We start from the raw sequence: 137,234 nt of genomic DNA on the forward strand, positions 1-137,234 counted from the left end.
GTTCCAATTGTTTGATACAGTATTACCAACTGTAGTCACCATGCTGTAAATTAGATCCCCAGACCTTATTATAACTGAAAGTTTGCACCCTTTTACTAATCTCTCCCTATTTCCCCGCCCACCACAGCCCCTGGCAACCACTTTTCCTACTCTCTGTTTCTGTAAGTTTGACTTTTTCTTTTTTAATTCCACATAAAAGTGATACCATGTGGTATTTGTTTTTCTCTGTCTGACTCTTTTCACTTAGCATAAGGCCCTCAAGTTTCATCCATGTTGTTGAAAATGACAGGACTTCCTTTCTCATGGCTGAATAATATTCCATTGTGTGTGTGTATATGTATATATATGTGTGTATGTATATATACATATATATATACATATATATACATATATATATATATATATATATATATATGTATATATATATATATCTCACATCTTCATCCATTCATCTGTTGACAGACACTTAGGTTCCATACCTTGGCTATTGTGAATAATGCTGCAATGAACATGGGAGTGCAGATACACTTTTTTGTCATTTTGCTTTTCAACACTCTTCACTGAAGTATCATATACATATAGGGAATTCCCCGGTGGTCCAGTGGTTAGGACTCCACGCTCTCACTGCTGAGGGCCCGGGTTCAATCCCTGGTTGGGGAACTAAGATCCCACAAGCCACGTGGTGCCGCAAAAAAAAAAAAAAAAAAAAAAAAAAAGATAGATAGAGAGAAGATAGATAATACCCTCTCCCTCCTTTTTCTTGCACTGTCTGGGTATCAAGCAGTCTAACTTTCAATTTAATTTATTGTTGGAATAGGGCACATGTTACAAAAGTCAAAAGGTGCAAAAGGATTCACAGAGTGAAAGCTACCTCCCTCCTGTCCCCTGTCCCCTATCTTTCAGTTCCTCACCCAGGAAATTTATCAGTTTCTTCTTCTTGCAATATTCTGGATATTCTGAGCACATACAGTAGAACATCAACTCCATTGGAACAGGGAGTTTTATCTGTTTTGTTTCCTGATCTATCTCCAGCCTTTTAGTATGGTATCTGGCACATAGCAGGTGCTTACTGTATGTGGTAAGTAAACATATAAGCAGATTATGTATTCATCTTCACAAACAGTACCCTCCTGAACATAAGTTCCATGAAGGCAAGGGCTTTTTTTTCCTGTTCTGTTCACCGCTGTGCCCAGCAGGTACACCAAAAACATTTGTTGAAGGAGTGAGGGGCATGTTGTCTAGTCACTGATGTCACGCACACGCATCAGTAAATGAAGGTGTGCTTCATTTCTGCAGCCAGGCACCCAGATATGCCCAGGAAAAGCTGAGTGAGGAAAAGAGGGAAACTAAAGAACTGGATAGGACTTCCCTGGCGGTCCAGTGGTTAAGACTCCACGCTTCCATTGCAGGGGGCACGGTTTCCATCCCAGTCGGGGAACTAAGATCCCTCGTGCCACGGCAAAAAAAAAAAAAAAAAAAAAGAAGAAGTGGATAGAAGATTGGGCCTCAAAACTTGAAAGGCAGGACTCAACCTGGGCCTGCTGGTCAACCACAGAGAGCGCAATCGATTGACAGAGGCAGTGGAAGCTTCTGGGTGCTCCCAGTCTTCTAGGGCAGAGGGGCCAGCGCCTGAATTCTGGGGCCTTATCAAGGCAAAAACCAATCCATTCTTTGAGGCAGGGCCTGGCACATAGTAGGAACTTGCTTATTTGTTGGATGAACACACAGTGGGCACTTAATGCCTATTTGTTGTGTTGACACTCAGTAGGTGCTTCGTGGCTCCTCGCTGAGTAAATAAAGGGGATTCCACGCGCTCCTCCAATTCCAGGCTCCCAGGGATGGGCCAAGAGTACATCTGCAATCCAAGACAGTCGTTTCAGGTTGAGGTCACCTGGCCAGAAGCGACTGGACAGCACGGGGCTGCGTGACGTCATGCGCCGACCGCTTCTCACGGGTGGGGGCTGGGAGGGGCAGGGCTGGAGGTGGGGGTGCGGACAAAGGGACCCCGCGCGCCTCCTCCCCGCCCGCCCTCGCGCGCGCCCCGCTGGGCAGGCCACATCTGGAATTCATTGCTGCTGCCGCCGCCGGAAAGGAGGCGGAGATAGGGCGGGGCAAGTGGGGGCCGAGGCTGCGCCTCTCCCGGTCCCCCTCCGTCCCCGGTCCCCAGCCCCGGGACGCAGAGGAGCCCGGCGGGCAGTCCCAGCCCTAGCCGCGGCCGTCCCGGGGACGCAGACGCCAAAGCCCCTCCGGCCAGGGCAAGGACCCGGGTCGGCCTAGCCAGGTGAGCGTGCGTGGCGAGGGGGAAGCAGAAAGGGCGGGCCCTGGTCCCCGGAGGTCGCGGGATCGGAGCTAGGGGCGCGGGCCAGGGGTCGGGGGCGTCGCGGGCGCGCACGCGCCGCCCGTGCTCCTGCTGCACCGAGGGAGTGGTCATCGTGCGCCCTCTCCACGACCCCAGGAGGCCCCACTGCCTCAGCCGCGAACCCCCAGACTGAGCTCCCCGCCTTCTCCAGCGGCAGGAAGTTGGCCCCGAGGAGAAGGCGGAATCCGAGCGCTTTCGGCCGGAGACTGGGAGGCTGGATGGCGTGACCCCGGACCGGGGGTTTGGGGAGTGTGTATGGGGGAGGGGAGGACTCCCCTCTTTGCTGACTCCGGCTGGGCGAAGGTGCCGCGCGCCGCTGTACCTCCAGGCCAAGGGGCGGGGCCCCAGAGGAAGGCAGTTGCCCACCTCCTCCACATCTGGTCCTCTGCCTCAGTTTCCCCGAGTAGTTCGTCTCTTCCAGTCCCCCCGCGGGGTCGTGGCTTTGTTCTGGAAGGAAAGTGAACCTGACTGCGTGGCTCCGGCGTCTCTTCTTTCCCCTGGGACCCGGGGATGGGGAGTGGGTGAGGGCACCCGTGGTGCGGACCCCGCGTGGTTCCGGGCCCAGCCAAGCGTGGGAACCTCGCCCACTCCTCTGGCACGAGTTGACTCACCCGGGGATTTCCATCCCCTCTCCCGACTGTGCCCTAATCGGACGCTCCGGGCGCCACGCGCTGAGCCCACGGTCCCCCGCGTGGTGCGACACGCGTGCGGCATTCGCGGTGCAGCTGCTGCTGGGATCTCTCCCCACCTCTCCCCAGTCCTCTGGGAATATCGAGGCTGGGCCCCTGGCTGGACGCAGAGGAGCCCCCCACCCCCACTTGGAGATGTGTGGGTCACCCGCGTGTGGCTGTCGCGGGAGAGAGGAGGCGCGGCCCCAGAGGCAGCGAGTGTGGATACCGTGCATTCCACCGCCAGATAAGGAGGCCGAGACTGCAGCCCAAGGGCGGGGGCGGGTCGTGGCGCCGTCTCCAAGGAGACGCCCAGCTGGGCTTCGCTTGGTGGGGGTGGCCTCCCAGCGGACCAGGGGCGTCTCCAGCCTCCCTTGCTGTTGTTTGGGCCTGGGCTGAGTTTAGGAGCCTCCGCCCTCGGGGGCCCACTGGGGCCTCGTCCGTTTGGTCATGCATCCATCCATCCACCCACCCACCCATCCACCCATCCACCCACCCACCCATCCACCCACCCACCCATCCATCCATCCATCCATCCATCCATCCATCCATCCATCCATGCTACACGTTTTCTGAGCGCTTTCTGTATGCCAGGCATCATTCCAGGGAGTGAAAACAGACTTAGTTGCTGTCCTCTGACACACATTCTACCCTGGAAACAGACAGAAAACAAGAAATACAATCGTTATTGCTGAAATTGGCAAGTGCTGTGAATATAATAAAAAGATGCTGTGGTAGAAAGGGCCTAGGGAAGGCGGCTAGGATAGCTTGGTGGTTAGAGGAGGCCACCAAACAGAAATCTGAAAGATGGGGAGACAGTCGTTCAGGGCTTTGTGGGAAGGCCATGCCAGGTGGAGAAACAGCAGAGGCAAAAGCTCTGAGGTAAGAACGGGGCTGACACGTCGGAGACCAGTGTGGTTGGAGTGGACTGACCCTGGGGGAGAGTGGGAGGAGGAGAGGTGGGCAGGGGCCAGGCCATTTTAGGTAGTGGGGAGCCATGGAAGAATTTGGAGCTGAGGAGTGACATATCGGAGCTATAAATTTAAAAGCTCCCCCTGGATGCTGCATGGAGCATGGCAGTGTAGAGGGCAACTGAGGGGAAACCAAGCCTAGGGGGCTGCCCTAGGGCATGGGGCATGGGACCAGGGAGTGCCCAGGGGAACAGTAACCACAGGACCTGCCTCCATGGAACTTGGGGGAGGGGCTCCTGGAAGCCACTGAGGCTTCCTCTTGCCTTCTACTCTCCTAATCTCCCCCTGAACAGTCTTGGTCTGTCTCGCTTCCCTTCCCTCCAAACCCTGTCACTTGTCCCTCTTGCTCCATTTCAGGCCTGGCCATTCCCCAATGCTGAGCCCAGGGACGTCTTACTGAGCATCTGGGAGGGAGTCAGGTCCTATGTTAGCCAGGCCTGGGAGCCTGACACAGGGAGGGGAAGCAGGAAAGGCCTATGTCTGCCTGGGGGTGACTGTGCCAGCCCCAACCTCCAGACCCTGCTTCCTCTTTCTGGGAAGCATGAACCTGCCTTAAGCAAGGTCCTAGTGGAGAAGACGGAGGCATTGTGGGCCTCAGATTCCCCTTCTCTAATAACCACCCCTCCTGAGGCTGCCCGAAGTGAGGATCTTCCCTGAGGGGAAGAAGACAGACATTTTGGTCAGTCCCTGGGGTACGAGGGCTGAAAACATTTTTCTTTCTTTCTTTTTTTATAAATTTATTTATTTATTTAATTTTTGGCTGCGTTGGGTCTTTGTTGCTGCGCGCGGGCTTTCTCTAGTTGCGAGGAGCGGGGCTACTCTTCGTTGCGGTGCACAGGCTTCTCATTACGGTGGCTTCTCTTGTTGGGGAGCACGGGCTCTAGGCGCACAGGCTTCAGTAGTTGTGGCACACGGGCTCAGTAGTTGTGGCTCTAGAGCGCAGGCTCAGTAGTTGTGGTGCATGGGCTTAGTCGCTCCGCAGCATGTGGGATCTTCCTGGACCAGGGCTCAAACCTGTGTCCCCTGCATTGGCAGGCGGATTCTTAACCACTGCGCCACCAGGGAAGTCCTGAAACCATTTCTTATTTCTCTAGGAAGCGGCCATAAATCTTTCTCTTGGCTGCCAGACAAGAGAGGGGTCTGAGCGGCGGTGGAGGGGGAGGCCTTGGGACACACCCTGGGCTTCTAGCCCACCAGCAAGTGTGCTTCCCAGACCTGCGATGGGTCCTTGATTCTCAATTATGATCCCCAGGAGGGGCAGTAGGCCAGGGCAGCCTGGGGGCGTCTGGTCGGGGTGACCCAGCGGTCAGGCTGTGGTTCAAACTCTCCCCGGGGACATCCACACAGTCTTAATAATGTCCTGGAAAGAAGTGAGCTCCAACCGCCTGTAAAGGACCAGATCAGTAGCGCTAGCCATAGAGCGCCCCCAACTGGGCCAATCGAATGTCGAGGATGGAGAGCTCAGGCCAATAGGCGAATTGCTCAATGCCCTGGAATTGAAAATGAGCCAATCAGGGCGCGGGCTGTTTCTGGCCCGACGGCCGGTCTGGTAAGGCCCAGACTTGGGCCAAGCCGGCTGCAACGGGCGGGCAGAGGGCATCGGGGCGACTGGGGCCCATCCGGCAGGGGAACAAGGAGCCTCTGTGTGGCGATCTGGGCGGGGCGACAGTCCCTGAGGATGTGCACAAGCCCTTCTCTGTTCCCAAACTAGGACGGATGTCCCTTCGCCCAGGGGGAGCAGCTGTCTCTATCGGGCCAGGAGCCAGGGCACCCCCTCTGAGGGGGTGTCCGGGACTGAGATGGCTGGACGACCCCGGAAGCCCCTCATCACTCCCAAGCTCACTGGGAACCGGCCTAACCAGCCTTTTCTGGAACGGTGCTCCTGGCGCTCCTGGCGTGCACGTGGTCCTTGCTAGGCGTGTTTCCAGGGACCTGGGGAGGTCTCTTCCCACGGCCCCCCCCACTGAACTAAAGGCTGGTCTGGAGCTTCCTCCTGGCTCCCCTGTGCCCCTCGTGAAAGGCGGACACTGCACCAGCTCCTCTGAGACCCCCCCCCGCCCCCCCCCCCCCCCCCCCCGCCAACTACCAAGCTGGGGGGAGGCCATGAAGTCGGCCTCTCACCCTCTCTGCCCACGCCCATCTTCCCAGCCCTTCCCCCCACGGCTCAGTTTTCCTTGAGAGAGGGGTGACTCAGGCTTTCATGAAAGCGAATACCGAATACCGTTCCCCCCTCCCCGCGGGGCTTCACGCCCCCTCACCACTCACATGGCTTCGCACAGCTGCCCCATTCTCCCATCCAGGACCTCCCAGACGGGTCTCCTGTGGCTCCCCCATCCCATCACCCCCTCCCAGCCTCCCTGCACCGGATGTGACTGGGGAGCCGGGACTCAACCCTGTTTGTTCCAAGGGCCTCACATCTGGATTTCATCTTGGCTGGGGAGGGGGGTGCCAGCGCCCTGCCCACCCTGCTAGGACCCTCTGTCCCAGGGCAGGGCTAGATGGTGCTGATGAGAACAGGCTGTTGGGAATCTTGCCTGGCTGGCTCACTCAACATCCCTTACCAAAAGATTGGGAAGAGAACACCTAGTCCCTAGCTGTGGGTGTGGCAGGAAGAGGGAAGCTAATAATATTAGCTAATATTTATTGAGTGCCTGCTGTATGCTACGGGTGCCTCGTGTATCGTTCAACAGGATTTTCCCATCACCCCTCTGAAGTGGGCTTTCTTCTCCCCACTGCACAGATGAGGCCATTGAGACTTAGAGGCCAAGTGTTGAGTCACTTGGCACAATATCCCACAGCGTGTCAGAGGTGGAGTGGGGTTGAACCTTGGATTGCCTGCAAGGTCTGAGTCCTTGAAGATGACGTGACCTCTGTGATGCTCAAACCTCAGGTGTCTCCCCAAGACCTTATCTTGGGAACACGTATGGCCTCTAGGCTTAGACCCAGCCTGAAATCCAGGGCAGTGGGTGGTAATGAGCAGAGGATGGTGCTATCAGCGAGAGCATCTCACTGACCCAGGTTGGCAGGCGGCATGAGGCCCGAGGCTCCCGTGTTTTCAAGAAATGAGACAATCCCTCCAGGTCCTGGCTAAGACTCCCTCTCTGGGTAGGTGGGTAAGGCTTCCAGAAGTCCATTTTGCGTCTTTCGTGCCCTTTGGGGGAGCTTCTGTTCCTTTGAAAGACACTATAGCCTAGAGGTTATAGAGGCTTTGGAGTGGGTCTCTGAGGCTCTGCCACTGACTAGCTTTGAGGCTTTGGGAAAGTGAATTGACCTCTCCGGTTTCCCATTTGTAAAGCAGAGATGATGATAACTCTGACTTCATGTAACAGAGTTGGGACTTGAACCACAGCCGTCCAGAGTCAACCCAGGCAGCAGCCACGGCACTGACCTGTCTATCTGTCTTTTCTCTCTGCAGCTCTGACAGCCCCATGGCCCCAGCCGGCTACTAAGCCCCACCATGGGCAACATGTACTCAGAGTACCTAAGCTCCAGCAAGGTCAAGGAACACTATAATTACACCAAGGAGAATCTGGACACGAAGGAGACGCCCTCCCGCCAGGTGGCCTCAGCCCTCATCATCATCCTCTGTTGCGCCATCGTGGTGGAAAACCTGCTGGTGCTCATCGCGGTTGCCCGCAACAGCAAGTTCCACTCGGCCATGTACCTGTTCCTGGGCAATCTGGCTGCCTCAGACCTGCTGGCGGGCGTGGCCTTCATAGCCAATACTTTGCTCTCGGGCTCTGTCACACTGGGGCTGACACCCGTGCAGTGGTTTGCCCGTGAGGGCTCTGCCTTCATCACGCTCTCTGCCTCTGTCTTCAGCCTCCTGGCCATCGCCATCGAGCGGCACGTGGCCATCGCCAAGGTCAAGCTCTACGGCAGCGACAAGAGCTGCCGCATGCTGCTGCTCATCGCGGCCTCGTGGCTCATCTCGCTGGTTCTCGGCGGCCTGCCCATCCTTGGCTGGAACTGCCTGGGCCAACTGGAGGCCTGCTCCACCGTCCTGCCGCTCTACGCCAAGCCCTACGTCCTCTGCGTGGTGACCATCTTCTCGGTCATCTTATCAGCCATCGTAGCCCTGTACATCCGCATCTACTGTGTGGTCCGCTCCAGCCAGGCCGACGTGGCTGGCCCGCAGACACTGGCCCTGCTCAAGACGGTCACCATCGTGCTGGGCGTCTTCATCTTCTGCTGGCTGCCCGCCTTTAGCATTCTCCTCCTGGACTATGCCTGTCCTGTCCGGGCCTGCCCTGTCCTCTACCAGGCCCATTACTTCTTTGCCTTTGCCACCCTCAACTCACTGCTCAACCCTGTCATCTACACATGGCGCAGCCGGGACCTGAGGCGGGAGGTATTACGGCCGCTGCAGTGCTGGCGGCGGGCAGCAGGGGTGCAAGGGGGGCGGGACGGGACCCCGGGCCACCGCCTCCTGCCTCTCCGCAGCTCCAGCTCCCTGGAGAGGGGCACACACATGCCCACATCGCCCACGTTTCTGGAGGGCAACACGATGGTCTGAGGGGCAAGTGGGCTGACAACCAGGCCACCGCAGCAGAGGGCTCCATGGAGAGGCACCGGGTGCCCTGGGACAGAGACATGGGGCTGCCAAGCAAGATGCCCCCATTCCACAGACCTGGGTGATGCTGAAGATATTTCACACCTGGGATGGCTGACTGAGGCACTGACCAGTTGGATGGCACAGCTGCAGCCGGGTCCTGGAGGCCAGCGAGGTGGCTGGAGTGACCTCTTCGGAACTGGATCGTGGGGAGGGCCGGGCGGGGGGCAGACCTGGAAAGAGCCCAGGTGACAGCAGGCAGGTGCTCGAGAGGAGCACAGCGCAGGGGCAGTCTGACCCTCCGCCCTGTGCCTGACTCCCCTCTCTGAATTTAGCCCCCTCGCCGCCTTCTCTTGGCCACCTCAGAGGCCACTTCCCTAGAACCGCTGTCCTGAGGGGCTGGAGACCTCCTCCCTGACCGTTCTGGGCGGCCCTGGCTAACAGTTGCTGGGCTCAAATCCACAGCTTCCCCAAATTTCACCAGCTGCCACTTTGGCAACTTCTTCCCTTTCTTCTGACTCTGTGAGTGAGATGCCAGGAAACCACGTGGCGGTGGGGAACTAACCCCCATTCTCAGACCTCATTGGCCGATTGCACTATTTGGGGCACAGAGGAATCACCCAGGGCTGGAAAAACCGGTCTGGGGGCCTGAAGAGGGCTCTGGGCCTCCCAGTGGGGCAGGGTGGAATTGGAGAAAGTTCTAGGGGAGCTGTTAGTACAGGGCCCCAGACCCCCAAAAAACAACCACCCCCTAACTCTCTCACCTCCAGACCCAGCCGAGGTACCAGATCTCATAAGGCAGGGCAGCCTTGAGCCCGCTGTGCCTCCTTTCAGGTTGTATTGAACGGAGCATGCGGGTGGGGGTGCCAAGGACAATTGTGGGATGCCCTCCTATTGCCCGCTTCAGAAGGACTTTGCTAAATTCTGTGGACAGATGGAAGGGACATTGCGGTACAAACGTATATTTATGTGTGTCTGTCAGTGTCTGTGTGTGTCTGTGTGTGTGATGTCTGTGATCCCTTCTGCTCACCCTGTTTCCGCAGAATGGATGCTATTTTGTCTCCTCACGTCTGTGTTGAAACTGCCAAAGAGGGGTCTGGTCCCCGCACAGACTCCTTTGTAATTCCTTGCTTATATCCCCACTTGAGAGCTGGGGTGCAGCTCACCTGGAAAAGGAAACTTCACGCCTCAAAGTGATTTCTCATGACTGCAAAGGCTGGGAGAGGGGATCTTTGTGGGGGCAAGGAGCCAGTTGGGGGCTTGTCTCCCCTCATACAGCTCCCCGGAGGCCCCTCATGCCTGAGGCCCAGGCCAATAAACGGTTCAATGTCTCTTTCTGGTGGTGGTTGTCTTTTTAGGCTTAAGGTGGCAGTTACCCCGTTAGCATCCTGTGGCTGGGGGTGGATGGGACAGGGGAGGGTGGCTACTGCTCAGACAATTCATCCTTTGCCAGCCTTTCCTCGGTGCCCCCAGCCCTGGCCCAGCCAGAGACAGGATTGCAGTGGCTTCTGAGAAAACAGGGTCAACACTGACTTTCTCCCTAGGGCAGTTATCTGGCCCCTCCCAGTGATTAATTAGGCCCAGGACCTCCGTGCTATCCTTCAAAGAAAGAGCCTGGCTGGGGGTGGGGGGGCCCCCCCTTCTTCATCCCCAGTACACATCCCTCCTGGGGAGCTGGAGAGATGGTCTTGGGACACATGGGCCCAGATACCCCTCTAAAGCACAGTGTTCCCCAAAGGAATGGCCCACCTTCCTCAAGCACTTTCCAGGCAGGAAGACAGAATCCTCAGGAGGCTGGAGTTACTATAAACTGCTTTTATGGAGATGTGGGTTCAGAGAAGTTAAGTGAGCAGCTCAGGGTCACACAGCAGGTTGGGGCAGTGCCTGTCTGGATTTGAACTCAGGCGGGCTGACTCTAGATCGTGCCAGCTCCACCACTGGGCCAGAGAAAATATCCTCAAACCTCTTGGCCATGGAAGGAGTGAGGAGTGTGGGCTGCCAGCCTCCACCAGCATCAGCAAGATCCAGGATATGCCCAGCTGGGATGCAGCTGAAAGGTGGGTCCCTAGCTCGGCTCCAGAGTGACACTCCCTCCTTTGCCCACAGGCACAGGGCCCAGCGGCTCCTTTGAAGATAGATCTGGAGCTTTGATGGGGAACCCAGGTCCTCAAGCTGAAGCTCCGCCCAGCAACACCAGCGCAAAGCTAGGGCAGCCAGTGGAAACGAGAAGGAGTGGGGCAGACGGTGGCTAGAAGCTGAGACCCACACCCCCCATCGGAATTCCCCTTCCTCCAGCCATTCAAAGACAACCTCTGGAAACCTGAGCCCTCGCTGGGATTGCGAGGAGGAAGAGGCACAGGCCAGGCCAGAGTCAATAAATTTCCCCCAAATACTCACATGCTTCCTTCACCTGCTCCTTCAGGCATCCGCTCAAATGCCATCTCCTCAGAGAAGCCTGCCCTGACCACCTTCTTCCCTCTATCTAGCCCCTCACCTTCTTACCACCTGGCGGTGTAATATACATCGGTCTACTTCTCCCTAATTAAAATATTTACTTTTTTTTTTTTTGGCTGCACCACGCAACATGTGGGATCTTAGCTCCCCGACCAGGGATCGAACCTGCGTCCCCTGCATTGGAAGCACAGAGTCTTAACCACTGGACCGCCAGGGAAGTCCCTTTTTTATTTAATTTTTTTCCTAATTAAAATATGAACACCTTGCAGATAGGACGGCATCCTATTCACCACCGTCTCTAGCATCTTTCATGGTACTTGGCACGTTCCCACCAAAGGACCTTAGCCCCTGCTGTTCCCTCTGCTGGGAATGATCTTCCTGCAGACATCTTTGTGACTCTTCTCTCCTCCTTCAAGTCTGTATTCAAATATCACACCCTGGGTGAGGCCTCTGGCCATGAACACAATTTTTTTTTTATCCTATCTACCTCCCTTGCTACTCGCTAATATGCAACACATTTTGCTTCTTTATCTTGTCCATTTTACTATTATTATTATTATTATATTTTTGGCTGTGCTGCACGGCATGTGGGATCTTAGTTCCCCAACCAGGGATCAAACCCATGCCCCCCGTATTGGAAGCGCAGAGTCTTAACCACTGGACCGCCAGGGAAGTACCTGTCTTGTTTATTTTCTATTTCCCCTTTAGAATGCAGTCCCATTCTAAATGCCAGACAGCAGGAGTCTTTGTCTATCTTGCTCACTGAATGGCCTCAGTGCTCAGGACAGTGGCCAGCTTACAGTAGGTGCTCAATAAATGTTGAATGAATGAAAGCCAAAGCAAATGGGTGAATGTTAAGTGCTCTGAAGAAAATAAAATAGGAGAAGCAACAGTTTTGGGGTACTGTATTCTGCAGGGAAGGCATTATTATTATTATTTTTTTTAATGCTATTCTTGTCTGCTTACATTCTTTTTATTTATGTATGTATGTATGGCTGTGTTGGGTCTTCGTTTCTGTGCGAGGGCTTTCTCTAGCTGTGGCAAGCGGGGGCCACTCTTCATCGCGGTGCGCGGGCCTCTCACCATCGCGGCCTCTCGTTGCCGAGCACAGGCTCCAGACGCGCAGGCTCAGTAATTGTGGCTCACGGGCCGAGTTGCTCCGCGGCATGTGGGATCTTCCCAGACCAGGGCTCGAACCCGCGTCCCCTGCATTGGCAGGCAGACTCTCAACCACTGCGCCACCAGGGAAGCCCGGAAGGCATTATTATAGGCACTCTGACCGAGAAAGAAACTGAGGCACAGAGAGGTCAAGTAATGTGCCCAAGGTCACGGAGCATGTGAGTGGAGGGGTCTGGATTTGAACCCAGGCAGTCTTTTTTTTTTTGGCTGCACCGCTCAGCTTGTGGCTCTTAGTTCCCCAGCCAGGGATCGAACCCGGGCCCCCTGCAGTGGTAGCATGGAGTCCTAACCACTGGACCGCCAGGGAATTCCCTTTTTTTTTTTTTCTTTTTCTTTTTTTCAGGCAGTCCTTGATTGAAGACCAAATCACATCTCATTCTCCTCAGTATGGCGGTCTGAAGAACTGATTTGCTAATATGTCTCAAATCTCAGAGCCTAGAATGGAATGGACCAACCTGTAGGGATGCAAGATGACTTTCACCTCCTTTTTTCCCTACAGAGGCTGTTGGCTATTAGGGAGCATCAGAATCACCTGGGAGAACCTGTTAACATGCAGATTCTTACGCTCCCCAGTCAGAGATTCGGATTAAGTAGGTCTGGGGTGACCCTAGCGATGCATGTTTTTCATCAAGCCCTGCCAGTGATTAGAAAAAGCATCATCTTGGGACTTCCCTGGTGGTCCAGTGGGTAAGACTCCGAGCTCCCAATGCAGGGAGCCCAGGTTCGATCCCTGGTTGGGGAACTAGATCCCGCATGCATGCCATAACCAAAAGATCCTGCACGCCGCAGCGAAGATCCCGTGTGCTGCAACTAAGACCCAGCACAGCCAAAAGGGATAATAAATATTAAAAAAAAAAAAAAAGAAAAGAAAAAGCGTCATCTTGGGACCATATTCTGAGAAACATTCTAGATTCCTTAATCTAGAGCAGTGCTGTCTAGGAGAACTTTCTGTGGCCATTTAGCACGTGAAATGTGGCCAGGGTGAAGCTGAATTTTAACTTTAATTAATTTCAGTGTAAATGGCCACATGTGGCCATTGGCTACAGTACTGACTGCACAATTCTAGATTCCATATCTCTAGTTTCTGCAGCTTCTGAGCAGCTGAATTCACTTGGTGTGATGCTGCCATTTCAACAAAAATTCCCGTCTTCCGCTACCATCATTGTGAATGACATTGTAGCTTCCATACATCACTTTATGATTTTTGGACTATTTCTCTTAATAATGATATCAATGATATTCTGCTGCTAATGACAGAAAACACAAAATATTAGTAACTTAAATAAGAGAAATTAATTTCTCTCTCATATTTAAGTGTTTCAGAGAGAATTGATCCTGGGTAAGAAGGACAATGCCCACTTAGCCGCAGTCCAGGCTCCTGTCTGCCTGTTTATCTATCTATCTATTCACACATACATCTACCTAAATACTTCACTGTGTTTCCTAAGGACAAGGCATTCTCTTACATAACCTCAGTAAAATTATCATAATCAGCAAATCTACAAACCTTAATGAGATTTCACCAATTGTCCCATTACCGACCTTTACAGCAGAAGAAAATCCCAGCTCACTTTTTGCATTCAGCTGTCTTTTTAGTTTCCTTCAATCAGAACAGTTTCTGAACCTTTCTTTGTCTTTCATGACCTTGACATTTTGGAAAAATATAGGTCAGTAATTTGGTAGAATGTCCTTCGACATGGGTTTATCTGATGTTTCCTCATGATTAAATTCAGGTTATGCAATTTTGGCAGAAATACCAAAGAAGTGATGCGTCTTTCTCAATTAGTTCCATCACTAGCAATGTTAACGGATCCCTTGGAGGTACCTGCCAAGTTTCTCCACGTTATTTTTTTAATTAATTAATTGATTAATTAATTAATTTTTGGCTGCGTTGGGTCTTCGTTGCTGTGCGCGGGCTTTACTCTAGTTGCGGTGAGCGGGGGCTCCTCTTCGTTGCGGTGCGCGGGCTTCTCATTGCGGTGGCTTCTCTTGTTGAGGAGCACGGGCTCTAGGCACGCGGGCTTCAGTAGTTGTGGCACATGGGCTCAGTAGTTGTGGCGCACGGGCTTAGTTGCTCCTCAGCATGTGGGATCTTCCTGGACCAGCGCTCGAATCCATGTCCCCTGCATTGGCAGGCAGATTCTCAACCACTGTGCCACCAGGGAAGCCCTTTTTTTTAAAAAAAAAAATTAATTAATTAATTAATTAATTAATTTTTGGCTGTGTTGGGTCTTCATTGCTGTGCACGGGCTTTCTCTAGTTGCGGTGAGTGAGGGCTACTCTTCGTTGCAGTGCGCGGGCTTCTCATTGACGTGGCTTCTCTTGTTGCGGAGCATGGGCTCCAGGCGCGCGGGCTTCAGTAGTTGTGGCACGTGGGCTCAGTAGTTGTGGCTCGCGGGCTCTAGAGCGCAGGCTCAGTAGTTGTGGCGCGCGGGCTTAGTTGCTCCGCGGCATGTGGGATCTTCCCGGACCAGGGCTCGAACCTGTGTCCCCTTCATTGGCAGGCGGATTCTTAATCACTGCGCCACCAGGGCAGCCCACATTTGTTACTATTGATGAACCTACACGGACACACTGCAGTTTCCCATAATTTGGTACTGGCTGATGGCATCCCCTTATGTCATTTAACATGTTCCTTTGTCCCCAAATACAAGAATTGAAAGATATTCAATTCTTTCTAGGTGGTGCTGGAAACTCGCCAGGAGGACATGATGTCTGGCTGTCTCTCTTTTACTGAGGACTAAGACCGATCAAGGGGTTCAAGTGCCATCAGCCTGATCCTGCGTTTGTAAGTTCCCCATCCGACTGTCCCCTAATGGTTTGATCACCCGTGGACTGTCACTTGGACCTATCATTTCATTAGCCATCCTCAAAGGGTTTCTAATCCATCTCCCCGTCCTCACATTCTGGCCATCTTTCTCATTTGTCTACACAGCAAATGTACTTCCCCGAAGTCAGACATCGGATATCCACCACCTTTCTCTAAATGTCTTGTCTGAGAACAGTTAAGTCTGTCACGAAAGGGAAGTGAATTTGGGTAGGTGTGACTCATTGTCAGCAGCATTTGTGGTGTTAGTTTCAAGAGTGCATACTCTAAAGCTAAAAAAAAACCGAAAGGGCTTCCCTGGTGGCACAGTGGTTAAGAATCTGCCTGCCAATGCAGGGGACGTGGGTTTGAGCCCTTGTCTGGGACGATCGCATATGCCGCGGAGCAACTAAGCCCATGTGCCACAACTACCGAGCCTAAGCTCTAGAGCCTATGAGCCACAACTACTGAAGCCCGCACACCTAGAGCTCGTGCTCCGCAACAAGAGAAGCCACTGCAATGAGAAGCCTGCGCACCGCAACGAAGAGTAGCTCCCGCTTGCCGCAGCTAGAGAAAGCCTGCGTGCAGCAACGAAGACCCAATGCAGCCAAAAATTTAAAAAATAAGTAAATAAATTTATATTAAAAAAAAAACCCAAAACAAAAAACAGATTTGAATCTCAAATCCAGCCCTTGACAACCCAAGTAGACTTTCGGCAAATCACCTGACAAGTCTAAGCTGGTTTCATCATCTGTAAAATGGTATGTTCATAATCCCAACCTTAAATGCAAAATGGCACTGCCACTTTGGAAAACAGTTTGGCAGTTTCTTAGAAAGCCAAACATAAACTTACCACACGACCTAGAAATTGACTATAGGTATCTACCCAAGAGAAATGAACATGTATATCCACAGAGACTTGTCTGTGAATACTCATAGCAACATTTTTCATAATAGTCCCAAAGTGGAAACAACTCAAATGTCCATCAACTGATGAATGGATCAACAAAATGTGGTTCATCCATATGATGGAATATAACTCAACAATGAAAAGGAACGAAATACTGACACACATAATGACATGATGAAACTCAAAATAATTATGCTAAGTGAAGGAAGTCAGACACAAAATACCATAAATTGTATGGTCCATTATATGAAATGTCCATAAGAGGCAAGTCTATAGAGACAGAAAGTAGATTGGTGGTTGCCTGGGGTTGAAGGTAGGAATGGGGATTAACTGGAAACAGGCATGGGGATTCTTATTGGAGTGACAGAAATATTCTAAAACTGGATTGTGACGATAACTGTACAACTTGGCAAATTTACTGAGAAAACATTGATTTCTACATTTTAAAATGGGTCAAAATTTTGTGGTATATAAATTTTACTTCAATAAGCTTATTAAAAAATAATTCCAACCTCTCAAAATACTTATTGAACACTCTATTTTATTCCTACCCTCAGAGATCTTACATTCTAGTGGGGGAGACAGGCCATAAAAGTAAATATATAATACAATGTTAGGAAGTTTCCATTATGGAAAACAGTATGGAGGTTCCTCAAAGGATTAAAAATAAAACTATCATATGATCCATCAATCCCACTTCTGGGTGTATATCCAAAGGAAATGAAATCAGTATCCTAAAGAACATCTGCACTCCCATGTTTATTGCAGCATTACTCACAGTAGGCAAGATATGGAAACAACCTAAGTGTTTGTCAATGGATGAATGAATAAAGAAAACATGATACACACATACACATACACACACAGGGAATATTATTCGGCGATAAAAAAGGAAATCCTGCCACTTGCAACAATATGGATGAGCTTGGAGGACATCATGCTAATTGAAGTAAGCCAGAAACAGGAAGACAAATACTGTATGATTTCATTTACATGTAAAATCTAAAAAAATCAAACTCACAGAAGCAGAGAGTAGGATGGTGGTTCCCTGGGGCTGGGGGATAAGGGAAAGGAGGAAATGTTGCTCAAAAGATTCAAACTTTCAATTATAAGATTAATAAGTTTTGAGAATCTAAAGTACACCATAGTGATTATAGTTAATAAAATTGTATTTTTGAAATTTGCTAAGACAGTAATGTTCTCACTACACACAAAAAATGGTAACTAACTGAGGTGATGGATGTGTTAATTAGCTTGATTGTAGCAATCATTTCACAATGTATATATAAATCAAATCATCGCATTGTACACCTTAAATATATGCAATTTTTATTTGTCAATTATACCTTAATAAAGCTGGGGGGAAATGCTTCTTAAACTTCCCAAGTGGGGAGGGTGTGAAAAAAAATACAGCTACCTGGGCCCTACCAGGGCCTGGAGAATCTGACTCCAGGGCCCAGGACTCCGCATTTTTACACTGTACCCCTCCTGATGTGAACCATCCTTGACTTACAGTTTTCAAAATGCTGATTTGGGGCTGGTTTTAGGCTGTAAGATATTGCCCAGAGGAAATATGGCTGGGACGAGACCACTGTTTTGTCACCTCCATGGGTCTAAATCAGTCCTTCTCATCCAGGGTGATTCCACGCCCCCAGGGGACCTTTGGCAATGTCTGGAGATATTTTTGATTGTCCCGCCTGGGGGTAGGGGTGCTACTGGCATCTAGTGGGTAGAGGTCAGGGATGTCACTAATCATCCTGCAATGCACAAGACAGTCTCCCATGACAAAGGCTCATTCGGCTCCAAGTATCCTAAAGTGGTGTCCAGGCAGTGGTGCCTGCCCTTCCAGGTCCTTCCAGCTGGTCAGCTGGTTCACCTGGGAGAGTGGAGATGCCCTGACTGGAGTCTCTCTTTGCCAGGTAGTTGTAATAACTTGGTGATTGCTTTTGGGGAGGCAGTTTTGGCTAATTAGCGGTCATTTCCGGGAAGGAGGGGTTTCATGTGAAGTTCTTCTGATTTAGTGGCTAGGGCAGGCCCCATTCTCATCCCTGCTCAGTGTGGTGAGGATGATTTTCTTTGCAGCTCAGGAGTGGACACGGTGTGTTTTCACTTCGTCTGCCAGGAGGTGAGTGATGCCTGGAGGGCTGACCACTGTTTTTCTCTAGGGACTGGTGCCTGCAAATGGGCGGTGGCCATGGGACCCAGGCCAGTTGAAGATGGCTGGGGTGGGCTGAGGGAGGCAAGGTGGGACCTATGTGTCTTAGAAGGAGGAAAGGAACGAGGCACAAGCTTGAAGCGGGTAACAGAACTGGGGAGGAGTACCCTCGACCAAAGCGCTCAATCCAGGAGTGGAATTACTGGGTCACAGGGCAGGAATACATTTAGCCTTAGGAGATATTGCCAAATCATTTTCCAAAGTGGCTGTACCATTTGGGGCTCTTCCAGCAACACAGGAGAGTTCTGGTCTTACTAAAACTTGTGAGCATTTCTTTTTTCATTTTAGCCATCCTGGCATGGATGGGTGTATGTGGGAGCTGTTAATCACATTGAGGTTTCATTTTGCATTTCCCTGATGACTGATGAAATTGAGTAGCTTCCCATTTGAGTCTTGGCCATTTGGATATCCTCTTTTATGAAGTTCCTGTTCAACTCTTTTGTCTACTTAATATAAAAGAGATTGCCTGTCTTTTTCTTATTGAACTCTCTGTGTATTGTAGATACAAGTCCTTGGTTGGCAGACATATGTCTGTGGCTTGTCTTTTAGTGGTATCTTTTGATGAACAAATTCATTTTAATACAGCCTGGCATATTTTCCTTTATGATTAAAGTGTTTTGTGTCCTGTTGAAGAAACACTCACCTACTCCAAAGTCACAAAGAAGTTCTATGTCTTATTTGAAAAGCTTTCTTGACTTTGCTTTCCCATTTAGATCTGCAAGATCTGGAATTGAGTTTTGTACGTGGTGTGAGGTGGGGATCAAAGTTCACTTTCTTCCATAGGGCCATCCAGTGGGTCCAGCACCATTTACCAAAAAGACCATCCATTCACCAATGCTTTGCCAGTTGTTTTTGTTTGACATAAATAATATAGCCACATGGTCCAGCGTTCCAAAAGGGCAAAAAGATTCAGAAAAATTCCTTTGCCAATAGATTTAACCCTGCTAATTAACATTCCTTATCTCCAGGAATTTATCCATTTCTTGTTTCTTTCCCAAGATTTTATGTGTAAATAAGTAAATATACATAATTCCTTCCATCCCTCTCTTTTTTACATAAACAGTAGCACACTATGCATTCCGTCCTACGTCTTTTTTTACCCCCATTTACAGGTAGGAAACAACCTCTAGGATATTATATAGAAAAATATCCTTTTATTTTTTGTTGTTGTGGAGTCTGTCACCGTATGAATGGGAAACAATTCCTTTATCTAATCCCCACTGATGGGGAACTAGGTTCTTCCCAGTATTTTGCTACAGACAAGGCTCAGTGAATGGCTGTGTCCACTTTTCTCTCTCTCTCTTTTTTTTTTTTTTGGCCACACCGCCCCCGGCTTGTGGGATCTTAGTTCCCCGACCAGGGATTAAACCCCAGGCCCTGGCAGTGAAAGGGCCGAGTCCTAACCACTGGACCACCAGAGAATTCCCCACCTCTCTTTTTGCACGTGTTTGTGAGTACATCTTAGGAGCAATTCCCGGAAGTAGAATAGCTGAATAAAAGGGTGTGTGCATTTGTTGTTTTGATGGATGTTTGCAGACTGAGCATTTAATGTGGGGGAAGAGGCATCACACGCTCACTCATGCAGGGTTCCATGAGTCTTTGCTGTGCGCCAACTACATCGTAGGTACTTTGCTAGGTGCTGGCATAAAGTTATCACCCCAAAATGTGTGATCACCAGCTGAGTCAAAGGCTCTAAAAGAAAGATCTGTGGTTTTAAGAGCCTATCGAGACACCTGATAGTGTTGGGGGAGGTCAGAAAAGGCTCCTTGAAGGAGGTGATGGGTGAGCTAAAATAGGAAGAATGACTAGCGATTCTCCAAGTAGAAGTAGACATATAGAGCAGCAGGGCTTTCCAGTTTAAAGGAACAGCAAGTGCTGAAACCTTGCAATAATTATTTATGGCTGAATAACAAAAAGCCAGGCCTCCCTGGTGGCGCAGTGGTTGAGAATCTGCCTGCCAATGCAGGGGACACGGGTTCGAGCCCTGGTCTGGGAAGATCCCACGTGCCGCGGAGCAACTGGGCCCGTGAGCCGCAACTACTGAGCCTGCGCGTCTGGAGCCTGTGCTCCGCAATAAGAGAGGCCGCGACAGTGAGAGGACTGCGCACCGCGATGAAGAGTGGCCCCCGCTCGCCGCAACTAGAGGAAAGCCCTCGCACAGAAACGAAGACCCAACACGGCCAAAAATAAATAAATAGCGTTCCCTTAAAAAACAAACAAACAAACAAACAAAAAAACCCCCAAAAGCCCCGCAGTCTAGTGGCTTAGAACACTACCACCCATGTATTCTGCAAGATGCTATGGAAAAACCCAAACGAACTTTTTGGCCACCCCAATATTATCATTCAGTGGTTTCTATAGGCTGGGAAATGGGGAGCAGCAAAGTGAGCAGTTCCAGCTTGAGGGGTCTCATGAGGTTACAGTCAGATGTAGGCTGGGGCTACAGTCATCTGAAGGCTTGACTGGAGCTGGAGGAGCCACTTCCAAAGCAGCTCACTCACATGGCTGACGAAGTGGTTCCTCTTCCCATGGGCATCCCCATGGGGCTCCTTGAGCATCCTCACAACATGGTGGCTGGCTTTCCCCATGAGAACAAGGTGGTGCTGTGATGGCTTTTATGGTCTAGCCTCAGAAGCCCTGCACCTTCACTTCCACCATATTCCCTTGGCCACAGAGACTGGCCCTGATTCACTGTTGGAGAGGACTCCACAAAGGCATGAATACTGAGGCAAGGAATGTTGCAGGCCCTCTAGTAGGCTGGCTTCCACAGCCCTGAGGCAGGAAGGGGTAGGGAGTGTCCAGGATGTAGCTCAGCTTGGGTGAGCCAAGGGATGAGTGGCAAAATCTGATGTGGGCAGAGCTAGGGGTTGGCTGTAGGGGTAGGGGTTGGCTTTACCTTAAGAGCACTGAGAAGCCAATCAGGTACCTTCGGTGGGGCAGGGAGGAGGTGATACGATCAGATCTGGATTCTAAGAAGATCCTTCCCAGTTCCTTACAGAGAATAGGTGGTGAGAGGGCTGAGTGGCAGCCCAGGAAGGAGTTGGGCAGGCATCCAGGACAGAGGGGAGGATGACCTGAGCTGGGGTGGTAGCCCTGGAGGGGCAGATCAGCTAACGGACTCAAGGTCTGTTTGAAGGAAAACCCCTCCAGGCTTGGCAGTAAGCCTCCTTTGATCCCAAACAGAAAGCCGTTCGCCTGCTCAAGGGCCCTGCAAAGGAGCAGGCGGGTTTGCCCAGCATACTCCAGAGTTGGTTTCCCCAGATCCGATTTCTGGTCACTTGAGCCTGGAGAGAGAGCTTGCGAGGCCTGCCTTGGGGGTCTTCCTGCCTGGCCGCCTGCCTGGAGTGAGAGTGGCAAAGTGTTCCTGTTGAACCCTTGAGTGCTGCTGTCACCGCCCGGGGCCTCTCCTGGGCTGGCACCAAGTGAGAGCTCAGACTAATTCCCCAGCATGTGGCGTGACTCAGCTTCGGCCTTCTGACTGACTGTGGCTCAGGACACGTGACCATCCCTCCACCAGCCCTGTGCTCTGGGCTGCCTGGACCTTGGTTGTGCTGACCCCTGGCCTCTCCTGGCCTCTTGAGTATGGCCCTCCAGCTAGAGGCAGGAACGTGGCCTGGGAAGCAGGGAGCTTGGGCAGATCTTCTGAGGGGTTTGTGAACACTACCGAGAGGTGGGGTCAGAGTGAATGCCCACAGGAGCTGAATCTAACTTTCTGGAAGTTCCAGTTGCTTCTCTCAAGGGATGAGCCCATTTCTAGGTGGGGAAGGAGTCTCTGGTGGTCCAGCCAGTCACTCTGGAGCCTCCTGGAAGCCATCAATAGCCCTTCCCCATGACCTTGACTGATATTTTACCGGCCAGGTGAGTCGAGTGAGGCAGGTGATTCAGGGATTAAAGACAGAACCTGGATTTGCAACTGATCTGATCTGGGCCTCAGTCTCCCTGTTTGTGAACTGGAAATCATTTTGTTTGGGGGCAGAAAAACAACTCTATACCTACCAACATTTGCATTAGGCACCTCCCAGGTGCGATCTCCCATGTCCTATATATTTATTTAACCGATATTTGGATTCCTACTGAGTGAGCCCTTGGAGGTCAGCTGTGAATGAGGCAGACCACCAAGTCCTTGCCCTCTGGAGCTCAGTCTTTGCAGGGGTCGGCACACTAAGGCCCATGGTCTAAATCTAGCCAGCCAAGTTTTTTTTTTTGTCTGTGCCACGCATTTTGCAGGATCTTAGTTCCCCCACCAGGGATTGAAACTGGGCCCACGGCAGTGACAGCACCGAGTCCTAATCACTGGACAACCAGGGAATTCCTTGGCCTGTCAAGTTTTTATAAATAAAGTCTTATTGGAATACAGCCGTACCTATTCATTTGTGTATTGTCCATGGCTGTTTTTATGCTACAAGAGCAGCACTGAGTAGTTAAAACCGAACATGTGGCCCACAAAACCTAAAATATTTACTATCTGATCCTTTATAGAAAAACTGCTGACCTCTGCTCTGCTCTAGTGGAACAGAAAGACTACAACAGACAGAAATGAGTCTGTGACAGTGGTAAATGCTATGAAGCAACAGGATAATAGGAGAGAGAGACTGGGGGTGAGGGCTTGCTTCCAGGTGGGCAGGGGGAAGCCTCTGGGTAGTAGCAATCTTTGAGCTGTGAATCTCCCAGAAAAGTGGCCTGGGCAGAACTGACAGCAAAGGCAAAGCCCTGCGGCACTTAAGAGCTTCAAAGACTGAAAGTGGGTCAACGAAGCTGGAGCTCAATGAGGGGGAAATTAGCTGCATCCAGGCAGGACCCTGTAAATGGAGTTAAATGCTTACATTTTATTTCAAGGGCAATGAGAAGTTCTGGAAAGTTCTAGTGGGAAAGAAAAGGGCATTAAAATTTTTTTTAATTAATTAATTTTTGGCTGCATTGGGTTTTCGTTGCTGCGCGCAGGCTTTCTCTAGTTGCAGCGAGAGGGGGCTACTCTTCGTTGCGGTGCACAGGCTTCTCATTGCGGTGGCTTCTCTTGTTGCAGAGCACGGGCTCTAGGCACGTGGGCTTCAGTAGTTGTGGCACGTGGGCTCAGTAGTGGTGGCGCACGGGCTTAGTTGCTCCGCGGCACGTGGGATCTTCCTGGACCAGGACTTGAACCCATGTCCCCTACACTGGCAGGCAGATTCTTAACCACTGCGCCACCAGGGAAGTCCCACATTTTTTTTTTAATGCCCTCTGGATACAGTGGTCTGGCAGACTGGGGAAGAGGCTGTTATAATAGTCCAGGTGAGAGATCATGGCAGTCTGGGTTGGAGCGGCAGCCCAGTCAAAAAGCAGAAAGACCTGGGTGTATTTCAGAGGAAGAACCAACAAAGATGGCTCACCTCCTGCATGTGAGGGAAGGAGAGAAATTAGAGGTAGTGCCTGGCTTTTTGTCTCCGAGCAACTTGAGAGCAGAGCAGCAGGGCTGGAAGCCCAGCTTTGGCACCAACTTGCTGGGGGCCCTTGGGCAAATCTTCGTCCCTGAGCCCTTGCCCCATCTGTAAAATGGGTCAAATCATCCCTTGGCAAAGGGATTAAAAAGAGAACCTACCTGAGAGGGAGGCTCCAATAAGTGCAGCTGCTCTCCTGTGAGCTGAGGCCCCTGAACAGCAGGTCAGCTCATCTACCTCTTCTTCCTTCCCTGTCCTGTGAGCGCCCCCTTTCCTAAGGTGGGTTAGGAACCCACACGCTGGCTTCTGACAGGTCTACAGGGCTTGACAGCTGGGTCACTGTTTTACATTCAGGCTTTGGAACTAAAGACACCTGGATTCATTGTCCCTGCTGCTTACTGAACCTGTGATCTTGGGTAAGCAGCTTCCTTTGTGACAAATATCCTAGGCCATGGGAAATGGGGGTCCTGATACCTCCCTTTATGGCAGTTAAGGATTAAATTAAATAACTCCTAAAGATTCTGGTACAGTAAGTACAGAAGTGCTGATTAAATATTAAATTAATAGCTATTAGTTCTATTCCTAATATTTCAGTCCTCCTGGATCCTGCCCTGTGTGGGTAATGCATGGCAACCAGAGGGTCTGAGGTCCACTTCTAGAAGCTCTCCATCAGCTGTTGGAGGAACCTAGTTTGTGTGTGTTTACAAGCACATTCACTTGTAAATCTTAATACAAAAATGTAAATATATGCCATAACTTCTAACTCCATTCTGATGCTTTTTTTGTTGTTATGGCAGATAAGTACCTTTTTTTTTTTTTTAAACTCAACCCTATCCTATTAATGGTTTATTTCTTCTTTATTGTGGTAAAAAAACACATAGCATTTACATCTTAACCTTTAAGTGTATAGTACAGTAGTGTTAACTACATGCACATTATTTTGCAGCAGATCTCTGAAACTTTCATCTTGTAAAACTGAAACTCCATTCCCATTGAACAAATTCCCTTCCACCGCCCCCCCACCCCCACCCCAGCCCCTGGTAACTACCATTGTTCTTTCTCTTTCTACAAGGCGACTAAATTAGATACCTCAAATAAGTGGAATTAGATACCTCAAATAAGTGGAATCATGCAGTGTGTCTTTTGGTGACTGGCTTATTTCACTTAGCATAATGACCTCAAGGTTAATCCAGGTTGTTGCAAAAGGGCAGGATTTGCTGAATAATCCACTATATGTATATGCCACATTTTCTTTATCCATTCATCTATCCAAAGACATTTGGGTTGCTTCCACCTCTTGGCTATTGTGAATAGTGCTGCTATGAAGGTGGGTGTGCAAGTATCTCTTTGAGATCCTGTTTTCTATTCTTTTGAATATATATCCAGAAGTGGGGTTGCTGTATCATATGATAATTCTATTTTTAATTTTTTGAGGAATCTCCACTTTTTTCTTTCTTTCTTTTTTTTAACTTTTGACCATGCTGCATGGCATGCGGGGTCTTAGCTCCCTGACCAGGGATCAAACTCGTGCCACCTGAAGTGGAAGCACGGAGTCTTAGCCACTGGACCGCCAGGGAAGTCCCCACACTTTTCTATAGCAGCTGCACTATTCTAAATCCCTACCAACAGTGTACATGGGTCCTAATCTCCGTGTTCTCCCCAATATTTTTTGTTCTGATGGTGGCCATCCTAATGCCTGTGAAGTGACCCCATTGTGGTTTTTTTTTTTTTTTTAATAATTAATTAATTGTCTGCGTTGGGTCTTTGTTGCTGCACGCGGGCTTTCTCTAGTTGCAGCGAGCAGGGGCTGCTCTTCGTTGTGGTGCACGGGCTTCTCATTGCGGTAGCTTTTCTTGTTGCGGAGCACAAGCTCTAGAGTGCAGCCTCAGCAGTTGTGGCGCACGGGCCTAGTTGCTCCGCGGCATGTGGGATCTTCCCGGACCAGGGATCGAACCCGTATCCCCTGCATTGGCAGGCGGATTCTCAACCACTGTGCTACCAGGGAAGTCCCCTCATTGTGGTTTTGATTTGCATTTCCCCGATTGGTCATGTTGAACTTCTTTTCATATGCTTGCTGTCCATCTGTACCTACTTTATGCAACTGTCTATTCAAATCCCCTGCCTGTTTTTTAATTGAGTTGTCTTTGCATTGTAGGAATTCTTTATACATTCTGGATATTAAGTCCTTATCAGATATACGATTTGCAAACATTTTTCTCCCATTCTATTGGTTGCCTTTTCACTTTGATTCCTTTGCTGTGCATGAGTTAAGGTTAGGGTTATTTTAATGTAGTCCCATTTGTCTATTCTAGCTTCTGTGACCTGTGCTTTTGGTGTCATATTCAAGAAATCATTGTCAAGTCTAATGTCGCGAAGCTGGCCCCCCCCCCCCCATTTTCTTCTAGGAGTGCCATAGTTTTAGGTCTAGGTTTAGGTATTTAATCCATTTTCAGTTAACTTGTATATACGGTATAAGGTAAGGGTCCAATTTCATTCTTTTGCATGTAGATATCCGGTTTTCTCAGCACCATGTGTTGAAGAGATTATCCTTGCTCAAGGTCTGGTGCTTTTTAAAGCACACAGACTGTGGAAGTGGCCCAGGTCTCCCTACCTGTGAGATCTTTGGTGCTACCTGCGTATTTTGTGCATCCTCAACATTTTCTGGAGTAAGTGCTATTAGCCCCTTTTCACAGATGAGGAAACTAAAGCTGGGTCCAAATGACCTGCCCAAGGTCGTCATAGTGAGCAAATAGGTGTAGGTGGGATTGGAACTGAGGACTTGAACTCTAGTGCCCACACACTGGAACACCCTGAGGATGTTCCTCATTTTATCCCTAGCATGCGGGGAAAGAATGAATGAATGAATGTCTCAGGCAAGGCTCCCAGCAAACGGAGGAGCTTGGACAAGCCCACTGCTCCACGCGGGGGTGCGCTCCCGTCCCGCGCATGCGCGGCCCCTAAGCACGGCCAGCCTCACTGCGTCTACCCACAGATGGTACGGCCTCCCTCCGTGTGGTACGGCCCGCCTTCCCCCACGCCCGGGCCCGGATGGTACGCGCTGCCTCCGCTCACCGCCCCTCCCCATCGGTTTCCGCGCGAAAAGCCAGGGCTGCCTGTGCTGCCGCCGCCTCTGCTGCACCTTCCAAGATGCCTGCCCGTACCGCCCCAGCTCGGGTGCCCGCGCTGGCCTCTCGGGCCTTCTCACTGCCCGACGATGTCCGCAGGCGGTAGGTGCTGCGGGGGACTGCGAACCTGGGGTGGGTTGCACGGCGTTGGGGGTGGGGGTGGGGGTGGGGGTCGTTTCCCCTCCGGGTAGCCCGTGGCCGCCGCTGACAGGCGGGCGCGCATGCGTGGGATGGCGCGGCGCGCGGCGGCAGTTGGCGCGGGCAGGGTGGCACTTCCGGTCGCGCGCGCCCCTGGCCGTTTGGCGCCAAAATGGGCCGAGGCCCTCTCACAGCTCCCTGGTGACTAGAAACTTGGGGGTCTCTTCTGACTTCAAAGTAGAGCAAGCCTTGGGTTCGCCTTGGGGATCCCCTTCCTGGAGCAGCCTCAGGCCCAGCCCCTGCCGCCAGCCTGGTCGCGCAGGAAGTGGGCAGCCCGCGGCCTCAGAATACCCCTCGGCCCGGGCACTAAGGCCTCCACTTCCGGTGCCCGGTCCTCTCGAGGGGGTCGGGCCGGCCTGGTCCCCGGGGGTATTTTGGGGGGGGGGTCCCCTCGGTGCCCCCACGCCACGCATCCCGATGGCAGCCTCCAGAGACAGATGTCGCCGGTCGGGGGACGGGCGCGGCCGGCTCAGGTTTGCGAGCCCCGTCTTCCTCTGGGGGCTCCCTCCATCATCTCATACGGCTAGGGTAGGCGCATTCTGCAAGGAACTCTTCACATACCGTGAGGGCTAGGGCTCGGACGCCGTGAAAGCCGAGTGGTTTCTTAGAGTAAATCGGTGCCTGTGAGCCGTGGGCATCAAGGAAGCCTTGCTAGGGAGAACTGGCTGCAGTTTCCTCCGTCTGTGTGTGTCTGTGTGTGTGTGTGTCTGTGTGTGTGTGTGTCTGTGTGTGTGTAGGGGGAGTGAGGGGGCAGCAGCTAATATCGGGGACTTAGCCAGTCTTAGCTAATCTGTGCACAGGGGTCGGCGGCAAGACCCGTTGGGCCCAGGCTTCTTGTTCCAGAAGGGCATCAGTTTCACTCCCGGAAACTTGCAAACCTCACTTGGAGCACTAGTCGCCGGAGCCTCGAGCAGCCCTGAACACTTCCAGCCAGATTTGTGAACCTGATTTGGCCATTTCCCTATTTCCCTGTGCTTGTTTCCTAAAGTTGTGCCAGTCAGTTCTGATTTGGGCTTTTGGGGGTGGAGAGTAGGTGTTGGAGGTATTTGGGTCTCCCTCCCAGGCGTCAGACCACTTCTTAACCCCAGTTAGAGGGTGCTGTGCCTTGCTGAAGAATCCCTATCCGTCCCCCCCCCAAGACATAACATGACTTAAAAATGGAAATGGAATTATGGAAGCACCTGGCTTCCTTTTAGACCCAGGACAGAGATGTTTGGGCCAGCCTTCTTTAACTTGATGGTGGGAACGCTACCTCCACTGGCTCATCTAACCTTGGGCAAGTTTCATAAACAAGTTACATCTGTGGACTAGGGCAGTTAACATGGGCTTTAAACTGGTATTGGATTAAATGAGACTATGCCTGGCACATAAAGGCCCCCCCATGTGAGCATTACTGACTAATCTAGCTTGCTTTTTTTCCCGTTCTGCTAATTGTATAAAACACTTTACATTATCTCATTTAATCCTCAAGTGTTCTCAAGAGTGGTTGCCACAGACGTTAACAGCAAGGAAGCAAAGATTCCTGCGGAAGTCTGCTTCTTGCCAAAACCTTTCCCTTCAGCTAGGGCTTCTATTGGGCCAGAGCAAGTGTTTTGTTTGGCTGAATTTGAATGTTCTTAGGTGAGGGTTGCAATCCACCATTCACCCTAGGTTCCATATTACTTTGAACGAGAAGTGCTTACTGTGGGTATAGAGTCTTGGGTTTCTGCCTCAGACCACTGACATTGTCAGCTTATGTGACCCTCTCAACAGCTTCTCTTAAATTTTGAATTTCAGCGTATAAAATACACACATAAACATGGCATTCAGTACTCCTTTTAAAATACTCCCTTATACCTCCTTGTAAACGGAGGTGTAACTTTTTGATTCATGAAAATTGGGTATCTCATATTATGGATTATACTACGAAGTTCAGTAGAATGTTCTAGGAACAAAATGTAGGCCTAGTCCTCACACAGGCATTTCTGTCACTTATGCTAACTTGTGTTTATATGGCAGCTTCTTTTAAAACTCATACAGTTACATCAGCCATGTAACGATACTAGAAAGTATTCTTAACATTTGGGTTTTTAAGTTTAACTTTTTTTGAAGTATTTTATGTCCTAAGTCTTCTAAAAATAATGCCTTTCAGGACAAGCCACATTTCTCCACTTGAATTTTCTTACTCTGTCCAAGCCACCATCCTTTGTGTAGAAAAAGCAATAGTCTTCCTACTTGTCTTTCTGTTGCCACTCAGGTCTGCTTTCTATAAGTGGAAACTGTGATCCTCTTTCGATATAAGTTGGAGCCAGAGGTTTTCCTGCCCCTTACACTGCCTAATGCACTTGGCCTCAAGTCCGGGATCCCCGTCCACTTGCCTGACTCATCTTGTGCTCTTTTCCTCACAAACCACGCAGGCTACCTTTTAGGTTCTCAGGGCCTGAGACCGTGCAGAGCAACCAGTGTGAGGCTGGGTTCCACCTACCCCTTCACCATGCTGGCTAGTGTCTGTTCATCCGTAAGGCTGCTCAGAAAGACAGTCCCCTTTCCCTGCGATGAGGCGTTGAATTCTGTCAGCACATGCCGCATGCTGCCTTTGCAGCTTGGGAGTTGATGACTTGTTGTCTGAGCATGTTTGCCTCATTCATTGTACGTGCAGCTCCGTGTCCACTAGACTCGAATGCTTACATGCCAGACTTTCCCCTTCAGCGAGGCCTGGATTTACATATTGATTCTAGCAACCTCCTTGCACAACTCATTTAGCCTTTGTAATTATGACAGCTTTCTTATCTGCTAGCCACTCTGATTAGATTAGGTTGGGTCGTGAAGTTCTTAACTAGTTCCATGGCTCCTGAGTAGGTATGGAGGGCAAGACTGACTTACCTTTTCTAGTTCTCCCCTGCACTAGGATTCTAGAGGTGCAGACTACTGGGGTTCAGATCCCACCCCACCACTTGCCAGCTGTATGACCAAGTCGTCTAACCTCCTGGTGCTTTATCTGTAAAATGGGATGGAGGTGCCTGCTCCACTGGGGCCTTGTGAAGGCTGAGCTGATAGGTGTAAACGTGGTAGAACAGCACCTGCACAGAAACCTCCTTCACTGCTTAGCACGTGGCAGTTGTATGTTTCACTTCTATTATTGGGGTGGGGCACGGTGCATAACTTAAAGTACCAACATGCAGACCTGATACTAAGGCAGATACTAATAAGCAGTGTATGTCTGCTTATCATTCCAACCTTCCTGTTTGCCTGGCTTCTTGTATTATCGTCTGGACTTGCTCTTTTTAATTTTATTTATTCATTTTTGGCTGCGTTGGGTCTTCGTTGCTGCGTTAGGGTTTTTTCTAGCTGTGGCAAAAGGGGGCTACTCTTCGTGGCAGTGCGCGGACTACTCATTGCGGTGGTATGGAGCACGGGCTCTAGGCGCATGGGCTTCAGTAGTTGTGGCTCTCGGCTCTCGAGCGCAGGCTCAGTAGTTGTGGCGCGTGGGCTTAGTTGCTCCGCGGCATGTGGGATCTTCCCGGACCAGGGCTCGAACCCGTGTCCCCTGCATTGGCAGGAGGATTCTTAACCACTGCGCCACCAGGGAAGTCCCTGGTCTTGCTCTTTTTGCTGCCACCTTAGCTTAGCTTTTGTGCCAGGTGTCCAGTCATTCTTCATTTAAGGTGGTTTTCTATCCTTAATTATTTGTATCCTTGGCTTTTGTGATGCTGTTTGCTACCAGGGGACCTCTTCCCTGATTTCTGCCATATTCCTTTTCAATTCCTGGACCCTTATTTTCTTCCAGTCTTAAGATTTCTGCTTTCAGCAGTTGGGGGTGCCAGCTGGAGAGGCCTCTTTGGAGAGCCTGTTCTAATTTCTAGCTGCCGAATAGCCATCTAGATAGCTATTCACTGAAATGTCACTCCTAAAATTCATGGTCTGCTTACTTTCCCCCACCGAAAAGTTCAGAATTTCTGGTACCGTATTAGTTTTCAATTGCTGCCGTAACAAACTACTTCAGTCTTAGTAGCTTAAATAAAACAAATTTGCTGTCTTCTGATTCTGTAGGTCAGAAATGTGGTGTGGGTCTCACTGGATTAAAATTAAAGTGTCAGCAGGCTACATTCCTTTCTGGAGGCTCTAGGGGAGGACCTGTTTCTTACTCTTTCAGGTTGTTGGCAGAATTCGGTCCCTTGTGGTTATAAGACTGAGGTCCCTCTTCTCTTGCTGGCTGTAAGGCGAGAGCCATTCCCAGCTACTGGAGGTGATGACATCTGTTGGCTTGTGGCCCCCTTCCTCCATCTTTAAAGCCAGCAAAGCCAGTTCTCACATCACATCTTTTTGACCCTTCTGTAGTCACGTCGCTTGAGATGCAGCTGGGAAGTTTCTCTGCTCCTAGGATTTAAGTGACTCGATTGGGCCCACCTGGATAATCCAAGAAAACCTCCCCATCTCAAGGGCTGTAACCTTAATCATATCTGCAAAGTCCCTTTTGCCATGTAAGGTAAAATAGTCACAGGTTCTGGGGAATTAGGGCATGGACATCTTTGCGGGGGGTGGTCCGTTATCCTTCCTACCACAAATATTATCTCTGGTAGCCCTATACCAACTGCCACGCAGCCAATTGCAAAAGGCAGAGTAAACGGAGCTTTGTAACTTCTCCAGCATGTTCTCAGCTCCTGCTGCTAAACCATATTACAGACCAGCATTTCTAGTTTAGGATGTTAGAGTGATTTAACATCTTATCTCTTCCTGTCTAATATGTTGTATATTTCTGCCAGATTGACTTTATTTTTTCCTACTAAAAGATGACTGATAACCTTGGGTTCTGCCACCCCCATGACTCTTCCAGTGGTTTGTTAACTATGGGGCAAAGTCAATGATTTTTAGCCTGACGTTGCTGACCTCCCTCAGACTGGCACCCACCTCCTCTCTCTGGACTTGCCTTTCTTCCCCTGTGTCAGCCCGACTCGTGTGGGTTTCTTGGGTGAACTCTGAGCCAGCGCCCCTCTGTGCTGCTCCTGTTTCGGGCAGCTCCCTCTGCCCAGTTCCCACTGAGCTCTCAGTGTCTCTGGATCCCTCCTTCCTGATGCTGTTTATAACCTTTTTCTTCAGAAGCCTCAGATTTGAACTCTGTTTGTCCGCACAGTGGTTTATGTATATCTTTTTCTCCTTTAAAGAACTGCTCTGAGGGAAGCAACTAGGAATGAATCGTGGGATCGGAGACTGGCAGGGAGCTACGGGTTTCTTTTATAAGGTGGTTGCTGCTCTCTGTGACTCCTCTACCTGGTCCTTCATGTCTGCTTCTCATCCTCCTGGCTGTGAACGCAAAGCAGATGTGAGGTAGTGTCACCAGCTTTACTGGGAAGGGGATGGACTCTCCAGTGAAAGCCTGGGTGTCAGGAGCAGCGCACTGGCCAGCCTTCTTCCTGCCACACCTCTGGCTCCTCGGTGCCTGCCCTGGGCTCCAGCCTTTCACTCTGCGACCAAGCAGGTCAAATCCAATCTTCACAGAGCAAGACACTTCAGATATTCTGAAGATTTGTTTCTCCCTGCCAGGCTAAATATCCCACTTCATAGGAAAGCTTCAAAGAATTCAGACCCACAGATCTGTCTCCTGGCCAGAGGTAGGAGTTGTCAGCATTGTGGAAAGGGCCCTTTGATGGGCTTCAGTCTAAGTGTTATCCTTGACACCTGAGGTAACCTGGTTGAGGTAGGAGCTGTGTCTTGCCAGGGTTTTGTGAGGAGAATGACTGAAGACAGGTCGGTGTGATGTTCCTGCAGCAGCATGTGAGTACCGAGTTCTGCAGTTGTCCTCATCTAAGGTTCTCCCAGGACCTGAGTTGCTTTGAGGGTAGAATGACTTTTGCCTGGAAGGGGCTCCACATGCTCTGGAAAGCTTGACTCTGAATCTTGAGTCTAAGTTACACAACATATGTGACATATAGTATATTACCACTGTATCTGGAGGCTGCTAAGTCTTTTTTTTTTTTTTTTTTTTTGCCGTACCGTGTGGCGTATGGGATCTTCGTTCCCCAACCAGGGATCGAACCGGCGCCCCCTGCCTTGGAAGCACGGAGCCTTAACCACTGGACTGCCAGGGAAGTCCCTGCTAAGTCTTTTCTATAGAAAGGCCTTTCCTGACCATCCAGCAAGTCATGAGGTCCCTGCCTGGTGGTGCCTACATCCCGTCACTCAGCTCGTTGCCTGGAACAGGGCCTGGCGTAGAGTAGGCACCCACAGGTGGGAGTGGTGGTTGAAGCTAGAAGCAGGATCCACGTGCACTCGGAGTAGCCACTGTATGTCATTAGTCCAGCAAAGCCTGTCGCCCAGTTCCTGGCTGTGCTGCTTACACGTGCCCTCTGGGAAGGCCAGCCTGGCAGAGCTCTGTTCCTGCCCTTTGGGCTGCTGGTAACTGAGTACCTAGCCTGGGTGCTGGAGGGGAGGATCCGTAGATGGTGGAGGCCCAGCGCCTGCCCAGGGTGCTGCCCCTCTGCTGAGGGACGCTCGCCCAGCTGGTTAGACCTGTTCGCACCCAACTGCCCACAGTCAGCGCCCAGGCTAGGAACAGCAGCCTCCCCGTTTCCTCGGTGTCTTCTAGTTCTGTTCCTTTCTTCTTTTCGCTGCCTTCCTCCCCAAAGAGGCAAGATACTCATCTTCAAGAACCAAATCAGGCCATGATTTTCCAGCTAAACTCATGACAGTTCTGCACTCCTGAATGACTAGGTACAAACATTTGCAAGGGTGAGGTCTTGGGTGAGGCGCCAACCAACTGTTCTAGCTTCATCTGTCTTCCTTGTGTGTGGGCACCCCCTGCTGCCCCAGATGCCTTGACTCCTCCATTTCCCTGTATTCCTCCTCAGAATGCTGCCACCACCCCATCCTGGCCTTTGGGAATGTTAGCTGGCTGTTCCCCACAGCATCCTGTCACCCTGGTCCACTCTTTCTAACCTCTGTATGCCCTTCTATGAAATCTTGTCAGGTCCAACTGGAGGAAGACCACCTATAGGTCAGTTAACTTGGGAAGGACCCCAACTGTGTGACCTGCTTCTCCCTTTCCCAGTGTCTTTAAAATAACGTTAAAAAAAAAGAGAAAGAAATAATGTTCTAGAGCTCCTATATCATCTCTAACCACCATCAGAAAACCACCCCCCAAAAGGGGGGCCTCATTCATATTGAAAATAACTTCTTTTTTTAAAAAATTAATTAATTAATTATTTTATTTTTGGCTGTGTTGGGTCTTAGTTCCTGTGCGAGGGCTTTCTCTAGTTGCGGCAAGCGGGGGCCACTCTTCATCGCGGTGCGCGGGCCTCTCACTGTCGCGGCCTCTCTTGTGGTGGAGCACAGGCTCCAGACGCGCAGGCTCAGTAGTTGTGGCTCACGGGCCCAGTTGCTCCATGGCATGTGGGATCTTCCCAGATCAGGGCTCGAACCCGTGTCCCCTGCATTGGCAGGCAGATTCTCAACCACTGCACCACCAGGGAAGCCCGAAAATAACTTCTTAATGTGTAGGCATTACAATAGGGCATTCTAGACACTGGGGGAGGGAAAAACCATTGTATTTTTTTCTAACATTCATGTTAAACTTATTTCCTAAGTTCTTTAAACTGGTATTCTTACAGGTAGACAATGTTGCTTAACAAGTGTTTGTTTCTTCCCTTTTTCTTCCCCCAGGCTCAAAGATTTGGAAAGAGATAGTTTAACAGAAAAGGTAAGGTAATCTCCACCTTAACAAAATTTATGATCAAATGTGACCATTTGACAGAGACTCTGTAGTTCATAAAAACAAATTTAAGTGGAATTGGCTCTCTTTTCCCTAAAGTTGAGGATAACGTGGATGTTTCTGTCTAATGTGCTGGACTAATAGGCTATTATTGGTTAGCTTTTGGTAACGCCTCGAGTTTCCCAGTCTGGGTTCCGTAGCCTCAAGTCTGCATTATAACTTGTCCTGGTCACACTGTTTTTCAAAATCAATTTTGTTCTAGTACACTATTATGTGTCTGTTTCACCTCTAATCTTTCCATTTTTCACCACTCTGGAGATGGTGTGATATGATCTTAGTGGAAACATCACGAACATGTCTTGTGAATATTTAGTTTTCTTTTTAGCTGACTCAGCATAGCCTGCCATTCAGTCATTGTTATGTGACCAGGCAGTGTAACTATTTGTGTATTAGTCCATTAGTTCATAGCTTGGGAGTGTGGAGACTTCTAAACCTATATCCTTCCCTTAGGAATGCGTGAAGGAGAAATTGAATCTCTTGCGTGAATTTCTGCAGACAGAAATAAAGAATCAGTTATGTGACTTGGAAACCAAATTACATAAAGAAGAATTATCAGAGGTAGGTCCTCAGCATCCCAGTGGCTAGAAAACGTTTCCTGCCATGTAACTTGTCTGTGACCAGGGAGGCAGAATAATCCCACCTCTCCCTGTTACCTGATAGTTACAAAGGAAGCGCATGTGTTTCCTTATTCTCTCATTGCCACTTGTTTACATTCACTGCTACTTAAATTATCCTTTCCTGCTGTAGGAGGGCTACCTGGCTAAAGTCAAATCCCTTTTAAATAAAGATTTGTCCTTGGAGAACGGAGCTCATGCTTTCAGTCGGGAAGTGAATGGATGTCTAGAAAACGGGAGCCAGACAAGTGGTGAGGACCGCAGAGTGGAAATAGAGAAAAACAAGTCCCCCAAACCTGTTTCCAAACTTTGCATGCCCAGGAGAAGCAAGTCGGATGGAGAAACAAAATGTAAGAGCACTTGACTCGTTTGACCTCGTTGGAGTCTGGTACAACCTAAGGGGAGGACAGACTTGGCGCCATAGGGTCTGTCTGTTCCCCCCACACACAACCCCTCCACCGGCAGTACTTGTTTTTTGTGTATCTTTTTGTTTTTTTTTTTGTCTTTTTTGGGGGTGTGGGGGGTGGCTGTGTTGCTCGGCTTGTACGATCTTAGTTCTCCAATCAGGGATCGAACCCGGGACCTCAGCAGTGAGAGTGCCGAGTCTTAACCACTGGACCGCCATGGAATTCCCTCTTGTGTATACTTCTAACTAGCTTAGATATATACTTGCAATTTTTGTCTTCAACCAAGTTATAGAGCATTAGATCCCCAAATGCGGTTGAATGTATGAGGTATAAGATAACAGGAGCCACTGATGTTTATTACATCTAAGTTACATGCCTGTTTAAGCTAAACATTATTCTTAGACTCCTTCCCCGCTTGTAGTCAGAGTAACTCTTCTGGAATTTTTAAAAATAAGAGCATGGGACTTGAGCTCAGGTCAGGTGCTTGGCCACTTCATCTTTTGGCGAAATAAGCGGAGGTTCTGTTTCCTTGTCCGTCTCAGGGTTGGGCCCCTCATACAAGAGCTTGTGTTAAAATGGCCCAGCAGACTGGCAGGTGCTAATTTGATGACTTTATCAAGATGGTGGTTGCTTAGAATAAGAAGAGAAGGATACTTAATCCTCAGAACCTGGTCTCTGCACCAGCTTGGTAATGCTGAAGAACTGTACCTTCGCGGTGAACTCTTTATTCATAGTGGCTTTTTTGTTTCTTTTTCTTTAAGCAGCTGAAGTCTCATCTAGCCCCAGGATTACAAGGCAAACTACCAGGCAGACCACCATCACATCTCATTTCACAAGGGGGTCAGTATATAATGAATGGACAGCCCCCATTTTAGGGGCCAACTGTTTTTGGTAAAACACGTATAGAATTAGTAAGATGTAACTTAGTAATTCCACATTGCTTAGGTTTTCCTTTTGATATTCTGTTATTAGACATTCATGAACAGCATTTCTGAAGACCTCATCCATTTTTACTCTTAACATAGGAAACTTCAAATGTACATACACAGAATTACCAAGGATAGTAAAATGAACCCCTGTGTACCTATCACCCAGTGTCAACAACAGTTAACAGCTCCTGGCTGTTGTTTCATCTATACCCCCATATGCTCCAAGTGAATTATTCCAAATGGATTACAACTCCATACACACCCATGTCCCCCCAGTTGGATTACTTTGAAACAAATCGGACATGTCATCTTATCCACAAATACGATATTTCTAGATGACAAGGTCTCTTTTTCTGACAAGTTTTTTATTCATATTTTGCTATAATTGCTAACATCTAGCAAACAGTCTTTTGAAGAAGACAAAACATGCCTTATAAAGTGTAACAGTTCCTTACTAACAAATATATAGCAGTGTTCATACTTCCCCTTGTGTAACAGAGTTTGGTTGATTTGCTCCTTAAGCCTTTCAAGTTATAGATTCCTTATTTTCTTGCCATTTATTTAAAGAAAATAGGTCTTTTGTCTAATAGCTTCTAGGTCTGGCTGACTGCATCGTTTTGGTGGTTAATGTGTTCCCTTGTCTCCAGTTTTCTGTAAACTGGTAGTTAGGTCTAGAGTCTTGATCAGATTCCAGCTTTATTTTGTGAGACTTCATTGATGGCATGGGGCTGTCCATCAGAGGCATGTAATGTCTCTTCGGTGATTCTAGCAGCCGTTGATCAAAGTCTAGATCCATTATTTCTTAAGGTTTGCAAAATGGTGGTATTCTAAACCTGTCATCCAAAGAAACATTAAGCTCGAAGCTTCTTTTAACGTCCTGGCAGAAAGGGCTTCTCCTTGGAGGGAAGAGGGTGTCCATGCCCTGAATCTTTCCAAACAGAGGGTACTCTTGGTAGGGAGTAATATAAGTTGTTTCGTGCCCACTGGAGGACTAGGGTCTGGCTGAGCTAACAGTTGGCTTTACTGTGTGTGACAGCCCTGCCAAACGGAAACCTGAGGAAGACGCTGAAAAAGCAAAATCAGATGATTCTGTCGATGAAGAAGAAAAAGACCAGGTAGGGCTCGCGTTTGAGTTTCTTAACTCTGCCTTATTTTGGTACACTTGCTGGTAATTGTGAATTTATACTTGGTCTGTCTATGGACCGGAAGTGACTGAGAGGGTGTTAGAACATATCCCTGGACCCAGGGCAGTACGAAGTGTGTTATGGTTAGACCTGAGGACTCAGCAGGCCCGTAACTTTGGTCTGTTCTCTCCTGTCTACCTTCCTACCTCTCCAGCTGTCAAGATTTGACAGTCAAACCAGCAGATGTGATGTGTTTAAAGCATTTGCTTCTGATGTCAGATAAGCTCTTTTCCCACATCTGACTTCTCTATAAAAGCAGAATTGTCATATTATTATGTGTATTGTAATAATGCTGCTTAGACTTTTTAGGTTAGAAAACTGGCGGCTTGCCAAAGGCCTCCAGTATAGAAAATGTCAGTCTCTAGCACTGTCCCATGTGACTTGAGGGGCAAACCTAGATACCAGATGGTCACATGCTATCTATTTCAGTCCTGCCACAGGATTAGCTGTGTAAGTCTGGAAGTCTGTAGGTTTACAAGTGGGTAGTAAATGCCCTGTTACCTGCTAAAGATGAGTATCCGTGGTTTGCTCTAAGGCAGGGTTTCTCAACCAAGGCATTGACTTTTGGGGCCAGATAAACCTTTGCTGTGGGTGTGAGTCCTGTGCATCTAGAGTGTTTAGCAAGGTCCCGACCTCTACTCACTAGGTGCCCGTAACATTCCCTCTCTCTCCTCCAAGTTGTGACAACCAAAATCACCTTCAGACTTTCCCAGATGTCTCCTGGGGGGCACAGTTGCACTGAGCGAGAAGCACTGGACTCAAGGCTACCAATATCATTGAAGTGGACTTGACGTCCTGTTGTAAAAGACATACCCATTCTCCTGTTTTTATTTTGGAAATTAGATGCCACTGTTCATGAGCCTTATTCACATGTCTGTAATTAAGTTTAGTCAGACTACCCACTCTCAGGTGGGACACTGAGACAGAGGGAAACAGCTTGTCCAAGTCACACGGCCACATCCCTTGCCTCCTAAGAAAACGTGTCACAAGGGAAAGCAAGCTGGCTCTTGTAATATTGACAAGTCTTTTTTTTTAAACAAATGTGCCAGTTTTAGAGTTGTTCTTTGCTCTCTAACCTTTTGGAGGGCTTACATAGCCTTCAAGCTTCTGAAGAAACGAACTGGGGCACTCTTTCCCAAGCAGGAAGCAGTTTCACTGGGCAGTGTGTGAGAGGCCTTGGGGACTTGGAGGATGAACACTTGTCACAACAGGGTTTATCCCGATCTGCTAGAGTAAGGCTCAGTGCACCACACCGGTGTTATCAGGTGGTGTTGGTCAAATAAGTAGTACTACAGAGAGAATCGTACTTTAGTCAATTTAAAGTTTTGAGATCTCACTATGTTTTTTAAAACAGGTATTAAATACATGCATTTGGTAAAACAGTACAAAAGGCTGTTTGGTACCTAGGGGTGGTACTCCCCCCTCTCCATCCTGTCCTTCCTTTGAGAGGCGAGCATTCATTAGTTTCTTCTATATTGTTTCAGATTATATGTATGTATAGATTACTGTAGTATATTAGTATAAAATCTATCTTAGGGTTCTCCAGAGAAACAGACCCAGTGATGTCTGTATATATGAGATTAATTTAAGCAACTGAGTCACACGATTTCAGGCTGGCGAGTCTGAAGTATGCAGGACAGGCCAAGAGAGGCAGACCCGGGGAAGAGTTGATGTTGTAGCTCAAGTCTAAAGGGAGTCTGGAGGCAGAATTTTATATATACACATACAGATTAATTCCGTATAATGTAGTACAGGGGTTCTGTGTAGTTTACCCAACTTTCTCCAATGGTGACATCTCACATAACTGTAATAGCAGAACCAGAACATGGACATCGGCGTAATTTACAGACTTTATTCACTATGCATGTATAGTCACATGTACGCATGCAAGCATTCTTGTAACCTCCACCTCAAACAAGACATAGATCGGTTTCATCACCACAATATTTTTATCCCTCTTAGATACATAAGTACAGATATCCTGGAGTTGGCAAGTGTTGTGAACGTAGGGAAGCAGTGTACTAAGGTGTTCATCAGAGAAGAGCTGGTGTCCAGCTTAGGTTGTCATCGTCACTTCCTGATGTGAATCCCAAATTACTACTTCGGTTTTTTTCTAGTATTAACACATTCCTGACATGAGGTGGATCTTTGACTTTACGTAGCGTCGTTAGATGACCTCTAGTGCCCGGATGTGTGCCGGGCCAGCTCCTGGGCCTCTCTTTGTTTTGAGGGTGGTGGGACATCAACACCAGGCTGAAGGTTGCCCAGATCTCCCCCAAACCCAGATTACCCCCCAACCCCTGTTTTTAACCACATCAAATGTATTTATTTAATACTTTGACTCATGCTTTTGGTTTTGATCTTCCTTTGAAATACTGTTTTTCTCTTTTTCCCTTCTCTCCACATAGGAGGAAAAGAGACGTAGAGTTACATCCAGAGAACGGTAAGAATAATAAACCTTTTCTGTGCAATATGTAATCTTGATGACTGAAATTACTTTTCTGAAATCTTCTAAAAAGAAGAACTTCATAGTGAGTTGCCAGGGTGACCATAGATAGCTTAAGGATGCCGAGTTTGCAGTCAGATTATTAACCTTGTGATTCAGGTAGAATTCTCTTGCAAAGAGTGAATTGGGGGCAACTGGCCGTTATCAGAACTAGATCTAAAGGTTGTATTAAATATTAAATGTTGAGGTAATATGTGCCTTTCAGGGCTCCTGAGATGAAGATTGATTTTTGGGGGCGGTGGGTAGGAAGGAAGACCTTTTGAAAACTGCCTCCACGGGAGGAGTCGGTGAAAGTCATCCTTAGGGTGTGTGATTTTGCTTGACAGAATTGCTGGACCGCTCCCTGCAGAAGAACCGGGAAGAGTAAGATCAGGAACACATGTGGAAGAAGAAGAAAGAGATGATAAAGTAAAGCCTGGTCACCTCCAGGTTTGTCACTTCCACCGTAATCTCCGAACCCATTTGGTTCTAGGAAGGGGGGTCAGGGTGTGGGGAGCGTGTAGGAACAGAATGACTTTCACTAACGATCAAAATGACCTTGAATTTATCCAAAATGCTCTTCAAACTCATTTTTCTTCTGGTTCTCTATGTGGAAGGTGTGTTACCTGGCTCTGGTGATAGTAAATCAGCGGTAGGCCTGGAAGTCAGCTGGACCTCTGCTACTTGATCAGTCACAGAGTTTCAGTCTGTCCCCTCGCCTGCCTGCCTCTCCTGCCCATGAGGTCCTTGTGAAGGTCTCATTTTCAAACACATGAGGTGCTAAAGTGCTATAGTATCGTCCAGGTATAAAGTTGCATTCTTAACTGAGATCAGACGAGTTCCTTCCCCAGACCTCCAGCTCCTTTGTAAAATCAGAGTTTAAGGTTCTGTGAAATACAGATGTACCCACTGAACCCCCATGGGAGGGGGTAGGAGAAGGAATTGGGGGTCTGATACTGGAAGCTTTACCATTAGACAGCACTGCCCCATATGACGAAGGGCTGACATTGGTCAGTCACAGGTGGTAGAACAATATCAGGTCCCTTTTGGTTTTATTAAGACATTGATTAGAAGTTTCTTAGAAACTCAAATGGGTGGTGTGTGCCCTTATTGAGAGCCTGTTAAAGGATGGGTGTCTGTTATTTTGTCCTAATGGGGAATCAACTAAGATGTATAATTCTTGAATCATTTGGTACTTGAAACTAGTCTTTAACTGATCACTTCCCTACCCTGATCCTAGTTAAAGTTAGCAGCAGTCACAGTTGGGACACATGTTGAATTGTTTGAGAAGAAGCGGTTCTAGTGGGCTAGCTTGACCACCACCCTCCAAAGAAGGATTTTAGGGCAAGATTGAAATCCCTTGTCTGGGACCAGACTCCCAGGATCTCTTCTTCCAGTAGGAAGGTCTGCAATGTGTTTCTTCTGTTAACATCACCAACCTTTGTGATCTCCGTACAAAGTGTGTGGGGTTCCTGAGGCTGACTTCTGCTCTCTGGAGAGAAGTGTTTAGCTCTCTAAATTCAGGCTCAAAACAATTTGTTGTCCATGTTTGAGATGGAGCTCTTTTCCAGATTGGGTCATTCTGCTTCATTTCTTTATTAGATTCCTAGTTTTGATAAAGTTTTCTATGAGACTGTCAACACTTAATAATGACAAGTGATAGTATTTTGCCCCCAAATCCTTCTTAAACACCAGTATCTGTCTAAGAGTTCTTTAACTTCCTGCTTACCTACGCCACCAAAAAAAGTGCCTTTTTTAAAAAAATTTATTTCGGCATTTGGGATCTTTAGATGTGGCATGCGAACTCTTAGTTGTGGCATGTGGATCCCGTTCCCTGACCAGGGATTGAACCTGGGCCCCCGGCATTGGGAACATGGAGTCTTAGCCACTGGACCACCAGGAAAGTCCCAAAAATGTGCTGTCTTGAAAGAAGAGAATCTTTATTCCAACTAGACTGTAGGATCAGTTTAGGTATTTTATTTCCGTAAAACTCTTTAGTAGAAAGATTCAAATCAAATGGAAAAATTAACTAGTCTTTTTTTTTTTTTGTCTCCCCCTCCCCTCCACTTAGGAAGAAAAGAGACTCAGAAGCCAAACCAAAGAACTGTAAGTATAGTTAACATGCCTTTGTACTTTGTGAAGCTTAGTTGCTAAAATAAGCGTTCTGGTAAAAATAATGGATTGGACAGGGTGTTAAGTGCACTGATCATACATGTAATGTGTGGGTGACTTCTGCTCGTGGAAGGTCAGACCACCACAGTGAAGGCTGAGGTCAGCTGAGATTTAGCTGACCTTGACCCCAGGCCTGTTCTTAGTGGTGCTCATACAGCAAGCAGTTAGTCAGGTGGTGGTTAAAGGGCATTGAGCAGCTCTGTCTCTTCCCCACAGCTGTGAAGACGCTGTATGACAAACTGCCCCAAAGCAGTTACAAGAGTAAGCATGTTTTGAGCTTACGTATTTGCGGCTCAGTGGCCATTGGCTGATCTTGGTCAGGTGGACCCGCTTCAGCCCCAAGACTTGGCCAGCCTGGGTGTGCTCTCCTGGCAGTGGCAGCGCCTGAGGGCAGAAGTGGAAAGCAGCCTCTGACAGGCAGTGGGCTGAAGCAAATGTTGAGACTGGGCCTGAGTCTGGGGTGGGCAGAACACCTGAACTGGGTGGCCGGGCCCTGGCGGAAGGAGAGGTGAGGACTTTCCGGACGGCACCTCAGGCCAGCTAGCAAACCTGCACAGGAATCCACCACAGGCAGGATTCCCATCAGGTTACCAGAGATCAGTGGAGCCCTGTTGTCTCTTCTGTTTTTAAACTACTGCGTGTCAGCAACACTCAGGTGAAGTGTTGATGGTGCTTCCGAGTTCATACTTTTTGAAGTAATAAATGCCTTTTGGGTTTCTTGCTCTGAAAACTTGCCCTTCAGATAAGAAAGACAATCCATGCTCTAACTTTGGGGAGGAGACCGTGTAAACCCCTCACTGGGGCTGCTGAGCTGACTGTGTGTTTCGTTCTGCGGCAGAACACCTAAACAGAAATCTAAGGAGGAGCCAGACGGAGATGCGAGGCCCGGAGGAGCTCAGGCTGAAATGAATGAAGGAGAAGACAAAGTAAAGACTGACTCTGTCACTTACCTCTACCTGATCCTTACGTTCCCAGCTGGTGGGGAACAATGGCGTGGGGTAGGGCTCTGTGTTCAAGTCCAGCCCTACCTGCCCGTGGGGTGGCTCTGGGCAGGTTACCTGCTCCCCATCATGGGGGTTGGTGGCTGTCACTTCATGTCAGCGCCTGATACATAGTGAGTGTTCAGTTGTCTGTTTATCATAACAGTGGGGAGGGCCTCTGTGTGCCTGGACTAAGGCGTGGGACCAACTTCTCTTCAGAGCCTCTGCCCTGAGAAGGCTTGACGTGTCCCCCCAGTTACATGGTGTCATCACGCTTGTGCTGCTTTATCAACCAGTCTGTCTCCTGAGTTCTTCTGAGCCTAGCTCCTCCCTTCCCTGCCAGCTTCCCCAGTTCAGCTAAGTGAACACATTTAAACCCTAAAACACTGTACATTGATCCAGGGGTGGGCCTGTGTAAACGTCCTGGGCGGCAAGGTTATCCACAGGGCTGTGAACTCCAGGGGAGGGGGGATACAGCCGCTGGGGGCCGCAGCACAGGACTCTTAAGCTCCTTAGCAGTTTGGTCCCTGTCTAAGAGAAGACAAACTAGGGTGGTCCCAGGATTGTCTCTGGTTTTCTGTCTGAGATCTAGAGAGCAGAGCCAGAGGTCAGACTTGCTGGGTCGTGAGCGTTCTCGCTTCCAGCGGGCACCCCTTCTTGTTCTATGGCAGATGATCCTTTTGGTGTTTCCTCCAGCTTGTTCTATCTAACATCTTATTGTCTCTCATCTTTTCTGTCTGGATATTCATTACCTTACTGCCGGCACTTGCCTGGCATCCCTTCAGATCTAGAGAGATCTTAGCGGTGGTGTCAAACCACCCATTTTCCTCAGACGGCAGCTGGCAGGAGCTTTAGACCACACAGCCGGCACTTTTGCCTCACGGCAGAAAAGGACAAAAGGATCAAACATTTGACTTTGTCTAATATTGTTGACTTTTCTTCTATTTTAATCTATGTGTACATTTCTCGCTTTCTAGAGGTGAGTTGCATATCCGAAAGGTATTTTTTGTATGGAGGCTCAGCTGTTTTTAATGAGTTGGTGACCAAGTCAGGAATTCCTACTTCTATTTCTTTCCCATACTAGATTCCGAAGTTTAGTGTTGTCACCCCCTACCCCACTCCTGCTGTCCCAATGCCTGTCTATATGACATCTTCACCCCTGACCAAATGACAGATGGAGCTATAGGCATTTTGGCCAACATAAGCAAAATGGCTATAATATTCCCTTTTACTTTGAGCTGTCCTAGGACAGGGGTTGGTAATCTATGATCCACAGGCCAAATCTGGCCCTCTGCCTGTTTTCATAAACTTTTACTGGAACACAGTCATGCCATTTCACTTATGTATTGCTTCTGGCTGCTTTTGTGCTACAGTGGCAGAGTTGAGTAGCTGTGACACAGGTCTGCAGCTTGTCAATCTGAAAATGTCTGTTTGCCCTTTACAGGAAGTTTGCCAACTACCGGTCAACTCTTGTTTGTAGGCGTTAGGGAACTGAGTTAACATTTTTGAAGCCTCATCTCTACCCTGTAGACCTGCCCAGATTTTCCTGTTCTCTCACTCCACAGTGCTGCAATCATTAACTGATCCTTTGGGGTTTTGTCTCACTCTTGCTCAGAAATTAATTTTCCCCCCTTTATTTCTCCACCCACACTTTTCCCTCTCAGGATGAAAAGAGGCACAGAAGTCAACCCAAAGATCTGTAAGTGGTTAAAATACTTGTGCTTTTGTGCTGTGCTTTGTGTAATTTAAATTAGCGAAATAACTGTTGGAGATCTGTGATGTAGAGGTTTACAGGGAATTGCTGGTGCTACTGGAAGATTGGATCAGTTTGGGCGGGGCTGGATAAGAAATCAAACTCTGGGCCCCATCTTACCTGATACCCTCTGCTACGTGGGTAGCACTCCCGTCACTGCACTGTCACGTGTCTCTTAGTTTCCAGCACCTCTCATCAGGCCCCACGTCTGAGGGTCACATGGGGCTTCTGAAGGCCTCCTTTCAGGATCACGAGTTAGTGACACACCTTTGGAGCTACTGTGACAAGGGGACTTTCTTTTTTGGATGGGAAGAAAGTGTCTGTTTGTTCGCCAGATCTATTCTGAGTAGTTTGCTTTTCTGTAGGAAGACATTAGTTTGTCATTTTTTACGTGAATTGGCAATATAGTTTTTTTTTTAAGCTAACATCTGACTTATTTGTTTATCCAATAGAGCTAGCAAACGGAGACCAGAAGAAAAAGAACCTGAAAGAGTAAAACCACAAGTTTCTGATGAGAAAGATGAGGATGAAAAGGTAAGGCCTAGTTTTTTCAATTCTACTGTGTTTCATAATATCCCATTGGCTGGAATATGTTAAAGTGATTTTTAAACAATTTTTCTTATGGAAACATTCAAACATACCCCAAGGTAGGCAGAAAAGGGTAGCAAACCCTCACATTCTCATCAGCCTTCAACAGTTATCAACCCATGATTAGGCATGTTTTACCCAAGCCTTACTCACTCTCCTTACCCTCCCTCACCCTGAAGATAAACAGATCCCAGACGTATTGCTGAAATATCTACAGAAGTGCTTCTAAAAGGAGAGGAGTCTCTTCTTAAACATCACCACTGCGCTTCCCTGGTGGCGCAGTGGTTAAGAATCCGCCTGTCAATGCAGGGGACACGGCTTCGAGCCCTGGTCCAGGAAGATCCCACATGCCACGGAGCAACTAAGCCCGTGCGCCACAACTACTGAGCCTGCGCTCTAGAGCCTGTGAGCCACAACTAATGAAGCCTGCACGCGTAGAGCCCGTGCTCCACAAGAGAAGCCACTGCAATGAGAAGCCTGCGCACCACAATGAAGAGTAGCCCCCACTCGGTGCAACTAGAGAAAAGCCCATGCGCAGTAACAAAGACCCAACTCAGCCAAAAATTAAAAATAAATAAATAAATAAATTTATTTAAAAAAAATCACCACTATACCATTATCATAGCACAATAATATAAAAACCTAATCTCTGTTCAGATTTCCCTGATGGTCTCCATTGTGTGTTTAACAGTTGGATTCAGGACCCCAACAAAGCCTATATAATATACTTGGTTCCTGTTTGTCCTCAATATGTCATCTGCAGCTTCACCCTGTCCTCTTACTTGCAGTTGGTGGAACCAGCCAGCTTACCTGTAGCGTCTGTGGGTTCTCAGGCTTGACGTATCCCTCCAGCCCTGTCCGCCTGCAGACCGGTAGTTAGGTCCAGAGGCTTGACCAGAGGCAGGTCTCTTGTTTCCCAGAGTACTTCTGAGGTGATGCTGTGTACTTCCTGTTACATCATACCATAAGGCATGGTTATCTTTTTGAGGTGTTAACGATTGATCACTGAGCTCAGGTGCCATCTGCCTGATCCATCCATTATAAAGTTCGCCTCAGCTTTTCGCCTAATGTTTTTAACAGTCATTGCTTAAATCCATTATTTCACTGGGAGTTGCAGATTGTGATAGTTGTGTTCTATCATTCCTTCGTTTACCCAAAATAATTCTAAAAATAAATTTTCTCATATATTAAGTCAGCAGGGGCTGCCATAACAAAATATGACAGTCTGGGTGACTTAACCAATAGACATGTATTCTCTTACAGTTCTGGAGACTGGAAGTAAAAGTTCAAAGTGCCAGCAGGGTTAATTTCTGGAGAAGTCTTTCTTCCTGGCTTGTGGACGGCTGCCTTCTTGCCGGGTCCTTACATGGCCTTTCCCTGTGCAAGCACGTAGGGAGAAAGAGCTCTGGTGTCCCTTCCTCTTTATAAGGTCCCCAGCCTTATTGGATTAGGTCCACACCCTTGTGACCTCATTTAACCATAGTCACTTCCTTAAAAGCCTTATCTCCAAATACAGTCACATTTGGTGTTAGGGCTTCAACGTAGGAATTGGGTGGGGGGCCAGGGACACAACTCAGTCCATAGTACCCCTCTTCAATTATATACTTACTCTGAGGTACCACTTATACAGTAAAGCTATTTTTTGTTTGTTTGTTTGTTTGTTTGTTTTTTTAAAGTGGTCTTATGAGTCTTTTAAGGAAGTCTGGTTATAAGAATTTTGTTTAGGGGCTTCCCTGGTGGCGCAGTGGTTAAGAATCCGTCTGCCAATGCAGGGAACACGGGTTTGAGCCCTGGTCCGGGAAGATCCCACATGCCACGGAGCAATTAAGCCCGTGCGCCACAACTACTGAGCCCACGTGCCACAACTACCACGTGCCTAGAGCCCGTGCTCCACAACGAGAGAAGCCACCACGATGAGAAGCCTGTGCGCTGCAACGAAGAGTAGCCCCTGCTCGCCGCAACTAGAGAAAGCCCACGTGCAGCAACAAAGACCCAACACAGCCAAAAATAAATAAAAGAAAATAAATACATTTATTTTAAAAAAAGAATTTTGTTTATAAGACTAGACACTGGAGATGGCTTGGGTCTCACTGGTTCTCTGACTGCCTTCCTGCCTCTGACTAGGTTTTGTGATAACCATGTACATTAAATTCTTAACTCTGAAGCATTATCCAGATGGAAAATACTTTTTTACCTTTCACTCTTTTGTTTTCTCCATTTAGGAGGAGAAGAGACGCAGAACTACATGCAAAGAACCGTAAGAACTTATTTTTGTCTTTATACAAAGCAGATCATAATATTAAAATGGTTGTCCTAGAAAGAAAGATAAAGGGGCTTTTAGTGAATTCTAGAGCAGCCTTAGCTTTGTATGTGATGGAGTGTGAGCCCAGGACTGAGACGTTCCAATTCTGCCGTGTGAGGCAGATCCCCTCCGCGTGGTGAAGACGCTTACGGCCTCGCACCTTGTCCCTTATGCAGCAGGGGGTGCTCATCTGTGTCCGGTGGATCAGGTATAACTGATGGCAGATTCTGATATGTTGTGAAATGACTAAAAAAATCTTCTGCTTTGTTCCCAGAACTGAGAAGAAAATGGCTCGAACCAAAATGGCAGTATTGTCCTCCAAGGTAAACATATATCTGGGAGTAAAACCAGTTGTGCGCCACTAATGCGATTGCTTGGGGCTGGCCCTCTGAGCGCCGTTTGTGTTCGTGCCTCCACAGACCGATCCGCTGAAGTGCATTGAGTGTGGACAGTACCTGGATGACCCCGAGCTAAGATATGAACAGCATCCCCCTGATGCAGTAAGTTCCAGCTGTGTTTTCAGCCTTATATTGATAGTTTCCTGTCTCTTGTGTCTCTAGTTAATGGTCATTGTCTCTCAGGTGGAAGAGATACAGTTGTTGACAAATGAGAGACTGTCCATCTTTGATGCCAATGAATCTGGCTTTGAGAGTTACGAGGATTTTCCCCAACACAAACTGACCTGCTTCAGGTAACTGATATGCCTCTGCTTTATCGTAATGGGGCATTTTCCTAAAGACACCTAAGTCCTTAATATCCTAGTGAAGTTTTTAACACCTAACCTGCAACATTTCTTAAGTTGCTAACACGAGATAAGGGCCAGCAAGCTGGTAGACGTCTGGTAGACGTTTGCTGGTGGTGGTGGGGTGGGTGGGCGGGTTGTTACAGCTCTACCTGTTAGCTCTTGAGCAGGTGTGCATCCTGAAGCTCATTCAGGTGAGGGCCAGCTGTGTGCTAGGTCCTGCACGGGGTGTTACAGATGCAGCACCTCAGCTCCCTGGTCTCATGGAGGCTGAACAAAAGTTAGGCCTGTCAGGTAGTAACACTGTGACAGATGTGAAAAGCATGGGGAGCAGAGAGCGGGTGGGGGAAAGTTGTTTAGAATGGAGAGGAAGGGACTGGAGCAAAGACCTCGGTGGCTTGAGAACAAGCCGAGGGGATAGTGAGGGAAAGACATCCAGGAGAAGGGAACAGCAGGTGGAGGCTGGGAGGTGGGCACGTTGGCTGGGGAAGACTAGGTGAGAGGCTGTGTGGCTGGAGTAGAGGGGCTGGGGGTGAGTGGTAGGGGAACAGGGGCCCGGGGAGGGGCCTGGACCCTGCAGGGCGTTGCAGGCCGTGGCAGTGACGCCGGGGTCTTCGGCGTGGAGGTCCGTGGCATCTGGGCTGTACATTTGGAAGGGCCCAGACGGGCCTGTGAGTGAGCAGAGTGCCCGTGCTCTCCAGCCCCCTTGGTTCCGTTCTGTCCCCCTCACTGGAGGTGCTTCACTTTGCTTCTTGTGGGAAATGGCTTGGCTCCAGGACCAGCCCATGTCTCCTTTCAGGCCTTGGCACGTGCTTTTTCCGCTCCCTGGACCAGAGAATAGTAGGGGTGGGCGGATCGCCTGTTGTAGCCTCAGGTGGAATCGTTTCTGGGCAGCCTTTCCGAGACTCCTGCCCCACAGTGGGTTGGGGGGCTCTGGGCCCAGGGAAACCCCGGTATGTTTCTCCTGCAGTACTCTGTACACTCGCTGTGGTTGGTGGTGTCTCCCACGCTCCACGATCAGGATCCTGATCCGTAGTGGGATGCTGGCCACCTACCAGCGGTCCCCTGGCTCAGCCTCTGCCTGACAGCACAGGTGAAACGTGCTGTTGGCATTGCTGACGTTCATGGCCTCATGCTTCCCTGTGGCATTCCTGGGGCAGAGCTTCAGGAGAACCAGGGGCTGGGGCCGCTGTAGTCAGGAGTGTCAGGGCTTGGGATCTCTTGGCCACTCCTCAAGAATAGGAGGTTGGGAAGGTGGCAGTAAGAACACACTTCCTAGGAATGACATGCCTTTGTAGCATCAGGCCATTGGAGCCAGACCACCTGGGTTAATTAGGAACTCTGTTTACCTCTGGTACTTGGGCTGAAAGTGGCAGGTGGAAACAAGCCCTTCCTGTGAACCAGTGGGTCCTGCCCCTGCCTGGGACTTGGCACTTCTCCCTGATGTCACCTCTACTGAGGGAGCGTGTGGACAGCCCGTCAGGCTGGGCGCTGGATCCTCCTCTTCTGTGCGTCCGCGGTGTCCTGCCCTCCCTTGGTCCATCTTTCCCACATCTTCAGGTCCTGATGGCAAGGCTGTGACCCGTGTCTGCCTACCACGCCTGGTAGGGGAACTCCACTCAAAGTGGTCATGTTTTAATTTTTTTTAATTGTGTGAGAGTCCAAGATGCGGATTTTTGGTTTCCAAGGGCCTAGGTGGTGGGAGCGTGGTGGTGCTCGCAGACCTGCACGGATTCCACGTGACCCGCTTGGACCCTGAGGGGTAGCACGGCACCTCTGGCCTCGAGGCCAGCATGAGCAGGTTCATAAGCAGAACCCACCCCAACCCCATGATTTTCTCAAGTTTGGCATCCTGCTTAGTGATGCACATCCTCTCAAATGTCAAGGAGCATCTCTAGGCAGTAGATGCCCTTAAACTTGAGGCTGAACCCCCAGAGGGAGGTGGAAGTCCCTCCTTCCAATGTCCTTGATGTACCTCACCTTTTATGCTGTTGTATAATGTGCTTCATTTTAATTTTTTTTAATGAGGTGAAAGTCACATAGCACAAAATTAACCATATATGAAATGTTGTGAAGCAGTAAATCCACAGGAACAAAGCAGATTAGTAGTTGCCGGGGGTGTACGCCGAAGACCCCGGCGTCACTGCCACGGCCTGCAAAGCCCTGCAGGATCCAGGCCCCTTGGTTGGGCTCTGGGAAGTGTCAGGCTCTGGGAAGGGTCAGGCTCACAGCTCAGTGGGTGTGAGGTTTCATTTTCAGCAACAAGAACATTTTGGAGCTAGAGGGGATGGTTGTACCGCTCTGGGTAGGATGTGTTTGAGAAGCCAGTGTTTCTCCACTAGCAACTCACCGAGGGAGGGTGTAGCAGGTGGCGCCCTTGTGGGATTTCCCACCATTCCACTGTCAGTCTCGCTGACCTCTCCACGTTGCCTTTTCAGACACTTACACTCTTGAGACCCAGGTGGGCGAATCAGGTAGAAGCTGTTTGGGTGAAAGAACACTGCACTGAGCCAGTGTTCTGGCAGCCAAGGAGCCAGCTGAGTCTAGGGGCTGCACGTAGTCCGCCTCGCGTCTGAGCTTGACTCTGTACTTCAGCCTGCCTTTGGTCAGCTGGTAAATCCACTCTGTCGCCTGTCTAGCGTGTACTGTAAACGAGGTCACCTGTGCCCGATCGACACCGGCCTCATTGAGAAGGATGTCGAGCTCCTCTTTTCTGGTTCAGCAAAGCCAATATATGAGGATGACCCGTCTCCTGAAGGTAAGTGGCACGTTCCAGGTTGTTTGGGACAGTTTACAAACAGAACTTTGAGATGAGAGCAATATTCAACTGGAACTATTGCCTCTTAAAGTTAGGGCTTGAGACTGGGCTGTGAGCAGCTACGAGCAGACTCTCTCTGATGGCTCCAGTAAGGACTGCCCGGCTCGGCTGATAAGAGGTGTCGGCTCAGGTGGGCACTCAGTGCCACTTAACCCTCCTGGGTTTTTGAGAGGCATATTCTTAGTCTACTTCCCTTTCAGAAAACTTTTTTCCCCCCTTTTAGGTGGTGTTAATGGCAAAAATCTTGGTCCAATAAATGAATGGTGGATCGCTGGCTTTGATGGAGGTGAAAAGGCTCTCCTTGGCTTTAGCACCTGTAAGTATGTGACCAATCGTGGACTCTTCTGGGGTCTAAAAGGGGCCTTCACTCCTGTCTTTCATGGGGCTTGGTTGGGCTCTGGGAAGTGTCAGGCTCACGTGACCATGTGGAAAGCATGTCAGGTTTGAATGGAATGGCCTCTTTTTTTTTTTTAAGATCTATCATTTACTTATTTTATTTATTTTTGGCTACGTCGGGTCTTTGTTGAGGCATGCGGGCTCTCCGTTGTGATGCGCGGGCTTCTATCTAGCTGTGGTGTGCGGGATTTTTCTTCTTTAGTTGTGGCATGCGGGCTCCAGGGCACGTGGGCTCTGTAGTTGTGGTGTGGGTTCCAGAGCGCGTGGGCTCTGTAGTTTGCGGCACGTGGGCTCTAGTTGAGGTGCGCGAGCTCAGTAGTTGTGGCACGTGGGCTTAGTTGCTCCATGGCATGTGGGATCTTCGTTCCCTGACCAGGGATCGAACCCGCATCCCCTCCATTGTAAGGCGGATTCTTAACCACTGCACCACCAGGGAAGTCCCTGGAATGGCCTCTTATATTAGCTACAACTGGCCCTGGAACTGACCCTCCGGTATGAAAGCAGGTCGTGTTCTTGCAGCTGAAACCCAGGCTGAATTCCAAAAACCAGAATCGAGCCAAAGGAAAGCCACTTGGCCAGTCTCCGTCCTCTAGCTGGCTCAGACAGGCCCCTTCTGAATGAGCTAACTCTGGACTGTACTTCATGTTTTTTGACATTTGGGTACAGAATGACTCTTAGCCTGTTCTGTAGGCCTCGTAGCCTCATCCCTGCCCTTTGGTCACTGTAGCTGCCATCAGGTTCAAACTGCTCTCTTAAACATCTATTCACTGCAGCATTTGCCGAATACATTTTGATGGATCCCAGCCCAGAGTATGCACCACTGTTCAGCGTGATGCAAGAGAAGATCTACATAAGCAAGATAGTAGTTGAGTTCCTGCAGAACAACCCTGACTCAACATACGAAGACCTGATCAATAAGATTGAGGTAAGAGGTTTAGGTTATTCACAGTATGGGATTCACACCTGTTTACATGAGATGTGCTAGAAAACATGTTCAGAGTCAGCAGAAGTTGTTTGTTTGATTTAGACCGGTTTTGCTTAAGCCTAAGGGAAACTTCTGATTTTTTTTTTTTTTTTCCCCTAAAAGACCACCGTTCCTCCTTCTATGCTCAACCTGAATCGATTCACAGAGGATTCTCTCCTTCGACACGCCCAGTTTGTGGTGGAACAAGTAGAGAGCTATGATCGGGCTGGGGACAGTGACGAGCAGCCCATCTTCCTGACCCCCTGCATGAGAGACCTGATCAAGTTGGCCGGGGTCACCCTGGGGAAAAGGTAAGGATGCAGCAGGAATGAGACTGAAGGCATGAGACAGAAGGCAGAGCATCCTGTGCGCCCTTCCCAGCCCACTAACACCATGGAAACTCTCTCCCAGGCGAGCTGAAAGGCGGCAGACCATCCGGCATCCTGCCAAGGAGAAGGACAGAGGCCCCACCAAAGCCACCACTACGAAGCTGGTCTACCAGATCTTTGACACTTTCTTTGCGGAGCAAATTGAGAAGGATGACAAAGAAGACAAGGAGAATGCCTTTAAACGCCGGCGGTGTGGCGTCTGCGAGGTAACCTTGCCTGCTCCCCTTGTAATCTCTGAGGAACTCACTTCTTTCTCTTTCTGGCTTGAGAGTCTCACTGCCCAAATGTGACCCCTAAAACAGAAGCTAGAAGGAAGAGTTAGTGATCTGGGGGGACTTGCATGTCTTCTGGGATGGCTGTCAAAAGAGGCGTGCTCGGGCACTTTGCCGTCAGCGCCACTGTTGTTGCAGAGGAGCCTGGCCTCCTGGGTGCCTTTGCTCTGGCTGCATCCCACTGTGTCCTCAGGCCCTGGTGTGAGGGCGGAGGGAGTGACTACCCCACAGAGGCGCTGCTTCCTCCAAGTAGGGACGTCCACCCAGGAGCCTGCCTTGTCTCATGGCATCAGTTCCCTGGGAAAGTGGGGACTTTGTCCAGCTTAGCTTTGAGGCCTGAAAAGACCTCTCTTACTGAATTTTTTAATATATATTTACTTCACTCTAGAGGAATTAATCCCCTTAATTCTATGACCCAGGGATCGGGTCTGTCGGGTAGGCCACAAAGTTCGTTTGGGTTTTTCCATCCAATCTTACGGAAAAACCCGAACAAACTTTTTGGCCAACCCAGTATTTTGGTATCTATTTGACTTAACTTGGATGAAAACTTAAACACAAAAATACAGCAGCTGCCTTCAGAACTGCCCTGCGTTCACTCCGGCCACTGACTTCAGAGTGTCTCCTTTGTCTTCGGTGGCTGCCCTTAAATAGGAATTTGCATGTCCTCGCCATTCTTGTTGTGGTTTTACTTTATTTCATCTAGCACATATGTATCCAAGCTTTAAAAAATTTTTTTAAGAAAGTATACGTAAACTGGAATCTTTCACAGCTGTTACGTGTGTTTGTTTGTTTCTTTTTCGAATTGTATTCATGCACATTTTTAATTGAATTCTCACAATACCCCAGTAGGTGAGTCAGATATCTCCCAGAGACAATGTTAACATGACATATTCAAAGACATCCAGAAGCCAGGAGTAGAAGTGAGCTGGAACACTCCTTACTGTGGTGCCCCCAATTCCGTGACTAGTCTATGTCTGACACGTGACCTTCAGTATCTCCGCGGGAGCCGTTTGGAGGTCACACTAGTTAACACTTTAACTATTCCATAATAGTTCATTGTGACTCTTCCAGCTTATCCCTCAGTGACGGGCAGCTTGATATTCTAACGAGGCTTCCTGTGACTCTTCTCTCCTTCGAAGCAGAATTGCTGGGGTGTAGGTCATGTGCTTAAGTTTGATCTAGAACACCGTTCTCCAGAGTGGGGTCACCAACTTATCCTTTGAGCAGTGCGAGTTCTCGTTTCCCCACACCTGTCCCAGCACCACGTGCCAGGCTTAACCTATGCAAACCTCGTATCTTGTTCCTAACTCTTACTTCCCTTACTTCTAATGAGGTTAAATGTACAGTTTTTAAATTCACCAAAAACTGGTTACCAGCTGTTACTAATGACCGTTTGATTACTTTTTAAATGTGTTTTAGATTTGTCAACAGCCTGAGTGTGGAAAGTGTAAAGCCTGTAAGGATATGGTTAAATTTGGTGGTAGCGGAAGGAGCAAACAGGCTTGCCAGAAGAGGAGGTAGGTTTGGCCAACGCTTGTTCTTGAAATGGAGGGAAATGCCAGCTGATGGCAAATAGGCTTTGTGTGGGACGGCTGGGTTGACAGGTACAGAGCAGGCAGGGTCCCTTTGTCTAGCACTGTCACCAGGCCTGTCCCTGTTTTCTGAGTAAAACACCTTCAGTTGGTTTTACTTTTTTTTTTTTTTTTTTCTGCCTGCGCCGAGAGGCTTGTGGGATCTTAGTTCCCCGACCAGGGATTGAACCCGGGCCCCAGCTGTGAGAGCACAGAGTCCTAACCACTGGGCCGCCAGGGAATTCCCAATTGATTTTACTTTTAAAGAGGACCTTGCTTATAATAACTGACTTTTTAGGTGTCCCAACATGGCCATGAAGGAGGCAGATGATGATGAAGAAGTGGATGACAATATTCCAGAGATGCCATCACCCAAAAAGATGCATCAGGGGAAGAAAAAGAAGCAGAACAAGGATCGGATCTTTTGGGTTGGAGAAGCTGTCAAGGTAAACCAGGAGCAGGCTCTCAATCGTTTTAGCGCTGCCCTTCTGAGAAGCCAGTTGTCTCGTGGTATCTCGCTGCCAGACGTCTTAAGCAGCCTGAGCCCTGCAGCTGAGAAACCTGCCCATTTGTCCCGTGAGCGGAGCAGAGCTGGCTGAGAGGCCGAGGCCTGTGGTCAAGCACCTGAAGTGCGTTTTTTTGCTTGTACGCCCAAGGACTCAGTTTTCCTCACACTCCAAAATGGGCTTTTTAAAAAATATATATTTATTTATTTTATTTATTTATTTTTGGCTGCGTTGGGTCTTCGTTTCTGTGCGTGGGCTTTCTCTAGTTGCGGCCAATGGGGGCTACTCTTCGTTGCGGTGCGCGGGCTTCTCATTGTGGTGGCTTCTCTTTGTTGGGGAGCACGGGCTCTAGGCACACGGACGTCAGTAGTTGTGGCACGCAGGATCAGTAGTTGTGGCTCTCGGGCTCTAGAGCGCAGACTCAGTAGTCGTGGTGCACGGGCTTAGTTGCTCCACGGCATGTGGGATCCTCCTGGACCAGGGCTCGAACCCGCGTCCCTTGCGTTGGCAGGCGGATTCTTAACCGCCACGCCACCAGGGAAGTCCCCAAAATGGGCATTTGATACAGTTCTTGGGGTGTCAGGCTGGTTCCCCTTCCAAGCTTGTTCTGAAGAGAGCCTTCACAGTCCCCTCTGGCCTAGGAGTAGGTGTTTGGGGGCACTAGCAGACCGCCTCCCGGGGGTTCTGTGGTTACCTGCCTGTAAGGGTCAAATCCTTTACCAAAGCTGGAGAGTGAATGTCATCTCAGTGTTGTTCCCTAGATGTCCATAAGCCAAAGATGGTCAGTTCCCTCAACAAGCGTGAGGCCTACCCTGCTGGATGCTGCTCTAGGCCTAGGCGTAACTAAGCCCCTGCCTGTGACACATGTACTGTCAGGAGGGTGGGGGGGGGGCAGGAGGGGTGCTGGGGCCACGGAGGCTTCCTGGTGGGGCAACGTCTGAGCTGAGACCGAAAGTTTGGAGAGTAGCCAGTGCATGAAGGTCTGGGGAGGAACCAGAGTAGAGGCCCTGAGGTGGGACCAGCTTCCCTTGTGGGACAGAAGGAAGGAGGCCCGTGTAGCTAAGGGAGGTGTGGGGAGTGGGGTACGGTGCCATTACAATGGAATGCTAGAATCCCATTTGCTGCTGAGACAAGAGGGCAGAGGTGGTGATAGAGGGATGTGAGCGGCCTTTGCTGCAGGCTTCCAGCCAAAGAAGTTGGATGTTCTCTATAGTAGCCAGGCTGGTAGAGCTCGCAGCTTCTTGGAGAAATTGTTATGAGTGATACTTTCCTATAAAGTAACAGGAACACGCAGGTCAAGCCTAGCACGGACCTTCAAACCCATCCTCACCTGAAATTAAGCTCTTGTTTTCAGACTGATGGGAAGAAGAGTTACTACAAGAAGGTATGCATCGACTCGGAAACCCTGGAAGTGGGGGACTGTGTTTCTGTTATTCCAGATGATTCTTCAAAACCACTGTATTTAGCAAGGTTTGTGTCCTTCCCTCTGCTTGACTTCAGCCCACACTTTCTGTTGAGTAAGTAGGAGGTGCCTATTTTGTAAGAATAGCAGCAGCTCTTTGCCCTATACTAAAACCAAAAAATACATGTCCCCCAAGGAGACTCGGTCCAGATCTGCCGGTCAAGTTAGAACTTTCTTCCCGCCCCCTCTTCTGGCTCCAGGGTCACGGCGCTGTGGGAGGACAGCAGCAACGGGCAGATGTTTCATGCCCACTGGTTCTGTGCTGGGACGGACACGGTCCTCGGGGCCACGTCGGACCCCCTGGAGCTGTTCCTGGTAGACGAATGTGAGGACATGCAGCTTTCATACATTCACAGCAAAGTGCAGGTCGTCTATAAAGCCCCGTCGGAAAACTGGGCCTTGGAGGTGAGTGCCTGGCGCCCCTTGTGTGCCCCTCCTCGATGTGTGGGGTCATAATGGCTGACGGCAGCCTCGTCCCTAGGGAGGCGTGGACCCTGAGGCCCTGATGTCGGAGGATGACGGAAAGACCTATTTCTACCAGCTTTGGTATGACCAAGACTACGCAAGGTTTGAGTCCCCTCCAAAAACTCTGCCAATGGAGGACAACAAGTACAAGTGAGTGCCGCGAGTGGGCTCCTCGGGCCGCTCTGCTGGTGCTCGAGGACGCCGTGCGTCTGCATGAACCCCCCCACCCCCCACCGCCCCGAGCTTCTCCTGTGCTTCTCTCTGCTGGCTTCGCTTTCCCCACGTCTTCTGGTTGTCTTCCTCACCAACCAAAGCCCAGCCTGACTTGGTTGCAGTGGCTGTAAGTGTGTGGACAGCCTGGTGGGGAGTGACCCTCATGAGAAGCTGTCCCATCCAGGGACAGGATGTGCCTTTCTGGGTTCCTCAGTGTCTGTACCACAGATCTTGTGTCTTTTCTCATAAGCGAGATCTTTGATTCCATTTTGTTCTAACTGGTGGGTGAATGCTTTTAGGGAGGCTTGCTTCTTAAAAAATGTTTAGTGCTCCACGTCTTCCTTTCTAACCTTGGTACCTCACTTGTTTTAACTAAAAGTGGCAGCCGGCACCTCCAGAGCGGGCAGTGTGTGACAGTGAGGCCGACAGGGCCGAGGCTAGGAGGGCTCGCTGCGATGCCTCTGGTGTTTCTCCAGTCAACCTGGGGCTGCCTTTTGACTCGATCTGTTTTTAAGGCAATCTCTAACTCTCCTTTTAAGGGTTTATTAATCAGAAATAATGTTGAATTTTACCAAATACCTCTTCAGCCTTTAGAGATAATAGCGTGAGCCTCCTCTGACGTTTTGAGTTCCTGTCTCTACCACCGTCTGCATTATCGCTCGTGGTGGATTCTTGACCATATTCTTGATTGTTTGTTAATGTCTTAGGGTTTTTATATCAACTACTCAAAAGTGGGGTTGGCTTGTCATTTTCCTGTTGTGTGTATCTCTGGGCTTTGGTCCCAAATAAGTGCTTTCAAAGTGTGAACATTAAAGTGCAGGAAAGCCAGTTCCTCCTAACATCTGTAAATCCTTCCTCTTGGTCACCAGAGTCTGGATTAAGCCAGTGGCAGCTGCTTGTGGTCACTACCAGCCACTTAAGGGCCTTTGGTTTCTGTCCTTCACTCCTTCAGGTTCTGTGCAAGCTGCGCACGTCTGGCTGAAATGAGGCAGAAAGAGATTCCCAGGGTCATGGAGCAGCTCGAGGACCTGGATGGCCGGGTCCTCTACAGCTTAGCCACCAAGAACGGCATCCAGTATCGAGTGGGCGATGGCGTGTACCTCCCCCCCGAGGCCTTCACCTTCAAGTGAGTGCCCCTTGCTGCAGTCAGGGCCAGGAGCTCTGGGCCAGTACAGAGCTGGCTCCACAGTGTCCCCCACCCAGTACCTGCTGCTGCCGAGCTGTCACAGTGTCATCTGGGGTGAGCAGACGTTATCCAGCCGTCCAGTGCAGAGCGACTGTAATTCTGTGGCAGTGAAGCTGTCTGTGAAAGAAGTCAGACAGAGAGCCCGCTGGCTAAGGGAGAGAGCACTAGGGTCAGTGGTGGGTTCCTGCCCAGCTGGTCATGGCAGAGACCCCCTCCCAGTTCCCATCTATCAGGTGGGGAGAGGAGTACCTTGCCTGCCAGGCCCCTAAGGAATAAGTGAGTTAAAAGAAAATGGCTTATTAGCACAGCGCCTGGCTTAAAGTAAAGGCTGACTGTGAGTTACTTCTTGGTAAATGGGAATTGCATCAAAAGACTTCCGGGACTTCCCTGGTGGCGCAGTGGTTAAGAATCTGCCTGCCAATGCAGGGCACACGGGTTCGAGCCCTGGTCCAGGAGGATCCCATATGCCGCGGAGCAACCAAGCCCGCGTGCCACAACTACTCAGCCTGCGCTCTAGAGCCCATGCTTCGCAACAAGAGAAGCCACCACAATGAGAAGCCCGCACACCGCAGCAAAGAGTAGCCCCCGCTCGCCGCAACTAGAGAAAGCCCACACAGCAACGAAGACCCAACGCAGCCAAAAATAAATAAAATTAAAAAAAAAAGAAGACCTCCACATCAGAGAATTGACACTCTTCAGGGAAAAATCAAAGCCACAGATATTGTCCACACTTGATCCATTCCTTGTTTGTTCTAAGAACTAGTGCGTGGTTGGATTTACAGCCAACATTTTCTGAGCTTAGTCAGCTCAGTTTCCCGACGTGCAGTTCCATTTTCCTCGAGTCCTAATTGGAGCCCAGTCCCCAGCCTCCGTTCAGTCACCGTAAATGACAAAACATCGGTCCTTCCGGACCCGCGCAGTGCGTGTGCATCACGCCCTTTAGCTCCAGTTTTCGGCCTCGAAGGGGAGGACTCCCTGTAGTGCTGTTTACCAGGTGCTCCTGGCACAGCCGAAGCGAGAGCACAGGTGTTCAGAGACACCTCTGGAGCCCGTCAGACTTCAGGGGGTCTGACGGGAAAGCACAGCAGCTGCCTCCCTGAACTGCAGTCTTCAAAGTATGCAGCCCTGCGGTCTTGGCAGCTTGGCATCTGATTTGATGGCCTTGGTTAGCCAGTACGTGGTCAGGCCAAATTCGGCTTGCCCAGACGGCGAGTCTTCTCCCCATGCCTCTCCCGCATCGCCTCTGGGTCGATGCCTCAGTCAGAGCGTAGGATATGCCGTGGTAACAACTTCAAAATCACAGAAGCTTACTTCTTGCCTGTACTGTGTGTCCATTGTGGTTCAGGGGACTCGGACTGTTTTGTCACGCGGGGACCTGGGCTGACAGAGCCTCTGCCTTCTCAGAAGTTGCCAGTCTGAGGCAAGGGGAAGCTCGCTGCAGGCTCTCCTGGCGTTTCAGTGCCCCTGCTCCAGGCACTTGTGCGTCACTGCTGCGCATATTTGTGGAGCTGGACGGATCACGTGCCAGGAAGTACAGTCCTGCCCTGAGGCTGGGAGCGGGGGATACCTGAACAGCCTTAGCGACTATGCCCGGAGCACAGATGGAGAGTACCCATCTTAAAGCGTGGGTGAGATTGAATCGCTAAATCTGTTCTAAGGGTACTTAGCTGCATTAGTTTAAGGTGTTTGAATTTAAGTGGTTATTGTCACTGGTCAGTCATGCTGAGACTACTTCTTAAGGCTTCATGTTCAGCCACTCGTAACGGTTGCTTCTCTGCAGCATTAAGCTGTCCAGTCCTGTGAAACGCCCCCGGAAGGAGCCTGTGGATGAAGCTCTGTATCCAGAACACTACCGGAAATACTCTGACTACATCAAAGGCAGCAACCTAGATGCCCCTGAGCCGTACCGTATTGGCCGCATAAAAGAGATCTTCTGCGTCAAGAAGAGCAACGGCAGGCCCAACGAGACCGATATCAAGATCAGAGTCAACAAGTTTTACAGGTCGGTGAAGCCTCTGCCCTTCAGGGGGCTCTGCCTGAGGCGGGGTGGTGACAGCACACACAGTGGTGGTCTAAGACTTGGGTGGAGGTGTCTGTTCTTCCAAGTGTTTCTGATTACCTGGAGGGTCCTGAGGATGACCACAACGACATATCACAGCCCTCGCTTTCTCTCTTAAAGCTGCAGAGCTTTGTCCAAAAGAAACCCGTGAGCAGAAGTCCAGAGTGTGACAAAGGCAGGCATGGAATGTCCTGGGCTCTGCCTGAGGCGCCCTCAGAACCCTGAGTTCTGTCTACGACTGTCCGTGTTCCGCCCCCCTCCCCATTCCCCATCCCCCTGTTCTTCTCAGGCCCTCTTCCCTGTTCTGGGGTTTCTCTCTGTCCAAGGTCTTGGCTTCACTCAGTCTTTTTCCGGGATCCTAATAATGGTTAGGAGATAACCTGAAACTAATCCATACAGATAGGTCTAAAGTTGCTCCATGTCTTAGCTAATGTACGTGGAAGATTTTTTGAAGTCTTTGCAATAATCAGTTGAGTAATGAGGAAGAACGAGGAATCTGGCTGTTACAGGCGAATGAAGGCAGCTCTAGACACGCTTTTTAACAGGAGACCAGCAGCTGGTCTTAACACAGGACAAGTCTTTTGGGGCTACACTGGGGGCATGAAGAGCAAGCAAACCGTTAGTTGAGTTCATGGCAAGGAATCCCACTTAGTCTGTGGTCAGTGCCAGCTAAGGGGGTTAGTAATCAAGGTGACTTGCTGGGGTGGGGAATGGTCTTTACCACCGATCGTCTGAGCACTCTCAGCAATGTGCCATTTAATTGCCTGTCAGCTCGAGGCAAAAGAACTAACAAAGACCCTTGCACTCATAGGCCGGAGAACACGCACAAGTCCACCCCGGCGAGTTACCACGCAGATATCAACCTGCTTTACTGGAGTGACGAGGAGGCTGTGGTGGACTTCAAGGCCGTGCAGGGCCGCTGCACCGTGGAGTACGGGGAGGACCTGCCCGAGTGCCTCCAGGACTTCTCCGCTGGTGGCCCCGACCGCTTCTACTTCCTTGAGGTGTGGGGCCCTGGGCTCACTGGAGGGAGGGCCTCGGGGTCAGACACAGCCCCCGAGAAAGCAGTTTAAGTATCCAGAGTACGAATCTGTGACGTTCAAGTTGTTCTGGAATTTAACACTTTGGGCTTAAAACGAAACAGAATGTCACATTTGAGTGTCCTAAGGCAACAGCAATTTTTGAAGACTGTTAGGTGGCCTCTGCTGGCCTGGCCAGTGCCTGTGAGTTGGGGAAAGGTTCCTCTAGCCCTGGGAGATGCAGCCCTGCCCCCAGTGCCTTCAGCCAGGGATCCGTGTCCGGGCCGGGGCCATACAGCTGAGCCTGTGGCCTGGTTATTGAGAGTAGAGCCAGCAGTTTGTTGATTAAGCTAATCACTCTTAAATTGTTTGAGCATGGCTTTTCTGTGATAGGCATGTATCGTTTTAAGATAACCTGTGTTTCCCCCAGGTTCCAGCGTATACAGTCTAATTGTAACATTTGCCTATTAGAATGAGTAGTCCAGTTACTTCAAATAGCAGGAATTTCAATGTCGGCCACATAAAATGTGTGTATTAGTAGAATTTTTCCCTCATCTCTACTGTAATAAAAATCAAAGCACTTTTTGCTTATGGCCATATTTAGGGAGAAATTAAGTAGATCTTATCAAATTAACTTAAATCGTATTTGTTAGAGAGGGGAGTGGTGTTTCTCTTCCAGACTGTTGTGGTTCTTTCCTTCTCAGGCCTATAATGCCAAGAGCAAAAGCTTTGAAGATCCTCCAAACCATGCCCGTAGCCCTGGAAATAAAGGGAAAGGGAAGGGGAAAGGTATGTTGGTACTCCCCGGGCTTCTTTTCAAGTCCGTCTCCTATAACTCGATTCTCATGAATCAGTCGGTATAAAAGAGCAGCCTCTGACGTTACCTCACTCTGCTGCCGCCAACTCAGAACGAGGCCGTCTCTGAATCACCAGGGTGTTTGAAGAGAGCACGTTAGGGCCCCGATCTGACTTGGGGCCTGTCTCCTGCAGGGAAAAGCAGGACAAAGTCGCAAAGCTGTGAGCCGAGCGAACTGGAGACGGAAATCAAGCTGCCGAAGCTGCGGACCCTGGATGTGTTTTCTGGCTGTGGGGGTTTGTCGGAAGGGTTCCACCAAGCAGGTAGGCTCCGGGTTCCTGTCCGCACAGCTGCTAAAACCGGACCGGGCACGTTCTGCCTGGAAGACCTTTCTGGCTCTGGTCACAGTTCTGACTAAAGAGTCTCATGCTACAGGGGGTTCACAGCTCATCTTTGTCCTTGTGTCCCCCAGGCATCTCGGAAACGCTGTGGGCCATCGAGATGTGGGACCCCGCGGCCCAGGCGTTCCGGCTGAACAATCCCGGGTCCACGGTGTTCACGGAGGACTGCAACGTCCTGCTGAAGCTGGTCATGGCCGGGGAGGTGACCAACTCCCGCGGCCAGAAGCTGCCGCAGAAGGGAGACGTGGAGATGCTGTGTGGCGGGCCGCCTTGCCAAGGCTTTAGCGGCATGAACCGCTTCAACTCTCGAACCTACTCCAAGTTCAAGAACTCCCTGGTGGTCTCCTTCCTCAGGTAAACAGGCTAGAATTCCCTCTGCGTTCGGTGCTGCCCCAGGGTGACTGGACGGTCGGTCCCGGGGCTGCGCCGCGGGCGTGCCAGGGCCGAGCAGTAACTGCTTTAGCCTTCGCACCTGCTGAAGGCGGTGTGCTGAGTGAGACGCCGGTCTTTGCCTTCAGGAAGTTCACGGCTGCCCCTCCGCTAGGGAGAGACCTTGAGAGTTGGCAGGTGCGTCTTGACAAACGTCAAGCATTTGGGAGTGGCTTCTGGCAGAGTAGGTCTCCTCCTCTCTCGTGTCTCCCGCCTCCACAGCTACTGCGACTACTACCGGCCCAGGTACTTCCTCCTGGAGAACGTCAGGAACTTCGTCTCCTTCAAGCGCTCCATGGTCCTGAAGCTCACGCTCCGCTGCCTGGTCCGCATGGGCTATCAGTGCACCTTCGGCGTGTTGCAGGTGGGCCCCCGGGCAGGGGCAGAGCGGGCCGACGGTGTGGCCGGAGAAGGGGCCGAGCAGTCCCTGGACAGCAGCAAGCTGTCTCACACTGAAAATAGAGCTCAAAGGGACAGGCCACAGCGTGGTAACCTGCGGTGCAGGCGAGGGCTGGGGAGACGGCTGCCGGGCGCCCCTCCCTTTCAGCTTCCATAGTGTCTCGCCCTCACTGATCAACCTTGTTGGCAGCCGTGTTCTTTCCCTTGTGACCGTGGGCTGCCAGGCAGGTGGCACGGCTCCTGGTGTCTCCTCTGGCCCCTCTTCTCCCCAAGTGCTTCTTCATGTGCTGTTTAAAGAGCTGGCTGGGATCGCCAGCGGGCTTCGCTCCCATCTTCTCCAGGGGCTACCGGCCACCTCCTGGGATCTTTCGTCCTCTTCTCCGGTCCCACCTCCTGTTAGGCATGAGCCCGTGGGTTAACTAGGGGCTCTCCGGGTGAGCTCCACACCAGCCAGACGCCCCAGAAAGTCAGGTGCTGCGGACCCCAGCCCTCGGCCCAGCTGATCGGAGGTGCCCACTGACCATGTGTGTGTCTGGCCCTCCCCTGTGCAGGCTGGTCAGTACGGCGTGGCCCAGACGCGGAGGCGGGCCATCATCCTGGCTGCGGCCCCCGGAGAGCAGCTCCCTCTGTTCCCAGAGCCGCTGCATGTGTTCGCGCCCCGGGCCTGCCAGCTGAGTGTCGTAGTCGACGACAAGAAGTTTGTCAGCAACATCACCAGGTAGGAGCACCCCCGGCCAGCCCGCTGTCCTGGCACTTGTGAGCCTTCCCCGGCGAGGCCTGGTGCGGGTGGACCTCTGTGAAGAGGCCCGAGCCGAGGAGAAAGTGTTAGTGAGGAGCAGACAGCACCGCGTCCGGCCTGCCCTGCGAATGCTCTGCCACCTCTGGTCTCGTTCTGACCCCGAGTGCCCTGTGTCCAGGGCAGTGGCCAGAAGCCTGGCCGCAGTCACGGGCAGAGCCCACACTATAGCCTGTCCCCTTTTCAGACGGGGTCTGAGAAGAATACTGCCCCTGTGACCTCGGGCGGCCCTTTGACCCCGAGCCGGGTTGCCTTCTCTGGAGAAGACGGTGCCAGCAGTCGGGGGACAGCAGTTGTGACTCACACACACGGTAGCTGTGTGTGTCCCCAGAGGTGCCACGATCTGTGCTCTGTTGCAGGTTGAGCTCGGGTCCGTTCCGAACCATCACCGTGCGGGACACGATGTCCGACCTTCCCGAGATCCGGAACGGAGCTTCGGCGCAGGAGATCTCGTACAATGGGGAGCCCCAGTCCTGGTTCCAGAGGCAGCTCCGGGGCTCGCAGTACCAGCCCATCCTCAGGGACCACATCTGTAAGGTAACGTCACCGCCGTAAAGCGGGGCCTCCTCCCAGCGGCCTCCCAGGAACAGCTCTGTGGTGGGAGCCCAGCCAGGGCTTGCGGGGGAAGCGGGATCTGACCTCGGCCCCCTTCCAGCTCCTTCTGCTCTTGGCCCCTAACGCAAACTCCGCCACCTCAGCCGGCCCCCGGCCTCACACCTCACTGCCTCCTGCTTCTCCCCTTGCCCCAGTACATGGTCCTAGAAAGTGTCAAGCAGAGCTTATACTCTGCCTAGAATCGGGCTAGAATGGTGTGTCTGGCCTTCGTCTCCTATGACTGGTCTTGTCTCAGCACCGCTCTTCTCTGGGCATCTCCCAAATGCACCAAACCCCAGCTCTCCCCGCCGCCGGCTCCTCCTGTCCTGCAGGGCTCAGCTCCGACGTCACCTCCTCAGAAGCCCCGCGCTTGCCCGAAGCCGTCCCTTCACCCGTTCCCCCGTCGTTCCACATCCCTGCTCTGGTGTCTTCATGGCACGTGTGTAACACCCAGGTTGTTGATTGGGGTCACTGCTTGTCTCCCACAATGGGATACAAGCCCCTTGGGGGTCCTGGTCACCGTGGTATGCCCAGTGCCCAGTACTATGGCGCCCAGCCCACTGCACGTGGTCAGGTGCTCCCCGAGCTCAGCGACAGCTGGGCCTGCTGTGCTCTTCCAGGACATGAGCGCCTTGGTGGCCGCTCGCATGCGGCACATCCCTCTGGCCCCGGGCTCAGACTGGCGTGACCTGCCAAACATCGAGGTGCGGCTCTCTGACGGCACCTTGGCCAGGAAGCTGCGGTACAACTACCATGACAAGAAGAACGGCTGCAGCAGTGCCGGGGCTCTCCGCGGGGTCTGCTCCTGTGTGGAAGGTGGGACCCCCGTTTGTGCCCTGGCCCCCAGGTGTGGCTTCCTCAAGTTTGGGGTGAAGCCCCAGCCCCCTTGGGCTCTGCAGCGCTGCGGTGGGCTCGGGGGAAGGAGCACGGTCTCCGGGGTTTCTCAGCAGGAGATGCTGGGGCTGCCGCTCAGGAACCCAGCAGCCCTGGGTGGGGTGCAGACTTGCCAGGCCTGGGTGTCCCTGCTGTGCACGGCTGCTGAGAACAGCGTCCGTGATAAAGCTCTGCCTGGCAAACGGGGACTGTCGGCTGCTGTATCGTCCCGTTCCGTCAGCACAGCCCCATCGCAGCCCTCTCTTCCAACAGGCAAAGCCTGTGACCCTGCGGCCAGACAGTTCAACACCCTCATTCCCTGGTGCTTGCCCCACACCGGGAACAGGCACAACCACTGGGCCGGCCTCTATGGACGGCTCGAGTGGGACGGCTTCTTCAGCACGACCGTCACCAACCCCGAGCCCATGGGCAAGCAGGTAGGTCTGAGGGCCGCTCGGGCCTGGGCGGGGCGGAGGCACGGGCTTCGCGGCTGGGCCGGCCCTCCTCGCCGCCTCCTGCCTCTGCGCCCCGACCCGGGGTGGGCCTCCCGTGGCCCCGTCTCATTCCCACCCCCGTCGCGCCTCTTGTCCCCAGGGCCGCGTGCTCCACCCAGAGCAGCACCGCGTCGTGAGTGTGCGGGAGTGTGCCCGCTCTCAGGGCTTCCCCGACACCTACCGGCTGTTCGGCAACATCCTGGACAAGCACCGGCAGGTCAGTGGAGCGGAGTCGGCCCGGGTCTCCTCCCCCCTGAGGAGGGGCGACCGGCACCGTGCACGAAGCGGCCCTGGCGGGAGGGAGACCAGGGGGGAGGGGGTCGGTGGGGAGCTTGACTCGCAGTCACTTCCGAGGGGACGCTGAGCCCCCAGAGCTGGGGGCTGACTGGCCTCAGCACTCCCACGAGGGGGTGGTCAGGAAGGAGGGACCCTGTCCCCGGGGCCCAGGGCGCTCCCGGGTCAGGCGGAGTCGCCAAGTGTGTCGGGTGCCGTGGACAGCTGAGGCACGTTTAGCCCAAAGGAAAGTTCCAGCGCACTGCAGAGAGCAGACGAAATACACGGTGGTGAAAACTCACTGTTGCTAAGGGTTGAAACGAACCAATAATTCCTCCTGTTTCTCAGGGTGTTCCGTTTGGCTGTTAATGAAATGTATTTCCAAGTAATGCAGGCATGTGGCTGAAAAGGCTGGCGGTGCCTGGGGGTCACAGCGAGACCCTCCCGTCTCGCCCCCCTCGGCCATCCTGTGCTCTGGGAGCAGAGCTCTCAGCCGGAAGTGAAACACAGTAGCTTCCATATCCGGATTCTAAGATTTTCTAAAGCCCTTTAAAGGCCCCCTTCTCTGAGTGGTGCTTGACCTGCTGGTGTTTGGGGCGGGAGGGTGGGCTGGGTGGAGAGTCTGAGCGCCATCCTGAGGGAAGGGCTTTGGAGGCCTGTGTGCGCCTGAGACCAGGGGGCCCAGTGCCCGTGTCCGAGTGGAGGCTAGCGCTGACTCCAGCCGTGCCGAACCAGACGTCGCCCTCCTTCCCTCCTGCAGGTGGGTAATGCTGTGCCACCGCCACTGGCCAAAGCCATCGGCTTGGAGATCAAGCGCTGTATGTTGGCCAGAGCACGAGAGAGCACCTCAGGTATGGTAGGGAGTGGTGGGGACAGCAGGGGTATGGCTTTAGGCTCTGAGACTGGGGCGGGTCACCCACCCTCCCTGGTGGCCTCGCGTCTCTCAGGGTTGCTCTGAGATGAGTGAGCGTGTGGGTAAGCACGGAGCACTGGGGCCCGGCACGCAGTGGACGGGTGGTCAGATCTCGGGGCGCTTGCCTCTGTCCTGCTAAGTGAGTCTGGGTCCGGCTGCGCCCGCCTCAGACACTAGCCCATAACCCAGGTGGTCTGGAAACCTTTAGGGAGCACCTGAGCAGTGTTCAGTCTCTGAATGCTGATGCAGAGCTGCTGCAGGTTCTTATGAGGTGGTCCTTTAACGTCAACGCCTGGGCATTAACGTAGCTCCTGGTTCACACACCTGATGTGCTTGCCTGTTGCTTTGTGTAGCATTACATACGTTCCCTGCAATGACTCTCCCTTTTATTTCTCTTCAGTTAAAATCAAGGAGGAGACTGCTAAGGACTAGTTCTGCCCTCCAGTCGCCCTTGTTTCTGGCACCAGAGATCCCCAACGTGCACTGATATTGTTGTATTTTTAACATGTCAATCTGTCAGTTCAGATGTGTTGTACACGGTGTTTGTGGCCTTGGCTGACATGAAGCTCTTCTGTGAGATTTGCTTATCGACTAATTTGACTTAGTGATGAAACTGTGCAGTACTTTGTCCGTTCTGGATTTTAAAAGTTTTTTATTATGCATTATATCAAATTTACCACTGTATGAGTGGAAATTAAGACTTTATGTAGTTTTTATATGTTGTAATATTTCTTCAAATAAATCTCTCCTATAAATCACCCTGGGTGATGACTCCTGATTTACCAGGGACTTCTGGCCGCCTCTCAGCTGAGGCTGGATGAGAGTGGGCTCCTCAGTGTCGCAGGTGACCCCGCGGAGGCCTCGTCTGAAGTTAGACGTTCCATGCGTGTTTGGGGTGGGGGTGGTGGCTCAGTTCTGGCCAATACGATGCAAGTGGAACTTGCTGGTGCGGTTTCCCGAACGCCCTTTAAAGGAAGAGTCTTGGACTCCCCGTGGCCTTGTAGCCCTTTGGTCTGGAGCGGGCTGTGATGCCTGGCAAGGCAGCAACTGTCCTGTGACCATGAGGCCAGAAGCCCCATGCAATGGATGGTGGAGCAAAAAGAGTCACTCGTAGCCCTGGCCTGCCACCCCCAGGCAGAACCCTTATTTGCTTAAGCATCTGGGAGGTGGGCTTTCCATACTTCCAGCCTGACTCAGTCCTACTGAATTCTGAGATGAACAACCCTTTTCTTTGGTTTGTCTTTGGGAAAAGACCTGCTATAAAATGACGACAAAGCAGAAACAGACAAAGACATGTGAGTCACCAGCACACACAACCCAAAGGGCCGCTGTTAGGATGTCAAGTAACACCTGCCCCACCACCTCTACGTGTGCTTTTAGGAAAGCACTTGGTGGCACCTCAACTGTAACTGTCCACGTAAGTCACGGGTGCCTTAATCATAAGACTAAGGGACTAGGACTTCCCTGGTGGCGCAGTGGTTAAGAATCTGCCTGCCAGTGCAGGGCACACGGGTTTGATCCCTGGTCCGGGAAGATCCCACATGCCGCAGAGCAACTAAGCCCGTGCGCCACAACTACTGAGCCTGCGCTCTAGAGCCCGAAAGCCACAACTACTGAGACCTCGTGCCGCAACTACTGAAGCCTGCGCGCCTAGAGCCCGTGCTCCGCAACAAGAGAAGCCACCACAGTGAGAAGCCCGCGCACCACAACGAAGAGTAGCCCCCGCTCGCCGCAACTAGAGAAAGCCACGTGCAGCAACAAAGACCCAGCGCAGCCAAATCAATCAATCAATCAATCTTAAAAAAAGACGAAGGGACTAGAGATAATTCAAATGTAAAATTTAAGCTCCTTCATGGTAATTAAGATGTTCCCTCTTCTCTTGTAAACGACACTGCACTGAACATCCTTGTATGGACTCTTCCATTGTATCCTTTAGGGAAATATGTAGAGAGCTTCCTGGATCACTGAGTATAAATGTTTTCATATTTCCCCTTCAGGTCATGTGGCTGACCTACCCCCCTGGAGAGGTTTTAATGCTTCTCCCACCAACAGTGCCACCAAGGACTTTACCCTACCCTGGCTTTTGCCTCTTCGATCCTTGTCAATGGAATAGTGAGTCTTGTTAGCATATTTTTTTTTTGGCCACGTGCATGGCTTGCAGAATTAGTTCCCCGATCAGGGTTTGGACCCTGGCCCTCGGCAGTGAAAGCGCGTGGGGTCCTAACCACTGGAACACCAGGGAATTCCCTTGTTAGCATTTTTTAGGAGTGATTCAACACTCCCAAGTGTCTGGTGGCCACTGGAATTTGTTCCTTATCTCCGTGGTGACACATGCTGTCACCTTCGTCCTTGCTGGGGGCTGTCCCCTGCTTGTGTTACTTTCATCTTGAGTCATCCTATCTTTGCTGTAAAGAGATTTTATTTTTTAGGGATTAGATTTATATTTGTCTGCTCTTCTATTTTTTTAGAGCCTATTTAGAAAGGCCTTCCCCACCCCTAAATCAAACTAGTGTTTTCTTCCATTATTTCTATGACATCTTAACATATGAATCATTTTTATGGGGCGGGAAATTGACATCTCAACTTATTTTTTCAACAGGTAACAAACGCACATGGTAAACACAACAGCTCGACATGGTAAAGTTCCCCCGTCAGATTTTATTTTTTAGCTATACGTTCTGCTTTTTTTTTTTTAAGCTAAAAATGCATTAAAAAGTATATCGTGAGTACAGTGAAAAGTATGCTAAGTCTTCATTCCCAGGCCCCCTGATCAAGACACCAAATCCTTGTCTTTCCAAAGTCCTTCTGTGCCCGAGTGCAGGCGTGTGTGTCTATCTTTGCTACAAATAAATGGTGGCATCGATTATAAGCGCTTTGCACTTTGAAGGTTGTTCTACCTAGGAGTGTCTCACTGGATTCCCATTGTAAACTGAGGTCTAATATGAAATGCACAAGTCCTGGGTGTGCAGCAGTTTATTCCGGTAAATGAATCAGTCTGAGGGCCGACATCCTTATCAAACTATAGAATGTTTCCATCACCCCAGCAGTCCCCTGTGTCCCTTCCCAGTTCAGTATCCCCCCTTGCCACCACCAACAGGCAACCTCTGGTCCACGTCCGTCTTCATGGATGACTTTCACCTGTTGGTGCAGTGTGGGCTTCTCTGGCTGGCTGCTTTCACTCAGCCTAATGGTTTTGAGATTCACCCATGTTGCTAATGTATAATCGGTAGTTGGTCCCTCTTTCTCGCTATGCAGAAGGAATGCCCTTATTTTAAACCTCATTATTCTGTGTTTTAAAGTCTTCATATAGATATTACAAGTTTCTTAACTCGATTCCTAGGTATTTAATCCTTTTATTACTAATGTATACAGGATGTTATTTTCCAAACAGTGGTCCTTTGCCTACAGAAAGATTATTGACTTCGTATTTTGTATTTATATATATATTTTTTAACTTAGCCAACTTACTGAATTCCCTCATTTTTGTGATACTTTTCCAGTTGAGGTTTTCGTTTCAGGTATTCAGTATGCTACCAGGAAAAATTTGAGGATCACGTTAGCATAAGGAGTGGAAACAGTGTTCTGTGGCTCAGCCCTTGGGTCTCAGCTGGGTGGTGGGCTGTCCCTCAGGGGTGCAGTTCCAGGGGTGGCCCAGGGTATACCTGCCTGTGAGGTATACCCACCTCCATGCACCCCGAGCTCGCTGGCCTGAGCCAGGCTTGTGGACCTAGGGGGTGCTGCTGTGCTTGGGCGGGCCAGAGTGAGGGGACACTGCTGCCAGCAGCTAGCTCCTGCCACCCTGGCCGACTGGCAGGGAAACTGTTCCTTCCATCAGGGTGGAAGTTGAGCCTTTTCTGGGGAGAATAGTGATTGTAGTAGATTGGCGTACATGTACTCTATTTTTGTAAATTGAAGTATAGCTGATTTACAATGTTGTGTTAATTACTGCTGTACAGCAAAGTGACTCAGTTATACATTTATATACGTTCTTTTTTTATATATTCTTTTCCCTTATGGTTTATCAAAGGATACTGAACATAGTTCTCTGTGCTATGCAGTAGGACCTTGTTGTTCATCCAATCTATATATAAAAGCTTCCATCTGCTAATCCCAGCCTCCCACTCCATCCCTCCCCCAACCCCCTCCTCTTGGAGACCACAAGTCTGTTCTCTATGTCTGTGAGTCTGTTTCTGTTTCATAGATAGCTTCATTTGTGTCATATTTTAGATTCCACATATAAGTGATATCATATGGCATTTGTCTTTCTCTTTCTGATTTATTTCACTTAGCATGATAATCTCTAGTTGCATCCACGTTGCTGCAAATGGCATTATTTTGTTCTTACTTATAGCTGAGTAGTATTCCATTGTATATATGTACCACATCTTCTTTATCCATTCATCTGTTGATGGACATTTAGGTTGTTTCCATGGCTTGTCTATTGTGAATAGTGCTGCAATGAACATAGGGGTGGGTGTATCTTTTTGAATTAGAGTTTTGTCCAGATATATGCCCAGGATTGCTGGATCATATGATAAATTTTTTTTTTAAAGATTTTTTTGATGTGGACCATTTTTAAAGTCTTTACTGAATTTGTTACAATATTGTTTTCATTTTATGTTTTGTTTTTTTGGCCACAAGTTATGTGGGATCTTAGTTCCCTGACCAGGGAACAAACCCACACGCCCTGCATTGGATAGTGAAGTCTTAACTACTGGACCTCCAAGGAAGTCCCAAATTGTAAGTAACCCTCTAGGTAATTGTATGTTTAGTTTTCTGAGGAACCGCCATACTGTTTTCCACAGTGGCTGCAGACCGGCGTACATTTAATCAATGGAAATCCACTGGTGCTCAAAACCTCATTACCGGACTTCCCTGGTGGTGCAGTGGTTAAGAATCCGCCTGCCAATACAGGGCACACGGGTTCGACCCTGATCTGGGAAGATCCCACATGCCATGGAGCAACTAAGCCCGTGTACCACAACTACTGAGCCTGCGCTCTAGAGCCCGCAAGTCACAACTAGTGAGCCCACGTGCCACAACTACTGAAGCCCGGGCACCTAGAGCCTGTGCTCCGCAACAAGAAAAGCCACACAATGAGAAGCGCGTGCACCGCAACGAAGAATAGCCCCCGCTCGCCGCAACTAGAGAAAGCCCGTGCGCAGCAACGAAGACCCAGCGCAGTCAAAAATAAATAAATAAAATTAACAAACAAACAAACACACACAAAAAAACCTCATTACCATTTGAGGTGACTATTCACAAATGCCCCCTTTTTTTTTTTCGGCCGCACAGCACAGCTTGTGGGATCTTAGTTCCCTGACCAGGGATCGAACCCGGACCCCGGCAGTGAAAGCACTGAGTCCTAATCACTGGACCGCCAGGGAATTCCTACAAATGCCACATTTTTAAATCATTGGAGCCTTTTCTGTCTTTCCAGCAGGGACTGTGTTTCATGATAACCAGATCGTGCCTGCTGATCAGAAGAAAGCTCTATTTCCAATAGAATGGCAATTAATAAATGTAGGTGAAAGAACAGACTGAGGTAATCATTTTGTAACCCTTAATGATCTAATTTATTCAGTCAAGAATCATGACTGAGATTAAAAAAATTTTTTAAACCATCTTAACCATTTTTAAGTGTACAGTTCAATGGCACTAAGTAATTTCACACTGTGGAACTATCAGTAGCATCCATCTCCAGAAGTCTCTTCATCTTGTGAAAATGAAACTCTGTCCCCATTAAACACCAACTCCTAGGGGTGTGGAGGAGGGATGGATTGGGAGTTTGGGATTAATGGATGCAAACTACTGTATAGAGAATGGATAAACAACAAGGTCCTACTATATAGCACAGGGAACTATATTCAGTATCCTGTGATAAACCGTAAGGGAAAAGGATATGAAAAAGAATGTATATATATGTATAACTGAATCACTTTATATAGCAGAAATTAACAGAACATTGTAAATCAACTATACTTCAATAAAATAAATTTTTGAAGAAAGATGTGCTATGTATATACAATGGAATATTACTCAGCCATAAAAACGAGTGAAATGATGCCATTTCCAGCAACATGGATGGACCTAGAGATTATCATACTAAGCAAAGTCAGTCAGACAGAGAAAGACAAATACCATCTGATATCACTTACGTGTGGAATCTAAAATATGACACAAATGAACTTACCTAAGAAACAGAAACAGACTCACAGACATAGAGAACAGACCTGTGGTCTCCAAGGAGGCGGGGGTGGGGGGGGGTGGGGGAGGGAAGGACTGGGAGTCTGGGATTAGCAGATGCAAGCTGTGATATATAGGATGGGTAAACAACAAGGTCCTACTGTATAGAACACGGAACTATATTCAACATCCTGTGATAAACCATAATGGAAAAGACGGTGAAAAGGAATATGTATATGTATAACTGAGTCACTTTGCAGTACAGTGGAAATTAACACAACATTGCAAATGAACTATACTTCAATTAAAAACAAAAAACAAAAAAAACCCCCACTAACTCCTCATCCCTCCCCAACCTCAGCCCCTGGCACCCACCATTCTGCTTTCTGTCTCTGGATTTGACTCCTTTAGAGACCTCATATGAGTGGAATCACACAGTATTTGCTCTTTGTGACTGACTTATTTCACTGAGCATGATGTCCTCAAGGTGCATCCACATTGTAGCAAGTGTCAGAAGTTCCTCCCCTCTCTTTTTTAAAATACTTCTCTTTAGGTTTTTTTTTTTTTTTGGCCACGCCGCACAGCTTGTGGGATCTTAGTTTTCCGACCAGGGATTGAAACCGGGCCCTTAGTGGTGAGAGAACAGAGTCCTAACCACTAGACCACCAGGGGATTCTCAGAAGTTCCTTCCTTTTTTTTTTTTAATAGTTTTTAAAATAAATTTATTTGTTTATTTTTGGCTGCGTTGGGTCTTCATTGCTGTGCATGGGCTTTCTCTAGTTGCGGTGAGCTGGGGCTACTCTTCATTGAGGTGGGTGGGCTTCTCACTGCGGTGGCTTCTCTTGTTGTGGAGCACAGGCTCTAGGTGCACGGGCTCAGTAGTTGTGGCTTGTGGGCTCTAGAGTGCAGGCTCAGCAGTTGTGGTGCACGGGCTTAGTTGCTCTGTGGCATGTGGAATCTTCCCGGACCAGAGCTCGAACCTGTGTCCCCTGAATTGGCAGCCGGATTCTTAACCACTGCATCACCAGGGAAGTCCCTCGTTTTTAAGACTGAACAGTATTCCACTGTATGAATGGACCACATTTTGTTCATTCATCCATTCATGGACTCTGTGGTTGCTTCCACCTTTTGGCTAGTGTGAATCATACTGCTATGAATGTGGATGTACAAATATCTGTTTGAGACCCCCCCCCTTTTTTTTTTTTTAATCTTTTGGCCATGCCGCATGGCATGTGGGATCTTAGTTCCCCGACCAGGGATCGAACCCGTGCTGCCTGCAATAGAAGCTTGGAGTCTTAACCACTGGACTGCCAGGGAAGTCCCGAGACCACACTTTCAATTCCCAGTAGAATTGCTGGGTCATATTTCTATTCTACAGAAATTCTATTTCTAATTTTTTGTGGACCTGTCATACTGTTTTCCACAACAGAAGGAGGGGTTTTTGGTCTTTTTTTAGTGAAATAAATATTCAAGGCACAGCGGAAGCCCATTTGTGTGCCTCTCGGATCCCCGTCTGCTACTTCCCCAGACACACCCACTATGAAAGTGTTGGTCTGTCTCCTTCCTGTCCAGGTTTTCCCACAGTTATCACATGTCCCTAAACTCAGTTATTCTCTGTGTGTTTAGAAACATTAGGTTAATCTATTCTACCACACATATCTATCTGCAACCTGCTTTGCTCCCTCAAGCATGTTTGCAGTTTTTAAAAAGCAAGCTATAGAAAAAAAGACGCTGAATCCCACGACAGCCTAAACAAATGGTCAGCACTTGTTTCCTCTTTTTGTGTCATGAGGAAGCCTTTCTAACACCCCATCATCACCACGGTGACCATAATCACGCACATGTGTAATGTGCCTGTCAGCTTTGTCCACACTGACATGCAATCGTTTGCAACTACCAATCAAAAACTTACACAGACATCGTCACACAACCACTGATCTACCGCTGACTATTGCAGTCCTGGTTCTGGGGCTGGGCATGCACGTAGCAATAAGACAGACCAATGCCGCCCCTGCCTGTCTCAAGAACAAGACAGGCAGCCAAACTCCACAACGAACAAGGGGATTTGAAAGAGTGAGAACTGCTACAATCAAAATAAAGCAGAGAATTGGGATGGAGGGACTCTGATCTTTGCTTTGTTCCTCCCCAGATTTTATTATTAAAACGCACAGAACTTATATGTGTAGCTGGATTTTTTTTAAGGATCTGACCCCTTTTTTTTAAGGGTAGCTGGATTTTTTTACGTGTGTATTTGTCTGTGTCATCAACCGCCCAGATCAAGATGCAGAAAATTCCCATCACCTGCCTGGCACCCCTCGCAAGTGGGTCCCATCCCCATTAAGAGATGGTCACAGTTCTGATTTCTGTTACTATGCATTAGTTTCGCCTGTTTGAGAATTTCACACCAATGGAATCATATGGTATCTATTGTTTTGTGTCTGTGACATGCATCCATGTCACCGTGCATCAATGTCATTTGCTCCTCTTTATTGCTACGTGGTACTCCATTGTAGAGATGGAAGACAGTTTTTTGTCCATCCATTTGTTGATGGACTTTTGAGTTGTGTTATGACCTGAACTGTGTCCCCCGGAAATTCATATGTCGAAGCCCTAACCCCCAGTACCTCCGAATGTGAGTGTATTTGGAGATAGAGTCTTTAAAGAAGTGATTGAATTAAAATGAGGTCATTAGGATTTGCAGCTGCATGGATGGACCTAGAGATTATCATACTAAGTGAAGAAAGAGAAAGAGAAATACCATAAGATATCACTTACACAGTTTGGAATCCAAACTGTGATACAAATGAACTTACGAAACAAAAACAGACTCACAGATATAGAACACAAATTTATGGTTACCAAAGGGGGAAGGGGGTAGGGGAGGGATAAATTAGGAGTTTGGGATTAGCAGATACAAAGTACTGTATATAAAATAGATACAACAGGGTCGTATTGTATAGCACAGGGAACTATATTCAATATCCTATAATAAACCATATTATAGGATATAGTAAAACCTCCCTCCCTCCCTCCCTCTCCCTCTCTCCCTCCCTGTCTCTCCCTCTCTGGGAGGGAGAGAGGGGGGAGAGGGAGAGAGGGAGAGGGAGGGACAGAGAGGGAGAGGGAGGAGAGGAATCAGGGAGAAATCAGAGAAAGAACACACTATCTACATTTCTGTAAAATGACACCGGGGATCCTTACACAACCAGGAGAAAATAACACAGGGAGGCTCTTTCTCAGCTGGAACTGGAACTGCAGACGGGGCCAAACCCCACCAGGCTGGCCACACATGTCCAGCCGCCGCCCCAGCCCCGTGAGACCGGTCACCGGGGCTCTGAATGTCTACTCCAGGGAGCTGGGGTTCACCCTCTCCCCCGGGAGGCTGGGCCAAGACAGCAGGGCCCCGGGCTGGACACACAGGGGGAAAAGCAGCCCCACAGGACAGGTTGTGCGAGCAGATTCAGCTGCCAGATTCCAGAGGCCTGGGATCACCCTGTGGCCCGTGAAACCCAGGAGCCACGTGGGTCTTGCTGCCCGGGACAGGGGCTTGGGGACCAGAAGTTAGGGCAGCAGAGGTTGGCGTGATGGACCTGAAGCACCTGCCTGGGTCAGCGTGCATCCGTGGCTGTCCCCGAAATCTAGCCGCCCAGAGGCAAACGAGGTGTCACATCTCATGCAACAGCCTGTTACACAGAACCGGTGAGGACACTCGGCCCCATCTGAACCCCGGGCAGAGGTGACAGGCCGCTGCCCACCCGACCCGGAGTTTGCAAAACTGTCCACGGGGGCAAGACCGAAGCAAGTTTGTAAAAGGCTGAGGAACCGATCAACTGGGAAGGAGCCTGTAGAGACAGGAGCTAAACGCGATGCCTGAGGCCTGGCTCGAGCCAGATGGGGCCAGAAACGTAAAGACTGCCATGGCCGGGGGGACTTCCCTGGTGGCGCAGTGGTTAAGAATCCGCCTGCCAGGCCATTTCGTGGACGACGGGTGTGAGAGAGCATCTGCGGGTGCCAGGCGGAAGGGGACCGGGAAGACCCAGCCAAGGGTGTGTGGATTTGAGCCTCCGCATTTCTAACCCGAGATCTCGAAATGCATCGTGATTCCTGTCCGTTGGAGTGTAAAGTTTAGGTAGGGAATCTTGGAAACGACGGTAACACGACTGAATTGGAACGAGCTTTTGGACCACTAAAATTATGGACCACTCCGAAGTGTGTGGGTTGCTAGAAACCCTACCGACTTCGATTTAGTTGAATTTGAAGATCCCCCAGATGCAGCCGATGCTGTCCGAGAACTAGATGGGAGAACACTATGTGGCTGCCGAGTAAGAGTGGACCTGTCGAATGGGGAAAAGAGAAGTCGAAATCGTGGCCGCCTCCCTCTTGTGGTCGTCGCCCTCGACATGATTATCGGAGGAGGAGTCCTCCACCTCCCACACATCTCCAAGATGGAGAGCCTTCTCCGTCAGCCAGAGCAGGTCCCTTTCTAGATATAGGAGAAGAGAGAGATCACTGTCCCAGGAGAGAAATCACAAGGCATCCCGATCTTTCTCTAGGTCTCCTAGCCGATCTAGGTCAAATGAAAGGAAATAGAAGACCACTTTGCAAGAGGAGTGGTGTACAGGCAATAACTTCATTTGACAGGAGTATGTACAGAAAATTCAAGTTTTGTTTGAGACTTGCGAAGCTTGGTGCACTTTTTAAATGTTTTAGCTGTTCACATTTGTTTGTCTCTTGACCCAGTGACACATAAAGGTGTCAATCTCTATGGTTTGAAATGGGTCCTGTGAGGCATGTAATATGAAGAATTGTTACCTCACAATGTTCCCTTAAGCAAAATTGAATTTGCTTTGAATTTTTAGTCCTGCCTAGACTGATAATAAAACTCTAACTCCTGCCCAGCTAAAGTGTGATGTTTAATATGATGGAAACAAAACTGGCAAACATTGAAAAGACCTTCTGTAGCTGGGATATGGTATGCAGCTGTAGTTAAGCAAGCAGTCTTTAAAAGCTGCTGTGAACACAAGCCAGCAGGTAAAAATTAAAGCTGCACCTTTACCCTAGATTAGAGGTTTAAAAATTCCACCAGTCTTCACACCGGACAAGAGGTTGTCCAGTGGGTTTAGAATCTAAGAAGTTTCAAGAAAGTTAGTTTACCTTTGCTTTAGGTCATAAGTTCCTTCTGTGATTGCTATATATGAATGCATAACTCTTTGTAATATTATTTGGAAATTTGAGACTATTCCAGATACCAATGTCCTCTGCCAGTTTAAGGGTCCACTATAGAGCTGAACTTTGAGTTACTGTGCAAGATTTTTTTTTTCATGCTGTCATTTGTAATATGTTGTGTGAGAATCCTTGGGATTAATGTTTTGGTTACAAAAAACAAACCAGAAAAAGAATCCTCCTGCCAGTGCAGGGGACAGGGGTTCGAGCCTTGGTCCGGGAAGATCCCACGTGCTGCAGAGCAGCTAAGCCCGTGCACCACAACTACTGAAGCCTGCGCTCTAGATCCTGGGAGCCACAACTACTGAGCCCGCGTGCCACAACTACTGAAGCCTGGAAGCCTAGAGCCCGTGCTCCGAAACAAAAGAAGCCACCGCAATGAGAAGCCCGCAATGAAGAGGAGCCCCCGCTCACCACAACTAGAGAAAGCCCACGTGCAGCAACGAAGACCCAGCGCAGCCAAAAATAAATAAATTAATTAATTTTAAAAAATGACCACCATCGGGACGGCTGGGGGACAGCTCCATGCTCTGCTTCCCGAGGGGGGCCTGCACCCGGGGACTCAGGAGGCGCCCTTGCTCCTGGCGACGTGTCCGGAGGCCCCGGCGCAGGAACAGCACACATGGCATCCATGTAGGGAGGCCGGGCCCGGGGACCACACGGGGTCTCCCTGGTACTATTCTTGCCACTTCCCTACAGGTGTGCAGTTTTCAAAATAAAGCATTCGGAGAAGAGGGCAGAAGCTGAAAAAGCCGCCCAGGCCCCAGCCCTTCAAGACCCCACGACGGGTCAGGTGGGGGAGGACCCTGTGAGGTTAAAGAAACATCACAGAGAGCGGGGGGTGGGGGGTGGGGGGGTGGAGGGTGGGGGTGGGCGGGGTCTCGAGGGACAACTCCCTTCGGGGCAGAATCTCGATAGACAGACAGCCACCTTCCCCTCGGAAGGATCCAGAACCTTGGGACCCAAACACTCTGAGCACCTCAGGAGAAGAAGGCCCTCCCGGGGGTCGGGGGCACACGGACACCTCTCCACCACCCCGCGGGCCCGCACGCACCCAGCTCCTCGCGCGTGAGTGGCAGGAAGGTCGTGTCCTCGTTCAGGTTCTTGTTGAAGTCGAGGCACAGGAGACTCAGTTTCTTCTTGATGCTCTTGATTTTCTGAAGGAAGAAGACGGCCGTAAAATCGGGGGGCGGGGGCACGGAGGGGGGTTCAGGGAGAAGAGGCGGATGAGGCGGACGAGAGGAGAGAGATGGGAAAGAAAGGGTCTCGGGTCCTAACTGTTAAGACCCTCCTCAGGAGTTAACCCAAGGTGACAGCCTAAGCTTCAGCCATTTCAACGGAGCTAAGTTTCTGTCTCTTCAGGGTCTATCTGGTTTGCAGAAACAGGGAGAAATGGACCAGCCTGGGGGAGGGAGCGACGTGGGGCGCAGAGGAAGGTGCCGGTTCCCCGGGGCCCCTGCCGGGCCAGCAGCAGGCGGGGCGCCTCGAGGACCTGCCCAGGCGGCACCCCCTGACCGGCCCAGGACTCAGCACGCCCGGCCCCGCTCCCGGGCTGAGCAGACCTGCCTGTCCGAGGACAGGAGGGGCGCTGGGGGAGCGTGCCCGCTGGCTCCGCCAGGCGCAGGGGCTCGTCGGGCACGCCTGGCTCAGAAGCAGCCCGAGGGACGCCGGGCCTCTGCGGGCAGCAGGCGCCGTGCCGGGCACTGGCCTCCCTGCAGCCTCACGGCCCCACCGGCCACGACTGGGCAGGAGCACAGGGCGCCCTGGGAGGGCGGGGCGGCACTCAGGACCCCGCACCGCGCCAGCAGGCCGCCTCTCCTGGGCGCCCCCCTCCACGGGCGTCCCCGTGGTCCCTCCGGCCAGTGGTTCTCAAGTGTCAAGGCCGTCTGCGCAGCCCCAGTGTCCACACTCTCACCTCCCCCAGCCTCGAAGCTCCATGTGCCCGCCGCTCCGGAGGACTTCGGGGCCCACGTGCCCGGGCCCCACCCTGGATGCCGGAGTCCCACAGTCCTCTGAGTCCCGGTTTCCTCCACCGCAAGGCACAGCACTGGCCGAAGCGGGACAGCGTTTGTGCTGAGGAACAAGAACTGTCGCTGAGCCCTGGGTCGGGCCTGGTACCCGCGTTCACCGCGTCTGTCACTTTCTGACGCAAACCAGCCAGCGCAGGGCTGCACCCCAGCCCCTTCTGTATGGGGCTCCCACACTCGGGGCCACCGTCCCCCTGCCCTCGTCACCCCGGAGAGGCCCGGAGCCCCGGGCTCATTCTAGCCAATCCTGAGCCTGCTCCTTCCCGGGGACCCACACCTCAGGCTCCAGTCCCCAGCCACCCCTCCCCTCATTCCTGCCGAACCCTCGTGCTCCTGGGAGGCCCTAGGGGACAAGGCGTGCCCCTGCCCAGAACCATGAGTGACAAGCTCTTTCCTCATCTGCTGGCCTCACTGTTCTCTGTCCTCCACACAAACCGACTCGGTCAGCGCTCACGACCACCTCTGAGGGGGTCCTCGGGTCACGCACGTTGCAGAGGGTAAACAGGGACAATGGGGTCCAGTGACTGGCCTCCGGGGACCCAGCCAGTTGGTGGCAGAGCTGCGTCTGATCCCGGCCATCAAGATGCGTGTAGCCACGGCGCCCCACGCCACGCACCGAGGTGACGCGCTCGACCATGGGTGGCTCGCCGTGCCCGCCCCCCTCCCCACCCCATGAGGCTGCCTCCCGGGAGGGGCCGGGCTGCCCATCGCCCGCCCGTCCAGGGTGCCGCAGGGACCCCGCCCTGCTGGACCAGGAGCGGGAAGAGCTGAAGGCTCTGGGGTCCACGCTGGGGGCAGAGGGGCGTCAGGCAGCTGGGAGGACCCGAAGGGACAGGCCCCGGGGGGGTGGGCCCACTGGGACCCGCGGGGCCCCAGGGCTCAGCCAAGAGAGGAGGGAGGGGGTGAAGGCGGACGCCACGCTCGTCAGCCTCCCGTGGCCCCCAGCCTCCGTGCAGGAGGAAGGAGACGGGGCCGGGCGCTGGCTCTGTGTCCGGGCCGTGCTTTCCAGCCGGGTGGTCCAGGCGCCCCCTTCCCTTCCCTCGGCCCGGCCGCACCTGTGTTGGCCTGCCGGGACTTGATGAGCTTGTCCAGCAGCTCCTGGGGGACGACGCTGCCCGTGCGGTAGTGCTGGGACATCCTGAGCAGCGGCTCCACCTCCCACACCCAGTTCTCCAGCATCTGTGAAGGTGCCTCCACGAAGTCCCGCTCCACGTTCGTCCCGCTGAACATGGCGAACTCGGCCTGCAAAGCGGCCTGTGGAGCTGCAGGAGGGCCCACCCTGGACCCCAGACCTGCCCGGGACACAGTGAGGCAGAGAGCCAGCCGACCTGCGGGCCACCGCGCCCCCTGCCCACCCACGGAGCCAACACTCTCCAGCCAAAGCCCCGCGCCCAGGAGGCAAAGGCGCAGACACAGAGGATCCGGATGGCGGCCGTTGGCAGGTGCTCGTCGTTCCTCTCTTGTGCCTGAAATTCTTGCTGAAGACACGGCGCCCGACACAGTGCGGCTGGAACCCAGGCCTGGCAGGTGTGGGTCCATACGAGCCCAGTGACCCTGGCATGTCCTTCCCAGGCCCCAGGGAGCAGGGCAGACGCTGCCTCCTCACTCCTGGGTCACTCGACCCCCAACTTCCGGTTCCAGCCCCCAATTGCAAACAAGCGTCCTTCTCACGGTCTGCTGAATGCCCCGATGTGTGCATTTTTGTGTTTTCGGGGTGATTTCTCTGCTCAACACGGCTCCGAGCATAGAGCTGAAGTGTTGGCCGGTGTCTCAAGTGCAGGAGGGCGGTGATGTGCTCACGGGGACAGTGCGTGTGTTAGATGAGCTTCCTTTAGGTGAGGGTTACAGCCCCGCAGTGAGTGAATCAACAACTGCTATCAGACCAGGTGTCTCTAAACAGAAACGCACATCACATGTGGCTGCGTGGGGATCGGTGGCGACAACGTGGTGACAGAGGGTGACCCCCAGCCTCACACCACAGAAAACACTCCACCACAGTGGACAACAACAAAATGAAAAGCTTGACTACACAACTTCTAGGCAGAAAAGTTAGAAGAAACTCTTAGTGCCTCGGGTTAGAGAAGGATTTCTTCCCTAGGACACAAAACGTGCAAGAAAACAGTGAATAGACTGAACTTCAAAGTCAAAACCTCATAAACATACTAGTAATAAGAGGTCCCTCCACACACGGGGACGTCCCTCAGCCACGCAGAGGGGTGAAGCCCTGACACTCGCTGCCACGTGGATGCACCCTGAGAACACGATGCTCAGCGAGAGAAGCCAGGCACAGGACACACAGGGTGTGACTCCACTGATGGGAAACGTCCAGAACAGGTAGATCCACAGAGACAGACAGTGGGTTCCCATTTGTCAGGGGCTGACGAGGGGAAGGAGTGATAGCTAAGGGCATGTGGGACATTTTTGGGGTGATGGAGATGTTCCAAAACATGGCAGTAGTGACGGCTGCACAGCTCAGTGAACTGTCCCCACGCGCTCCGGTGCAGCCTGTGAGAGCATCGCTCTCAGGACGGAGGGCTGACCGCAGGAAGACTGAACGAGCACTGGGTCCTGGGCCCAGACGCTCAGCTGGGGGCCACCCCGTGGGGAAGTCACTGGGACTTGCTGAGCCTCCACGGAGACTGGCAGTAGCCCCAGGGCCTCACAGGGCACGGCGTTCCCGGCCCCAGAGCCTTCCCTCTGGTTCTCATCACCGGCTGTCACCAGACCTGCAGGCAACGTTCCTTTCTTTTGTCTTTTTTAAAGGCAACTCTTGAGTACATGTATTTAACGTGTAGGGAACCAGTCCTGACACCTTGATCTGGAGCTTCCAGCCTCCAGAGCCTCGAGGACATCCATTTCCATTGTTTATGCACCCAGTGAGTGGGGTTTGATGATGGAAGCTGACCCCAAGGGCGTCGCCACGTGCGGGGTGACGTCAGCGGAAGAATCCCGTGGTGAGGGTCTGCCTGAGGACCACGCGCGCGCCCGGGCCCTCCCCGTCCCCCTAACTGCAGCCCTACGCCCGCACCCACCTGGGAGCAGAGCTGGTGCATCACGTGCCCGAACTCGTGGAAGTAGGTCTCCAGCTCATCGTGCTGCAGCAAGGAGGGCGGGTCAGGCGGGAGCTTGGTGAAGTTGGCCACCATGGCCGCTATGGCGATCTGGCGGCTCCCATCCTGCCGCAGGCAGCCCAGCTGCAGGCCGAAGCAGGCCGCGTGCCCGGACTTCCGTTTCCTGGGGAGGGACGCGGGGTGAGGCCCAGCTTCCGCAGAGGAGCCCCTGCCCACGGCCGACAGGTTCCCGCACGCACGCACGCACCGAGGGTAGAGGTCCAGGTAGAACTTGCCGATGGATGACCTTGCCCGAGGCCGCGTCCTGGACCGTGTAGAACCTCACGTCTTCGTGACACACGTTGGCGCCCTCCTCCAGGTCGAAGGTCAGCCCCAGCAGCTCCTGGGAGATGCCCAGCCTCCCGCGAGTGACCACCTGCATGGGGAAGGACTCATTGAGCAGGTACTGGTCCACGCGGTAGCGCGTCTCCTCCCCCTGGTTCATGTAGTAGCGCAGGTCCTAGACGTTGATGGGCCCGTCAAAGTGCAGGCCCCGCCTCTGGCACTCGGCCTTCTGTAGCTCCAGGATCACGGCCGCTCCTGCTCCCCGAGGGGCTTCAGCTTCTGGGCCAGCTCATCTGCGGGTGGAGGGGAGAGGCTCAGCTATGTCCCTGTGGCAGCCCCCCAGCCGCTCCCCACCCTGCGCCCCTCGAGGCAGAATGAAGGGTCCGGGAAGGTGACCCCCAAGGGCTGACACAGTGGGGTCTCAGGCAGCGCCACGTCCAGTCAAGGTCCGCCTGACGCCCTCCCCACTGGGCCCCTGGGGGAGGCGGGGTTACGTAGGAAAGTGGCCACCACCTGGCTGGTCTTGGCCATGTTCATCTCCTGCACGGAGTCGGCACGCGTGCTGAACCCAAGCAGGTGGGACTTCTGGGCCTGCAGCCTCACCAGCTCCCCGAGGATCGTGCAGTTCTCCTGGAACCCAGAGACGGCCGGCGCTGGGGACCGTGGGCCATGCCCTCACCACGGGCCCCGGGCCAGGTCTCTGCGGGCGGGCAGGGCTCTCAGGCCACTGGCGGGCACAGCCAATCCCCCTCCCTCCTCCTCCTGGCCCGGATTTCTAGACACTTTGGTGCTGTCCTAACATGTGGTCTTTATGAACACAGGTCCTTTTGGAACCAGAAACGGCGTGAACCGTGATGGGCTCTAAGGCCAAGGGCAGGAAGAAATGCGGCCAGGCTCTCCAGGAGCCACCCAGGGGCCTCCCCGGGCTCAACAATACAAACTCGGCTGCCGTGCAGACAGCAGCTCATCCCCACGGCGCCCGAACAGCCAGCCCCTGGACGGTGAGAGGCCTGTTGCTGCAGGTGGCCCGTGGCTGGCTGGTGAGGCCCGGCCCCAGGCGTACGCCACCTTCTCCGGGGCCACCTCTCCGGTTCTGCGGTGGGGTTCTCCTGGAAGCCGCCAGTCACCACAGGACCAACGTGGCCTGTCTGCAGCCCAAGAAGGTGGGGACACAGGACTGTCCCCCGTGCCCCCCGCATCACCCGCGAGGCCGAGCAAGCACCAGTGGTGTCTGCGGGGAAGATGAAGGGCTCATGCACAGCCCCCATCTACTGAAGATGCTGAACGGGAGAAGCACAGGCTGCAGCCACACGCGGTATGGACCAAACGTAAGTGTCCTTGCAGGAACCGTTGTCTGAATGTCAAGGCCGTGCCCAGGCCACAGTGAGAAGGCCCAGCCGCCATGAAAGGCACAGAGAGGGGATGGGGGGGCCATCTGCGCGTCTGAGCTCATCGGGCATCACCCCAGAGGGAGAGGGAGAAGGAGAGAGGGAGACGGAGATATGGAGGGAGAGGGAGAGAAAGGGAGGGAGAGACGTCTCTCCCTTCCCTGGGGGTTCTCTAGTGAAGTCAAGTCTGAAAACCACTGCATTTCGGGACATGGGTCCTCGTGGAAAAGTTAAATAGTAGTTCATGGCATTATCGACACATATTAAAAAGGCTCAAATTCTTGGGGAGTCAGGGAGGGGAGCTGGCTGCTGCCTCATAAAGGAGGAGAGATTGGGCGTCAGAGGAGGTGCCTGTGCAGCCCGCCGCCCAAGGCCCCGCAGACTTCATCTCTCAGCGGTGGTCCCGGGCTGGAGGTCAGCGGGGAGGTCAGGCCGTCCAAGCATAAACATTTACTTCAGGGCTTATTTAAAAGGCGCCTGGTGGTTGTTGAAGCAGAAAGAGAAAGCAGTGGGGAGAGGATGGGAGGGGGAGGGAGCCCCCCTCCTCAGCCCCTCTCCCTCCCTCCTTCTCCCCCTCCCTCCTTCTCCCTCCCTCTCTCTTTTCTGTACACCTGAAATTAACACAATACCGTTAATCAACTATACTTAACTATATTTAAACAATAGATAAGTAAAATGAGGTCATTAGGGTGGGCCCAAACCAATATGACTGGTGTCCTTATAAGGATGATGTGAAGGCACAGGGAGAAAACAGCCACCCACAAGCCAGGGAGAGAGGCCTCAGAACGACATTTTGATCTCAGACCCCCAAGCCTCCAGAACTGTGAGAAAATAAAATTCTGTTGTTTATAAGCCATTCAGTCTGTGGTATTTTGTTATGGCAGAAACTAATTCAAATTGTTCCCAGTTTTGGCCATTGTGAATAAATCTGCTATGTACATACTCTAATGCGTGGCCTTTTGTGGACGTGTATTTGTGGCTCTTATGAAGAATACTGAGAAATGAAATTCCACGTGTGACATCCAGTGAATCCCCGAAGCTGCTGCTGAATTTCCAAGGGATGGCACACCCTGCATGTCCACACTCCCCTCCTTATGCCTTTTGCAGGGGTTGCTTCTGCCCTTGTCTTGGCTGCTGTCCTGTGGAGATTCTGGATGTGGAAAGAATGTTCGTGCCATGAAAAGGACCAAGAGAAGGGCTCGGGGACTTTTTTCCATTCAGCCTTGGACTCAGGCTTCCCCCCACTGCACTGTTTCCCTGGGCCCCCTTTTATTATTCCTTGGAAAATTCCTGATTTTTAGAAAAAAAAATACATACTTGATGTTTAAGAAAAAGTGTTCCAGGGACTTCCCTGGTGGTCCAGTGGTTAAGACTCCACTCTTCCACTGCAGGGGGCACGGGTTCGATCCTTGGTTGGGGATCTAAGATCCCGCATGCCGCACGGTGCAGCCAAAAAAAAAAAGAAAGAAAGAAAAAAGAAAAAGTATTCCATACAGAAAGAATACTGAAAAGGAAGTACATGCATACCTCAGAGATATTGCAGATTTGGTTGTGAACCACTGCAGTAAAGCAAATATCAAAATCCATAAATGGATCAATCAATAAAGAGAATATCATGAGTCGCGAATTTTTTTTTGGTTTTCCAGTACATATAAAAGTCACATTTACACTGTACTGTAGTCTATTAAGTGCACGATAGCATTCTGTCTAAAAAAGAAATAAACCTTAGGGACTTCCCTGGTGGTGTAGTGGTTAGGAATCTGCCTTCCCATACAAGGGATGTAGGTTTGATCCCTGGTTAGGGAACTAATATCCCATATGCTATGGGACAACTAAGCCCTGGCGCCACAACTACTGACCCCGTGTGCTCTAGAGCCCTTGCGCCACAACTTGAGACAAGCCCGCGCACTGCAGTGAGGAAGATCCCGTGTGCCGCAACTAAGACCTGATGCAGCCAAATAAATAAATATTTTTAAAAACCCTTAATTTAGGGGCTTCCCTGGTGGCGCAGTGATTGAGAGTCTGCCTGCCAATGCGGGCGACGCGGGTTCAAGCCCTGGTCTGGGAAGATCCCACGTGCCGCGGAGCGGCTAGGCCTGTGAGCTACAACTACTGAGCCTGCGCGTCTGGAGCCTGCGCTCCGCAGCGAGAGAGGCCGCGATGGTGAGAGGCCCGCGCACCGCGATGAGGAGTGGCCCCCGCTCGCCACAACTAGAGAAAGCCCTCGCACAGGGACGAAGACCCAACACAGCCAAAAATAAATAAATAAATAAATAAATTTAAAAAAAAAAAAGCCTTAATTTAAAAATATTGCTAAAAGTGCTAACCATTATCTGACAACACAGGGTTCCCACAAACCTTCAACTGGTAAAAAATCTGCAAAGCGCAATGAAACGAAGTATGCCTGTAAAGATGAGGCCAAATTGAAACACCCAGAAGCATCAGTGTTTAGTGGTTAACGTCCCTCTGGGCAGCCAGAAATGGGCACAATTTTCCCTCAAGGGGTGGTGTTCATATGAGTGGGCCGACATTTAGCTAATCCCTTAATCATGATGGTTGTGCAGCTTTCAATTTTCCAATCCTTTAAGCCACACTGTGCTGGACACTTTTTTACAGATGATTTAGTCACTTGGATGTGTATTTCCTTGGGCCAGTCCTGGAAGAAGAAGTGCAAGTTCCTGGATATGAAAAACATATTAAAATACGTTTATATGTTACATCTCGCATATATTACATGAATGTGTGTTATATATTAATATACAAAGTATAATTTTGTAGTTATGTATATGTTTATATTTAAACCAAAAAAAATCACATGATAAAAATTTTAAATACAACAGAAAAATCCAAAAATAAGCTTTTCTTTCCTAATGGCTTCCTCTCAAAGCATCCTTTAGCAACAGTTTGATATTTCTTTTCCAAAAATAGTTTGCATATATCTACATATCTATGTGCTATTAAAGATTTACAAAAATTGTTTCCTATAGCATATGCCATTTTATATCTTGCTTTCCTTATCTTAGAGATATATATATATATATATATATATATTTTTTTTTTTTTTTTTTTTGGCCGCACCGTGCTGACATGTGGGATCTTAATTCCCTGACCAGGGATCGAATCTATGTGCCCCGCATTGGAAGCGTGGAGTCTTAACCGCTTGACCACCAGGGAAGTCCCTCAGATATATTTTTTAACATGACCACAAAGGGACCTAGTTCCTTAAAGACTGCATAGCATTTATTTATTTATTCATTCATTTATTTATTTATTTATTGCTGTGTTGGGTCTTCATTTCTGTGCGAGGGCTTTCTCTAGTTGCGGCGAGCGGGGGCCACTCTTCATCGAGGTGCGCGGGTCTCTCACTATCGCGGCCTCTCTTGTTGCGGAGCACAGGCTCCAGTCGCGCAGGCTCAGTAGTTGTGGCTCACGGGCCTAGCTGCTCCGCGGCATGTGGGATCTTCCCAGACCAGGGCACGAACCCGTGTCCCCTGCACTGGCAGGCAGATTCTCAACCACTGCGCCACCAGGGAGGCCCTGCGTAGCATTTAATAGATTAGAGCATAACATGTCTTAATCTATTTAACCAGCCCCATGAACGGACAGATAGGCATTGCTAGTTTTTGCTATCATAAACAATACTGCCCAGATAGCTTATTCTCACATCTTTGCATACACTTACAAGTTTTTCTCACAGGTTGAATTATTAGCTAGTTCAAAGGAAAATACATATGTGCATTTAAGTTTTAGTAGGTGTTGTCAATATTCCATCCAAAGAGTTTGCATAATTTCACGTACTAACAAAGTGTGGGAGTGTCTTTTTCTCTACATCTTTGCTACCATTGGATAAGATCAGTTTTTTACAGTTTTGCCCATCTGCTACATTGTTTGGATTTTGCACTCCTTGGAGTAAACTTGAGTGAGTTTGCACAAATGTTTATAGGCTCTCTGTACAAACTTTATAATAGTTTCTTCTGTGTGGACACTCTCTTTCTGTCTGTCTTTTTTTTTTTTTTTTGGTGGCGCTGCATGGCTTGTGGGATCTTAGTTCTCCAACTAGGGATCGAACCTGTGACCTCTGCAATGGAAGCTTGAAGTCCTAACCACTGCACGCCAGGGAATTCCCAACCACCCTCTTTATTTACTTACTTTCCCAGCCTCCTTCCTGGACTCCTGCTAATTTATTCCTTTCCACTCTATCCTCTACAGGCTTCCAGAATAACCTTTCTCACAAGAAAATCCGGTCACATTGGGTCACCACTCAAAACATGTCAGTGACCTCACCCACACCCCACAGCCTGCAGGATAAAGAGCCTATGCTCTTTAGTCTAGTTTAAAAAGTCCTTTATAATATGGTTCCTACCCCATCCCAAATGCCCATTAATTGAGCACTAAGTTCAGACACCCTGTGGGTGCTGGGGACCCAGAGATGAACGAAGCAGGCAAATGTCTGCTTTGTGCAGCAGTCTGCAGCAGTTTTTACTATTTTTTTCATTATTGCTTCTCTATAGGAGAAAAATGGAATTATCTTTAATTTAAATCAGTTTTAATCTAATTACATTTAATTTCTCCCTAACAACAGAAATTAAATGTTTAGGAATAAGATTTTGTCTGGGAGGGTTGGCTTTGGAGGGCCACAAGCCATTGTCATGTCTAAGGTTTTTTTGTTTTGTTTTTGCCACCCAAGAATTAGTTTTGGCCCCCTTGGGAGCCGTATCACTCCCATTGAGAATGCAAGCTCTAGACGGAGAGCTGGACAGTAAACAAGTAAATGGAAAAGACCATTTCAGGGAGCCAAGAATGTTACTATGGATTTCCTGGTGGCCCAGTGGTTAGGACTCTGCGCTTCCACTTCAGGGGACCCGGGTTTGATCCCTGGTTGGGGAACTAAGATCCTGTAAGCCCCGCGGCGCGGCTAAAAATAAAAAAGTTACCAAAGGAGGAAGAATGGTTGAGGGGGCCACTTGACATCTTGATCATTTGAATCAGGAAAGCTCTTTCCAGACAAGGAAGACCAGCCTTGGTTTCTTCAGCTGCAAAATGGAAATAATAATTTCTCCCCACAGTTCCTGCAAACAGTGAAAGCTCAATAACTGAGCTTTGTTGTTATTATTAATTTTTAATTTTTTAAAAAACGTAAATGAGATGCGATTCTATTTACCCACCTAGCAGGGTACCAGCGCCCAGCCTCTCACACAGCCGGCGCCTCTACCTCCGTCCGTAGGGGGGCGCTGTGGAGCACGGCGGTCGGGCTGCTCTAGGGAGCGGAATCGGAAGTCTCGTGCTCCTCTCACTTCCGGTCTTGGGCCCAGGCTTGGGCTGCGTGGAGAAGACGTTCCAATGCCGACCGGAGACTTTGAGTGAGTCTGGGGTCATGGAGGGAGCCTTGGGAGGCGGACTGGGCGTTCTAGGGGGTATTATGAAGGCTGGGTGCGCCGAGGCCGCGGGAGCCGGGCCTCGCCTCACCCAGCCCTCCTCCTGGCAAACTTGTCCCCGCAGTTCGAAGCCCAGTTGGGCCGACCAGGTGGAAGAGGAGGGAGAGGACGGTGAGTCTGCCCTGTCGCCCCGGATCACCACAGCCAGCCCTCCAGGCCGTCACTGCTGCCTGTTCCAATCCCCCACCCTGGCACCGCCGTCTGACCCTGCATCTCCCCTCACGGCCAGCCCCTGCCCCGCGCCATCCTTACCCGGGCCAGCCTATCTCCAATTCCAGATGTTCACCAGCCAGTTCCTCTTCCTCCCATACCACCGCCCAAATCCTTGGTACCAGCACAGCTGCTCCCCTTCTCCGGGGAGGAAGTTGTAACAGCCTCCCTCCCGCCTTTGTACTAGCGCCCGGGTGCCAGGGATCCCCTATGCTTGCCATTGCTGGAAGTTACTACAGCCAGCTTTGTGTCCCCGGATGGCTATCCCAGGACACTTCCTGGCCAGTCGTCTGCCCTTGGTCCCGCCTTTTTCAACTCTTGGTGCGGACATCATCCCAAAGGTCCCTCCATTTCGGTTTGGGAGCTCCTGCCCCTCCATCTGATCTCTGTTCCCTACACTCCCTTTCACAGACAAATGTGTCACCAGCGAGCTCCTCAAGGGGATCCCTCTGGCCGCCGGGGATACCAGCCCAGAGCCTGAACTATTGCCGGGAGGTGAGTGACAGACTTCTCTCCATCCCTGGGCTGCCTCTTCTCCCCAGCCGCCTTCCCGCCTGGTCCCCATTCCCCAGGGCTCAGTTCCTCTTGTGTTTTCCCCTCTCCCAGCTCCACTGCCGCCTCCCAAGGAGGTCATCAATGGAAACATCAAGACACTGACCGAGTACAAGATAGATGAGGATGGCAAGAAGTTCAAGGTGAGGCTGGGGAAGAGGTGGGTGCCTTTTGCTTTGGGGCACTTGGACAAGGAGAGAATGATGTGTGTTGGGTGCATTGATGAGGAAGATCCCCTGGCCCCAGGAACCTTGAGGAGCAGGAAGCCCAAACGTCTCCCCTTCTGTCTACAGATTGTTCGCACCTTCAGAATTGAGACCCGGAAGGCCTCAAAGGCTGTGGCAAGGAGGAAGGTAAGCACTTCCCTCGCGGTCCAGTGGTTAGGGCTCTGCGCGTCCACTGCAGGAGGCATGGGTTCGATCTCCGGTCGGGGAACTAAGATCCCGCATGCCGCGTAGTGTGGCCAAAAAAAGAATAAAAAAAAAAAGGAGGAAGGTAAGACCCTTCTCCTCCTGTCTTGGGGGCGCCTTCAGGGCTGACTCAGAGAAAGATCGGAATCCTTTTCCCCGGTACCTTTATTTTTAGAAGTGGGGTTTAACTGTTTGTACTTGTTTTACTGGAGCAGAACTGAGGCCTGTTTGCACTCTATGGGGGCCCTGAAAAGTCCAGCAGGTGCAGCAGTGGGTGGGGTTGATTCTTACTCCTCTTGGGTTGTCTACCAGGAGGAACAGAGCCAAGCCTTCCCCTCAGGTGGCTGTCACAGCAGAAGAAGTGGTAGCAATAAATACATTTGGCACAGTTACCTGCGTACTTTCTCTGTGTTAGACCCAGGTGCCTTGCAGGAAGTATTTTCTCATTCAGTCCCCGTAGCGTTCCGGGGAGGTGTGGGGAGCATTGTGGTCCCTTTTTTATAGGGGAGGAAGTTGAGGTTCAGGTTGTTTAATTAGCTCAAGGCCCCTGGAAGTCTGGGTGACCCTGCACACCCCTGAGCATCACTCCATGGTGGGAGCTGGTCCACCACCTGCACGGCCCCCACCAGGAGCTGTTGGCTGTGGAGCTGTTTCCCCCCTGAGCCTCAGTTCTCTCATCTGGAACATGGGGCTGAGAGCTGCCCTCTCCCCCTGGAGCTGGCGTGAAGCTAGGGCCTGGCAGGCACTCAGGGAACAGGAACTGTCATCACCACTGCTTTGAGGAGCATTTGGGGAGGGTGGTGAGTGGGGTTCAAGGCCCAGACACCCTGGAGGTGGCACTTGTAAGTCTAGGGTGCCAATGGAGGGGGTCCCATTTGTCCTTGCCCTGACCTGTCCCCTATCCCGCCCTGAGCTCAGAACTGGAAGAAGTTTGGGAACTCAGAGTTTGACCCACCAGGGCCCAATGTGGCCACCACCACTGTCAGCGATGATGTATCCATGACATTCATCACCAGCAAAGAGGTAAGTGGGCCTAGAGGCCGGGGGCCTGTGGCCAGGGTGGTGGTGGTGTCGGGGCTGTGCCAGCCCAGTCTGAGCTGCTCCGACCTGCCCCGCCAGGATCTGAACTGCCAGGAAGAGGAGGACCCGATGAACAAGCTCAAGGGCCAGAAGATCGTGTCCTGCCGAATCTGCAAGGGCGACCACTGGACCACCCGCTGCCCCTACAAGGACACGCTGGGGCCCATGCAGAAGGAGCTGGCCGAGCAGCTGGGCCTGTCCACTGGCGAGAAGGAGAAGCTGCCCGGAGGTGCCAGGGCCCGGGGATGCGGCTGGCAGGCTGTGGGGTGGAGGACGGGGATTGTGTGCGCCTCTGGGAGAGTCGTGGGTCGTCAGCTGGCGTCTGAACGGGACCGCCACTGCTGGTGGCTGTCGCCTCCCACACAGCAGCGTCCGCACTGCAAGGCTGTGACCACAGGCCACGTTCGTTTGTGTGAGAGAGACTGGCAGGTGGGTGCTCTGACTGCTGGTGATGTCACCTGTCTCTCCTCACTGGGGGCTGTGAGAGGCGCTCGTGGGCACGGCCACGTGTGTGACTACATACACCGTGAGTGGTGGGGAGACGGTTGTTCCCCGGATGTGTCTGTGAGTTCCCTGCCTTGAGTGCGCTGTGTTTGCGCGCCCACACCGAGGAGCGGCTCACCCAGGTGACTGTGATTTGCTGATGGTGAGTTTGAGTCTGGACAGCTCTACAGCCATGACTTGTGTGTGCAGCCACTTGTCACCTGCCCGGGGGCAGGTACCTGGGGGCTGTCCGTAACCCTGTGTACCTGTCTTCCCGTGTGTTGTGAGGCTGGACGTTGCTGTCAACCCCTGTGGGTTCTCTCGCTCTTCTTGTGCCACCGGCAGGGTGTTTAGGTGGTGTCAGCTTCCTGCATGTGACCTTTAAGTCGTTGTGACCACAAGGCCTTGAAGGAGTCAACCGATCACCTGTGGTTTGACAGATGGTGCTTGGGCGGGGCCGTGGCTGGAGCCGCCAGCATCCTGGGGCAGGTCTGCGCCGGGGGAGGCTTGACTGGGCCTTGCGTTTGGTCTCCAGAGCTGGAGCCTGTGCAGGCCACTCAGAACAAGACGGGGAAGTATGTGCCTCCGAGCCTGCGGGATGGAGCCAGCCGCCGCGGGGAATCCATGCAGCCCAACCGCAGAGGTGAGGTGGCGAGGGCACCTGGCACTGGGCCAGCGGGTGGGCACCTCCCTGCACCCTGGGATTATCCCGCGGGCGGGGCCGGCCCCTTACAGATGCCTCTCCTTGCCCGCCCAGCCGACGACAACGCCACCATCCGCGTCACCAACCTGTCCGAGGACACTCGTGAGACCGACCTGCAGGAGCTCTTCCGGCCCTTCGGCTCCATCTCCCGCATCTACCTGGCAAAGGACAAGACCACCGGCCAGTCCAAGGTGGGCTGGCGGCTGGGGGGGCGGGGAGGGGTCCTCCATCGGTCCCAGTTGTGCCTTGAACGTCCCTGACCCCTCCCCCTCCCCCAGGGCTTTGCCTTCATCAGCTTCCACCGCCGCGAGGACGCTGCTCGCGCCATTGCCGGGGTGTCCGGCTTCGGCTACGACCACCTCATCCTCAACGTCGAGTGGGCCAAGTGAGACCCCTGCCTTCCCCCGCCCCCCCGCGGCGTCGCGGCCCACAGGCGCTCAGGCTGACTGCAGGCCCCGGGCCACGTTAACAGCCACAAAGGCTGTCCTGGGGCGCAGGTCATTTACTGTCCTCTCACGGAGGGGCGCACAGCCCATGCGCGGCAGGGCCAGCTGCTTCCCGCTGGTCTGGCTCACCGCGTGCTCTGCGCCGCCACCCGGTCTCGTCCTGCCCCGTCCCCCTCATCCCCGTTGAGTTTCCTGTGGTGTGGGTGTAGGGGGGGCTCTTGGGATTCCCTTAGGGGTCTGAAGCCCCCGTACGTCCCATCCTCAGCCACCTTGTGTTTCCCTCTCCAGGCCGTCAACCAACTAAGCCGGCTGCTGCTGCTCGGCCCCCAGCCCCGGGATCCTTAGCGACGGAGGGCAGCCTCCGGAAGCAGGGGGCTCCGAGGGCAATAAAAGGTCTGCATCACCCTGTGCTGTTCCATTTATTCGCAGATGTCACTCACACTGTGGTGGGCGGGGCCAGGCCCCCTCCCTCCCCCTCCCTCCCCCCGTTGTGGGTTTGCTCCCTGGCCCTGCCCGGGGTTACTGCTGTGGGTGGCAATTCCTGCTGCTCCGGCTTGGGCGCTCCCTGGTCCCACTATAGGCCTTTCTTTGGGGAGGAAGTTTTGGCTTAGGGCCTCTTGGGTGATCAGAGCCAGGGGCCTGCTGCGCTCTCAGCCTCCATTCTGCTGCTGGGTCACAGTGTCTCGTGATGAGGAGGGGGCCTGAAGATGGGCCAGGTCACGGGCTCAACTCAGGGGACTGGGGCCCCGAGGTTTTGGGGGTGGCTGTGACATTGAGGGGTAGGGCTTGGCCAGAGTACTCCGCGTTCTCTGGGGCCTGCCCCTGCCCGCAGCCAGGGCAGCGTCGGCGGCAGCAGTACAGGCTGGGCACCACAGCCATGTAGAGCAGCGGGTGTACGCAGATGGCCAGGGGAACGAGGCCCCGTGTTACCTGGTGGGCCACGTACGTCCTCCAGCCCAGCGCCGCCTTAGCCTGGTCCACACTTGCAAAGCCTGGGCAGAGGGCTCTCCAGCGCTGCCGGGCATACACGTTGAGCACCCCCGTGACGTAGTAGGGCACATAGGAACTGGCGTAGAGGGCAATGCCACTGGCCACCAGCACCATCACGCGCAGCTTGTTGGCCGCTGTCATGCCGTGGCTCTGCTGCACGGCCTGCCCGAGGGCGCCGTAGGCCACCAGGCTGAGCAGCAGTGGCAGGCCGCAGGCCAGTGCCACAAGTGCCAGGCTGTAGACCCTGTAGGCCTCAAGCTGGTTGTCATCTGCTGTCCCCAGGCACTTGATGCAGGCATCAGGCCTGTCCACAGTGCACTTGCCTTTCTGCTGTGGCCCACTCAGGTGGGAGAAGCTGAGCATGGGTGCGGCCAGCAGGGCCGCCAGTGCCCAGCCAGCAGCGCTGATGGCCCAGGCGTGCTTGGGCCGCAGTTGGCTGTGGGTGAAGAAGGGGTGGACAATGCCCAGGTAGCGGTTGAGGCTGATGCAGCTGATGAAGATGACGCTGCCCAGCAGGTTGCAGGTGAAGAGGAAGCGCTCCAGGCGGCAGGCAGCCTCCCCGTAGCGCCAGTGTTTGGGTGGGTAGAAGTAGGCGGCCAGCGGGGGCAGCGTCAGGGCGTAGAGCAGGTCGCTGACTGCCAGCTGGGCTGAGAAGATCACGGCTGGGTGCCAAGGGCGATGCTCCTGGGTGCAGAAGCGGTACAGGGCCAGGCTGTTGCCAGCCAAGGCCACCAGAAACACAGCCACCAGCATGGGCCACAGAAAGTCCTGGAAGCCGCTGAGGATGTGGTCAGCAGCCGCTGAGAAGTTGGCTGGGCAGCGTGTGGGACCTGGAGCAGAGAGCGTTGCTGCATCAGCCCTGTCCCTGACCATGGCTCCCGCCGCCTTCAGGGTCGGAAACACTGTGGCACCCGTACCGACTGTGGGCCAGGAGCCCTTTGCGGGCATACTTCCGCTGAGTACTTTTACACGCCCAGGAGCGGGGGCCAACCACAGCTCCTTCGTACAGAGGGAATCTGTACGAAGAGGCCCAGAGGCCCAGAGAGGTGAGAAGCACAGAGTCCTTCATGCAGGCTCTCTCTGTGTCCCGCACCATCAAGAACCAGCTGGAGCAAGAACCAGGGACGCAGGCTTCCCTGGTGGCGCAGTGGTTAAGAATCCACCTGCCAATGCAGGGGACACGGGTTCGAGCCCTGGTCCGGGAAGATCCCACATGCCGCAGAGCAACTAAGCCCGTGCACCACAACTACTGAGCCTGCACTCTAGAGCCCACAAGCCACAACTACTGAGCCTGCACTCTAGAGCCCACAAGCCACAGCTACTGAAGCCTGCATGACTAGAGTCCGTGCTCTACAACAAAAGAAGCCACCGCAATGAGAAGGCCGCGCACCGCAAGGAAGAGTGGCCCCCACTTGCCACAACTAGAGAAACCCCGCGCACAGCAACGAAGACCCAACGCAGCCAAATAAATAAATAAATAAAAAATAATAAAAGTAAAGAAAAAGAACCAGGGACGCATGTAACCCGGCAGTGACCACCCAGAGCCACCGGGGCCTGGGGTGGAGGAGAGGGAGCCCAGGGGAGTGTCCCACCCCACTACACAACTCCAAGTCCGATCTGTCAGTCTGTCACCCCCTTAGTGTCACCCAAGTCCAGCCCCCACCATCTACCTGTTGGCGCCACTCGGGTCTCCCTGCTCTGGCCCTCAGCCATCTGTTCTCTCACAGCCTCCAAAGGGCACCTGAGACAGGTCACATCCCTATCCTCCCAGCCCTCCCCGGCTTCCTCCTCACGTGGAGGAAAAGCCAGCGCTCACCTTTTCGCACAAGGCCCTGCAGGAGCTATCCCTCCCACCCCACTGGCTCTCTCATTTCCCACTCCCAGCTCCCTGTGACCATGGTGTTCTGGCTGTTCCTTAAGGCACAGCCTGCCTCAGGGCCTTTGCACTGGATGAGTCATGGGCAACAGGCATCCTTAAGGCTGTCCCACTCACCACCTCCTGGTCTGGTCCTGAGAGAGGACCTGAGACCACCCTAACATTGTGACTACACCCTTGGTCCCCTACCCTGCTTATTTTTTTGCCACAGCTTGTATCTCCATCTGATCGCTGTAAGAAAAATCCCCAGAATGTTCCCTCCTGAGGGTGGGGCAGTGCCCTGCTACTGGCTTCCCAGTGCCCAGAACAGCACCTGGGACTAAGCAGTGCCGGGGGAAAGCTGAGCTCTGCAGTTGACCCTTCACACACCACACTCAGCCTCAACTTTCCAACCTGAGGATTGGGCCTGTTCCCAGTTGGTCCAGCAGGCTGGCCAGGAGCTCTGTGCGAGGCGCACGTACCCCTTCCCTGACCGGGTCAGTTACCCCACTCTCACTTCTCCCTTCCCATCCCATCCCTCCACCCTGGGAGGAAGTCGGTCCAGACATGATTCTTAACCCTCCTCCCCTCTGCCTTCCAGGAGCCGGCCGCCTCCACCCCCATGACCCTGGATGTGTGCCTGGCTCAACTGACCCCGCAGTGCTGGCTCCTCACCCGAGGTGGTGGTGGCCGTGGCCCGCATGGCCTGCCTCTGGGTCTGCAGCCCGTGTGCTGTGCTGCGCACGGTCCTTCGTTGAGCTCCCAGCAGCGCTGCCGGCCCCTCCCCTTCCCTTCCCAGCAGCACCTCCTTCAGCCTACAGAGCGGGTCTGCGCACACGCCTCACTTCCACCCCCCGTTTCCTTCCTCATGACACCCAATCCTCCAGAGCTGGCCCATGTGCTTGCGGGGGCCCTTGGTAGGCTGGGGGAGGGGCCCAGGACCCCAAGGCACCAAAGCAGGGTCAAATCCGCCCGTCACCCTTGCCTGTGAAACAAGGCCCTGCACTTCCACTGCCCAGGGTCGGGGAAATGGGCCCAGGCTTCGGGCAGAAACCGGGCCCACCGTTTCAAGCGCAGACTAAGACTCATGAGAAATCGGTTTATTAGAGGGGGAGGTTAGGAAAACAGTTCTCCTTTATGAAAGGAAACCGAGGGCTGCACCTGGAGGCCCAGGAGGTGGGGAGCCCAGGGCAGCATTTCTCAGGCCCCAATCTGGGGCATTCCACCTGCCACCCAGGCTTGGCCTCAGGCTACTCTCTTAGGTGGCCACGGTCGGCCTCGCCTGTGGTCCCGGGCAGCCCCTCTGGGTCCCACCTTGGCCTGGGCCCCCGGGTGTCTGCCCTTGGCCTTTGGAGGCCTCCGGTCACTGCCTCGGTCTGGCTTCCGTTCGTTTACCCGTCGCTTCTTGCCTGGGGGCCCGGCAGGCCGCCTCCACTTGGCTGCCTTTGGGAACATGTCTGTGGGAAGAGACTGTGTCAGGGCCAGCAGGGCACAGGGACAGACAAGCCCACGGTGCCCAGCTACACCGACCCCTGCCCGCCACACACCCTCATCAGGCTCCTCGCCCACAGCCTGGCGGAAATACTCGGCCTCATCCTCCTCTTCCTCTTGCTGGCTGACCCCCTCTGCCTCTGGAGGGGCCCCGGGGTCCTCTGCATCGCTGTCCCCGTCAGCCTCTGCCTGTGCCTGCTTCATGCCCGCCAGGCTCTTCTTCCTGGAGGAGGAACATTGGTCAACGTGGCAGCCTGCGCCCGGGACGCCGCCTCACCCGCCTGGTGACCACACACTTGTGGGCCTCTCGCCGCTCTCGCTTGCGCTGAACGTTCTGGGCCTGCTGGTCCTGCCTCTGGGCCTTGAGCCGCAGCTTCTCCTCCTTGGCTGCCAGGACGGCCTGCAGTTCCTCCTCTGTTTTGTGCACTAAATGGGAAGAGACAGCCACTGAGACCTTCACCAAGATCCAGGTGAGCCCCCCAGCACCTTGAGACCCACCATCGATCAGGCCTCAGACCCCGCTGCCCCTCCAGCCCCGTCCTCACCAAAACTGTGGAACAGCACGTTCCCTTCTCCTACACCCTCCTGGATCTTGATGAGCTGCAGTGTCATCCGAGGCCCGATCTGGAGGAATGGGGGAGGTGGGTGGGGGAGGGTGTGTCAGTCCCTCCTTGAGACCGGGGGAAGCCACCGGGCCTGCCCCGGGCTGGGCCTCACCTCGGTGAGCCGCACGGCGCTCTGCTGGGCCCGCATGTTGCCGCGTCCTGCCACGGCCTGGGGCAGCTCCGTGATATTGTGCTCGCCGTCCGGCTCCGCTTCACTCTCGGACAGCCCTGCGCCCCTGTGCAGGGCACACACGGGGCTCAGCAGGGGATCCCAGGTTCCTGGGACAGCTCTGGGGCCCACTGGTGTGCGGTGGCCCCCCGCCCCCACCCTGAGCCCTCCTCACGTGGCCAGCAGCTCACTGACGTCCTGCAAGCGACTCATGTTGGGGAACTTCTCCTGAAGAAGTTTCTTCATCCCACGACTTGCCCCCACAGGGACAACTCTGATGCTACTGCAGGGGTCAGAGCGAGGGAGAACGGGGGTCAGGAGCCACGGGGTCGCGCGTCAGCTCCACCCCCCACCAACCCTTTCCACGGTCCATCAGAGCGTGTACTTTGAGATAAAGCAATCACAGAGGCTCAGCAGCCGTGCTGTCATCGGCCAAAGAGCGGGGCCACACCCGCCACCCCACCCCAGACTCACTAATGGCGGAAATCCAGCTCCTGGGAGTCAGGGTTGTAGTTGATGAGAAGGCAGCGCTTGATGGTGTTCAGGTTCACCTGGAAGGGAGAGAAGAGAAGGCACGGCACCACATGAGCTGCACCCAGGCCCCACTGTGTGCTGCAGCCCATGCCAAGCCCCGGCTATGGCTGCACTCCTGAAACTTCACAGTAAAAGGGCACGGAGTGCTGACAGCACTGCAGGGATGGATGGGGCTGCAATTGGTGTCTGTGGGCTCCCTGGACGTTGGCTAGAAATCCTGGTTCCGAGGCCCACTGAGGCCGTTGACACCGGACTTCCTGGTGACTGGCATCTAACAAGGCTAATTTGAGATCCGCTGGTGCCAGGGATTAGAAGCACGGGCTCTGCAGCCAGACAGATTTTAAAAATCTGGTCCTGCCTTCTTGTCCCTCATATCTGACCTGAGACTAGTGACTTCACCTCTGTCAGCCTCAGTTTCCCCCTCTGTAAAATGGAGCCACAATACACGCTACTCTACTTAGATCGCATTCAACGCGCATTTAGGAAATAAAGCACTATGGGCATCGTTTTCCACCTGCCAGATGGGATGGCAGCTCACGGGGGAAGCCTCTTGCCCAGTGTCACAGAACGTTATGAGTGGGATTCGACCCCAGAACCCGGAGTTCTCAGCCTCAGTGCTAGGAGGTGAAGACTGAGCAATCAACCCAAGGGCCTGTGCATGGTAACTATTGCCTGCCCCACCACCTGCCACCACGCCTGGCCCAGCCCACCTTGTGCACATTGATGGAGGGGAACAGGTTCTGGAACATGGTGGCCATGAGCTTCACGTGCATGCCGTGGGGGCCAAAGCTGTTGAGCACCAGGAGGGGAGGGTGGGCAAACTGCTGCTCGTGCATGCGGTGACGTCGCAGCGAAGAAACCACGTCACGCACCAAGGTGTACTGCAGGACAGGGTGACGAATGGGTGACCGCCAAGCACACGTGCCTGGGGCAATCCCCAAACCCAGCTCCTACCCCTCGGAGGCCTCATACCACCTCTAGTCCTTACCTTGTTGATCCGGAAGGTTAAGGTAGGGCCTCCCGGGAGGCGCATCAGCTTCTACAGAAAAAAAGGATCAGTGAGGGTCGAGGTGTCCAACTAGGGAGCAGGGGGAATGGGAACCTCTGCCCATCTCTTCAGAGCGTTTACTTTGAAGCCAGAATCACGGCAGTTCAGAGGCACAAGGGGTCATCATGAGAGCTGGGGGGAGGAGGAGGGGGTGGGGGAGTGAGGGGTGAGAGCATCCACTCACAAAGTAGACACTGGTCTCCGTTTTGCTCAAGATCAGGAAGTGTGTGACCCCAAGGGGCCCAGCCACTGCTACACAATCTTTCAGAGAGTTTTTCTTTCGAATCTAGAAACGACAAAAAGAAAAAGGGATGATCACTGATATCCCCTTATTGAGCAAAGCCTATACGCTTAAGCTGTTATGCCCTTTCTTGCATTTAATCCTCGGAAGGATGGGGGAGGAGAGAAGAGTGGAATGCTCTTGGCTTCTACAGCCAGTCAGACTTGAATCTGAGCACCGCCTCTGTCCCTCGACACTGTGTGTCACCACATTTTGCAGATGAGCCAACTGAGGCCCAGACCGGTTAAGTAACTTGATCGAGGCCTTAGAAAGAAGCCAGCTTTGCTGATTCCAGAATCCCCTCTTAACCACCAGCCCTAGGCACCCAGCCAAGCTGGGTGCGTTCATCTGCTCGCCCTCGCTGCTGCCACTCAGAGCCCTGAGAGGCAGGCACGATGGTCCCCATAAGGGTTCCTTTCTCCGGCCAGGGAGACTGAGGTCTCGCGCGGTTTCGAGGATGGAGCCACCCCCGCAGAAGACGGGGCCCACGGCGGGTGGAGGTGGGCTGGGCGATGCAGACCTGCAGGCGGGTGGCGGTGAGCGGCTCCATGACCCGCCGCAAGTCCAGGCTGAGCTGTCGGACGCTGCGACCTGTGCGGCCCCGAGCGAACACGAAAGAGTGCGGCTGTGCGGCATAGGCCTCGAGGTTGCGGAGGTGCGCCTGGGCGCGCGCCCGCTTCTGGTGCCGGGACTGCGGGGGCGAGAGGCGAGAGGTGAGCACCGCGGCCACCGCCGGGACCCCGCCCGCGCTGCCCGCTTTCCCGGCCGCCGCGCCTCACCCGCCCCGACTGCCCCATGCCACCGTCTCTTCCTCGAGGCCTCTTCCGCTGGCTGCTTCCGGCGCCGCACAGCTCACTTCCGGCGCCGGCGAGGCGAGTCCGTGAGGGGCCGCTGCGTGATGACGTCACCACATGGGCATGCGCACCAGGTCGCGGGACACCTCCTCGGAGGGGTTGCTATGGAGACACCTGGTGCCTGTTTCTGTGGAAACCGGGGTGGGGGGCACGGTTCGAAATGAGCCGTGGGTTCGAATCCCGCCTCCGCCATTTCCACCAGCTGTGCGATTTTGAGACACACGTTCTCCACTCCAAGGCTCCTAAAGTATCCCAGAGTGAGGAGGATCATCATTTCCTCTCTGACCCGCGAGTTAAGAGAGATGATGTATGCACAATACTTGGCACACTGGCGCCAGGCACTTGGGGGCCTGAGAAGGGGATAGCACCTTGGCAGTTACTCATCTGGGCTCCAGCTCCTGAGGACCGGCTGTCCCCCGCGGGGGCCCTGTCTGCGGACGGGCTGAGGGATGGAAATTCCACATCACCTTCTGGAAATTCAGAGCAAGGCGGGAGCTTCGTGAATAATTCACCCCCTCCCAGTTTCCGCTCAAAGCCCCAGCCTTGGCCTCAGGCCTCTGGCTTCTTCCCCAGAACCTTCGGGTGGGGGGGAAGAGATCCCCCAACATCCCCTGTTCCATCTGTTTCCTTCCCCCATCTGTCTCCCCTCCCCATTTGCCTCCCCTCCCCCATTTGTCTCCCCACCCTTTGCCTCCCCTCTCCTATCTGTCTCCCCACTCCAATTCTTTCTCCTCTGCCCCCTTCTGTCTCCCCGTCCCCATCCCTGTCTTCTCCCTGTCTCTGTCTCCCTCTCCCCAGCTCTGTCCTTGCCAAAAATTGTCTCCTTCATCATCTGTAAGTTTCCATCTTTCTCCTCTCTCTCTCTCTGTCCCTATCCCCATTTCTCTCTTCTCATCTCCACCCCCATCTCCCATCTCTCTCCCGATCTCCCAGACGTTTCTCCTTCTCTGTCTCTCTGACTCTCTCTCCCTCCTGTCATCCCCTCTCCTTGACTTATGAGGTTTCGTCTCTCTCTGCTGCCAATGGGGGAAGCTGGAGGGGGCCCAGCGTGGGGGGGGGGGGCGCCAGCCCAGGCCGGGAGCCCAGCCTGGCAGCTTCTCTCAGATCTGGGACGACCATTTCCTCCTTCAGCCAGGGAGGCCACTCGGGTTACGAGTTCAGGACTGTAGGAACTGGGAGGAGACTGCTAGTCGGGGAGGCCTTCTTACAAGCCGGAGACCCTAGCCTGGTGGGGGCTCTACGTGAGTCACTTTGTCCCTCAGAGACATGATTGTGTGGGTTACTTCTGTCTGTTTTCGGCCCTGCAGGACCTGACCTGTGTGAGGATGTGAGAGTGTGTGTGGGAGACAAATGGAAACTTGCGCTGGGCTGTGGGCGGGTATCAGGGGTTCGCCGTGTGCCTGGTTTGCGTCTCTGCGCTTGCCAGTGTGTGACCACGTGTACCTGGGTGTGTACGTGCCTGACGCAGAGATACAGACACGCTCAGCCCACGGGGTATTTTCCTTTAAGTCGTGGTGTGTGCGTGTGTGACCGCATTTTGTTTTTATTTATTTTTTTTTTGTTTTTTAAATTAATTTATTTATTTTTGGCTGCGTTGGGTCTTCATTGATGCGTGTGGGCTTTCTCTAGTTGCGGCGAGCGGGGGCTACTCTTTGTTGCGTTTCGCGGGCTTCTCATTGTGGTGGCTACTCTTGTTGCAGAGCACGGGCTCTAGGTGCACAGGCTTTAGTAGTTGTGGCACGCGGGCTGAGTAGCTGTGGCTCGCGGGCTCTAGAGCGCAGGCTCAGTAGTTGTGGTGCACGGGCTTAGTTGCTCTGTGGCATGTGGAATCTTCCTGGACCAGGGCTCGAACCTGTGTCCCCTGCATTGGCAGGCGGATTATTATTATTATTATTATTTTAATTAATTAATTTATTTTTGGCTGCGTTGGGTCTTCGTTGCTGCACTCAGGCGTTCTCTAGTTGTAGCGAGTGGGAGCTACTCTTTGTTGCGGTGCGCGGGCTTCTCATTGCGGTGGCTTCTCTTGTTGAGGAGCACAGGCTCTAGGGGCGCGGGCTTCAGTAGTTGTGGAACATGGGATCAGTAGCTGTGGCTCGAGGGCTCTAGAGCACAGGCTCACTAGTTGTGGCGCACGGGCTTAGTTGCTCTGTGGCATGTGGGATCTTCCCGGACCAGGGCTCGAACCCATGTCCCCTGCATTGGCAGGAGGATTCTTAACCACTGCGCCACCAGGGAAGTCCTGTGACCACATTTTGAACACACAGTTGCTCCCCAAATCTGTGCTATTTCCAGTTGTGTCGTTTTTTTTTTTTTTTTGGACTGCACCACGCTGCTTGTGGGATCTTAGTTCCCAGACCAGGAATCGAACCTGCGCCCCAGCAGTGAAAGCGCTGAGTCCTAACCACTGGACCCCCAGGGAATTCCCTCCAGTTATGTTGTTGTAATTGTCTGTGCCGGGAAAATCCACGGACACACACACATACACATACACACACACAGATTCCATGTGTCTATCTTTGCTGCTTTGTGCAGTGGTTTGCATGTCTCACTGGGTATCCGTGTGTGTCTTTGTGCTGTATTGTTATGTGCACACGCAGAGGTGTGTGTGTGACTGTTGTGGTATACCTGTGTGTGAGTTCTGGAGCCATGTTACCTGGGTCGAATCCCATTGCCGATCCTTTCTTTGGCTGTGTGACCACAGGCAAGTTGCTCACCCTCTCTGAGGCTCCATTCTCTGCTGTAAAATGTGGCTACATACAGAAACCAGCTCTGTTTGCTAGGATTAAATGAGATACAAAATGTAGAGTTTAGAGTCATGCCTGACAGGCAGCAGGTGCCGCTGATATTTGCTATTGTTGTTCTCTGTGGTGTGTGTGTGTGTGTGTGTGTGTGTGTGTGTCTGTGCCTGTCTATGTCTGAGGCTGGGATCCACCCAGCCTCCCTGGGCCTGCAGCCTCCCACGCTCTGTGCTCTGCTGTAGGGGGAACGTCCAGGGCACTGAACTGTGTTATCAGGCTCTGGTGGCCTGGGCAGGAGGGTCTGGCAATTCTGCCTCAGTTCTCACATGGGAAATGCTAAATATTTACAGTTGGAGCTCCTGGGCTCAGCATCACCGCTCTAGTCCCAGGCTCTGGGTGGCCAGGGGTGGTTACCAAGCTTCCTCCCTCCTGATCTCCCACCAGCCTCTCCCCTTCTCCACTTCAGAGGCCCTGCTGGACCCTCAGCTCCTCCTCGGACGTCTTGTGTCTGCTGCGGGCCTTGCTGAACTCAGGGTCTTGGTCGTGAGAGGTGAGAGCGCAGGAGGGTGGGAGGGCAGGTGGAGGCTGAATCTGTCTGTTGGGAAACCTGGGCCTTGGCTTGGCTGGGGGACTCCCCAGACCTCCTCTCTACCCCAGGCTGAGATCCTGGAAGGCAGTGGATGTTACACACACTCTAGTTCCAACGGGTTTGGTGCATCCCTGTTGTGGAGGGCCTGATGTCTTCGGGCGGGGGGCGGCAGTGAGAGGACCCTGCTCTGCCCTTGGTAGCTAGTGCTTGGGGTGTGAGTACAGTAGTGAATATGCCTTTCTCCAGCACAGAACCCTCCATGGTTCCCACGTGACTCAGAGTAAAACCCCAAATCCTCCTCAAGGTTCACAAGGCCCTGCACACTTTGCCCCCATCACCTCCTTGTCCTCACTTCCTCCTGCTCTCCCCCTTACTCATTCTGTTGCAGCCTTACAGGCTTCCCTGCTATTCCTTGGGCATATCAAGTAAGGTTCCACCTCAGGGCCTTTGCACTTGCTGTTCCCTCTGCCTGAATGCTCTTCCCTTTCTCTCTCTTCCTTCAGGTCTTCACTCAAGTGTCATCTTCTCAGTAAGGTCTGACTCCTCTATTTAAAATGCCCCCCCAGCCCAGGTCTCCCACCCCCTTCCCTGTTTTTCTACTAAGCACTTACCTCTGGCCTACCCACCATCTGTTTTCCCAACCTGCTCCACGAGGGTAGGGGTTTTGTCTGTGTTGGTCACAGCTGTGTCCCCATCTCCTGGAACAGCTCCTGACACACAACAGGTGCTCAAGGAATGCTTGTAGAGTGTGGGAACAAGGCAATGTGTGTGACAATGAAGCCTGCAGGACATGCGCCTGTGTGGCCACCAGGATGTGTGGGTTTGGATATGGTGGATCTTGGCGCGGACAGGGCCAGCATGTGGACATGTGGAACATTTTCTTAATGTTGGCATGTGCACGTGGGAGGGATGTGTTTCCCCATCAGACAGCCTGCAAGTGTGTGAACCCCAGGAATGAAGACAATGGAGGCCCGTGTGTGGATCCTGCAGGGCCGCGGGTTGGTGGCCACAAGTATACACCCTTGAGCGAAGACACCTGTATAAGGTCACCTGTAGGAGCCAGGGAACACGTGGCGGGGGCGGGGCATGTGGGCAGACCCGGGGCATGTGGGTGTTGCGTGCGGGGTGTGTGTGACACCTGGCACTGTTTTAGGCGCTGCGGACAGAGCAGTGAACAAAACCCAGCCTCAGCCTCTGGGAGCTGATGTTTTGGTGGAGGAATTCAGATCATAAACAATGGCAAACAAACAAGGCAATTGCAGAGTGATAAAGGCTAAAATGAAATAGACGGACTGTGCTAGGGCGTGCCCAGGCAGGGGCAACTCTAAATGGGGTAGTCAAAGAGGGCTTCTTTTTGTTTTTAAGTTTATTTTTGGCTGTGTTGGGTCGTCTTTGCTGCACGCGGGCTTTCTCTAGTTGCGGTGAGTGGGGGCTACTCTTTGTTGCGGTGCGCGGGCTTCTCATTGCGGTGGCTTCTTTTGTTGCAGAGCACGGGCTCCAGGCGCATGGGCTTCAGTAGTTGTGGCACGCGGGCTCAGTAGTTGTGGCTCGAGGGCTCTAGAGCACAGGCTCAGTAGCTGTGGCACACGGGGTTCGTTGCTCTGAGGCATGTGGGATCTTCCCGGACCAGAGATCGAACCCGTGTCCGCTGCATTGGCAGGCGGATTTTTAACCACTGCGCCACCAGGGAAGTCCCTCAAAGAGGGCCTCTGAGGAGGAGACAGCTGAGCTGAGACCTGAATAAGGAGAGATAGGGAGCTGTGATAAATTCAGGGAAGAATATTCCAGGCTGCGGAAACAGCAAGTGCAAAGGCTCTGAGGCTGGAGGGTCCCTTGTGTGTTTGAGGAACAGCCAGGCCAGGGTGCCTGAAGCAGAGTGAGTGCGGTGGGTGGGAGGGTGAATGGGAGGAGGGGAGGGCAGGGAGGGGACTGGGCAGAGCATGCAGGGCCTTGTGGGCTGCGGGGAGGACTTGGGCTTTTCCTCTGAGTGAGGAGGAAGCCACAGAGGTCCTGAGCAGAGGAGGAGGGACGTGACCTGACTTGGGTGTTCACGGGTATCCTCTGGCCACTGAGGGAGAAACAGAGCAGAGGTTGAGGATGGAAGCCTGGTGACCTGGCAGGCAGCTGCTCTAAGGAAATCCAGATGGTGTCTTAAGCTGGGATCATGGGAGGGAGTGAGAATGGGGGGGGGGGGGAATGTGGAGGAATTCAGGGTCTAAACACAAGAGCTGATAGGCCTGGCTGATGGGCTCCATCTGCCATGAAGCGACATGGATGACTCTGGAGTTTTGGTCTGAGGACGTGGGAAATAGGGTGTCCGCTACTAGACTGAGTTAGTGAGACTTTGCCCTCATCTCCCCTCACCCCCTCCCACCTGTTTTCCCATGGCTTCTGCTCCAGTCTCCTCCAGGTTCCTTTAATACATCAGGCATGGTCCAACCTCAGGGCCTTTGCACTTTCTGTTCCCCCTGCCAGGGACCTCTTTTCTCCCAGATTCCCCCATGGTTTCCTCCCTCACCTCTTTCAGGTTTTTGTTCAAAACTGTCACCTCTTCCGGGTCTTCCCTCCTCTCAAATTGCCCCTGCACATATCCCCATATCTCTGTCTTTTACTGGTTTTTTTTTGTAGTTGTTGTTTGTTTCTTTGGTCGCGCCGTGCAGGTTGCGGGATCTTAGTTCCCAGACTAGGGATGGAACCCAGGCCCCTTGCAATGGAAACCGGGAGTCTTAACCACTGGACACCCAGGGAATTCGCCTGTCTTTTACTGTTATCTTTAGTACCTAGGGCTGTCTAATACACTCTATTAATTCTAAGTTTATTTGGTCCTTGCTCACCAGGGCAGGGATTTTTGTGTTTTGTTCCCAACTGTATTCCCAGCGCGTAGAACTGAGGCCAGCACACAGTAAGCACTCAGGGAATGCTTGCTGAATGAATGGACGAGACATACTGACCCGCAGGGCGCCTGGAACTCAGTGGCAAGGCCAGAGCTGGATTCTATTGTAGTATCTCCAGCCTCGGGGCAGGGAAAGGGATGGAGGCGGGCGTGTGTGGACCCTGATCCACACAGCTGTACACATGTGCATTCCCGCGTGGGACCAGATAGGTTTGGCCCCGCTTGAGAGTAGGGGGTCGAGCCTGGGTTCCGGGGCCCCCTCCTTCCCGTTCATCCTCTGCCTGCAGGTCCGCCATGTCGGCACCCGGGCTGCTCACGATGCAGCTGCTGCTCTTGCTGGACGCTTGGTGGGCGCGCGCAGCCGCCCCGCGCTGCACCTACACCTTCGTGCTGCCCCCGCAGAAGTTCACAGGCGCCGTGTGCTGGAGCGGGCCGGCGGCTCCGCGCCCGACTCCGGAGGCCGTGAACGCCAGCGATGTGGCGGCGCTGCGCGTGCGAGTGGGCCGTCACGAGGAGCTGCTGCGCGAACTTCAGCGGCTGGCGACGGCCGACGGCGCTGTAGCCGGCGAGGTGCGTGCGCTGCGCAAGGAGAGCCGGGGCCTGGGCGCGCGCCTGGGACAGCTGCGCGCGCAGCTGCAGCACGAGGCGGGCCCGGGGGCGGGGCTAGGCCTGGGGGCGGAGCCTGCCGCCGCGCTGGCGCTGCTTGGGGAGCGCGTGCTGAACGCCTCGGCCGAGGCGCAGCGCGCCGCCGCCCGCTTCCACCAGCTGGACGTCAAGTTCCGCGAGCTGGCACAGCTGGTCAGCCAGCAGAGTGGCCTCATCTCCCGCCTGGAACGCCTGTGCCCGGGGAGTGCGGGCGGGCAGCAGCAGGTAACTCTGAAACTATCCCCCTCCCCAAATAGCAGCCACTTCTTGCGAGCCTCTTCCGTAGATGGGCCTCCTGAAACCCCATGCTCTTTTTTTTTTTTTTTTTTTTTTTTGGCCGCGCTGCGGGGCATGCGGGATCTTCGTTCCCCGACCAGGGATGGAACCCGTGCCCCCTGCAGTGGAAGCACCGAATCTTAACCACTGGACCGCCAGGGAAGTCCCAACCCCATGATTCTCAGTTCCGAAATACAAAAAGCTCCAAAAACGGACCCCTACCTCTTTCCCAGTAACTCATTTGGGTCAAAACGCAACTGGTAGCTACTTAAAGTCTTTACTTATCTACCTAATATGACTACTCATCGGACCCTATAATCAAGCATATTATTAATATGTGGATAAAGACCAAAGACCTCGTTGGGGGTGTTAGGTAATATAAAGGTAGACCCTGTATGACTCTTTCTAACTCGTGCTATATTATTCTAAATTCTGGACTATGTCTCGCCTTAGGTTTTGAATAAGCGATTGTTGCTTTGTGACAGTACCTAACTTACAGGGTTGTCGGGAGGATTCAGTAAGTTAATACTCAATATTGGATGTACTCATATTATCCCAACTTCACAGAAAAGTTTGGAGGCACAGATCGGTTAAGCCATTAACACCAGAGCAGGAGTTTAAGCCCAGCTCTGTCTCTTCTTGACTACTAGAGTTAGGCTTGGGAGGATCAATACACGCCCCTGCTTGATCTTCCCATCTGGGTGCTAGGAGATTTACGAGCCCAGAGCGTCCTGGGCTAAGGGTTAGTGCGATCACATCTAACTCTCTCGGTTACCCCAGGTCCTGCCACCGCCCCTGGTGCCTGTGGTTCCAGTCAGTCTGGTAGGTGGCACCAATGACACCAGCAGGAGGCTGAACTCAGCCCCAGAATCCCAGCGAGACCAGACCCTGAGACAGCAGGGGCCCTTGGCCTCTCCTGTGCCCTCGGGGCACCCTGCTGTCCCTACCAAGCCAGCAGGTGAGACAAGGGCAGGGCTGTTGGGGGTGTGAGGAGCCAGGAGATTCCCAGTGCAGCATGAATAGAGGGAAATATGAGTCAAGACTTTAATGCCAGATTCCTCTCATGCTGGGGGGACTGGAGGAAATGATGCTTTTATTCTGATAATGGAACAGGGAGATATGGCTCTTAACTTTGATAAAGACCAAAATTCTTACTATGGTGTGAAAATAGGAGAGGTACTCTTACTTTGACAAAAGGGCAGGGGATTCAGGACTGCTACTTCGGTGAGAATTTGAGGGAATTCAGAGGGCCATGTTTAAGACCTCTATTCTGATGAGAAGACCATAGAAGGAGAATTTAAGAATCCCAGGCTCCACATTTGCTCTAGTGAGAGAAGAATGACTTAGAGTCTTATTTAGGTAAGAAAAGGGGTATTGGGGCTCTTATTCTGGAGAGGGGATAGGAGAGGCAGTTCAACTGTTCTGGTAAGGGGACCAGTGAGAATCAGGACTCTTACTCCAGTAAAGGGTTGACTGGTCCAGGTTGTGCCTGTCCCACATCCCTGTGCCCGTAGGCCCATGGCGGGACTGTGCAGAGGCCCGCCAGGCAGGTCATGGACGGAGCGGAGTGTATGAGCTACGAGTGGGCCGGCATGTGATGTCAGCGTGGTGTGAGCAACAGCTGGAGGGTGGAGGCTGGACCGTGATCCAGAGGCGGCAAGATGGCTCCGTCAACTTCTTCACTACCTGGCAGCACTACAAGGTGGGCACGGGTGGGTGGGGCAAGGCTGGGCAGGGTAAGGGGACCTGCTTCTGACTCCCTGACTTTCCTGCCCTGCCAGACGGGCTTTGGGCAGCCTGATGGGGAATACTGGCTGGGCCTTGAACCTGTGCATCAGCTGACCAGCCATGGGGACCATGAGCTACTGGTGCTCCTCGAGGACTGGGGAGGCCGCGGGGCACGTGCCCACTATGATGGTTTTTCCCTGGAGCCTGAGAGTGACCACTACCGCCTACGGCTTGGCCATTACCATGGAGATGCTGGAGACTCTCTATCCTGGCACAATGACAAGCCTTTCAGCACCGTGGATAGGGACCGAGACTCCTATTCTGGTAAAGAGCCCTTATTCTGGTGGTGGGGTGGGGGAGGGAGTAGGAGACTGTTAGTGCGGAAATGAAAGGGGGTGGGGTAAGACTTCCCTCTGGTAAGAATCAGGATAAACAAGAGAGTGGAGGACAGGACTCTTATTCTGGTGAGGGGGTGCGGAGTCCAGATTCATTCTCTGATGAGGCAGTAAGAGTCAGGACTCCTGCCTTTGTGAAAGGTGGTGGGGGGGTGGGGGGAATAGGGGGAGCTATGAGAGCTAGGACTCTTATTCTAGAAAGGAAGTAGAGAAGGTTGTTTTCCCTGATAAAGGAATGAGAGGTAAAACTCCTAGTTTGCAGAAAGGGTGGAGAAAATGTGACTTGTACTTTGGTAAGGGGATAAGGAAGGAATTAAGGCTATTACTCTGAACAAAGTACGGGGACAGAGGATGCCTGGCAAAAGCCTTGTACTAGTGAGGTGCTGGTAGAGGTTTTTATTCTGGTGAGAAGACGTGGATTCTCTCTTCCCTCAGGTAACTGCGCCCTGTACCAGCGGGGAGGCTGGTGGTACCATGCCTGTGCCCACTCCAACCTCAATGGTGTGTGGCATCGTGGTGGCCACTACCGTAGCCGTTACCAGGACGGCGTTTACTGGGCCGAGTTTCGTGGTGGGGCTTACTCTCTCAAGAAGGCTGCCATGCTGATCAGGCCCCTGAGGCTGTGACCATCTGTTCGTCTGTCCCCCAGGTCACAGGGGATGTGTGTCAGCAGGAGCCCAAGTTGTCCTGGCCACACCTCCTTTGTGACTCAGTGTGGGCTGTGTCCCACAGACCTCTTCTCGTTGTGGATCTGCTCCCCAGGACCCTGAAAACAGCACCCAGGAATCCCCCTGCCAATATCTTGGACCCAGACGGCTCCCCAAGGGCATTTAGATCTCCGTTTGAGCTCATATTTTATAACAACACAAAATTTCCACAGACCGTGTCTGGTTTGCATCTGCACCTGGCAGGGGTCACTCCCCGTGCCCGCCCTCCTCCTCCTCCTCTTCCTCCTCCTCCTTCAGGTCCTCCAGAATGAGGTTGTCCAGGTCTTCCAGGAGTCCCCCCTGGCTCAGGCAGGTGGCCACAGTGGAGCCACTGCTGATGTGGAGGTTGCTGGGGTGCAGGACTTTGGGCAGGTGGTTCTGCTTCCGACTCTTGGGGTGTGCGCAGGACGTCCCAGGCACGTGGGGCTCTGGGGAGGGAGAGGTTCTGAGGTCCTGGGGCTTGAGGCCATGGGGAGCTCTGGGGAGGGGAGGGGCTGAGGCCACAGGCTCTGGGGCCAGAGCTACAGGAAATTCAGAGGTGAAAGTAACAGGTGTTGAAGCCACAGGAGACCCAGGGACATGGGCGTCACCCGAGACGACAGAGGACACAACAGGAGCCAAGAACACAGAGACCACAGGGGCAGAGTCCACAGGACACTGGGGTGTGGGCCACCAGAGTGAAACCACAGAACTTTATGCAAGGAAACATGGAAGGTAGATGACGCCATGGGAGGTGGGTGTTAGGAGGGGCAGGGGTCCTGAGTGACCTGGAGGTAAGGAGGCTGGAGGACCGTGGAAGATGTGGAAGGAGGGGCCGTTGCAGTGGGAGATGAAAAGGCCTCCAGGACTGAGGCCTTAGGAGGTGTGTGGAAGAAGCAGGCAGAGACCTTGGTTCTTAAAGCCTCGGAGGTGTATGTCCCAGGAGTCAGTCAAGGCCAAGTAGACTGCCCGGAATGGGGGGGTAGGCCATGGGGACGCGCCAGGCCCTCACCTCGCCGATTGTAGCAGTCCTCAGCCGAGCAGGAGTGGGTGTGGGTGCTGCGGCGATCTGTGTCCCGGTCCCAGCGTGGAGGGAGGATCCGTGTCGGATACACGGGGAAGCCGCACCCGTAGCAGGGGGACCGGGACCCCATCTGTGCCCAGCCCCTGGGGGCGGGCAGGGCCGTGAGGGTCCAAGGGCCAGCTGGGCCAGGGTGGGGCCAGGGCAGGGAGGGGTTAGGGCTGGGGTGGGGCAGGGCCGAGGATGGGGGGGTGGGGGTGGGGTCAGCGCCCTCACCGGAAGTTGTGCCGACATTTCGGGCAGTGGAACTCAGCCACGCCCCACATCTTTTCACTGGGCACCGGCTCGTAGCGCTTCCGGCATTTCCTGCATCTGGACACCTGGGGGTGCGGAGACAGGAGCAGGCTTGCTGTCAGAGGTGAGCAGTGATAGCCTGGTGTTAGCCAGAGCGAGATTTACACTATGGAAATTGGCAAACACTGTAAATCTGGGGGTGCCTCCGCCCCACGAGAGCCGGTTATTAGGCATTTACCAGAAGCATACCACTGGTCAGGGGGTTCAGAAGCCAGATTTGGGGTTGTGGTTTGGGGGTCAGGTTTGATTTCTGTGGTAGCTGTCAAACTGTGTAGTCAGAGGTCAGGCTCCGGGATAAGAGTTGAGCTTCTCAAGTTGAATGTCAAGTTGAAAAGTCCAGCTCAGTGGGTTGGGGTTAGGGTCTGAGATTGGGGTTGATCTCTGAGGTTGCAGGTCCGGGGCTGGGCTCTCAGAGGCTGATGTTCTTGGGTCAGAGGTTTGGACACTAAGAGTGGGGCTTCGGAGTGGAGCCAGGACAGAACCAAGGTCAGAGGTTGGGTTATCACCTCCTTCCGCTGGGGCACGCGGCGCCACCAGACATGGTCACAGGAGGAGCAGGCGAACTGCCGGTCCACAGCAGGGATGAGGTCTTCCTGGGCACGTTGGAACATGCGTAGGTTGGCTTCTGTTAGTGGCAGGAGCGAGGTCGCCACCGCCTGCAGAATGGAGAGGGTGGTCAGCCCTCTTCTCCCCTTCCTGCCCCTACAGTGTCCCTCCTCCTCACCTATGAACACCCCCATGGATGTCCTCCCTGCTTACCTCCCTGTCCCACATCCTGGACTCACCTGGATGTCCCGGTCCTGCTTCATGTCCTCTGGGGGGTCCTGGGTGGAAACACCAGGGGCAGAAACTGGAGATGTGGTTCACGCCTCTTTTCTGGGGGCGGGGCTTCTGCACGGGGAGGCAGGGTTCTGGCCCCATATAAGAGTAGAGTGTCCCTAACTCAGGAGGAGTTGATTGAGCAGCATACACTTCCTGAGGGCAGGATGTGTGACCTCAGTTGTCCTTATAGCAACCCTGGGAGGTAGGCACACCTGTCATCCCCATTGCTCAGATGGGGAAACTGAGGCCCAGAGCCGGGAGAGGGCTTGCCTGAGATTACCCTGAGCGAGCATGGCAGAACAGGCTGGACCCCATGCTCCCTTCCTGCCAATGAATGCTACACACTTGCTGGCATTGTGACAGGTCACCTCTTTGAGGCCATGCTACTTTAGGTTAAGTGCTTGAGCTCTGGATTCAGATAGATGCAGGTTGAAACCCTGGCTTCATCACTTCCAGCTGTGGGGGTGTGGCCAAGCCACTCCTCCTAATGAGGGACATCTAAGAGCCCAGGTTCTGACTCTTGGTGGCCTGGGTTCAAATCCCAGGTGCCACCTGCATTCAGCATGAACCTGGTGAGTGACTTCATCACCCTGTGTCTCAGTTTCCTCATCTGTAAAATGAACGTGATAAGTAATAGGACCTGTCTCACAGGACCTGTGGCAATGAAATAAGTCAACAGGTAAAATTCCTGGAGTCCTGCCGCAGGGGAAGTGCTCAATCAATGATACTCTTTGCTATTTTTATCATACTCATTATATGTGTAACTGTAAATATATAAATGTTAAGGGTATAATACGTACTTTATTATACTCTTTAACAACCCTGTGCTGGGTCTTTCAGGCACGCCAACCAGTACACCAGCCACCAAAGCCATCTAAGGGGCAAAGTGGCCATGCGAAGCCTTTCATTCATTCATTCATTCATTCATTCACATGGGCTCCCCTGCCCCTCCCTCTCTCCTCTCTGATCTCCTGCTCATCCCAGCCTGTCTGTGTGTTCCTTTTGTCACGCCACCCCCTCTTCCAGGAAGACCCTCTCCAACCGCTCCCCTTCCCAGAGATCACTCCTCCTTAGTCTTGAAGAACTTGGTACCACCTCCTCCAGGAAGCTTTCCCTGATCTCTTTGGCTCCTCTATAATGACAATCCTGATTCGTTTCACTGCTTAGTTTCTTGTCTCTCTCTTCCATTTAATACAGTCAGCATGTAATGAGCATCTACTGTTTGCAGGCTCCCTGGCCAGATACACGACTGAGAGGTGCATAAGTGAATGAGGCTAGACCATGAGTTGTGGACTGACAAGGCACAGATGGGGCTTGCCATGGATGAGCCTGACCCTTCTGTTCTCCCTCCCCTTAACACGTCCTTTGAGGGGAGGGGGCAGTTTACCTGGGCATCCAGGTCATTACTCAGTTCCTGTCCATCTTTCTGCTTTACCCCTGGTGGGGAGAGTAAGTGTAAGTGAAAGGCCTTTGAAAGATCTTGTGGGAGTTTCAGGGCCCGAACCCCGATACAGACCATCCCCCAAAGAGATGATCTCATTGCCTCTTCCTACCCTCAGCAGAGACCACATCCCCTCCCCGCCCCCCAGCGGAACCCCCTGCAGGCAGGACCCCCGCCTGCTCACCGTACACGATGGAGCGCCCCACTCCGGTATGGTCGCTGCCAAATTTCCTCATCAGAGTCCCCGCCTTCTTGGAGGATACCTTCCCATGAAACTTCTCCCGGAGGCGCCGGACGCTCTTCTCCAGCTGGGATTGGGAGAGAGGGGCTCAGATGGTAGAAGGAGAGGCGCGATCGCCCCTCCCCCATCCCTAGGCATCCTTTTTCACGGCCTGAACTTGACCCTTGGTTTTAGCCTCCGCACCCCCCCCCCCCAATCCCTCTACTGCATTTCCTGGAAAAAGCCAAAGTCCCCACAGGGCACTGGGGGAGGGAGCGGACTAAGGCGCACGTCCCAGGCTAAAGGAGGAGGCCGGCCAGGTAACCCCTGGCCTCTGACCCTTGACCCAGCAGCCCCCGCTTCTCCTCGAGGAGGCCGCATTTCGCTCTGGGGCATGTGGCGGTCAATCTCCTTTCTGAGGGGGACGAGTGCCAGCCTGGGGGAAGGTCTAGCTTTCGGATGGAGTCCCCAGGAACTGCGAAGCCCCCTCCGCGCCCCCGGCTCCTCCCCAGCAGCTCTCGCGGGCCCCCGGCCCAGTTGTAGCCTTCTCCTACCTCCACACCTTCCTGAGACATGGTGGCAGCGCAGGTCCCCGCGAGGGTCCGCACTGGGCGCTCAGCGCCCCCCTACCTGGGCGCGCCCGTCTGTCCAGCTGCCTCTCAGGGCAGGGGGCGGGGCCTCCAGGCCGGCTCCGCCCTTCCTTTCCAGCCCTCCGTTTCGCTTTCGATTGGAAAGGTGGGGGACGGGGCGCGCTGGCTCCGCCCTGGCTCCACCTCTGCTCTTGCGCCCCAAACCCAGGCGGGCGCCCCCGATCTGCACCCTGCGGCGGAGCGCGCAGATCTCGGGCGGGGGAGGCGGCGCGGCCTCTGCAGTCGGTCACATGTCCCCACGCTGCGCGGGGTCCGCGTCTTCACGTCCCTCGTGGGGGCGGGGCCGCATCTGAAGGCCGCGGTGTGTCTCCCGGCCCCCGCTAGCTCGCGCTCCCCCCCGTCCATCGCTCTGTCCCCTCTCCTCCCGTCCCCTCCCCTCCCCCAGGAATCAGGCGCTAATTAGGACCTGGACCCCTTTCTCACTCTGAGCCTCATACCTCGCCACGTCCCCTCTCTGAACCTTAGTTTACTCCTCTGTAAGATGGGGATGATGATAGTGGCTACATCCTGGGCTCTGTGTGTGTGTGTGTGTGTGTGTGCCCGCGCGCGTGCGTGTGCCAGGATTCGAGTCCCCGGGTAGAGCACTTAGTAGCGCCTGGCATGCTGTAGACATTCAGCTAGTCCCTGGGCCACCTACTATGTGCAAAATATGAAGGGGCAGGCAGTTGGCGGGGAAGGAGGAAGTGCTTGCTAAAAATACTGATTCCTGGTCCCTAGCCGTCCTGCAGAATCGGGCTGTCTAGGGGTTCCAGGGAATTTGCACTGTAAAACGGAAGGTTGAGAACCCCGGGGGGCCAGGACAATTTTAACCTAGCAAGGGGGGGAGGGGCTCTGGCCCAGCCTGGCCGCATCAGAAATGGCTTCTTGGAGGAGTCTTGGACGTGTGAAGTCTCAGCCGGTGAAGAACGGAGTGGGGGAAGGAAGCAGCTAGCCGTGCAAAAACCCCAGAATCAAGGGAGTCTAGCGCTTTAGGCCAGGGCTTCTCAGCCTCAGCAATATTGGCATTTTGGTCTGGATGGTTCTTCGCGGTGGGGGCCTGCCGTGTGCATCGTAGGATGTTTAGCTGCATCACTGGCCTCAACCCACTAGATGCCAGTGGCACCCCTGTCCCAGTCGTGACAACTGAAAATGTCTCCAGACGTTGCCAAATGTCCTCCGGGGGTGGCAAAATTGCATTAGGATAAATGACTCCCAAAACTGTTTTTCAACATGCACCTCTATCAGTAAAAATGTTGAAGCTCAACCCCCAGAGGGATATTTGTTTATAAATTATATACAAATACGGTTATACTAAGAGATTCTGTAGATCACTTTATAATAATGTATTTATTACATAATGATATTCCTTAGCAAACTTAAAAAAAAGATTTAAAAAATGTTCTAATGTTTTCTACTTGAACCCCAAAGTTTTGTTTGTGGGGTCTATGCACCCCTCCCTGGGGTGCATGTAAACAGTTCATGGTTCTTTGTGCTGAGTGGTGGGATTTCAGGCAGGGAAGGGGCGGTATAGGCAGCACAGAGGACCTGGGATTTTATCCTGAGGGAAGTGGGGAGGCGTGGAGGGGCTCTCCCAGTATAGTTGCCAATTACTACTTACCCAGTGGAGGGGGAGGTCACAGCTACGTCCCACCCCTTGGTCAGGGTGGGCACAGAGCAGGCAGGAAACAGGTGGGAGTCTGATCCAGCCCCCATACAACTCAGGTCTGCTAGATTCTCATCCTAATGGCCACCACAGTGAGAGCTTACTCTGTGCCAGGCACTGTTCCACTGTGGACCCAGCATCAAAGAAAACAAAGATCCCTGCCCACATAAAGCTAGCATTCTAGTGGGGGAGACAGACAAGAAACACATATGTAATAGGATAGGAGAGAATGCATGCCGGGATGAAAAATGAACTGGGGCAGGGGGATGGGTAAAGGGAGTTTAGGGAAGCCTGCAGGAAGTAACATCTGAGTGGAGACCTGAAGGATGTGGGAGAAGAGAGTTCCAGGTAGAGGTGGGAGCCTGGGACTCTTGTTACCAGGTGTTGTAGTTCTCTATTGCTGCATAACAAATTATCCCCAAACGTAATGGCTTAAAACAATAAACACTTATCAGTTCATATAGTTTTTGTGGGTCAGGAATCCAGGAATGGCTTTACTGAGCTTTCTGGCTCAGGGTTTCCATAAGGTTGTAGTCAAGATGTTGACTGGGGCTGCAGCCAGCTGAAAGTTTGACTGGGGCTGGAGGATCTTGCTTCTGTGATGGCTCACTCACATGACCAGCAGGTGGGTGCCGATTGTTGGCAGGATTCCTCAATTCCTCCCTACTTGGGCTGCTTGAGCTTGATACTCCCAACCTGGCAGCTGGCCTCCACAGAGCAAGCAACCCAAGAGAAGGAAAGCCAGGTGGAAATTGTATATTTTCGAGACCTCACCTTGAAAGTCACGTAGCATCACTTCTGCCGCCACATCCTGTGCGTTAAAATTGAGTCACTAGATCCAGACCATGTTTAGGGAGAGGGGAATAAAGACCCTGCCCTCTCTCCCCTCCTCCCCTCCCATCTCCTGCTGGAGCCTCTCACTGGCTGCACCAGCAGGCAAGGAAGGTAAGGGAGCAAGTCATGCAGTTAGCCTGTCAGGGCACAGAGCAGGGGGAGAAGGGTGAGAGTCAATTCAGAAGGACAAATAAAGATACAACCTGAGTATTGAATTTTGGCATTTGTAGATGATCAGAAAAACAGATTCCCAGCGAACACATGGGGGCGCTACCTACCCACCAACAGTTCTGTTTGAGCTTTGTGGCCATCTTGGTCTGTCTGGGCAGATGTAGCTTGGCTGTACAGTGAGTGGTGTGAACATTTCTGCATTTTATCCTTTGTTTTTATAAAAAGGTGTGGAAAGGGAGAAAATGGATGTGCTGATAACAGTGATAAGAAGTGTAGCCTCTGACACTTTAGTATAATTGAGTCAAAGATGGAGCCCATTTGGTCCATCCATTCATTAATTTGACAGACATGCATCAGGTGCCTCCTATCCGGCAGGCCTGGTGTCTGGCACCATTTCTGCCCTTCCGGAGTCATGGTCTTAATGGGAAAGAGAAACATGAAGCGGATGATATCACAAGTAGTTATTTAATTATATTTATGGTATGTACCAAAAAAGAGAAATTGAGAGATCCATGAGAAAGGATAACACATGGGACCCTGAACTGGGTAGGGTGGTCAGGGAGGGCTTCATGGAGGAGGTGCCTCTCGAACTGAATTTTTTTTTTTTTTACCGCTCCAGGTGGCTTGACGGATCTTAGTTCCCTGACCAAGGATTGAACTGTGGGTCAGGGCAGGAAAGCTCTGAGTGCTAAACACTGGACCTTCAGAGAAGTCCCAATGAACTGAAATCTTAACACTTTCTGAAACACTGTGTCAAGTGTTTTGAACTATGTATCTCATTTGATCCTCATAGCAATCCTATAAGGGGGGTAATATTATTACAAAAGGGAAGACAGGTTCAAGAACCTGCTCAAGGGGGGCCCTCCAAAGGATGAATAGGAACTAACTAGGTGAAGAGGTGCAGGGTAGAAAGAGCAGCAAGTGCAAAGGCCCTGAGGTGGGAAGGGGCAGGGTCTACTGCAGAAATCTATAGGCCACCATGGCTCCGGCTTAGCGAGCAGGGGGGAGAGTGGAGGGAGGGGAAGCTCATGCCCAAAGCAGCAAATCCTGACCTTCAGTTGAAACTTTTGAGGTGTATGCTGGGTGACCATAGGTTTAATTGTGGAGGAAATGGACCCGATTGGAGCATGTGTGTACTTTTTGCAACCTAGTCAATTTCCCCCTCAGTTTAATTAATTAATTAATTAATTAATTAATTAATTAGACCATGCTGCGTGGCATGCAGGATCTTAGTTCCCTGACTAGGGATAGAACCCGTGCCACCTACAGTGGAAGCGAGGAGTCTTAACCACTGGACCGCCAGGGAAGTCCCCCCTCAGTTTAACCAAATGAAGAAATTTGGGGATGCCCAGAATTGGAGATGTTGGGAAATGGGAAATCTCCAAAAAGTTGGTTGGAAAGGGCATCCCTTGGTAGAACCTTTGGAGAGGGCAACTTGGCAACTCCTACTAAAGCATTGTGTGCTATTTTTTTTAATAACAAAATATTTTTATTAATTAGCTATCAGACATGCCTCTCCAAACTTTTTTCCCACATTTTATGTCTATGTACTCTTTTTTTATATACATTTATTTATTTATATTTTTTATTTTTGGCTGCGTTGGGTCTTTGTTGCTGCGCGCGGGATTTCTTTAGTTGCGGTGAGCGGGTGCTAATCTTCGTTGCGGTGTGCAGGCTTCTCACTGCGGTGGCTTTTCTTGTTGAGGAGCACGGGCTCTAGGTGCGCGGGCTTCAGTAGTTGTGGCACGTGGGCTCTAGAGCGCAGGCTCAGTAGTTGTGGCGCACGGGCTTAGTTGCTCCGTGGCATGTGGGATCTTCCCAGACCAGGGCTTGAACCCGTGTCCCCTGCATTGGCAGGCGGATTCTTAACCACTGCGCCACCAGGGAAGTCCTATGGCTACGTACTCTTTAATTGACTCTTCATATGACAATGATTTGTAATATTTTCTATAGAGAGAATACAAAGATAATTTATCTTTTCTCTAGCATGGTTGATCAGTATTTGTTTTTTATTATTAATAACAGAAAAAATTTTTTCATCCTCGTAGTTCATTATTCCTGTGTGTGTGCACGCGCGCATGAAATTTCAGAAGATTGTGTGCTATTTTAATTGTCTCTTTCAACTTCCGTATTCTGATGCTTTGACAGCTGGGGCCTCGCTGACCCTTCCTGGGCACACACACAAACCATTTGTGTGCATTTCTGCATGTGGATCTCCACACCACCTCTACTTTCCACATGACATATTTCTCTAGCAATCGAATTTTTGGGGTTTTTTTTTGCAACAAGCATCCATAACTTTTGTAATGAGAACCAAGAAAATACACAATAAGACAAATCCAATTACTTTTTAAAATAACATGTACGAAACCCTGGATATCTATCTTTGACAATGACACCTAAGAGGTGAGAAGTAATTTGGGATTTCATAATTTGTGCAGTCCTTAGTAAATGGAATGTCCTTTACAGCACAGAAATCTATTGTTCAAGTTTTGCGAAGTCACATTCAAACACGTTTCCAAGAATGCATTATGTGCAAAAGTTGGGTAGCTTGTTTGGGACTCTGCTCAAATGAATTTGGTGAGTGGAGAAATTGCAGTGGCTAAAAGAACCTGAGTGTATCCAGGGGCCAGCTGGGCGCCAGGCTCTCTGTGGGGTGTCCTCCAGGCTTTAGGCTATCAAGTCATCCCTCGGCCTTCTGGGTAGGTGCCAGTGTCCCTTTTTCAGATGAAGAATCTGAATTTCAGAGCAATTAAGCAAATCATGCAGGCACCTGGCTTATAGGTGGCACAGTCAGGACTTGAACTCAGGCCAGCTGACCGCAATGCTCCTTCCAGCTGGAATTGATGATGAGAAGTATAGAGGTCAAGAGGGCACACGTTGGAACCAGACAGTCTGGGTTTGAGTCCATTCCTAGCTCTTTGAGCAATTTCTTTGCCTTTCTGGGCCTCAGTTTCCCCATCTCTGAAATGGGAATAGAGTTATGGTGAAGGTTTCGTAAGTTAATATAGATAAACCATTTAGAACTGGGCTGTCTGAAAGGGTAGCCACTGGTCACATGTGGCATTTGAGCTCTTGAAACATGGCAGGTCCTAATCCAGATGTGCCATCAATGTCAAATGCACGCTGGATTTTGAAGATTTATGTGAAATAACACATCATTGACTTTTTGTACTGACTTCATGTTGAAATGGTACTTTGGATATATTGGGCTAAATAAAATTATTATAATTAATTTCACTGGTTTTGTTTTGCCTTTTTAATGTGACGGCTAGAAAATTTAGTATTACGTATGTGGCTTGCATTATATTCTTATGGGATTTAGAGGATGCAAAACATAGTAACCCTCCAAGGAGCATGTAGCTATTTTTATGACCATACCACCTTGGTTATGTTGCTTTTCCTAAGGAATTAACTGTGGGAAAACAGTTCTCTGCTCCAGCCCTGGGCCTGGTGGCCCCGTGTCTGCTCCTGGCAGCAGAAATACCCACAGTTAATTATTGATCCCACATTCCGGAAAGTTCACAGGGGAAGTATCGGGAAAGTTCATGAGGTACCCTTAGCTCTGGGAGCTGGCGTGGCCAGGTGACTTCATCTCTTTATATTTCACATTTTGAAATTTCAAATTTGTGGGTAGCCCCCCTAAAAAACAGGACACTGCCTTTTTTTTTCTGATTGCAAAAATTGTGTGCTTGTTCTTAAAAAAAAAAAAAGTTAAACATTAAGAAATATTTGATTTAGAAAGAGGAAGTCTTTATATACATAGGAAAATAAAATCTTAAGTTATAGTTTTGCTGTGGCCATAGAGGTGTCCATAAACTGCAGGAAAGAGGACATAGGGTGTGCAAGCAAACCATGGACAGTTCTGGTTCCTTGCGGGGGAGGGGGGGATTTGGTTGGGGCATCACATTTTCTTTCCCATATGCCTGCCTTTTGGGGAATCTTTTTGCTAGGTCTTCATGTATGATTAAAAACAACAACAACAACAAAAATAATAAAGGATGGGATGGTAATTCCTCATTGCCCTGCTCCTAGGATAAGCCTCATTAAATCTGATGTATTGGATTGGCCAAAAAGTTTCTTCAGATTTTTCCATAACATCTTACGGGAAAACCCGAATGAACTTTTTGGCTAACCCAATATATTCTTCCAGATCTTCTTCCTTTGAGCTACTTATTTTTCTATCTGACTTCATGATGGTGATATTTGAAGAAAAACAGTAACTTAAAAACATCCAGATTTCTAAACAGAGTTCAGAATCAAAAGAGAAACTTTGTTGCCAGGTACTCAAGGAAGATATGCACCCTTTGGGTGCCTTCCTTTTCTCATTTCGGAAATGGGAAGAAAACAGTCCTCATCTCCTAGAGTTGCTGGGAAAAGAAAGGCATTCATGTGTGTGAAGTGCTTAGATCAGAGCCTGCACGTAATAGGTACTCAATAAATGTTTGTTTCGACTTTGTTACAAGATGCAGGTTCAAACTGATACCGACCAGTGGTCTTGGCCTTCCCCAATCAATAGAAATTGACTAGAGGCCTGACAAAAAATTCAGGCAAGGCTTTACTGGGGCCCCTGCTGCAGCAGCGGGGAGCGAGAACAAGCAAGGTTCCCTTGCTTGCTCGCTCCCTGAGAGGGGGAAGCTTGTTCTTATATGCAGTGAGGGTAGGGGTGTGTCCAAGGGTCGAGCTGGAGGGGTGGCTTAGGTGTTTTGCCCACCCCTCTGGCGGTGTTGTGTGCAGGGGGCATGCTCAGTACCGTGCTTTTGCTCCCAATGTCCTGTTTTTGGTCCAGGCTCTTCAGAGGTGGCAGTTGAGTTTTTTTAGTCTTTTGTATCTTTTTGTCCATAATTTGCCCCAACTGCGCATGCACGCAGTTATTTTTCGTCCCATATAGCTTCTTTGTATTTTGTTGCTCGAGGTTTGTCCAGATGCAAGCACTGCAGCAAAGGGTCCCAGGTCCCAGCCCATCTCAAGACCAGAGTCCCAAGACGCCTCTCTGCCCATGGCTGACCCCACTTAAGCCCTTTGTTGGCTCATCTGTAAAATGGGATCATAGCACTCATGCCTATTGTAGGATTAAGTGAGAGAATGAGACACAGAATATACCTACTCTGCCTTCAAGGATACCCCAGGGGCACCAGTAAAAAATAAGCAATCATAACGTTCCCTATAGATGTCCAGGTTGGGGGAGGAGGGAGCATGTGGGCAGTATTCCAGAAGGAGGTGGATGTGTGGCACGAGAAGATATTGGCCCCAAAGTTGGGTGGGGAAGGGAGGAAGAGCTGAACTAGGAGTTCTCAAACTCTCCAGAGCGTCAGGACCTCACTGGGGACTTATTAAAAGGCAACTTTCCAGTGTCCACCCCAGACCTATTAGAGGTGCCCAGGCAGTGAGAAGACACTGGTTCTTGTCTATTCAATAAATGCTGAGTGCCTGGCATTGCTCTAGGAGCAAGGAAAACAGACACAAATTCCTTTCCTGCAAGGAGCTGACATTGTAATGGCGGAGAGAGTCATGTGAAGGTTTATTGATAGTGGCTGCAAGACAATGGAGACAGTGGTGGGTATGTAGAGAGCAAGAAGGAAACTATGATTATCATTTTTTTTTTGGCCGTGCTGCATGGCTTGCGGGATTCTAGTTCCCCGACCAGGGATTGAACCCAGGCCCTCAGCAGTGAAAGTGCGGAGTCTGGACCACTGGTTATTATTCTTTTTTTAAATTTTTTAAAATTTTTATTTGATTTTATTTATTTTTTAATTTTTTAAATAATGAAACTCTCTAGGAGTTAAGCCAACATTTTATTTATTTATTTATTTTTGGCTGTGTTGGGTCTTCGTTTCTGTGCGAGGGCTTTCTCTAGTTGCGGCAAGCGGGGCCACTCTTCATCGCAGTGCGCGGGCCTTTCACCGTCGCGGCCTCTCTTGTTGCAGGGCACAGGCTCCAGTCGCGCAGGCTCAGTAGTTGTGGCTCACGGGCCCAGCTGCTCCGCGGCATATGGGATCCTCCCAGACCAGGGCGCGAACCCGCGTCCCCTGCATTGGCAGGTAGACTCTCAACCACCGCGCCACCAGGGAAGCCCTGGTTATTATTCTTAAGACACGTCTCATTTTTGTCTCCTACCATATCTAGAGAAGCAAGATGCATGACAACATGACCAAGCACTCAAGATCTGGAGTGAGACAGTCCTGGGATCAAATCCTCCCTTCTTCACCTACTCATTATGGGCCATTGGGTGACCGATATAACTTGGCCATGCTTGAGCAGGACAGTGAAATCGGGTCTCTGATGAGAGTAAGGAGTGAGATAGGTTCATCGAGAGGCCTTAAACAACCCAGAGATGTTGGACAGGACCCAGGTGGTGGCACACTCTTTTCCAAATGTAGCCACTGTATTAGCTATCTAGCGCTGCGTAACAAGTTGTTCACACATTTAATGGCTGAAACAACAAACCTCTATTATCTTGTGGTTTCCTTGGGTCAGGAATCTGGGCATCACTTAACAAAGTGCCTTTGTGTCAAGGTTTCTCACAAGGTGGCAATCATGATGTTTGCTGGGACTGTCATCATCTCAAAGTTTGATTTGGTTGAATTTAGGTCTACCATTTTATCATTATTATTATTTTGGCTGTGCTGAGCAGCATATAGGATCTTAGTGCCCCAACCAGACATCGAACCCAGGCCCTGGCGTTGAAGGCGCTGAGTCCTAGCCACTGGACCGCCAGGGAATTCCCTACCATTTTATTGTTTATTTCTGTTGGTCTCCTTTGTTTCTTTATTCTTCTCTATTTTTTTTTCTCTCCTGCCTTCTTTTGGATTACAGGCACACCTCGGAGATATTACAGGTTTGGTTCAGGATCACTGCAATAAAGCAAATATCACAATAAAGTGAGTCACGTGAATTTTTTCATTTCCCAGTGCATATAAAAGCTATGCTTAGGACTTCCCTGGTGGTGCAGTGGTTAAGAATCCGCCTGCCAATGCAGGGGACACAGATTCGAGCCCTGGTCTGGGAAGATCCCACATGCCGTGGAGCAACTAAGCCCGTGCACCACAACTACTGAGCCTGAGCTCTAGAGCCCGCGAGCCACAACTACTGAAGCCTGCACGCCTAGAGACCGTGCTCCTCAACAAGAGAAGCCACCGCAATGAGAAGACCACGCACTGCAACGAAGAGTAGCTCCTGCTTGCTGTAATTAGAGAAAGCCCGGGTGCAACAACGAAGACCCAAAGCAGCCAAAATAAATAAATAAATAAATTTATTAAAAAAAAAAAAAACAAGCCAGAGCCTCCCTGACATCTTTCCTTTCATCCTTTCTACTTTCCTTCCTTCCTTCCTCCCTCCCTCCATCACTCTCTTCCTTTTTTTTTTTTAATTTATTTATTTATTATTTATTTTTGGCTACATTGGGTCTTTGTTGCTGCAGGCGGGCTTTCTCTAGTTGTGGCGAGCAGGGGCTACTCTTCATTGCAGTGCATGGGATTCTCATTGCGGTGGCTTCTCTTGTTGCAGAGCATGGGCTCTAGGCATGCGGGCTTCAGTAGTTGTGGTGTGCAGGCTCAGTAGTTGTGGAGCACGGGCTTAGTTGCTCCGCGGCATGTGGGATCTTCCCGGACCAGGGCTCGAACCTGTGTCCCCTGCATTGGCAGGCGGATTCTTAACCACTGTGCCACCAGAGTAGTCCCTCTTCCTTTCTCTTTATCTCTCTCTCTCTCCCTTTATCCCTCCCTCTTTTCCTTCTCTCTCACTGTCTTTCATTCTTTTATTTATTCAGTCCTTCATTCAGCAAAATGAACACCTACTATGTGCCAGGCCCTCATTGAGCTGCTGCAATTACACCTGTGACCAAGACAGATGGCCTCCCTGCTCTCCTGGGGCTCCCAGTCCAGTAGGGGAGACAGACAACAAAGATGTAAGTAAAGAATCTAATTTATCATCATGCACTGTGACGTTTCCTCGGAAGGAAAAAATCAGGTTGCAGAGAGAGATAACTTCAGGGGAAGGATGCAATTTCATCTAGCGAGGGTGCTTGGAGAAGGCCTCTCAGATGGGAGACTTGAAGAGTGAGGAGAAAGCAGTCATGGGAAAAGTGTTTTGGGCAGAAGGAACAGCTTATGCAAAGGCCCAGAGGCAAGAAAGAGCTTGGAGTTTCTGGGAACCATGAAAGACGGCCTGTGTGCTGGAGTGGAGTGAGTGGGGAGTTGGGGGACTTGGGGTCAGGGAGGTTGACGGGGCCACATTGCAGGGCCTTGAGTGCTGCAGTGTCAGAGCAGTGGGAACCTGGGAGGGTTCTGAGCAGGGGTTGCTGTGGTCTGATTTTCTTCTCTGATTGTCGTGTGGATTCCAGCAGCTTTACTCCCTCCCCAGGGCCTCTTGTCTGGCTCATTGATAATTAGGCCAGTGAAGGTTTATTGAATAATTACTATGTGCTGGGTACTCACAAGAACTCTCTGAGGGAAGTAATGTTAGAGGTGAGGAAACCGAAGCAGAGGAGGTGAGTAAATGGGCTAATGTCACACAGCCAGGAAGAGGTGGAGGCAGAGTTAGAATTCAGGCAGCTGCTGCCATGCTATCCTGTGGCCCCAAACCCCACCTCCTCTTCAGGTTTCTTGCCATCAACTCAGTTTCTGCCCGTCAGTCAACTGGGCCTTTCCACTTCAGAGCTGGTCAATTCCTCTCCTGCTCAAACACCTTCCATGGCTCCCCACTGCCCTTGATAATGACCAAGCCCTCTAGCCTGGTGTTCAAAACCCCATCTTTCTTTTTCTCCCTCTCACCTTCAGCCCGTCCTTGACATCCCAAGTTCAAGCCATCCTGGATGCCTGGCAGTCCCTCCAGCACTCCCTCAACCCCCATGGGCTGCTGCCTTGGAGTGGCAGTCCCCCGCTCCCACTCCAGGCCACATTGATGAAACTCATTCATCCTCCCCTGCCCCCTGTCTCCTTTCTCCAGTTGCCTGGGGTTCCCGGTCAAAGCTTACATCAGGACCAACTGCAGAGTGGGTGCTACATTCATTCATTCATTCACTCATTCATTCAACAATCATTCCTTGAGCACCTACTATATACCAGCCCCTGCTATAGGAACTGGGAGTACCGCAGTGAACAAGACAGACATGGCCCCTGGTCTTAAAGAGTTGATATTGTGGGGCAGGAGAAATACCCAATTAACTAACAATCAAACCAATAAATATCACATACAATATATTTTTAAGTGTTACTGAGAATGATGGGAGGAGGTCTGTTTTTAGGTATGTTATAAAGCAAGTATCTTAAAAAAAATTTTTTTTTTAAATTTTATTTTTGGTTGCGTCAGGTCTTCGTTGCGGCACGCAGGATCTTCGTTGCAGCATACAAGCTCTTTGTTGCGGCACGCGGGTTTCTCTCTAGTTGTGGCGTGCGGGTTTTTCTCTCTCTAGTTGTGGCTCGCGGGCTCCAGAGCGTGTGGGCTCTGCAGTTTGCGGCTCACGGGCTCTCTAGTTGAGGCACATGGGCTTACTTGCCCCGCGGCATGTGGGATCTTAGTTCCCCGCCGACCAGGGATTGGACCCACATCCCCTGCATTGGAAGGCGGATTCTTTACCACTGGACCATCAGGGAAGTCCCCAAAGCAAGTATCTTTGAGGAAATGACATTAAAACAGAGTCCAAATAAGGGAAGTGTTCAATCCATAAAGACATCTGGAGGAAGGTGTACCTGGTGGAGGGGACAGTGTGTGCAAAGGCCCTGAGGTGGGAATCAACTCAGGTGTTGGAAGGACACAAAGAAGGCCAGTGTGATTGGAATGGAGTAGGAGTGAGAGGGAGGATGCAGGTCCAAGCAATGTCAGGGCAGGTTCTGCAGGGCCCCTGCTGAATGCTGAGGCAGGAACACATGTCTGGAGTTTGAGTATGATATTCCTTGCTCTTTATTTGCGGTTAAGCCCAGGGACCTGGGCATGCTTGGAGACAACCCCCTGAGAGCAGCAGAGGCCTCAGGGTCTCAGGACTCGCAGCCATGGGTGCGCATATATTCTGAAAACCCCTCCAGCTGGTCCAGCAATTCCTTCTTGCCCACTGCCCCATCCACTGGCCAGTGCATGAGGAACGTCTCCTTGCCCAGGACATGGGTGTATCTGTGGACAAGAGGTGGCCAGGATGGTGAGGAGAGCCGGGTGCCTTGAAGGTGTGGAGACCTTTCTGACTTGCCCCTCTGCCCTGCCTGACAGACTCTCAGAGCCACAGCTTATAGTGTCCACTCCACCAGGCCATCTCAGGTCCCCCCCACCTCTAGCGCATACTGCTGGGGATTAGAAAACGCTCCCCTCCCTCTGACTCTTTCCTGCCCTCTGTTGGAAATTTACATCTACATTTACAACATCTCCTTATGAATGGTGTTCCCTGGAGTTGTGCAGTGCACAGCCTGCACCTCCATTCAGGGCAGCCCTGAAACCCAAGACTCCTGTTGACAGGTGCAGTAGAAACTTTGACACCAAGGACTGGACTTGGGTAGGGAAGGGGGCCCAGGTCTGAGTCCCCAGGGCAGCAGGAGCCCCCCACGCACTCAGATTTGACTCTCCACAGGTCTGATGTCTGGCCCATGATGAGGTATGTCTCGTGTTCTTGCAGCCCCAGGGAGTCATGGCAGGTGGTGTGAGTGACGAATTTCTTCATGGTGAGGGGCTTGGCAGAGTCCGTGCCTGGAGGAGAGGAGACCCAGTGTGTGAGCTTGCATAGGCCTGGCCCTCCTCCGCATTGGGACCCCCAGGGTAGGCCCCCACGCCCCCTCCTCTGCCACCTTGGACATACCACTCTTGATGATGGCTTGGAGCTGCATGTTGTAGTAGATGTAGGGGCTGGAGGCGGAGGTCTCCACAGACTCCAGCCTGGCCTTGTACACTGGGGAAGGGGTCCAGGAGGGTGTCGTGTTGGTGTCCAGCCCGCAGGTGGGCCGCCCCCTGCCCCCTGCCACTCCCCACACTCACCAAAGTCCACGCCAACCTCACAGGCTGCTGCCTGGAGCTCCTCCTGCTGCAGGTGGTTGCTGTCTTTCTTTGGGGATGGGCACTGTTCTGGAAGGGTGGGGCAGGGGGGCGGCTGTTCCAGCTGCACTGGCGGAGGGGCCTTCCTCCCATCTGACCCCCAGCCGGCCCCAGGCGGCAGCCGCTGGGTCTCTGGGTCTGGCCTTTCTGATCTGTACGGTGCTCTCTCCTCCTCTGTCTCTCCGTTTGGTCTTTTTCTTTTCTGTTTCTCTCATGTGAGTCTATTATGTGTCCCTCCGTGTCTGTGTCTCTGATTCGCCTGATCTTTGGCTGTGCCTGAGTGTGTGTGTCATCCTCTGTCTCTGGGTCTCCTTTTCTCTGTCTCTCTTTGTCTCTGTCTTGCTATATCTCTGTCTCTCTCTCTCTCTGTCTAAACTCAGCCCAGAAGGCACCCAGGAAGTGATGAAAAGCTCTTGAACCCCTAGCCTGGCAGTCCCAGCCCTCCGTGTCCCCATGACCTCACCCTCGGCGCATCTGCACACGTCTCTGTGGCAGATCTTCCTCAAGGAAGCGCGCTCTGTGGGCAGGTTGTAGAAGGAGCTGCACCTCCGGGCTGCGCGAGGAGGCGAGTGACCGGGGTTGGCTTGGGCCAGGGCTCCTGGGGGCTGGGTGCACGTCTGGCTCCGCCCCCAGCAGGCCCCGCCCCACTGACCCGCCCAGCCACCCCCTTAACAGGTCCCTCCTCTTTAAAGAGCCTGCCCCCTTCCTGCCCACCCTTACCCAGCGGGCCACGCCAAGTCCCTTCTCAGCTCTGCCACACCCGCTTCCAGGCCCCGCGGGGCCACTTTAACCACCAAGGAAGGCCACGCCCCTCATCACCACGCCCCTCGGGTCCCTTCCGGCGCCCTCTTGGCCACCCCTCCCACGGAGCCAAGGACCCCCTCTGCCACGCCCCGTTCCCCCTTTTTGGCCCCGCCCCTCACGCCTCCCTTTTCTTCTGGCCCAGTCCTTCTCAGGCTCTGTACCCTCCCGGGATACCCCTCCACCCCCAGGCCCCTGCTCACAAGGCTCGTAGTAGTCGTAGACCATGACCTGGGCAGCCTGCAGGAACTCCGCCTGCAGCATCCTGTGGACGCGGAAGCCCAGCACCGTGTCTGCCCTGTGGGAGAGCTGGAGAAGGGACGTCCTGTCTGAGCTGATCAGGGCCACTGAGCATGGGGTACTGACCACAGGGCCTTGGCCATAACCACTGACCGCGTGGCCCTGAATACTGAGGAGCTGATTTCAGAGGGCATGGCTCTCGGACAACACTGACCAGGGTGCTGATTGTGGTTTCTCCGCCCATCTCGCTGCCCACGGACCTCTGACAGAGGACACCTGGCCTTCCTCACCTTCTCCAGGTAGAGGACAACAGTGCTGTCGCTGGAGGTCGTCTTGGTCTCATACTGGAAGGCGTACCTCTCCACGTCGCTCGTGAGCTGGGGCAGAGGGTGAGGACTGCGCGTCGGCAGAGATCCTCCAAGGCACCCAGCCCTGGGAGCTCCAGTTAGTGTGAAGCAACTCTCAGAGCTCCCGGCCCTTGTCCAATCAGCCCCAGTGTTGGGGAAACTGAGGCACAATCAGGGCAAGAATTTAGCTAAGGTCATACAGGGAGTCCCCCAGAAGTGACCATGGCCGCTGACCTTGGGGCAGGGACTGTGGGGCATTAACCTGGGGGTCTTGACCCAGGTAGATGCTGTTCTGCACCCACTCGGGGAATGTGGGATGTTGCCAGGGCATCCCCGCCCTGCTCGTTACCTGTTTGAGGTCATCCTGGTTGGGGTAGAAGCCGGTGAGCAGGGAGACCTCCATGATGGTCATTGTGGCCTCTCGATGACCCTGGTACCTGGGGATTTCACAGCACCAGTCTCTTCCCACTGTCCCCTTGCCCCTCTCCCACACTCCCACTGTCATCACCTCTCGCCTGGACAAGGGCAGTAGCCTTCTCCTGTGTCTCCCTGTCACTCCTCTGCCCCCAAGAGGATACAGCTTTAGCGAACAGAAGTCTGGTATGTTGCCTCCTTGCTTAACTTCCTTGCTTTACCAAAACACCTGGCCTCATCCTTTCAATTCACCTCCTTCCCCTCCGGCCTCGGATTGATTGCTCTGAAGTGTCAGTCTCTCGCCTGCCCCTGGACCTTGGCACATGCTGTTCTCTCAGCCTGGAATTCTTCCTCCCTCTTTGCCCTGAAAAATCCTTTTCATCTTTGCAATTTCAGCTGATGAATCATCCCCTCTGGGAAGCCTTCCCCAGCCCGCACACCAGATCATTCTCTAATTTGCCCTCCTGTGGCTCCGTGGACCTCTCCTTTGCCACATTTAATCACGGTTGTCATTTTGCATTGATTCTGGGTGATTATTCGGTTATTGTTTGTCTCCCCTGATAGTCTGTGAGCTCCACCAGGCAGGGAGGAGCTGCCTTGCTCACAGCTGTGCCCCCAGCTCCTAAAACAGAGCATGGCGCCAATTAGGTGCTCAATACATTTTTTAAAAAAAGATCTGGGACAGACCTGGGTGAGTGTATTTGGGAGACAGAGCCAGCCTGGGGTGGGGGCTGGAATGTCTGGAGAAGATGAAGAGAGGGGAGAGTCATGGGGTTCAGAACTAGCCCTGGGCATCTGGGTCATGGTGCATGTTCACTGTGCAGGAGCCCGCCTTTCTGGGACAGGGAAAGCTGGGGGGCAGGGTTGGGGTAGCAGGATGGTAGATAAGCATGGAAAGGCGGGGTAGGGGGCAGAGTGGGGGACAGGCAGGGGAGGGCAGGAGGAGAGGTAGGGATGAGGGGGCAGGCATGGAGAGGCAAGTTTGGCTGGTTCCCTCCCTCCACTCAGTACACAGGGGGAGCTGCTAAGGAGTCTGGATTCCAGGAAGTGGGTCCTTCCTCCTGCCCAGTCCAAGATCCTGGTGACCTGACCTTGTTTCCATCCGGAGCTGAAAGGTCGCTTCCCCCTTTTTATTATCTGCAGAGAGAAGGCAGGAATTTAGAGGCTGGGTAACACAGCCTCTGGAGCCAGCTTCCTGGGTTCAAATCCTGGCTCTGCTATGACTTTGAGCAAGTTGTTTGACCTCTCTGTGCTTTGGTTTCCTAAACTGTAAATGGGGATCATAATATTCCCAACCCAGCTGGTTAATTTTAAGTGAGTTAATACAAGTAAAGCATTTAACATAATGCCTGATTAGTGCTTTATAAAACTGTCAGTTATTATTACTATAGTATTACTACCATTATCATATTACTACTACTACTGCTACTACTACAATTAAGAAATGGGGTCCAAACCAAAGTCTTGGTCACTCTTAGTCCCTAAAAGTCTTGGGACTGGTGAGACTTGTTTCCCCTTACCCTGACAGTGAGCTCCCAGTGGCAAAATCCTGTCTCTTCCTTCTTGGTACCCCAGACTGGAAACTCTGGAATCCATTTCTGATCATCTCCACAGCCCCCTCCCTGGTCCGGCCCCATCATTTCCTGCAGGACCAGTGCAGTCACCTCTTCCTTGGTCTCCCAGCTCTCACCTGTGCCCTCTATAGTCTGTTTCCCCCACAGTGGCCAGAGGGAGCCTGTGCGAACCTGTGCTAGGTCATGTCCCTCTTCTACTCAGAACCCTCTCTGGCTCCTATTTCACTCCAAGCAAATGCTAGAGTCCTCACCATGGCTTGTAAGTCCCTGCACCATCTGCCCCATCACCTCTCCAGCTCTTTCTCCTAAAACTCTACCCCTTGCTCCTCTGTAGCCACACGGGCCTCCCTGCTGTTGCTCAAACCAGGTGAGTTCATACTTGCCTCAGGCCCTTTGCACCTGCTGTTCTGTCTGCCTGGAATGCTCTTCCCTCAGATCCTTCCTGGCTCACTCTCTCACTTCTTTCATGTTTCATCTCAAATGCCACTTCCTCAGAGAGCTTCCCCTGGACCTCCTCCAAGTCTGTAGCACCTTTCCCTACTTTATTTTATATGGTACTTATCATCACCTGCTATTATGCTTCATATTTATATTTTACAATGCAGATTCACTTACGTTATAAATAAATAACAATAGAAGTATAATATACTGTTATTGTTGTATTGTTTATGTCCTTCTACTAGAATGTGGGCTCCAGGAGAAGAAGGGATATTTTTCTTGTTCATGCCTACGTTCCCAGGGCCAAGAAACAGGGTGCAGCACCTAGTAAATGCTCAAAAAATATTTGTTGGGGAAGGGTAACCTGGGACGAAGTGAGAGAGCAGCATGGACATATATACACTAACAAATGTAAAATAGATAACTAGTGGGAAGCAGCCTCATAACACAGGGAGATCAGCTCGGTGCTTTGTGTCCACCTAGAGGGGTGGGATGGGGAGGGTGGGAGGGAGACGCAAGAGGGAGGAGATATGGGAATATATGTATACGTATAGCTGATTCACTTTGTTATACAGCAGAAACTAACACACCATGGTAAAGCAATTATACTCCAATAAAGATGTTAGAAAGATATTTGTTGAATGGCTGAATAAAGCATTAGAGGTGCTTACTGATTGGTAGCTAAAATAAAGTAATAAAAAAGAAGAGCTGGGTATCCCTGGGTCCGGGCTCACCTTTCGGGGCTGTATGAAGAGTCACATTCAGGTGGTACAGGTTGCAGGTGTCCTCCCAGGACTCTGGAGACCTGTGGTACATGGTCAGGATCTGTCGGGGTTGGGGGGGAGGTGTCAGAGCCCATCCACACTTACTCCTTTCCTCCTTGCTTCAATTCCTGCCTGCCCAGCTCTCTGCCCTATGGGGAATTCACAGTGAGGTCTTTCCCGTTCAATCCATGTGTTCAGTGACCAGAACACCCTATATAGTCTAGGCAGGCCAGCTCTGTAATAGAACTTCTTGCAATGTTGGCAATAGTCTCTATCTGTGCTGTCCGTGTGGCAACCACTAGACACGTGGCTTTTTTTTTTTTTTTTTTTTTTTGGTTGTGCCGTGCAGCATGCGGGATCTTAGTTCCCCGACCAGGGATTGAACCCATTCCCCCTGCGATGGAAGCAGGGAGTCTTAACCACTGGACTGCCAGGGAAGTCCACACATGTGGCTGTTGAGCACTTGAAATGCGGCTAGTTCGACCGAGGAACTGAATTTCTTATTTTATGTAATTTAAAATTAGCTGAAGTTTAAGGTGGAATGTGACTTGCCTGAGGTCACACAACAATGGCAGGGATTCAACTGTGGCTCTATTGCCTGAAACATGATAGCAGGCTACCTTGGATTTGGTGACAAAGAGGGCTGTCCTCCTGGGTCATAAGGCATAGGGCCAGACGATGTAATGGAGCCTTCAGATATTGGGGGAATGGTGGAGTTCTCTCGGTCTTGAGAGGCACCCTGGAGGGAGAATCTTTCTTTTGGGGGGCAAGGAAAGAGGCCCCTTCAGGGATTCAACATAGGAGGGGCAGAGGGGTCCAAAGATCTCTGGCCTCTGTCTTCCCTGACTCTTGACTTACTGAAAGTGAAAGCCTCTATTTCCCCACCCGTCAAATGGAGCCCATATCTTTACCAGCTTCTCAGGGGGGTTTTGAGGTGTCCTTAGATTGATTCCTAACAAATGGTTGTGTCCTAAATGGTAGCTAAGATTATTGCTGATTTCCTTCTTGTTTTGGAGTCTATATTTGCCTCTATTTCCACCAACTGGGGGAGCCCTGGGCTCTAGCTAAGGAACACAAGACTTACCGAGATGGTGCCTCTTCCACTGCCGCTGGCTTTGATCTCTAGGTCATCCTG

At 51.9% G+C, this 137,234-nt stretch overlaps 7 protein-coding genes, 2 non-coding genes and 1 pseudogene across 17 annotated transcripts in view; 5 read left to right on the forward strand and 5 right to left on the reverse strand.

The window, feature by feature from the left end:
- Nucleotides 1-2,067: 2,067 nt before the first annotated feature.
- On the forward strand, nt 2,068-9,881 carry S1PR2 (sphingosine-1-phosphate receptor 2). The gene is made up of 2 exons (XM_068537031.1): nt 2,068-2,281; nt 7,414-9,881. Exon 2 carries the CDS (start codon nt 7,456-7,458, stop codon nt 8,512-8,514), a length of 1,059 nt encoding a protein of 352 aa, XP_068393132.1. The 5' UTR covers nt 2,068-2,281; nt 7,414-7,455; the 3' UTR covers nt 8,515-9,881.
- Nucleotides 9,882-26,520: 16,639 nt separating this feature from the next.
- On the forward strand, nt 26,521-68,797 carry DNMT1 (DNA methyltransferase 1). 4 transcript variants are annotated; one of them, XM_068537035.1, is made up of 40 exons: nt 26,521-26,755; nt 34,487-34,523; nt 35,046-35,153; nt 35,343-35,559; nt 36,378-36,456; nt 37,582-37,660; nt 40,138-40,172; nt 40,562-40,664; nt 42,286-42,320; nt 43,225-43,312; nt 45,031-45,065; nt 45,572-45,653; nt 47,930-47,964; nt 48,284-48,332; nt 48,429-48,509; nt 48,591-48,700; nt 51,391-51,509; nt 51,793-51,885; nt 52,739-52,890; nt 53,053-53,240; nt 53,341-53,524; nt 55,010-55,107; nt 55,460-55,607; nt 57,022-57,137; nt 57,330-57,534; nt 57,611-57,744; nt 58,760-58,933; nt 60,774-60,995; nt 61,864-62,056; nt 62,776-62,860; nt 63,062-63,190; nt 63,340-63,622; nt 63,920-64,061; nt 64,648-64,814; nt 65,252-65,429; nt 66,107-66,302; nt 66,633-66,796; nt 66,954-67,070; nt 67,887-67,982; nt 68,440-68,797. In XM_068537035.1, the coding sequence occupies exons 1-40, from the start codon at nt 26,577-26,579 to the stop codon at nt 68,524-68,526; spliced, it is 5,022 nt and encodes a 1,673-aa protein (XP_068393136.1). In that variant the 5' UTR covers nt 26,521-26,576; the 3' UTR covers nt 68,527-68,797. The 4 variants fall into 4 exon arrangements, with proteins under 4 accessions (XP_068393136.1, XP_068393134.1, XP_068393133.1 ...); XM_068537033.1 differs by having other exon boundaries at nt 36,381-36,456; nt 67,887-67,977; XM_068537032.1 differs by having other exon boundaries at nt 26,522-26,755; nt 67,887-67,977.
- Nucleotides 68,798-78,315: 9,518 nt separating this feature from the next.
- Nucleotides 78,316-78,908, forward strand: LOC137758945 (serine/arginine-rich splicing factor 3 pseudogene; annotated as a pseudogene).
- A 12,634-nt stretch (nt 78,909-91,542) lies between these two features.
- EIF3G (eukaryotic translation initiation factor 3 subunit G) lies at nt 91,543-95,980 on the forward strand. Its single transcript, XM_068537036.1, has 11 exons — nt 91,543-91,618; nt 91,758-91,804; nt 92,315-92,398; nt 92,510-92,598; nt 92,749-92,808; nt 93,784-93,888; nt 93,985-94,174; nt 94,964-95,071; nt 95,186-95,322; nt 95,410-95,516; nt 95,866-95,980. The coding sequence occupies exons 1-11, from the start codon at nt 91,599-91,601 to the stop codon at nt 95,879-95,881; spliced, it is 963 nt and encodes a 320-aa protein (XP_068393137.1). The 5' UTR covers nt 91,543-91,598; the 3' UTR covers nt 95,882-95,980.
- A 314-nt stretch (nt 95,981-96,294) lies between these two features.
- LOC137760087 (suppressor of SWI4 1 homolog) lies at nt 96,295-103,429 on the reverse strand. 2 transcript variants are annotated; one of them, XM_068537037.1, is made up of 13 exons: nt 103,329-103,429; nt 103,070-103,240; nt 102,454-102,555; nt 102,210-102,260; nt 101,932-102,102; nt 101,162-101,238; nt 100,863-100,970; nt 100,631-100,754; nt 100,459-100,537; nt 100,210-100,339; nt 99,970-100,136; nt 99,793-99,879; nt 96,295-97,397 (listed from the first exon to the last, which is right to left on the reverse strand). In XM_068537037.1, exons 1-13 carry the CDS (start codon nt 103,344-103,346, stop codon nt 96,295-96,297), a joined length of 2,388 nt encoding a protein of 795 aa, XP_068393138.1. In that variant the 5' UTR covers nt 103,347-103,429. The 2 variants fall into 2 exon arrangements, with proteins under 2 accessions (XP_068393138.1, XP_068393139.1); XM_068537038.1 differs by lacking the exons at nt 99,793-99,879; nt 99,970-100,136; nt 100,210-100,339; ... (7 more) ...; nt 103,070-103,240; nt 103,329-103,429 and adding an exon at nt 99,098-99,125.
- On the reverse strand, nt 101,050-101,129 carry LOC137760371 (small nucleolar RNA U105B). Its single transcript, XR_011073325.1, has one exon. It is a non-coding gene; the product is annotated as a small nucleolar RNA U105B (small nucleolar RNA).
- LOC137760366 (small nucleolar RNA SNORD105) lies at nt 102,323-102,408 on the reverse strand. Its single transcript, XR_011073320.1, has one exon. It is a non-coding gene; the product is annotated as a small nucleolar RNA SNORD105 (small nucleolar RNA).
- ANGPTL6 (angiopoietin like 6) lies at nt 102,960-113,600 on the forward strand. 5 transcript variants are annotated; one of them, XM_068537041.1, is made up of 7 exons: nt 102,960-103,262; nt 106,608-106,691; nt 109,911-110,493; nt 111,325-111,502; nt 112,059-112,246; nt 112,326-112,596; nt 113,103-113,600. In XM_068537041.1, the coding sequence occupies exons 3-7, from the start codon at nt 109,918-109,920 to the stop codon at nt 113,291-113,293; spliced, it is 1,404 nt and encodes a 467-aa protein (XP_068393142.1). In that variant the 5' UTR covers nt 102,960-103,262; nt 106,608-106,691; nt 109,911-109,917; the 3' UTR covers nt 113,294-113,600. The 5 variants fall into 5 exon arrangements, with proteins under 5 accessions (XP_068393142.1, XP_068393145.1, XP_068393144.1 ...); XM_068537043.1 differs by lacking the exon at nt 102,960-103,262 and adding an exon at nt 103,488-103,710; XM_068537042.1 differs by lacking the exon at nt 102,960-103,262 and adding an exon at nt 104,494-104,644 and having other exon boundaries at nt 106,586-106,691.
- Nucleotides 113,514-118,070, reverse strand: SHFL (shiftless antiviral inhibitor of ribosomal frameshifting). Its single transcript, XM_068537045.1, has 8 exons — nt 117,766-118,070; nt 117,176-117,299; nt 116,938-116,987; nt 115,514-115,552; nt 115,235-115,384; nt 114,651-114,754; nt 114,366-114,520; nt 113,514-113,802 (listed from the first exon to the last, which is right to left on the reverse strand). The coding sequence occupies exons 1-8, from the start codon at nt 117,784-117,786 to the stop codon at nt 113,582-113,584; spliced, it is 864 nt and encodes a 287-aa protein (XP_068393146.1). The 5' UTR covers nt 117,787-118,070; the 3' UTR covers nt 113,514-113,581.
- An 11,653-nt stretch (nt 118,071-129,723) lies between these two features.
- The window catches only part of LOC137760090 (venom factor-like), a 22,886-nt gene continuing 15,375 nt past the window's right edge, over nt 129,724-137,234 (reverse strand). The window contains exons 21-31 of the mRNA XM_068537046.1: nt 137,184-137,234; nt 136,070-136,160; nt 134,415-134,460; nt 133,259-133,346; nt 132,853-132,939; nt 132,526-132,631; nt 131,985-132,074; nt 131,465-131,551; nt 131,289-131,378; nt 131,044-131,179; nt 129,724-130,615 (exon numbers count right to left, since the gene is read on the reverse strand). The exon at nt 137,184-137,234 is cut by the window's right edge and continues 9 nt beyond it. Of these exons, the coding sequence (XP_068393147.1) occupies nt 130,483-130,615; nt 131,044-131,179; nt 131,289-131,378; nt 131,465-131,551; nt 131,985-132,074; nt 132,526-132,631; nt 132,853-132,939; nt 133,259-133,346; nt 134,415-134,460; nt 136,070-136,160; nt 137,184-137,234 (1,005 nt within the window). The 3' untranslated portion in view covers nt 129,724-130,482. The remainder of the gene's footprint in view (nt 130,616-131,043; nt 131,180-131,288; nt 131,379-131,464; nt 131,552-131,984; nt 132,075-132,525; nt 132,632-132,852; nt 132,940-133,258; nt 133,347-134,414; nt 134,461-136,069; nt 136,161-137,183) is intronic.

The sequence above is a fragment of the Eschrichtius robustus genome, chromosome 2, assembly GCF_028021215.1.
Source record: "Eschrichtius robustus isolate mEscRob2 chromosome 2, mEscRob2.pri, whole genome shotgun sequence".
In the NCBI taxonomy this organism is placed as follows: domain Eukaryota; kingdom Metazoa; phylum Chordata; class Mammalia; order Artiodactyla; family Eschrichtiidae; genus Eschrichtius; species Eschrichtius robustus.

Coding starts and splice junctions, on each gene's coding strand:
- EIF3G (XM_068537036.1), top strand. CDS start 91,599: ATGCCGACCGGAGACTTTGA. Junction 92,399..92,509: donor GCCTGAACTATTGCCGGGAG/GTGAGTGACAGA, acceptor CCCCTCTCCCAG/CTCCACTGCCGCCTCCCAAG. Junction 92,599..92,748: donor AGGATGGCAAGAAGTTCAAG/GTGAGGCTGGGG, acceptor TTCTGTCTACAG/ATTGTTCGCACCTTCAGAAT.
- S1PR2 (XM_068537031.1), top strand. CDS start 7,456: ATGGGCAACATGTACTCAGAGTACCTAAGCTCCAGCAAGGTCAAGGAA.
- DNMT1 (XM_068537035.1), top strand. CDS start 26,577: ATGGTACGCGCTGCCTCCGCTCACCGCCCCTCCCCATCGGTTTCCGCG. Junction 42,321..43,224: donor AGAAGCCAAACCAAAGAACT/GTAAGTATAGTT, acceptor GTTCTGCGGCAG/AACACCTAAACAGAAATCTA. Junction 57,138..57,329: donor AAACCACTGTATTTAGCAAG/GTTTGTGTCCTT, acceptor TTCTGGCTCCAG/GGTCACGGCGCTGTGGGAGG.
- SHFL (XM_068537045.1), bottom strand. CDS start 117,786: ATGTCTCAGGAAGGTGTGGAG. Junction 117,300..117,765: donor TGTCTCAGGAAGGTGTGGAG/GTAGGAGAAGGC, acceptor TCCCAATCCCAG/CTGGAGAAGAGCGTCCGGCG. Junction 113,803..114,365: donor GGACTGCTACAATCGGCGAG/GTGAGGGCCTGG, acceptor CTCCCTCCCCAG/AGCCCCACGTGCCTGGGACG.
- LOC137760087 (XM_068537037.1), bottom strand. Junction 101,239..101,931: donor CCTCCATCAATGTGCACAAG/GTGGGCTGGGCC, acceptor TCTCCCTTCCAG/GTGAACCTGAACACCATCAA. Junction 99,880..99,969: donor GGGCGAGGAGCCTGATGAGG/GTGTGTGGCGGG, acceptor CTCTTCCCACAG/ACATGTTCCCAAAGGCAGCC.
- ANGPTL6 (XM_068537041.1), top strand. CDS start 109,918: ATGTCGGCACCCGGGCTGCTCACGATGCAGCTGCTGCTCTTGCTGGAC. Junction 110,494..111,324: donor GTGCGGGCGGGCAGCAGCAG/GTAACTCTGAAA, acceptor CGGTTACCCCAG/GTCCTGCCACCGCCCCTGGT. Junction 112,247..112,325: donor CTACCTGGCAGCACTACAAG/GTGGGCACGGGT, acceptor CTGCCCTGCCAG/ACGGGCTTTGGGCAGCCTGA.